At 36.5% G+C, this 144,179-nt stretch overlaps 1 long non-coding RNA gene across 1 annotated transcript; it reads right to left on the bottom strand.

Annotated features, from left to right (window-relative positions):
* Nucleotides 1-53,259: 53,259 nt before the first annotated feature.
* LOC142599605 (uncharacterized) lies at nt 53,260-116,285 on the bottom strand. The gene is made up of 3 exons (XR_012833185.1): nt 115,834-116,285; nt 115,553-115,801; nt 53,260-53,287 (listed from the first exon to the last, which is right to left on the bottom strand). It is a non-coding gene; the product is annotated as an uncharacterized LOC142599605 (long non-coding RNA).
* Between the last annotated feature and the right edge of the window lie 27,894 nt (nt 116,286-144,179).

Here is a 144,179-nt window from a genome sequence, read left to right as displayed (position 1 = left end):
GGATAATGAGGCCTTGGATGATCTCATCTTCCATGCTGCCTGCCTTCAGTTCAATACTTGGATTGCAAAACTAGCAATCTGCTCTGTTTAATGGAGTTTGGAGTTATAGAACAATGTAAATTCTGTGATTAACTAAGGAGATATAAAAACCTTTGGGCTACTGGTTCTGCACTGTCATCTTGTACTCATATTTGACCTCAGGTCTATAGTCTTAATTTGCTTTCCTGACTTTATGCCTTCATAGTATATCTGTTCTTGTGACCCTTAGTTATCCTGATTCCAGTGAAACTTCAGTAAGTGGATGTCTTTAGTCATATTCATTCTACACACGAAATAAATTCACTGGGATAATTACTTCATCATTATTTCTCTTCATGTAATGACAATTAGGTTCTACAAGTAATTGCAGTTACCTTTTGTTCCAATTTCTTCTCAGCTGATGCAACTCTTTCATTCCTAAATATATTTTTCATAGTTTTCCTGTCTTTTTCATATTTATTCAGAATACATTTCAGTGAGTTGAGGATAGATTGCTTTGAAGATTTTAAGATTTTATTCTTTTTTTTTTTCCTTTTTGATGAGTTAAACAATCAAGACATTTTGGCATCGTCTTCATCCATTGAGGCAAATCAATATGATAAGGCAATGAGTTTAAATCAAGATTTATACCATGTTTTTTTTATCCAGATGGGAGTCATTAAAGAGGTAATGGAATACAAGACATGGAATACCTTGGGAGATTTGAGAATATAGTGCTAGAAAAATGTGTTACATGTTCTATGTAGCATGTTATAAACCATGTTATATGTTACATGGTTTTAGTTGGTCTTTCCTGCAATGGGACCTTTCAATCACAGCTTCATACTTAGGGTAGTACACCAGCAGAATTGTATTATTTCATTCAAGTGGCTGATAGTCATGCTTGGTCAGCCTATCACATATATACATAATTTTCTCCACAGAGATCACTATTCTTGGTCACAATACCAGTCGTCTTGTCTAGCCTTACTGAGTTCATGGGACCAGTATAGATGTTTTCTGAGCTTGTTCATTGCATCACAGACAACAATAATATTTCTTACTACTAGGGATTCTGAAGTAAGTAATGCTTCTTTAGAATAAAATAGCTTTTTAAAACAAAACAAAACAAAAACCAAAACCCAAACCAACCAACTTCACCATGAAAAAAAAAAAAAATTGCTTTACATTTTCTACTTAATTTTTACTCCTGTTTGCAAATACACATATGAACACCATTAACATAAATAAATGTTTGAATATAAGGCAATATTGCTGAGAACTTTAACATAAGGAATGAACAATCACCTTATTGTTAATTAATTTAAAAATAATAATTTGTGGTTGTTTTTTCTTTGTTTGTGCTTTCTATTCAACTGGAAGTATTACTGGAAAAGTTCAATTTGGCTAACATTTGGTTAACTAAAAAGATTTCATGTGTAGTCTCACCTCGTTATGATAAGGGAGACTTTTAAAATCAGTGACTAAAAAAGTGAGCTAGAATCCCAATGGTTTTGGTAGTATCAACCTGCTGTTTTAACATGTAAAATATCAGATATAACTAACTTCTACATTTGGACCATTGCCAGTATATGAAGTATAACATCTAGGTCATTGCCTGTTGAAAAGGTTATTATCTTCTAACTAGTATTAAAGCCTTAAACAGAACTTTTAGCTACCAGAAAAGCTATGCTAAGACATTTTTGGATTACCATATACGTGTATATTTTGGCTGCAGAAAAACAAACAAGGAAAAAATCATAAAGGAATAAGTCCAGTAGAAAAGTATAATGTTTACGTATTAATAAGCCATTTAGAATTTATTTTTTTCTAGATATTTATGTCTCTTTACTAAATTTAATAAAAGTGTTCATTTTATCTGAGTTTTAATTACACAGTTGCGGTTTTTTAATGCTGCAAATGGTATGGCAATTTAACAATTTGTATTTCTAAAAGCAGTGTTTTAAATCTAAGACAAACTTGCAGGAGAGAAAAGATTTGGGGTTAAAAAATCAGTCAGTTGAATTAGTGAAAAAGAACAAGGAACTCTCAGGAACTGAAATGCCAAAGTGGAATCAGGAATCATAAAGACACTTGGTTTTCTTACCAAAAAGGAGCTAGTGCTCTAAGCAGGCCATATTTTATTTTTTGGTGTTTGTAGCAAAGTCAATTGCTATACAATTCTAACTAACTGATGCATTCTACTTTGTTCATGCTATGGCAAAGTAGAAGAGAATAGAAAAGAAAAAAGCTATGACAAACATGCATTCACTGTGTCTTTCTAAAATTCACACCTTTACCTCTCTACAGTGGATAACTGATCACCTGTATTAAAAAGATGGTAAAGCTATATAAAAGACAGGTATGCACTGAAAAGTGTTATTAAGATAGTCAGAAGAGCTCACAGCCTGCCTAAAAATGAAGATATTGCCCAGCTTGTTTAATCTAGAAAAGGAACACTACAAGGAAATACCACAGCTCCATATAGATTCATCAGGAGGGTAAACAGGAAGATAGAGAAATCATTGAAGGTCATGAACTTTAATGAAAGCATGGATATAAATGAGCCGGTAATAAATTTCTTCTGGCAAGTGTGACCCTCTGAGCGTGGAAAATCTAGAATAGCCAGAACAGATATCTGGAATTTAGATGAGAAAAACCAGAAAATATAGGCTGTTTTAAAATTGCAGTCCTATCATGGAGTTAGCCTACCCATTTATTTTCCTGTGTAAATATATAAATAGCTAACTATACATTGTATTCAAATTAAAGTTAATATAATTTGAAGTAAATAACCTAAAATAAAGTCAAAGTAAACTTTAGAAGACGTTTACTGCTTATGTTATTCACTGTCTTCAGCACCAAATGAACCCATAATACAGCACAGAGAGATGATATCTGAAAAGTTTTTTTTGAAAACAGGAATCTTTCCAGACACTTGGATATCGCTTGCATCAAATCTTTGCAAAAGACAGTATAAAGTTTTATTTTAAGAAAAAAATATTTTAAAAAAAAGTAAAACTGCTTGTCATAACTCCAGATGCATTTAATATGATTTTTTAATATATAATACAGAATTATAACTGTTACACATACTGCCATAAAGAAGATATGAGGTTGTCAGTTACATTTGTAAAAGTTAGTTATCCAAAATCAGGCCAACACACGTTTATGAAGAAGAGCCTTAGAAAAGTCCTCAAAAATGCTTTCAATAGGAAAATAGAGAGGAGGTACAGAGGAAAAGATTGTCGTTTGATACTCCTTAAACAAAGAGTAAAATTATGATGTTATATGACATGATTTAAGACTCTATCTCAAAAAAAAAAAATCCTGTTTATCAGCTGGAATTAGTATTCTAATTATCAGATTTCCTACTTTTATATTTTATTTACATTTACTTAGGATTTGAATAAATAATAGTAAATGATTAAGTTAGCCTGAATTGGTTGTTACTGAAAGCTATTGCTCCTCCTGTTAAAATTTCCTCTGCATTCACCCTATGTTACTGCAATGCAATATTTTATTACAATTTCAGAATGTAGCTGAATATGGGTCTGCAATAGTAAGCAGAATTTACCTTCAATGGTAGTTTATTTCTCACAAAACAAGCATGTAGTGGACATATGACCAGGTAGTGGACACAGCTGAAACAATAGCTGATGCACTGGAATATCTCGAAGAATGGGAAGGCAAAATATCAAAAAGAGAAAAATGTCCTTGCTATTGTAGTGTGACAGTAAGTTCAAAATATGGTTGCACATCTGAAAAGAAATCTGAAATGTGCATTATTGGAGAAATAAAATATTACTATTTTATCTTAACTTCCTTCAATTTTTTAACAGTATAATGTTGGTATCCCTTAATGGGATTCATATGGCTCAGTATATTTAATGAAAATATAAAAAAGAAAAATGTTCTGTGGTTTGTGAAAGTAATTATCACCTATTGTGCGTGCATGATGGAAAGAAAAGGTTAATAGAAAGGTGTTGCTTAATAAGTGGTCTTGCTTAAAGAGGGTAAAATTGTAATTTAGAAAAGCCAGCATATTCCACAGAAAGATAGAAAACTAGTATATAAAACTGTTTTGAATCTTGCTTATGCATTATAGTAAGTTCTGAGACCTATATCAAGCATCCATTTGTATCTTGCCCAGTTACAAATACATATATTAAACAGAAAATAGCAAAAGATCGTATATTACTTTTTAGTTGCATGGACTGTAAGACTGGCTTTTGCACAGGAAAGCAAGAAAATGTCAATGAATGAATTCTAAAGACAGCTTGAAATATGTATGCATCGTATAGACAAGTCAGAAAAAGTAGAACGGCCACATTCTCTTTCCCCAGTCCTCATCAACATACACTTTGTCATTTAACACTTGCTAGCCATGTATATATTCTGGATGGAATTATGGATGGATGCTGCTTACACCTGAAATTTTGAGTGAAGGTTTTGCTGAAAAATCTGTATTATTCCCCATCTTCCATGAGTGACTGAAGTGCAATGTGCGAATGGATAATTTTGCATATGATATTATCTTTAAGAGATATCAAAGGCTCACATGGAAAGTTCTTTGAGCTACGTGAGAAGCCAGTACCACAGGGTACTCAGATATATGAGTGACTGCATAGCAGATGACAAATTCAGAGTTACATTCTTTGCTGGATGTCGTAGAGATTAATGACTTTTTATGGCACAAGTCTCCTAAAAGCAACAGGATTTCTTCAGTCTGTCTAGAGGAATGGCAAACAAAGCTGCTTTTTTGTGGAAAGAGGACTTCTAGAGTTACTGTCAGCCAAGTTTCATTACCTTTGATATCATGACCTGGCCCTTTGAAGTATGGTAAGAATATCTAGAAGTGTCACTGAAATATTCATTTTGATTTTAAACATTAAAGTAAAAAAGTATTAATTTTAAAAATAAGTCTGCCAAACATGGACTTGAGACAACCTAGTTGCCTTCTGCAACAGAAGCACAATTGCATTAATTTTTCTTGGCAAGATACTAAAGAGAGTGGCTTCGTTTGTTCACAGAAAGAGAAGTTGCTTTGTATCTTACCTAGGAGACACCACCACCTTTGATATTTTGGCTTCTTTCTTTAAAAACAGTAAGTCTAATAAATTCTGAGTAATACAATCTTTTATGTACCTGCAAGTGAGGAAAATAATAATGTAATGAGAAGTCTAATTCTATATAATTATTAAGTAGAAATAAATTTGAATTTAAATATAATATATGATATACAAGGAGTTGAATTCATTATCACTTTAATTTACTTGAACTCAAAAGTTTTGTAGTTTATGAAGCAAGCTGTAGTCATTTGAATTAACTAGGCAGCAGAGGAGTAATTTTGCTCTATTTAATATATTAATGTAATATGCTTTTTAAAAACTATATCTGGTGGAATTTGTGCACTACCAGGTTTTTATGAACATTTTATATTGCTTTATTACATAACCATAGATTAAAAATTAAAGTGAATGTAATGCTAATGTCAAGTAAAGACATAATCAACACTTTGCATAAAATGTAAAGATAACTGCAAAGGCACCGCTTAATTTTAAGTAATAGATATATAATAAATATGGTATGTCAGATCTCTATATATCTCTTTCGTCCTTATGAAGCAGTGCATATTTTTGAACATACACTTCATCTTAGAACATCTAAACTTTCATAGCAAACTATAGGCTGATATTTTTTATTCGAGCACAAATGAATTTTTATTTTGGCTATTTTTTTCTTGGCCCTTTATATAGGAATTACCACTAAATTACCACTAAAATGTGTAACATTTTGCAGAACTAGAAAGCAGCATAGAAAACTTTTGCTTTGACTCAAGTCCTGGTCAACAAAGGGGACTGTAATTTTACATGTGGTTTCAGGGAGACCTAGATTTATTCAACTGACTGAACAAATATCTAAGCTAGAGAAGGACATCCTTCGAAAACTTGAAAGTTTTGTCATTTCAGGATGTCTATTAGTTACACATCCCCTCATTTTATTAGTTTGAATTGTGACTTATACTGCTTAGGCACATATTGATAATGCAGAAGTAGGTATGGCAAAACAACATCAGAATTTAACATTGAGCCTAAACATATCTAGATGTTTATCTAGGATTCTCTCATTGTTATGCATAATTTTGATGTTTTTGAAAATCATTCTGAAAGGGGTAAAATAAAGTTGGAAGGGCTGAGGATTTTATTCCATAAAACCCATTTCCTTTTCATCTATGCAGATTTTCTTGCTTACATGACTTCACACAATTTTAGAAGTTTAAGTGAGCAATGAAGAAATTACTATGTAGACAAACAACAGCAGGAATGACAACAAGCTCATTGCATGACACAATGGACATCATATCTCCCTTTTTTGAGCTGGTGTGTGTTTCATCCATAGTACTCAATGTCACTGTCATCCTGAGAAGTACTGCTAAGGATGACAAGATGACTGTGCTACTACGGATGATGATACTGGTATCTATCAGGAATAAGTATTTCAAATGTTATTTTCTTTACTTTTTTTTCCATTTTTTCCAAATGACTTCATTTTAAGAAAAATGAGTGCTTCTTCCTTGATAGCTATTAACATGGGAAGTTTGTCTTAATCAGTGTCATAACTAATTCATAACAGAAGTGACTCAAATGTGAAAAATATAAAGAAGATTACTGTCATAGAACAATTTTCACTTTCTCTTATGATTTTCAGGATTTCAGGAGTAAAAATTTCTCTGGCTGAATCTGTTGTGTCATCAAAATTCAGGCTAGAAATATCACAGATGCATTTCCTTCAGAAAAATAAATCTTGGCTCTGATGCCCCTCTACTCTGCTCTTGTGAGACCCTACCTGGAGTACTGCATCCAGCTCTGGGGGCCCCAGTACAGGAGAGACATCAAGCTGTTGGAGTGAGTCCAGAGGAGGGCCATGAAGCTGATCAGAGGGCTGGAGCACCTCTCCTATGAGGACAGACTGAGAGAGTTGGGGTTGCTCAGCCTGGAGAAAAGAAGACTCTGGGGAGATCTAATTGCGGTCTTCCAGTACCTGAAGGGGCCTACAGGAAAGCTGGTGAGGGACTGTTTATCAGGGAGTGTAGTGACAAGACAAGGGGTAATGGGTTTAAGCTGAAGGAGGGTCGATTTAGATTGTATGTTAGAAAGAAATCCTTTACTATGAGGGTGGTGAGGGACTGGAACAGGTTGCCCAGAGAGGCTGTGGAGGCCCCATCCCTGGAAGTGTTTAAGACCAGGTTGGATGGGGCTTTGCGCAACCTGGTCTAGTGGAGGGTGTCCCTGCCCGCAGCAGAGGGGTTGGAACTAGATGATCTTTGAGGTCCCTTCCAACCCAAACCATTCTATGATTCTATGATTCTACGTACATAACAATATTATTTTACCAGAAAATTCCTGAAAACCATGAACATTTGTTTCAAAAGATGTGCAATTTATTCAGCTTACCATTTGGAAACATCAGGGTTATTAATGTCTTTAAGGATTATGAAGTTTTTTAGTCTGAGATCTTACCAAAAAGTTGCATACAGTCATTCTTTAGATATGCAGGATAGAATATAAATGATGATCAACTTTGGCAGTAGCTCTGGTTATTATGTAATAATATGTTGTCATACCTTTAGAAGGGTGTTTTAAATATTACTGCTAAAGAACGACTTATCAAAGCACAACTAAAAAAAAAAAGAAAGAAAATCCAGTATATTTTTTCAGCAAATAGTAAGAATTAAAACACTGTTTCGTACTTATTAATATTTTTTTTCTTCCTACACTTGTATAACATTTGAACTCAATGCCCTCTACTCCAAAAGAGATAGAATTAATGAAAAGAGGAAAGGAAGCACAGAAGTGTAGTCAAAGAATATAGGAATATATTCTTTGGGTGGGAATGAAATAAGATATATTAAGAAAGAAATAAATGGAGAATTGGTAACTTGTATTTCCGAAGACTTATATAAGTAGTATGTAGTGCTCTGTTTTTACCCTGCAAATACAGAGATGTTTTTTAATTATTTGCCTATAGGCTGATGATAAATATCAAGGACAGACATGAGAAGAACATATCTAGTTTTGCATATTTTTGTTAAGTATTGGGCTCCAAATGGATCGCAGAAATGTGTAACTGGAGAAAAATTGGTGAAGATCTACATTCCCTTTGTAAATCCAGACAGGTTTTTAAAGTTCTTAAAATCTAGTCTGGAATTGAAAAAAAAAACCTGTAGAAATATTTTCCAGTCTTTACCTTGTGCGTGTTGGTACGACATAAAATCACACATCAATAATAAAAATATTATTCAATGAAAATAGATAACCAAGCACTTGATCCAATGTCCATTAAAATAAATGGGCAGTTTTCTTCAGTGAATTCAATGTCCATTGGATTAGGTACATAAACATTCAGAAACCACTTGGATGTTATGATCTTGCTCGTGTTCCTGCATCACTCACTCCCGACACTGAGACTTTTAATTGCAACTGGAAAGGATAAATCTGCTCAGAGGCTGAAGTGATAGCATATGCTCTAGCAAACAAGGCCAAAGCATTTTTCCTAGACAGTCTGTGTGCAGATCAAATAATAAGAAACTGTAAAAATTGCCACTTAAGATGCCCTGTGTTTAACAATATTACAAATAATCAGATCAGAAAATGTGTCTCTAAAGGTTTTTAATTAACTTCAAAAGAACTTGGATAGTATCCTAAGAGGAAAAAAAATATCTTTTTCATATTTGTGATTTGCCACTCATTTTCTTACAAAGTCATGACACCAGGGTGGACACATTCTTGTTTTTCATTACCCATAGCAAGCAGGATGAAGATTTCAGAGGAAGTATATTTTAGTTAAGCCTAGATGAATTAGGGATACTTAAAAGCAGGCTCATTCGCTACAGATGTTTTATTGCTTGAAGTTCAGGAAAAGGCACTAGAGCATTGAAATTTTGAAATGAACAAAAAAAAAAAAAAATCCAGAAATTTTGGTAAAGTGGGGAATTTAAGATGGTGTTAAAATATTTGGGATTATTTTTAAAAATATGAGATAAATCAGAATATTGCAGACAAATCCTTTTGCCTTTCCAGGAGGTGACAGCTCATGCCAAGATTGCTAACTGTTGTACAACAAACTTGAAGAGTGCAATCTTAGCTCCATTGAAGTGAAAGGGAATTTTGCCATTGAATTTGCTGAGGTCCTGTTTTCACTACAACTTGTATTGAGTTTGTGTGGCAAGGTTTTGGTAGCGGGGGCGCTACAGGGATGGCTTCTGTGAGAAGCTGCTAGAAGCTTCCCCTGTGTCTGACAGAGCCAACGCCAGCCGGCTCCAAGACGGACCTGCCGCTGGCCGAGGCCAAGCCAATCAGCACCTCTGTGATAACATATTTAAGAAGGGAAAAAAAACAGTTAGAGGGAGCTTTTGCAGCCAGAGAGAGGAGTGGGAAGATGTAAGAAACTCTGCAGACACCAAGGTCAGTGAAGAAGGAGGGGGAGGAGGTGCTCCAGGCACTGCAGTAGAGATCCCCCTGCAGCCCGTGGTGAAGACCATGGTGAAGCAGGCTGTCCCCCTGCAGCCCATGGAGGAAGGATGAGGGGGTGTAGAGATTCCACCTGCAGCCCGTGGAGGACCCCACGCCGGAGCAGGTGGAGACATCTGAAGGAGGCTGTGGCCCCATGGGGGCAAGCTCCTGGCAGGATCTGTGGAGCTGAGGAGAGAGGAGCCCACGCCAGAGCAGGTTTGCTGGCAGGACTTGTGACCCCGTGGGGGACCCCACGCTGGAGCAGTTCATGAAGGACTGTAGCCTGTGGGAAAGACTCACATTGGAGAAGTTTGTGAAGGACTGTCTCCTGTGAGAGGGATCCCATGCTGGAGCAGGGGCAGAGTGTGAGGAGTCCTCTCCCTGAGGAGGGAGGAGCAGCAGAGACAACATGTGATGGACTGACCATAACCCCCACTGCCCGTCCCCCTGTGCTGCTGAGGGGGGCAGAGGTTGAAGCCGGGGGTGAAGTTGAGCCTGGGAAGATGGGAGGGGTGGGGGGAGGTGTTTTAAGATTTGATTTTATTTCTTATTCCTCTACTCTGTTTTGCTTGGTAATGAATTAGATGGATTTCCTCTCTAAGTTCAGTCTGTTTTGCTCGTACGATAATTAGTGAGTGATCTCTCCCTGTCCTTATCTCACCCCACCAGCCTTTTGTTATACCTTTTCTCTCCTGTCTAGTGATGGAGGTGGAATGACAGAGCGGCTCTGGTGGGCATCTGGCCTCCACCCAAGGCCAACGCACCACACAACTCTACGTAGTATGATACTACTTTAGACTAAGAGTAGCAATGTTAAGAAAGTGTATCATAACTTTAATAATATCTTAGTAACATGGTGTGCCTCTGAGATTATTGAGGCACTTTGTGTAATACTGAAATGCTGCTGATGGGGAGATAACGGTGAAGTCTGCATGTGTTTCTGGTTATAACTCACTCCCTCCCTCCCTCCCTCTCCTTTGTTTTCTTTTTCTCTATTTTTTTTTTTTTTTAAATTTTTAAGTGAAAAGGTACTTTGAGCATTTAGATAAACTAATCATCTAGTTGTTGAATTTCAGAAAGGATGTTATCTTGCACACTAATGTAAAACTAGTTTTATACATGTTTGTGAAGGGGCAATTTTTCTGCTGTTACTGTTTGGCTCTCTTTCTGGTCATTATCCTTTCAGTAAAGTTGAGTACAACATTTGAACCTCTGAGAAGGATCCTGCATCAGAACTGATCATGCAATATTTTAAGAGCTAAAAAGTAAACCTCTTTCCTTTCTCCTTTCCTTTCCTTTCCTTTCCTTTCCTTTCCTTTCCTTTCCTTTCCTTTCCTTTCCTTTCCTTTCCTTTCCTTTCCTTTCCTTTCCTTTCCTTTCCTTTCCTTTCCTTTCCTTTCCTTTCCTTTCCTTTCCTTTCCTTTCCTTTCCTTTCCTTTCCTTTCCTTTCCTTTCCTTTCCTTTCCTTTCCTTTCCTTTCCTTTCCTTTCCTTTCCTTTCCTTTCCTTTCCTTTCCTTTCCTTTCCTTTCCTTTCCTTTCCTTTCCTTTCCTTTCCTTTCCCCTTCCCCTTCCCCTTCCCCTTCCCCTTCCCCTTCCCCTTCCCCTTCCCCTTTCCCCAAGATGATTCCATACATCTTGACTAAAGGCACAAAACTAAAGGAACAATCATGTGGCACAGTTGCAGCTTTGGAAGGACTGCTGAATAATCAACTTTTTTTTTTTTTTTTTTTTTTTTTTGGCTAATGTTTCTGCTTGTCTATAAATAAGGACCGAAAACAGACATTGGGATATACAGTGCTTTTATCCAGAAGGGTGAAAGTTTACAATGCACTTCATTTTAACAACCGGTATATACAAACTCTTACCTGTTCTCAAGTGGGTGTTAGAAAATAATTCCTGCACATGTAAATTATTGTACTGGAGTGATCTGCAAACATAAAGACTGAAAAGACTGGATCTGCCTCAGAGCCATTACAATACTATAACACAAAAGGCAACATAGGTAGCCAGATGGAAGGCTCACAAGAATCGGACTGACAATACTGATAAGCACAGTCATACAGAAATAATAGGACAGTAACTTCTGTCTGCTTCTTTTTGGGCAAAGTGACATCAGAAAGTTTTCTATCACTGTATTAATTTTCATATTAGTCCTACTTTCTCTACTACTTTTTGTTTGAAGTGTTGTAGAGATAGTTGCATGTGCATTATGAAAATAATTTAAATGTGGTAATTTTCATTATATTTATAGTACACTTTTCACCAAAAAACAAAAAACCCAACCCAAACCAAAAAAACAAAACAGGACTGCACAATTCCAGTACATATAAATGACTACGGAGTAGGAAGGTACCATTATTTTTATGGCACAGAATTTGCTTTCTGGATTTACTATTTTCTTGAAATTTGGAAGGAGTAAATTCAACCTCGCATTTTCGGTACACGGTAGCAAAAAAAGCAAAAGGCTAAAATAAAGGAAATGCAGAGAAAATAATCAGCCTGAGAATCTGTAGCTAATGTAAGACTGTCCTGTTTTCAATTTATTTCAGCCATCTTGCAATGATATCATGCCAATGTGAAAAAAAGGCTTCATACTATAAAATGTGTCAAGTATTGCAAGGACAATGCATTGTATGATGAATGTCTCCACTATATGTTATGCTTGATGAATTTTCTAGCTTATCTACTAATACACTCAAGATGCATCTGTGGGAGAGTGGCAGAAAGAGGTTTTGTGGTTTGGGGTTGGGTCTTTTTTTTCCACTTGTTTGTTTTTTTTCTGAGTGAGATGTCTGGATTTTCTTTAGTCTATGCTAATTACTGTCAAATGTCAAAATATGTTTATATTTACAATTATGTCTTTCCAAAGAACCTCTGTTTGCCAAAACACATGTGTGTCCCATGTTAGACAAAAGCTGATGAAATCTTTACAGCACAAAAATGAAGAAGACAATTTGTACAAAAAAGGTAACTGTGTGTTTCAAATTGGGGAAGAAAATCAGATGCCAATATTTAATTTAAAGAATGGAAAAAACCCTAACTTAAGACATTAAAACTTTCATAAAGATGATCCTGAGTACTACTCAATGCTCTTTTAGAAGCTAAGTAAGCTGGGCCACAGCAGCAGACCATGGCTGTAGTGGTCACAGTGGTGACTGAAGAAGGACAGTTGTACAGAATGTTTTAAGTGCTAAGAAATACCAGCCTATTATTAAGATAACTGGATTGCATTTTTTTTATTAGGACATGAAAATTATGCAAATGCAGAAAATCAGAATATTTGATTCATACTTATAAAATTCTCACCTGTTTGGGAATTTCAGAAACATCTAATCTACAGAAGTCAAACTACTACTCCTTGTCTGCAGTTTCCTAATGCTTAGATTCACTATAGACCAGCTAGATTACATGGTATAAAAGCAATTAGAGGACTGAATTTCCTTATGCTATGAGGAACTTCATTCCCTCTAGTAAATATTCAGCTGACAGCACTATCATGACGGCGTTTGTTCTGGACTGCCTCTGAAACAGTACATCATGAGCAGATGACAGAGCTCACTCTCATGGTTTAGTGTATGAGACAGAAAGGAGATGGCTGTCCATTTCAGGAGCTGCATTCAAAAGAGAAACTGCTTGTGCTTCCTCCAGTCCTTCACAGATTTTTACAGCAAACTCTAATGGAGGATTTAGTGAGTGACAGCCTTAAATGATTTAGGAGAGTCTCAAATCCATATACGGCTTCTAGTGAAGTCTGTTGTTATCCCACAGACAAATGTCAAAAGACTTTCCTTAAGGGGTCATCTCAAATGGCCAGAGTAACTTTAGGAAAGTGAGAATGAGATACCAGAGATCAAATATTTATTCCCACTGAATTGATGATAAGAAATGCCTGTAATATAAATAGCTAAAAGTTGCACTCTGAAAACATAGAGGAAATAAACTCATCAGGGCCTTTTTCTTCACTAAATAGAGTGATCATCTTATGAGGACACTTCCTTTCCTCTGAAATGTGGAATAATTACACTGACGCCCCCCCAACCTTACAAGAAGTACAGTATTGTTCATTTTATGTCTATCAAAGAAATGAAAAAGGGTTGGCAAAAATAGAGAGTTATTGCAATAGAAAGGTGGTGGGATAGTGTTAGTACCTGTTCATGTAAACTAGATATAAAAATATGATTGCACTTCAATGTATAAAATGCAGTCTACATAGCTTTTAGTTGCTGTACAGAAAAAAAAGTAATAAAGATGAGTAAAAGAGAAGCAGACATAATTTTGAGTTTTCTAACAGAGGAACTCTTGTCTTTGACTTTCAAATGTGATGAGCTTTGATAGACTCTGCGCACTTCATCCCACCTGCAGTTTCTTGGATTCACGCCTTGATTTGTGTCAACTGACTCACTGACTTTTTATCAAGGTGTTTAAATATACAGTGCCTTCATTAACTACCCAAGTTTTCTGTCTCATTATGTGAGACAGAAAAGCCCACTAAGCTGTCATTGAACAGCAGTCATTACTTCTGAGCTCCTGTACTTCTGTGGATGAGGGCGAGGGTGGCAATTGATTTATCACTATTTTAATAGATACTTGACCTGTGAGTCAATACAAATGTTTCATTCAGTGTGGCAGAGGTCAAATGATCCAATTTTGTGAACACAATGGACTAATACAGGTGCTCTATTTTTTCCTGGTTTCCTGAGAAAGTTGTTACAATTTTCTGTTGCTTGACATTTACTAATCTTACTAGTTAAGAAATATGTGGTATTTCAAATTAAAGTTAATTTCAATGAATAAAACTAATAGGTTATCATCAGTCTGTTATTTTTAAGTACTATCCAGATGAATTTACAACCAAATGAAAAAAAATAAAATCACATAGCTTACATGTACATATAAAATTCCAGTTCGGTTTTTTTTATTATTATTATTTTTTAGCAAGAAGATGTTAAACTCATTCAAGAGTATTTTTCACTTCTCAAATGCAATCTGGTGAAGTTCCCACTGACTGGAAAAGGGGAAACAGAACCCCCATTTTTAAAAAGGGAAAAAAGGAAGACCCAGCGAACTACAGGCCCGACAGTCTCATCTCTGTGCCTGGCAAAATCATGGAGCAGACCCTCCTGGGGACTATGCTCTGGCACATGGAAAATAAGGAGGTGATTGGCGACAGCCAACATGGCTTCACTAAGGGCAAATCATGCCTAAAATATTTGGTGGCCTTCCACATGGGGATACAGCATTGGTGGATAAGGGAAGCGCAACTGATATCTACTTGGACTTGTGCAAAACAGTGGACACTGTCCTGCACATCTTCATCTCTGAATTGGAGAGGCGTGTATTAGAGGGATGGATCACTTATTGGATAAGGAATTGGCTGGATGGTTGCACTCAAAGGGTTGTGGTCAACAGCTTGATGTCCAAGTGCAGATCTACAATGAGTGGCATTCCTCAAGGACCAGCACTGTTTAACATCTTTGTTGGCAACATGGAGAGCAGGATTGAGTGAACCCTCAGCAATTTTTCTGACCATACGAAGCTGTGTGGTGTGGTCGACACATTGGAGGGAAGGGATGCCATCCAGAGGAACCTTGACAGGCTTGAGAGGTGGGCCCATGCGAACCGCATGAAGTTCAACAAGGCCAGGTGCAAGGTCCTGCACATGGGTCAACGCAATCCCAAGCACACCTACAGGCTGGGTGGAGAATGGATTGAGACCAGCCCTGAGCAGAAGGACTTGGCAGTGCTGATTGATGAAAAACTCAGCATGAGCCGACAATGTGCATTTGCAGTCCAGAAGGCCAGCTGTGTCCTGGGCAGCATCAAAACAAGTGTGACCAGCAGGTCTCAGCCCCTCTACTCCACTCATGTGAGTCCCCACCTGGAATACAGCGTTCATTCAGCTCTGGGGTCCCCAATATAAGGACATGGAGCTGTTGGAGCGAGTCCAGAGAAGGGCCACGAAGATGATGAGAGGGCTGGAGCACCTCTCCTATGAAGAAAGGCTGAGAGAGTTGGGATAGTTCAGCCTGGAGAAGAGAAGGCTGTGGTGAGACCGTATAGCAGCCTTCCAGTACCTGAAGGGGGCCTGAAGGAAAGCTGGAGAGCGACTTTCTACCGAGGCCTGTAGTGAGAGGACAAGGGGTAATGGCTTTAAACTGAAGAAATTCTTCACTGTGAGGGTGGTGAGGCACTGGAACAGGTTGCCCAGAGAGGTTGTGGAGGCCCCCTCCCTGGAAGTGTTCAAGGCCAGGTTGGATGGGGCTTTGGGCAAGCTGGTCTAGTGGAGGGTGTCCCTGCCCATGGCAGGGGGTTGGAACTGGATGAACTTTAAGGTCCTTTCCAACCCAAACCATTCTATGATTCTATGATTTTTTTTCCTTGAAGGAGACTCATACAGAATATTGTTGTCTTTATCTCTGCATTCAAGTGTTATGTTAGAAAATTCGTCTTATTTGGCCTTTTGGAAACTTTCAAAACATGTAGTGATAAAAACCAAAAAGTTAAATTAATGATAAATTAATGTAACTTAATATGCTTCAATTCCAGAAAAACATAGCCATCAAAGGTATTAATAAACAGTCTTTCTGAATCATTAGACTTGTGATTGAAGGAAGCAGAAACAAAGATTGCCTAGCAAATGTAGTTTTGAGGAAAATCAGAACACAGAAATGAAGTCTTAGTCAATGTATGATTCATGTAGTCAAGACAACAAAAGTCTTACAATGAATATGGTCATTTCCTTCCTACAGGTGTCTCTTTCTGAAATAAAACTTTAGCCAATCAACAGATTAGTAAGATTTTTTGAAGGTAAAGGTATAAAACTAAGAATTGACTTAAATGCTGAGCTATAAAACCATAAAGGGGAAAATGTTCAAATGGTAAACAATTTTTGAAAAATACATTTCCAGAAGGTCAAAAACTTTGAAGGAAGGAGCTAAAATATTCATTATAAATGAATATAAACATATTTGCAACAAACAACAGATTCTCAGTTATGTATATGCTGTCAGGGACATTAATCAACAGGCCTAGTGCTGTCTAGTGCTCTGTGCCTAATAGTAACCAGCCATCATAAACACACCCTTGCTGTTGTCTACAAATCCTGGTTTTCTATAAAGATCTGTCACCATGTTGAAGAAATTCAGTCACAGATAAAAGAATTGCAACTTATATGGATCCAGAGTGAGTCAAGAAATATTCACAATTTGGCTGTTAACATTTTGCCTATACAGCTTCAGAAGTGGAAACATATAGAGTTCAATGAATACTTACGGAATTATTCAGCTCTTGGAAATATATTCATTTGCAATGAATGGAAAGGCATAGATGCAAAAAACTCAACATGCAAATAGCAAGAATGCATATTAAATCTGCTAGTAGCATCCTTACTTTATGCTGATACTTCTTTGGAATACATTCTGTATTTGTCCTATATAATTTCAAAAATGAAAACCAACAAACCTCCTAAGACAGAGGAGTATTTATCAGAAGTAATTTGACTCTACCTTTTCTGGTTTGCATTTCCTTTATTAAAAGAGAGAAGGGAATTCACATACAAAGAATGGAAGACATAGCAGAGTGAAAAAAATTGATTCCTTCAGAGTGTTTTTGTGAAAAATGCTATGAAAAAACTGTGCAGAACAATTAGCTGTAAATCATAATGTGACCAGATTGTGTTAGAAGAACAGATGATGCAACTGGCTTTTCATTTCTGAGGTCTTAGATTTAGTATCCTAAATCATAAGTATAGATGAGTTCTTTAGTCAGAATCTAGCATTCATCTGTTTTGCCCAAAGTTCATCTGGAGCTATTTAAACCTAAGTGTTGAGATGACGCATGAGAGTCTGACATTAATAATCACATGCAATTATTTATGTGACACTAACTAACCCTTGAAATCCTGGTCTTAATTTGGGAGTTAGTCAGTCTTCCAACTGTTTTAAGACTTCAGTCATGGGTATATAACTTCTATGTTTTGATCACCATGGTATTGCCGGATATTACTCCTCCAGCCTACAAAGTCTCCAGTCTTCTGTTGAAAATCTGTTTAAAGATGGAATAGGATACATCTGATACCAATAAACTGAGTTTTGTTTAAAGCCTAAAATACTGCCATAATATAGCCATTTTGAGTTTCTGTTATTTATTGTTTACCTTAATTTACATTAGGCTTGCTCTGTATTAACTAGGAGCAAACTAAATGTTTTTAGTAAGACAACTGCTACAATTGTATCATTACTGCCAAATAACACACTTTCAAACTCTTTTAAGCCAGCATTTAGTGAATTCAGTTGTGATATGTTTATACATATTTCCACTAAGGCTTTATTGGCATATTTATGACTTGGGATATGTGGGACTTGTTTTCACTGATCTTGCTGTTAAAAACCCCTATTAAAGCCTCCCTGTTGAGAAATGATTGTAGCAACTGAGACAAAATGTGAAGACACTGTCTTGAAAATATTCTATTGCATTTGCAGATTCTGCATGTTATTTTTTTGTGACATTTGCAGCTGAAAAACAGACTTCATAGTCTAGCCCAGAGCCTGTAAACCACATTAACATTCAGGGAAAATATCTTCTTTTTCAAATCTAGAAAACAGCACTTTTGAACTGATTACTTAATTACATCATCCACCCACAAATGAAGATATTACTCTTCAGTACAGCTGGTCACAAATGCAATGCAAACCAGCCCTTCCCATGGAACTCCAAGATAAGAGCTGTGTTTTCACTGAATGTCTCCCCAGAATATCAATGATAGCAAATTTTTCCTGTGTGTACAATAAACATACTACAAAAAGTTACACATTTATACATACAACATTTTCTGTGAATATGTTTTTTGGGTTTGATTTTTTTTTTTTTAATTCAATGGAAAAACCTGCTCACAAACCATAGTATTATGAATGTTTGCCTTTATCAAATTTAAACTCAAATTCCATCAGAAATAAACTTAAAAAAATCAACCTCCTCTATAGCAAAGTAACACTGTTTAAATGAACAGTTTGGAGTCAAAGGGACTGAAATTTATACAGAGGCAAAACACTACTAAGCAAGCTGATTCAAAGGGGCAAAACACTCCTGCTTTGCAAAGAAACGAAAACCTTTCCTGGCTTCTCCTGGGTCCCTTCTGGGAAAGCAATTCTTTTACCTCTGATACGGCAAAACAAAATACTAGGTATCATGTTTCCTTTGAGAAGTTGTTGACCTCTGTGTAGGCCACTTGGTTTTAATAATGGTGTAAACATAGAAGGGTTAAGCTTCTCTGAAATGCAAAATCCCTTCTCACCCTCTGAAGACTCTGGGTAAATACCAAAGGAACAAATGCAGGCAAAGTGCTGCATCAAGCAGATAAACAAATACCAGCTGAAAACTGAGATTAGTGCAGTAGCCTAACAGGAAACTAATGTGTGGAAGTTTGGTTAAAGATTTATTGTTATCAATCAGAGCAGACAGTCCTAATTATATATACATCAGCAAAGTGGCTGTTATTATTCCTCTGACAGCACCTTCCTGTATATTAAATATAGAAAGCACATATAAAAAGATGAAATAATGAATAAATCATTTAAAGAAAGTTTTCCTCAGAGTAGAATTGTTTACACAATCTATTGCAACTCTCCCATTGACTGCAAAGGGAGGAGCTGCTATAGCAAGTACCATGCTTTCTTACAGATTGCTTAGCATGCCTTCACTAACACAGTCTTCAGTCTTATTCTCTTAGTAATTGTGTGAAGGAGTACCGCCCAGGAAGCCAATTAATTCTGGAAAAGGGACAATATTGCATATATTATTTTCTCTTATTAATTGGAAAACCCAAATAATTGGAGTAAAAATTACGTGTATATAGAATAAAAAAATAATTAGTTTCTACATCAAACTGGTAAGAACTTAGGTAATGTTTTCTTTTGGAGCTGGATTCTGGAACCCATATATATTGCTATAAGAGTTATTTTAAACAGAGAAATGGGTTAAAACTCACTAGAGACTGGTGGTTACAGACTAAGGCTGAAATCTTCTGGGATACATGTCTGTCTTGACTAGAGGAGAAAGACGGTGGTTAAACCTCCAAAGGAAAAAAAAAATCTGAAATAAGATACAGTGTAAAATGGACATAGAGTACAGAAGATATATCTTCTATGTGATACTTCAGAGAAGAAGAAAGCTTTCTGCAAAATATTTCTAAAAACTATGCTCTAAAGCAAATAAAACAAAAGGGGTTGCTTTTAGCTACTAAACTCTGTGGGACTCATGGTTTTTTGCATAGCAAGTTATTACTTTAAATACTGTCATTGGGTCAATTTTAACACCTATTAAAAAAAAAAATCCTCTTAATTCCTGAAATTTTAATAATTTTTACTGTGGATCCAATGCTTCTTTCTATGTGAATATAAAGTTCTTAGTACTTAAAAAAAAAAAAAAAAAAACAAAACCAAAAAACAACAAAACAAACAACAACACTCCCCCCCACACACACACACCTCCAAATGAAGAAACAACAAAATGCAGACATTCCATGTCATCTTTATTTCAGTCATTTATTCTAAACCTCAAGACTACTATTTCAGACAGGGAATTGACAACTACTTGCCAAATGATCACTATTTCTTAGCATTTTTTAGAACTAAGTAACTATACAGATAGTTGCAACCCTTAATTTTCACAAATTAGAAATTAAAAGCCAGCAATTTTTCTTTGCAGAAAAGTGAAGAGAGACCAAAGATGGTCTGGGATTACTATTCAAAGGTATATTCTACAATGTTTATTCAGGTCTAGATTCATGAAAGGTTACAGTGGAATGCCTTTTTCAGTTGCATCAAAAATGGGAATTCTCAGCCAACCAGATTATATACCAGTTCTTTGTTAATTTAATCATAAATGGATTATTCTTGTAAAGAATTTAGGTATATGACTTTGACTTATTTCAAAAGTATTAAAAATCATGTAAAATTAGTAGAAATTACCTGTAGAAATTCTAATGCAAGTACTGAAGTGCTACTTTACTAGTGCAACTACCATGTCTTCTTTTTACAAATGTGCATTTTTTTGAACACCAAGAAGCTGCAGGCAGAGCAATGCCACAAATCTGAGTATGCCAGACAATTTTTTTTTTTTTTTTTTTGCTGATGCTACACCTAACCATGAGAAAAGACTGCCTGATTCTCTGAAGTATACCTTCAGGGCAATAGAGAACCTCTTTCTGACCCATCCTCCTAGAGATCTTATTTAAGGAAAATGTCTCTTATCAGCAGAACATTTATGATCATGTTTTGGTACATATTCAGCAGAAGTCTTGCTGTGCAGCAGACCTACAAATGTATCTAATCATGGTGCTGAATTATTTTGGACAATAGTGATTATTGATAGAGATTATTGGTTAAAAGTGTATCTCCCTTTGCAGAAGGAAAAAAAAAAAAAAAAGCATTAGGAAAAACAGTGTGGCCACAGATTGCCAACTCATGTGCACTAATTTATTTGTTATACAAGTGGTAGAAGCTTTCACTAATAGAGGAACTAAGCGCTGTACTTCTTTGTGCTGAGGTGCTATTTCTTCATATTCCAAAAATATGAGAAAGAGAAGGAGAGGAAGAAGAAATGGAGGACAAAAGGGAGGCAGGCAGGAAGTCAAGGAAAGAAGGAAGGAAGGAAGGAAGGAAGGTGAGTGATCAGACAACTTATTATAATGCTCATACATAAAGGGAATGAATTAAACTGAGACAGACTTGAATTTTTATTCTCAATAGATAGTCAATATAACAGAAGAATATGTACTTTTAATCAAAAAAAAAAGTGAAGAGATAAAGATAACCTCCAGAATAATGTTAGATTTTCAATCTCACCAGGTATCATTCTTTGTTTCCCTAGTTGGAACTGGATAATCTTTAAGGTCCCTTCCAACTCAAACTGTTGTGTGATTCTGTGATTCTATGCTTCTATGATATTTTTCAGTCTGGGATCTTGCAGTTTGCAGCACAGCTCCACAGCTCTGGAACTAATGGAACTTACATGCTTTGATCATTATTCTATGTGAACCATACACATAAGAAGAAATGTTATGCATTGAGTAGTTTTGGTAGGACATATATTTGGCCTCTTGGCGAAGAGTGCAATCTTTCTTGGCAATGGAGGATGTTGAGTAATTTCAGGATAACACACATCTAATTTAGATCTAATGAAATTTCTTTTATAAATCAACCTCATTCATAAGTGTTAACCAAACATGCTTTCATTTAAAAAGTGAAAAATTGGGAATACAAAGATGCAAGAATAAAATAATGTAATTTGACTGAGACATGGAGATTGTTATGTGTTAAAGTAAGATTTATATAGCATGTTACAACTTTATTTGCAGTTTCACAAACTGGTGTTTCTAGATATTCAATGAAATGACTAGATATAAACACCATACATAGTGAACAGGATAATTGTTCACATTTCTCAGTCTGGGAATACCAAAAACCATTCCCTCATGAGAACCAGTCCTGGTTCACTTCTATACCACAAAATGTCCTAACCCACTTCCCAGTTTTAATTGCTTCCACACTCAATGAGCCACAGCTTTGAAGGTATTGGCTTGCTTCAGGATCTTTTATCACAGGAATGACCTTTACATATCTCTCAGAGATTTTTCCTTAGGTACAACTGGGTTATGAAAATTTATGTGTTCAGTTCTTCAATCGTGACTTTGTTCTGCTGGTGCTAAGAAGATGCTTACCTTTAAGGATTCTATTCTTCCTGTGATAGATTTGTTTTCTTGAAAAAGTCTCCTTGATTTCTACTGATGAACATAAAAGAATGTATTCTATGGCATAACTTCAGAATCTTGTAAATCAACTTATTAAGAGGAGGACTGGTAGTCACTGCTTGAGCCCTTGAAGTGTCCAAATTCAAAAGAAGCACAGACATAGAAATAGTATCAGCTCCCAGGCTGAGATTCTTTGGTTGGTGGCTCATCTACAAGTAGTCCCTCAGTTTCCCTTCCTTTTTGCCCTGACAGGGTCTACATCTGTATACCAGCTGACCACATTCTGCAGAGGACTTAGAGTTATAATTATACATGACAAAGTAGACAGAAGTGAGGAAATTAGTTACTGATTTCCCAATAGGGTGAATAATGAGATATCTTAGTATTGTGCTGAAGTTCTCTTTCCAAGTGTCGTGTTTTAACCCTAGTCAACAGTTAAACACCATGCAGCCACTGATTTCCCCTCCAGCAGGATGGGGAAGGGGGAGAGTATTGGAAGGGTAAAAGTGAGAAAACTCATAAGTTAAGATAAAAACAGTTTCGTAATTAAAAAAAATTAAAATAAAACAAAACAAAATAATAACAATAATACAAATAAAAAAGGAAAATAGCAAAAAGAGATAGAAATAAAACCCCCAAAAGACAAGTGATGCAAATGAAAAACAATTACTCACCACCAACTAACCAATGACCAGCTAGTTCCTGAGCAGCTGCCCCCCACCCCTGCCAACTTTCCCCCCAGTTTATATGCTGAGCATGACATCATATGGTATGGAATATCCCTTTGGTCAGTTGGGATCATCTGTCCCAGCTGCTTACCCTCCCAACTCCTTGTGCGCCCCCAGCCTAGTCGCTGGTGGGGTGGAGTGAGAAGCAGCAAAGGCCTTGGCTCTGTGTAAGCACTGCTCAGCAGCAACGGAAACATCCATGTGTTACCAACACTGTTTTCAGCACAAAGCCAAAGCATAGCCTAATACTAGACACTATGAAGAAGATTAACTCTATCCCAGCCAAAAGCAGCACACCAAGAGAGCCCTTAACTTTGCCTCTACTTTTTCCCCACTTATGAAGCAGTTTCAGAGAATGATGTAGAAATATTCATTGCATTCAATAATGTAGCAAAGCAATCATTTTATTTAAATGTAGATTTATTTCAGCTGCCAATTTGCAAAGATTTCTTCCTTACATTGTCTTATTAGTTTGTGTTCAGTTTAAAATAAAGGATGAAAAAGACCTCAAGGATGGAAGTTCACAGAATGAATTAATTTTCCTTTGAAGGAAAGAAAAATGAGCAATTAACTATTTACAGTCTCAGATGCTTAAAATGTAGAGATTGATTACAAAGAAATGAGTGAATAAAAGTTAGACACAAGACCTATAGTTTAAGACTATAGCAGAATAAAAGATCGGTTTCAGACTTTTATTTTTTAACTAACATTAATAACTATTCTTATTATGTCTACAGGAGACCATTAAATACTCATAAAGACATAGAAAATCTAAAACATCTGGAATGTAATACCCTGCTTTGTGAACCACCTCCAGAATATGTGTTCCATTAGTCTTCTACAAGTTATTCTGCACTTAAAAATGAGGTCCCACCTAGCATGTGTGACATGTCAGGAGGGTCGTGTTATACAACCAGCAAGAATCAGGTTCTCAGACTTCATGCTCTGATGCAAAATCTACAGTCTATGACAAACTGTCAGCTGATCACTCACAAAAGATATTAATATACATGGCTTAACTTCCCTAATTCTAATGATGGATTACAATTCTAGTAGAAAAACACACATACTATGGGATCTCAACTATGCAAACTATAAGAAGAACAAGTAAACAAATTCAACACAAATGCAAAACATATAAGTAAATGTAAGAGAACTCTCTTTGAATAGCAGGCAACATGTTAATTTTTGTTTTTATTCATGAATGATTTGATCTTATACAAAATCTGGGGTTTATTATATCAAATTCTGGACAGATAGAAATATAAAATTTGGACAAGCTATTTGTGTTAATTGAAAAATGAAGAAGGAAATATTACTAGCAATATTGGAAGCTCTATATCATTTTGAAAGAAAGATGTCTAAATTGGTTTGACTGTGTGTAAATTGGTTACCCACAAGGGGGTAACTGCTAGAAGCCCTTAACAATACAAAGTCTCGGTATGAAAGCAAATAAATTGTACTGCAGGAGTGAGAAATAAGTCCTAGCTAAGCCTGGAAAGGCAGTTAAGGAGTATTTTTGCCACAGGAAATGCAGAAAAAGAGCTACTACCCAGTGGATTAAATTGAAACTGATAAGGCCTGCTATACTATTGGGAGAAGAAAAACAGGCAAAACTAATAACAAACAGCTAGCCTAGTAACAAAAGCTTCAGAATAAGGAAATTAGCTATTACAATGAGGTCAAAGTAATGTAGTGAAGAAATGAGAAATCTGTAAAGTGAAAAACCCCAACCCAACACAGAGGGAAAAAAGGAATATTCAACATTTTACCAAACAGGTTACAGATGAGTGTAAGAAGAAGTAGGGTTGAGGTAAAACCTTACTAAGTCCATGGAGAGGACTAGTTGACTTCAGCGACCTTTGAATTATTCTATCACAGAGTGACACCTTGACTAGGAATACAAATACATTTGTATTTGTTTTAAAGAGCACTTAGCTATATAGCAGTCATGCAACTTTATACCAGTTTGTTATACTTTTTAATTTGTGATACTTATGCAGTTAATTCTTTGAGAAAACAATTTCTTCAGAATTAACTGTACCAGATACTTCTAAACAAGGCACAAAGCTAGAAATTTAGTCACAAGGAATTTGAAATTTGTAGCTGTTCTCTTTTCAGATAGTGTTAACAGTTGCTGAATGAATCATCCAACTGTTCTCAGACCCTGGCTGCTAAATAAGGATACTATTGCAATGATGCTTGTTTAATAGAGACAAGTTGGGTAAGAAATATAATGCGTAAATATGATGACCATGTTATCAAATCTGATTATTTGCACATAATCATATGCAGATAAAATTTGCTGAAAACTAATATCACACATAGCCAGATATTTGAGGGGTTTATACATTATTTTCAACATTGGAACGCATTTACCAGATGTTAGCTTTTAAAGTTAAAAGGATATTTTTGAGGTGACCACCTTCCTCCAGAAATTCTAGTTTTATGAAAAAATGACAAATATGAGAAAAGGAAGAATTGTCAATGTTTAATGAACTGGTTGTAGGACTTGCGGGCAGGACTTGTAATCACAGTTCCTAAACTAGTTCTTTTTTATGTTGCCGACTCAGCCAGCATAACCTAATTGACTCTACATTAAAATTTGATAATCCCATTTCCTGGATTAAGATGTATATTAATTTTCCAGTTTAAAAAAAAAAAAAAAACAACTATCACAATGCTTTCAGGCAATGTTATTATTGTCCGAATACTTCCTGAGATTCTTCTGTTATTCACTTTATACTTTATTTCAGGTCCTTTTATTCAGCTATATGTGGAGTTTTTCAAGATAATTGCAATGATGGATAAACGTATTCAGATTTTGAAAACATCACAATAAAAAAAATCAAGTAAATCCACACAAACTGAAAATATTACAGGAAAAAAAAGGATAATACGTCACTAGAAAGAAGAGAAAGGGGAAAAAAAGGAAAAAAAAACCTAAGCAAACAGGAAAACATGAGGTAGGAAAGTAGGTATATGTACAGCACTCCAACACACCACAACCATTAGTTTCTATAAAGTAGTTTCATGTTTTTTCTTTCTTTAATTTTTCTGTTTCTCCCATAGCCAGCATGTAATTAACCTAAGTCTTTCCTTTATAGTAGCAGTTTTTCCAGGACATTGAAAGCTGTCTTAATTTTAGTCTATTAGGATTCTGGTTTCATTCTCAGTTTTCATATGTATGTTTTTAACTATTTACCCTAATTTCAGTGGTGGAAAGGTTGTTTAACTGAAAACGGCTAGCTTTATATCAGGGCTCTCCTCTAAATAAGAATAAGTATATGGTTGATGAAAAGACAGTAAGGAGACAAAAGGTGTGGGATACAGGAATAGATGGTCGCTCTCTAACTTTTCTTTACAAAGGCATGTAAAAATCAATAGTGACAATATCTTTGGTTCTCCTACCTCAAAAGTTTGAAATAGGAAAACTATTGTGCCAGAATGTTATAGATGTTATAGATGTTATGTTCAGTCATTTCTTCATTGGTAAGTCTTAACAGATCATGGAAGAAGTAGCTTTCTCTTTCCTGAATTCGTCTTTGAAAGTTCAACAAAATTTTCATTCTTTGTCTAGCACTTATTAAAAAAAAATAAAAATTGTAAAAGCAAACAAAAAAAAATTCCATAAAGATTTCACTGTAATCACAAGAGCTAGAGGTTCTCTAAATATTCCACATGTACTCCTGTGGGATCATTTGGAACAGAAGTTCAAAAAGTTTCAGGCTAAAAAGCATATCTCACTTCATATTTTGGAGGATCAGAGACTACTTCACCCAGCAACATAAACTGCACAGAAAAAGTAAGGGTGAGCCTACACTGTAAATTGGAGATCACAATCCAAAATTTGGGAAATTTTGCATCAGAACATATAATTCTAAAGCCTGTTTGAATGTGAGGTGAGAATGCAACAGACCTTTTAATGAGTACATTCTTTCCATAAGATTTTTGTTTATTCTAAAGCAAATGCAGGATGAGAAAAAAATAATTCCACTGTAGAACCACTTTGTTTTAGAGGATCAAAAGTAGCACTGTACAATACCACATAACTGTGCAACAGAGAAGAGAAATGAGCTAGTTTAAAAAAAAAAAAAAAAAAAAAGACTTTCATACATTATTTATTAAACTACTTTCTAGATATTAAATTCTCACAGAAAAGAAGTACAATCAAAATAAGTTGTTAGTATCTGTATTTTACTTCAGAAAGGACACTGACTAAGATAATGATTAGTGACATCGAGACTTGAATTTGCAAGATAGTCAGAAACTGGGTAAAGTAATTTCCAGAAGAACTCCAGTAACATATAACTCTTCTAGCCCCATGCTGAGCCTATAGTTCCATATTGACTCAGAGTGAAGAGCAGTTCCTGCTAAACTACTAATACCATTCTCTGTGGCACTTTATGTTCCTTGGAGGTCACCGAATCAAGTAATCAGTCTGAAGCTGTTTAGCTGCTTAGATTTAACAAGATCAGAACCCAAGGTAGTCTGACTGCAGGCCATTAGAGAAGCTAATATAATACACACTGGTGACTTGAGGTTAATTTTATACTTGTCATGAGATCTCAGCAAAAGTATTCTAAGCTTTACTGCAAATTGCCATAAAATGGCTGATTGTTTCCAAGAAAGAAATACAATTTTGAGATGCTGTGATTCACTGCACAACCTCTGATGGTGTGAAATAAAGTAGTATCACCATTGTAGCTTTACAGAGGAGACATGAAAGAGAATAAAAAAACCCACTCCTTTCGTCCTGGATTGCTGGTCAGGGCTCCAGTGAAAATGAAAATGGGTATGTATAAGAATCATAATCAGAAAATATAAATACAAGCTTTGATGAACTAATATATTAGGCACCCAAACAGCAAAAGTATGTGGGCTGTGCAGCACATCATCCTGTATTTGCTAATTAAATAAATATTCTCTGGGTCACTAATTTGTTGATGGAAATACTTCAGACAAGCATGGGATCAAAATGTAATTTTATTTTTTTTTTTTTCATAGTAAAGATTTAATTTAGCCACATATTAGAAAAAGTGTAGACAACTGATAAGATATTAAAGGAACAATGGTGACAGTGGACTTGAAGTTATGAATACACACACACACACACACACACACAAATATTTCAATTATCTTTAAATTTACAATGTAGTTATGTGTACATTAGTTATTTATTAAGTGAAGTTGCTTATTCTTGTATATCATTATTTAACTTTCAATTAAAATTAATTCTGAAGACTTAGCTAGCAACATGTTATTTTTATGGCATTTAAAATATTGCGTGGTATTATATTTTCTTTGCCCATTTTGTAGAAAAATTACTTCCCTAAGCTCTGGAAAATTTCACCCTTCCTAGAAGCTCAAAGTTATTTCATCCATCTATGTAGGATTACAACTTTTGTTTCTGTTTCTTGATATATGTTTTCTATTATGTGTCAAGGTTCTTAAAAATACAATGGACTATTATTACCATATCAAAAAGTAAGTGGCTGCAAAAAGTTATTTAGACATTCAAAATGCAGATGGAAATAATAGTCTCTCTGAAGACCTTGCTTTCCAAACACAGAGAAAAGAAGAGCTGAAAACCACCCACAAGTCTGGATAGAAGAAAAGGAATAATCTAGCAAAGCTGTGTGCTTCAATTACTTCCAAGCCTTTGTTACATACAAAGTTTCTGTGGAGAAGGGAGGGGGTTAACTTCACAGCTGATATGTTCATGGAGGAAATTAATGAAGGAATGGCAAAGCTAAACAGCGTAAGTAGGACTTTGTCAAAGAACTATGAAAGCAGATGAAATCTATTTTAAAAAAAGCGGAAAAAAAAAAAAAGAAAAGAAAAGATAAAGACATTTAAAAGAGAGGCAAAAAGAAAAGCATAGCACAGGTTTCTTTTTCTCACATTCAAGAGAATTTGAAGGAGAGAAAGTCAAATGTTAATAAAGTTATAGACTGAGGAAAGGGTAGAATCAATAGAGAAAAAGAATAAATAAAGTACCTGGTGAAGAGATTAAAGGTGGCGGTAATAAAATGAAAAGATGACAAGAAAAAAAGCTAATTGTAAGAAAGACATTAATGAGAACTTGAGAAAACTATTGTGGACTAATACAACATCAGGAAGAATTCAGAATTACAAGACTGAAGGGACCAAATCAGAGGTTGGAATTGGAGGAGAAGGATGGATGAAAAATGAATGAATTTGTAACCAAAACTGATAGGACAGAAGTTTATCATTTAAAGGCAGAATAGAAAACATGCCTGGTTTTATACTATCTGATCATGTCCTCATTATGTTTAATTTAGAACAAGTGATTATTGCCAGGCAGATGGCCCAGTATTGGACATGACCATGTGGAGGACTTAACATGATGACTCACTGACCCAGATCTTGCACACTCTATTTTTATAGACGATGGTAATTGAATCTGTTGAATCATTTCACTGATTTAGCAAGTTTCTGGTTTGGGGATTTTTTTTTATTTTTTTATTTTTTTTTTCCCCCAATAGTATAGTGACTCCAATGTCCTGTCAGAGAAATGCTTCAGCAATGGACATTCTTGATATCACCAGTAAAATACATAAACATACATACACGATGCATGCTAACCACTGTGTTAGTCTGTGGCTTGCTGTAAGAGGCTCTGTAGTAAGCTGCAAGCAATGAGGTTATCCTTTCAAGCATTTTTTAAGCTGTATATTTCACCTTTTGTATGTGTTTAACTCTTTATCTCAAAAGGAGATACTAGTCATCAGTCATTCAAAGATCACTCCATTGTAGTTATTTGTCATAATAACCACTCTGATGCAAAAGCCAGTCATCAGCTTACTTCTGGTCCTATTTAAGATATTTCTGCTAAATATATATTTTAATATACAGATAGACAGATGGAGTAATCTATCACTATAGATAACACTGGAATCCTACAAAGTTGCATTACGTTGTTTAACTAGGTTCTTATGCTTTTGGTTTTCTGTTTAAACATATTCTGTATTAAAAGTGTTGCAAAAAAAAGGTTTTAAATATTTAAGTTAGTATTAATTGTAACAACATCTACAGAGATTAATTTTTTCCTGTTCCTGATCTTCACATCTGTCAGATGTGCTCAAATCTTGTAAATTTCATATTTAGGAAAAGAATCAGACTGACAGTAGAGGTATGTGCATTTAAAACAATGCTTATGAATGCCTGTAAAAAAGCTTTGAAATCAAAACTTCTTAGCTCCATACATTAATATCCCAACAAAGTTTTAATCAGGTAAAAGCTGTAGTAGATTAAGTAGGGATTAATAAATTCAGAAACAAGATCTTCTTTTTAATGAGGTATCCAAAAATAGATCCAGACTGTATTAGAAATTCTACTCCATTACCAACAATACGCTGGTCAAAAGGAACTTCATACAACTTCAAAACCCTGATATATGGCAAAGAACAATGTTTGAGGACTGATAAGTCTGGCTTCTGAAACGAGCTGGCAATATGTAAGGTCCAGAGACAGCTGCTGGCTGTCTTATCTAAGTGAGGGTTATGCTGATAGTCTTTGGGGGCTATTAAAACCAGAAACATTCAGACAGGCTTATTTCATGTTTAAGTGCTGCATTCATGTCAGTTATCCAACAGACTCCACAAACCATTCACATTATAAAGGTCTTTTTAGATTTTTTAATAGAATGCTTTCATGTAAGGAATCATTATCTTTTATGTAACAACATTGGTGCCTGCTTCCCAGTGTTTTTTCTTGAAGAGAAGTCATGGTTACGATATATACAAACAGTAAATAAATAAAAAATATATAAATAGCAAACTCAGATGAATCTCAAATTTTGTAAGCAAAACTAGAAGAATCCAAAGTTTGGCTGAAGCTTAATAAGAATTTTTCTCCTGGAATAACTATCATACATTTTTAAAAACTTATAAAAAAATTGCAAATATTATTTGTAATGTTTCTAGGGCTTACAATTTAAAGGGATGATACTGTTGAAACTACAATCTGACTGTGGTTTTTGCTCAACATATAGAACAAACAAATATATTAAAAAAACCCTGGATTATTGTTTTGCTTTTTCTTTTATAAGATAGTGAATAAGAAAGTTACATAATATAATGATTAATGGGATGGAGGTAAGAGCAAGCTGAATATCAGGATAGGAGGCTGTGTAAAATTCCATTACCAAGTAATTTTTTTTTTTTTTTTTTTTTTTTGAGGTATAACACTTAGGAATATGAGCATCCACCTGCATAATTAAGGAAGTATTTATGTAAACTACAACTCTAGTCACATAGTATATGCTAGGAAGGATCTCAACCTCGACATTAAAGCAGAAGTACCCATGATTGTGGCATTTTCATACATGATGTGTCACTTAAATTTTCCTTCCTAAATGAAATTCAGGACAGTGAGCCTTTCATTGGCTTGTTTGTCATGATGATTGCCACACAGAAAATTAAAATTAAATTTTCAACTCTGATAAATTTTTTACTGCTATTTAGGGTAACTCCAATGGAAGAAACAGAACAAGGCATATCAGAATACTCTATAGTGTGTGAAGTACTTGCCAGGAATGCTGGAGACTAAGGCCACCATGATTTGAAAGAACAAAACAGGGTGCAAATGCAATTAAGCTAGTGGGACACTGGCAACTCTGAAAAAGACTTTTCAAATCTTTTAATGTTGAAATTGTACTGCTTTCTATTTTCTCTGATTTTCACTAAAATATCCCTTGTAAGATTGTATAACTGTTCCAACTTTCCTTATGAAATTGTAAGTAATTTTTGTGGAAGGAAAATCATGCTTTTCTTGTCAAGAATCTTCCATGCCTTGGGAAATGATGATAGCAAGAACTACTACCGAAAGGAAAACTGTACATTGAAAATTGTGAGGGGAGGTCATTGGGAAAGTGGTGCAATTAGGAGAGGAAGAGTTAAAAAGGGAGAAAGAAATTGCCAGAGATTTGCAGGAAAGGGGAAAATGCTTAAATAGTTCCTACTTAACAACGTCAAAGGCCCAGATTCATCCCATCTAACTTCAGGTGCTTAAGATTGTAGACTTAAGCTATAAAAAGCGAATCTAGAACACAATTAAGAGGAAAGCTTAGAGTTTAAAAACTAGCACTACTTTGGTCCTTGTAATATGTAGCAGATAACTGAAAAGATATGAAAATATGCAGATGACAAACAGTTAATTAGGTTCTTCAGTCATCACTAAGATTTTGAGAAACTCTAGTGATGCAGCTAGGCAACAATGTGACAAATTCTGATCTTGAAGATAATTTTGTTGACACATATTTCACTGTTATAGAACAAAACTTGTTTCCTAAGTGGAAAGAATGATGAACTGTATTGTAGTTAATCAGCCAAATGATGTATTTTTTAATCCTTAAATGCTCTCCAGGAATTTAAGTACATTTTTATCATCTTTGTTTCCATCTTGAAAAAATTAAGTTGTTAATTAGAAAGATAACATGAAGATAGGCATAAAAGCTTGTGTACACACTAAGACTATGCATTGCAAAGAAATAAGCATTATAGCACCTTTTCACATTATTTTTAAGCTGTGAGGAAGGTTAATTTGCACACATGAAGTTTACTGTGTTAAAAAGCATGAGTAAATTGCATGCACCAAGAACAGGATTTAATTTTATGTAACAGCTTTTACAATTAAGGCATTCAATATCATAAAAAGGTGAGCTGCTATCTACCAACTATGTAGAAAGAACCATTACAGGTTTGTTCTAGAATCTTAAATTAGCATCGTTTGTATTATTTTTTTTTTCCCCTCAAAGAGGGTATTATAAATGGCTTCACACACAATTAATAAAAATTTTTATATTTATTCTCCATTTGGAGAGTTATAATTTAGTCCTTTGGTGATCTATGAGTCTTCTGTCATATCGTGTTATAAGATTAAGCTTGAGTCTGAGTTTATAATGTGATAGAAATTTTGAATTGGTAGGTTGGCAGTACAGAAGAAAAGATCAATCTTTACTGTATCTTGAGTGAAAGACTGTCTTCCTATAACTAGTAATAAACTAGCGTGCTTACCAGGTATGATCAATATTTTCTAAAATGTCTACTAAAAATGTGTAATTAATTTTGAATTTCTGTGAGAAAGACATATAATTTCCCTACAGATATCTGGAGAAATAGCATACTTTTTTAATACAGCTGTTCTGTTGCCTAAAAATAATGAAATTTGTTCTGGATTTGGGCATGAATTTCCCTTTCTGTTTGGTTCTGTAGTTACAATATTTGTTCTTATTCAAAGAGGATTGCCTGACAGACAAGGAATTTAACAGAGTATCCCTTACTTTCCTCCACATTATTTGCAGGACAGAAAGAAACATAAGAAGAGGATAGAAAGCAAGTTTACCGTAAATTACAAATTCACAGGAAATACATTCAAGTTATTTCTTTAAGGGTCCTAGTGTTGACTGCAAGCCTTCCTGCACTGTTTTTTGTGGACCCATCTACAAACAGAGACACTTTCTTAGAAGTCGGGGGCTTTAGACAGCCAATTTAGGGCAGTTTTCTTGAATATTTGCATTGCCTGCTGAGTGGAGGGAAATGGTGATGCATTTGTGTTGCCCTAAACTTTTGATGCTTCACAAAGTTCAAACTCTGGAGCAGCATTTTCTCCATCAAGGGTATACTCTTTTGAATAATCAGCTGCAGAAATCATGATGCCTTTTATGTTTCCCTTAATCTGAAGCATCATTCTTGACAGGAGAGAATCAGCCTAGGTGGAGCTAATATGGCCTCAGGACTCCATGGTGTATCTTACGGTATAATGGCTCCTCAGAGTGATTCCACTGTTGCCCAAGGAGCACTTTAAAGACAATGGTGATTCTCAGGTTTTGAGCAGAAATGATGACTTATTTTGTATACGCCTTGTAATTCCTTCCATGAAAGAAATCCCAAGAATATAAGGGGAGATTTGTGAATTAAGAGCAAGATGAAATTCCAATCAGAAAATAATAACAAAAAAAAATCATAATGAAGTAAACTATGTAATAAAGTCAATAACTATATGACTTAGTATAATAAACTTGAGACTTCAGAAGAAATAAATTATACTAAAGCAATCACATACTAATTAACAGAAGAGAATTGTATGAGTCACAGGCAGTGTATTACCATAATAATTACAAAAAAGCACTAATCTCATTAAACCAACCTGTAACATGATTATCAGCTCACATGAATTAGTGATGTCTGCTTCTCATACGGTAGAGGAAACTTTATATGAAAACACTAATTATAACAAATGTAATGGAAAAGGCATGGCTATTATTATTTTTACACTGTTTTTAATAGAAAATTTTTCCTTTCTTTTAAAAAAAGTGTGGGAAATTAGTTTTGATTAGTATCTGCAAAGGTATCATCTTAATCACATCTACCTGGACTCCTTAATTTTTTTAATGTTGCATTTTTTTTTAATTTACATTGAATAGCAAACACTTTATACAATTTTTACATGGTTTTAAAACCATGTTGCTGAAGTTATTTCTCCAAGCAGCTTTTCTATTGTCTATGCTCCTCATAGAACTATTCATACCACACCTCTCCATGTTGCTGGTGTCAAAGCAACAGAGCCAATGGCAATAATGGGAATATTTATTTAAATTTCACCTTGTTTATATATAAAGTTAAAATATACAACACTTTTATATATATGTACCAGAAAAAACAATACTCATACTTTCTAAATTTATTGATTTTTATTTTTTTTATAACTTAAATTATGCATTTCTATGCAACTGTTGTACAGTAAAAATGAGAACAAACCAGGTAATATTTAAGGAAAATATTCCATTATATTTTACATTCTTGCTTATAACTGGAAAATTATTTTTTTAAATCTTATTCTTAAGATACTACAAAACTGAATTTTTATGATGAATGTCAAGTGGAAAAGCTGATAATCTTCTTGTGTCTCTCACCTGTTTCATTTTTTTCAAAACAGCCTGGTTGGACAGCAATACTGTGACCAGCACTGAATATTTTGACTGGAAAATGCTTTCCTGCTTTGAAATAGATGTCTCTGTTTCACAAGAATCTTTATTTTTCATAAATGTCTTGACATTCATCTTGCAGTGGGAGAGCATTATCCAATGACAATGTTCAATTCATTTTGACATTATCTCCTGAGTAAAATAATGACTGGAAGGATAAAAGAGTAGCAAATTGCAAAAGTGCTCTCCTGTATTATAAAAATGAACAAATACAAGAGTTGGAATTCATTTTCTCTGTTATATTTTGCTGTGAAAATATAACACAAAATCAAAAATTAGCTGAAAAACAAACGAACAAATCACAAATAAGATAAATCTTATAATATGGCTTTGGGGAAAAATGTTTAATATCTCTAACAGAATAAAAAGAAAATCAATTAACTATTTAACTAGACTTTGCTTTTTTGAGCTCACCTACTATAAAGTCTTGTGAATTTTTTAAATTGTATGGGTTTAGAATTATAAAGAAGTCCCTTTTTAAAAATGTTCAGTGTTATTCAATGACATTAAGCTAATTTTCTCCAGGTGACCAGTAAAATTCTCCAAATTTGTTTGCTCTTTTGTTTTATCAATATCACTGATACTTTCTCTCAGTTAGCTTATTGTATATACTTCTTAATTTTTTTAGAAGTGCACAAAAAGACTGGTTTTATTTCGTATTAATATTTTCTATTTCTCGTATGTACCCATGAAAAAAAAAAAAGAATGCAGTGAACACGAACATCTCAAAACCTAATGTTTTTTTATTATACGCTTACAGGGTAGAACTTAAAAGCTGAAGTTTTCTATCCTCTCTCAGTGATGCTAAAAACCCTAATGTTGAAAAACAACCACAAAAATTAAACAACCAAAAATTAACCTGAGCAACCAAACAAAAATGCAACCTGAGAAAAAGCAGTGCAACTTTTGTGTGGTCCAAGGCTGAACAAAGTAGATATGCCACAGGAACTTCATGAAACCAACTGATACCACTGGATGTTAAAGGTAAGGTCTTAAAAGGACTGTCAAGAAAGCTGCTCCCTGTCACATAGCTGTCAATCATGACAAAACTATAGCTAATTTATCAAGGGGCCTGGTCTTCCTTTTCCTCATATCAACCCAGTAAACTTCAACAAATTATTTAAAGTCTTTTGCTCAGGTGACTCCTAGCGTTAGAGCCAAACAACTCCAATTACTTCATGATTTTGTAGTCTTGGACAGGCTGTCTGTCTCATATGCTAAACAAATATGTATGGTTGTGCTTTTGCTAACATTCCTTGACTTCTCATCAGATATTCTGTAGTTTTCAGCTAACTAAGGATTTTAAATTGTCTCTTGAAAGTTTGGCTTATTTGCTTTTTATGCTCTTCAGGGCACAAGGTCTTTCTCTTGCTTTATGCTGAAGTAAAAAGTCAGAGTTCAAATAGAATAAGAGAGTTGTACATAAAAACATATGAAGATGCTAGATAATACTTCTATCTAGAAGGCATTTTTGACTCACTTGAAACTAAGGAGTATCAAGAGAGTGCATGCAGGGAGAGTATCTGAAGAGAGAGTTTCTTCAGGAATTGCTTTCCCTACAACACAACTGTTGTGTTGTATGTGGGTGATAGAGAAATATACCATGGTTTAAGGAGGTTTCTGGGGACAGAGCAGAAACAAGTTACTCTAACTGCTTCAACGTGGAGAGAAAGCTGCTGCTGCCTCTCCTTCATCATGGTCTTAAAGCATTGTTTCAATCTTATGGCATCACTTCTCTTTCAGTATTAAACATGCCAGACTAAAACCTCTTACAACTCCCATGTGAATATTGATTCATTGGTTGAGATTTTCTAGGCTTAGCTTTTTGCTCATTTTTACTCCTACTTTAAAAGCTAACAAGTGGCTTGAACTTTCAAACTTTTATTTGAATTTCCATTGATTAATGCAATTTTTAGAAGCTCTAGCCAAATTAATCTCATTTTTATGGCAAATGCCTACTTTTTAGTCAGAAATGGATAGCTAAAATAATCTACATCAGAACCAAAATAGTTGCTTTCCCCATCCTGCTTTAACTAACAATGAGGATGAGACCGAAAAATTCTATTTTCCAATGTACAGAAGAGCACTGTGAAAATTTATATGCATAAGTATATATTACATTATTGTCTGTAATAATACAATATATAAATACAGAATATTTTATTTTCATGTTAATCTTCAACAAGTAAATTAAAACTTTCTTATTGTACTTGGCTTTGTACATGCATCATCTCTATTCTCTTATTCTCTGCTTTGAATTTGAAAAATTTTAAATCAGCCAAAATGTTACAATAGTGGTTGCGACATTGAAAAGACTAAAAAATGCCTTGAGTTGTGCTTCATTTCCTACCTATGTATGACTGAAATAGAGATCTTCAACACCTCCCAACCCCCTGATTTTACCTCTATGGACTGCATTTATACCTTTATATCTAAACTGTGAAAACATACTGAAAACTATTAAATGGTTTGAACTAACATGGTATATCTGATGAAAACAAATTTTACTTCTTAGAGTTTTACTCCTACCAAGATAAGAAATGTGTAAGAATATGGATAGTAGTTGTTTTTTTTTTTTTAACTAGTAGAATAATAGCTCTTTTTTTATAATCTGAAAATTTCTCAAATATTTCTCAAATATTCTCAAATATTGGGTAATCCCAAAGTCTGCTTCAGTTTTTTTAGATTGTAGAATAATGTGGTGAGAGGAAAAAAAAAAAAGTGTACTAGATGCAAAGTCATAATGGAAAATATATGTAACTGAGTCTCAGACTAAATGCAATTAATAGTTCTTTTGTCTGTACTGAAGAAGCAGTGAAGAACATACTAATGTCACTAATAAGCTGGATATCTTGTTCTTTCTTGTAGCATTGGCTCTCTAGACTAATGATTCTATACACATCTGACAAAATGTCATCACATCTATGCTTTTGATACCTTACTATGAGTAAGTATCCACCTCTGTAGGATTTTAGTATTACATTAAGAAGGGGAGGTGACTTCCCTCATACAAAATATCTTTTAGTTAATATTTGTATCTCTACAAGCTTGTATTTGGTTAAGATGAAATTTTACTTTTACAACTTGTAAAGCAAAATTTAGAAAACACCATCATGTATCTGACCTTCTTAGTAAGACCCCTGAAATGTATAAGTTGTTGCACTAACATTCACAAAAGAACTAATTGGTTTCTGGGTAAAACAAAAAGGTTTGTGTGATTTTTTTTCTTTCTGTATCTAATCAGCGCTACACTGATGGAGTTGTTGCACAGTCTGTGGAGTTGAAGAAATGAGAACGTATTGACAAGGTCTTGTACATGAAATCACACTCAGAGCTTCTGATTAAATGAGCACCTTTTGAGGTTGGAATACCAATCATTAATGTAATTATGCTTTTTGTTCCTTAATTGCATTCTAGTACAGAAGACTTATGGCAAAAAAATGAATCAACCCAGAAAAACCCACAACCAAACCTGACTGTGCCCAAGTTCATGGTTGCACCTCTGTTAACTTACATGCTGTGTGGGCTGGACATATGCAATGCTTATCAAAATGTAAAAAAACCTCCAAATCTCCTTCAGATTTGGTTATGCTTGTATTTGTTATGAGTTTTCAGGAAATTATGAGTTAGGTTTTAATTAACCCTACTAGAAGCAGCTATGATTTCAAATGTTGAATTATGCCTTCTAGTTTCTAAGTCAACAGATGTTGACCTTGTAGTAGCAAAATTTCCCTCAGTGATATATAACCTAATCAGCATTACACCTTTCAGTTCCATGAAAAGAGCACTATGTAATTAGAGAATATGCTTTTTGAAAATGAAGGTCGAAGGTTAAGATTTCATTTAGGATGCATTAGCTTAAATATGCCTTTGGGCTATTCCTACTAGCTAGACTTTTCATGAATTCTCTTAAAAAGATGTGGAAAGGACACTCCTAAAACTAAAAAGAAATTGATTCAACGGTATGCATGAATTCATATGCAATTTTTGTAAAAGTAGTCCTTGATAATTTGAAAGTTCAGACTACATGTTCATTTGAATGTCATTATTCAGCTTCACAGAACTACTGTATGAACAGTGATATTAGTTTTGAGAGAAACACATTTGTAAAAAGACATGTATTTCAGGCTTGATCTTGTAGAAGAGAAATGGGTACACAGGACTACTGTGTTTGTATCTTTACTCCAGCTAACACCTGGTACTCTGCACCTGTATTTCCCAGCATCTCTGTGGCAGCATGTCTTCCTCTGATACTCACTGCCACTGGAATCATTCTTTCTCAAAAGGAGTTCCAGATATTGTTACAGCTACCACTTCATTTTTTTCTTACTTTATGTGAGGAGGAAAACTGCTGTGAAGGCTGGCAATCCGTCTACCCACAACCAGCTGGAACTCTTCTATGATTAAGTCCAAAATCTCCACAATGTCAAGAAGAACGTAGAACATGTACTTGTAAACCTACCACGTGAATTAGGATATCAGGGAGAAGGAGTTAAAGAGTCAATGTGATTGGTTCAGAAAACAAGTATCTGCATTTTACAGAAGGGAAAATTGAGATATTTGGCTACTAGCTTGCAGCAAGTAGATGAAGGTGGCAAAAGGAATTTGATTCCATATGAAAGCCATTTCTTCATTTTAAACTACCAGCCAACACTTTCTTTTCCTTGCTAGCAAATGAATTTAAGGTTTAGTGAAGCCACTTCAAAGATTCTACTGTTAGTTGTACATAATAATTAAAAATTCCTTAAAATAACAAGCAAAACCACAGCACATCATTGGAAAAAAAGTAAAATGTTTTCATAAATAGAAGCAAGTCTATGTTAAATGTGCTGTATAAAAATAGAAAAAAAGTCCACCATGTTCCTTTACTGCTAAATGCTTTAAATCTCTGCAATTTGCTGTCTTTGAAACAGAACACCTTTAAAAGGAAAACTTATTTCAGCTTTTTTAATGGCCAATTTTCTACATGCAATACTCAGAAAACTATAGAAAAAAATCAAACAATATTTTCTAACTACATCTCAATTCCTTCTGTCTCAAAGAAACTGGGTAAGCTGTAGTAGAATAGGATTCTGAGAATAAAAAAAATAAAAAAAAAAAAAGAAAAGAAAAAAAGAAAGAATGACATGCTTTCCTTTGTTTTCTTCAATAAAATGAAGATATTTTGAGATTTATAATACCAGTTAAAAGCTGATGTAAATCAGAGAACTATCCAGTGCAGAAACTGAAGTTAGCCTTCTTCCATTTGGTAATAACTGCAGAGAACAAAACAGAAGCTTTTCTTCATTTTTTGTAAGGTTCCTCTGTATCATTTTTGCCTCTTTAGGTAAGAGCTTTCCTTTAGTCTAGCTGCTATCACAGCATATGTTTCTCGAATGTCAGGATAATGATTCAATCTCTTTACAAATTGGTTGTGTCTCAAGGGGTTGAGTTATTACTATGACTAAAAGAATATGACTACTTTTCTCATAAATTCACAGTGAACTCTATTTTGGAGTCATTAAAAACTATGATCAGTTTACCACTGAACTTTAGTTTATGTTTGGGAAGAACAGGAGGTCATCTTAACTGAGATGAATATACATCTGAAACAGATTCATACAAGCCTATTTGCACAATTTGTGACATTATTCTTGTTTGCTTGAGAACTCTGAGACAAGAAGGCTCCCAGCAAGTGGTTACAAATTTATTCCATGTCATAAGCGTAACATATCTATAGAACAATGACATTTATGAACACAAAAGAAACATGGCCTGGTTTTGTTTGAAACTGGGGTATCATTTTAAATTAATACTGTGATTCTTTCACCTACACAGCTAACATTCACTTCTCTGAGGACAATTTTCAAAAAGTAGTTTGTATTTATCTGGAGGTTTATATGCCTCATTGGATGAAAAGAAATTGAACCTTTGGCACTTGTTATTTAAATGATCTGCCAGCTCAAGACTTCTGAGGTGAATAAATAGGTCTATATGTTATAATGTACTGCTGTGCAGGATATTTCAGGTAACTCTGAATAAGTCAGCTGTGTGTATGCATCTGTGTATTTAATGTTTGTACATTAATCACACAATGTTTATAAAATAGTTTGAGAAATGATTGCATAAAATTGGCATTGCAAGGTTCCAGGCAGGTTTTACTGACAACATTCTAGATCATTTGCCCAGAAGTGCAAACCTGAATTTTTAATGGGACTATTACCACTGCCACAATGCTGCAGATAGAATTCAGCCTCCAACTTATAATGTTCATTGCATTCACTTGAGTTGCATAAACGTAAATGAAAATAAAATCAGGTATGGAGCTCATCTAGAACAATATTCTATTTTGGTTTTAGAGGCATACCTGCAGAATAGGTACAGGTGTTACAGTGATGGAAAGCATTAAAATCCCCCCCCCCCCAAAAAAAAAAAACCAACCCCAACCCAACAAGAACAAAACCAAAAAAAAACCCCAAACCCAGACAAAAACAACCCAAAAAAGCCTCCCAAAACCCACAACCCAAACACCCCCCTCCCCCCAAATCTGCACTATGAATCCTGGTAGCAAACAGCCAAGCATGCAGGATGAAGACAGGTCTCTTTAAGGAACATCCAGAACAGAATTTAGAAACAAAAGCCTTTATCAATCCAATTTATTTCTCTTTCAGAGAAGGAAAAAGCTATCTGCATACAAATCTGATACAGACGCAAAAACGTAGGTGCTATATACCTCTAAAAATATGAGTGTATTCCAGGGTTCAATGATGGCATTTTTACACGTAAGAAAATGGATCCTACAAAGCTATTCTGTGTCAACATTGTCAGAAAACCATCAACCTACACGCTTTGCTGAATTTCATATTTAAAGGATGCATCTATCTCTGATAAGATTTGTCTAACATTCTTTGCCTTTGAAACTATCTTGCCTAGGAGGAATCACACCTGGCTTCACTAACACATCAAAATACTCTTGAACAAGCTTTCATAAAGTTCTGTGTTACAGAATTCTGAGATGTTCTCGCAGTTCTCATGCATCTTCTAGGGTAAGAAAAGTAGTTACTGACAGCTAATTGTCACCTAATCAATAATACTCAGTGGTAAAATAAAGCAAAATTAGGGTGGATGATACATCAAAAAGCACTACATTGCCTGCATGGACTGTTAGTAGAGGGTGATCCTAATACTGAACTGGAAGAATGTACTCTTCTTTTTCAGCTAACTAGGTCCACTTATAGAGGATTGAGAAAGAAATGTCTTAAGCAGAAAAAGACTATAGAGTGGACCATTTGTCAACATTGGATTCATTTGACCAGTGAAGAATCTCACTGAATATTTGGTTAATATTAAGCATGTGTCAATTTAGAAGCTACTTGGTAGCTTCTAAATTCTACAATTTTTGAAATTGTAGGGTTTCATACACTGGACAAAAGGGCAAATAGAGTATATGAGACAAATTTGACCTGCATTTTGTGTGTTTTATGAGAAGAATGACAAATTTTAGTTAATATTACTGCTATAAAAATATTTCAGAATTATAAAGTACTTTTTCACAAGTGTACATATTTGAGGTAATTGCTTATGTCAAAATTGCATGTCAAAAGATGTTTTTAAGTAAGAAATGGAAGCTGTCCTTGACAACATAGCACAAGCTGAAAATGTAAAAGAATAAAACTATTCACAGTAAACTTTACCAACCATAGTAATAACAAAGAACTTTGGAAAGAAAGAAGTCACGTGAAAAACACGTAAAATGAAACAAACAATAATACTACAAAAATATGGACAAAATAATGTTGGCTCTCTGAACAACTTAATACGCTGCAGACAGCACTGTCACCAAGTCTGCCAAGGGCTTAGAAAGAATTGATGTAATGTCTCAGGTACACTGACTAAAAATGAGAGATCATTGCCTATAATGCTAGCTCATTAATTTGCAAGGGAAGATAAGAGCCCAGAGCTGAAGTAATAAGAAAAGTTAAGTTTTCACATTTTCACAATAGTAGGAGAATATGGGATATTTCCCGTTATTCCAATCTTGATCATATTACTGTCTTGAAGAATGAATTGCATCCACCCAGGAATAAAACACTTAGTGGGTTATAATAAGGCTTCAAGTAGCCTTCTTAAATTAGCAGAAAATGCCAACTAATTGTGCAAACTGGGCAAGCTCCCCAGAGAGAGAACAATAGTTGATTTTCATCACTGAAAGGAGGAGGAGGGAAAGACTTACAGCCCTATTTATCCCAAAGTGGATCATATTTGGTCACCTAAGAATGAATCATCTGTCTCAATCGTTACATTGGAACTATAAGAAAAGAACAAATGTTCAGATTAGAAAGAAAAAAAAGGAAACATAGCCATCAGACTCAACAAATAATCACTGTGTACATACAAATTTTCCAGTACTCTAAAAATATTTCTGAAAGATTTCACCAAACAATGAGTAATATTCAGAAACCAGTATGATCATTCTGTCAAATTCCAACCCTCCAAGTAATAGGTAGGTAGACACAGCAAGGTGAGAAACTTATCCAACGGTCAAAATTAATTTCTTAAAAATGTATTTCTTGTGATTTTTTTTTTTTCAGGTTATGCTGGTTGAATATCATAGTAGTACAAACAAGGGAGAATGACCTAAAGTTTTGCCAAAGAAAAAATAAATTTCTGGTTTTGAAAAGTTATCAAAAAGCAAAAAGCTGCCTGACACAGTGTTTTCAAAGTAAATTGTAGATCCAATGAAACAGCCACTTCTTAAAAAATCTTCAGGTTTTTTGCCAGACATTTTTTCTCATATATATTTTTTCTCACATGTATTTTCCATCTTGTACTGTTAAATGATACTGCATAAATTAGCATTTTTCACCTGGGGAAACTGAAAAAATAACCTAACAAAATCTTTTATTGTTGTTATTCTTCTGAATTTCCATTTTGGAAACATGACATGACTTGATACTGTGAGTTTACCATAGCAATAAATAATCACCTGACAGACCTATCATATTTTGAAATTATTATCAATTATTCTCAGTACATTTCTCACATGGAGACTCTTGGGAGGTTACTCTAGACACACCTTTCAGAACCTTTAGACAAAAGATTTCCACTGTTAATTCTTGGTGACATTTATGAGTCTCTATACTTGGTGTAGTTTGGGGCTTTGGATGTTTATTTTGTTAAATTTTAGAGTGAGAAGAGTATCAGAGTAACATTTTTGTCTGTTGAGACTTTTCAATCTCTCACACATATTCTTCTTTGTAGACCTTTTCTTGTAGCAATGAAAGGTAAAATTCAGACCTTTTCCTTTATCACTGAGATAAGTGAACACTAAAAGTCAAACTAACCATGTAATCACGGAAGTTGAGAGAAGCAAGGAGAGGAAGGAGAAGGAGAAGGAGAAGGAGAAGGAGGAGGGGGAAGAGAGGAGAGGAGAGGAGAGGAGAGGAGAGGAGAGGAGAGGAGAGGAGAGGAGAGGAGAGGAGAGGAGAGGAGAGGAGAGGAGAGGAGAGGAGAGAAAAAAAACCCAAACCTAAACTTTGCATTACCATTCATGACTTATTAGTGCTCTAGATAGTAATTTTCCACCAGAAATATGACTTTCTATGCTTTGGAAAAGTACTGAAATTCAGCTACGTATTTGAAGGTGACAATCTCTGTTTGATGCACAGTAATATATTCTTCCAACCAATTGCAGAATTCACATCCTTCTTTTGGAGGGTTTTGGGGCTTTTTTGGTTGGGGTTTGGGAGGGGGGGTTGTGTGTGGGTTTGTTGTTTTTTGGGGGTTTTTTTTGGTGGTTTTTTTTTTTTTTTTTTTTTTTTGGTGAATAAGGTCATTTTCAAATAGGAACAAGTTTGAAAGAACTGGTTGGCACCTGATGAATTTCGCGATAAAGATGAAATGTCAGATGTCTTTGGCTGCAGATGCAGCTTAGATTACTGCTGTGTGCACAGTCAATTCACTAACATCAGTACAATGCTGCCAACATAAAAAGCTACAGTATAGTAATTTGCATACCTTATCTGGACTCAGGATAAGGTTGGAGCTAACTTTGGAAGAGGTTAGTACACCTTCAGAGGTCAGTACCTTGCCATAGCTTAAACAAATGGGGAGACAGATGGCTCCTGTAAATGGCCTTAAAGAACACCATTCAACATTATGGTGTATTATTATGATTCTCTGTCCTTCTTGCAAGGATCAGAGTATCTCTCAGAATAATAAATATACAACTGAAGGTGTTCGGAAAGCCATTTTCTGATCTAGGATGAATTCACAATTCTATGGATTCTAGGTAATTCTATGCGTTTTTATGAATAAAACTGGAAACTAATGCACATCCTTGTCTCTCTCTAGTTTATCTTCATTAATTTTGAGGGAATTTCTTTATTTAAATGTTAATTAATTTTTTTTGTAAATAAATCTTTTCTTGGCTTCTGGAATTGTTTTATGCTAAAATTAAATTAAATATACGTACAAACTAATATTGTGATCTCAAATATATGTCAAATAACTATAAAGTGCTACGAAAAAAATTGCAAATTTCTTAGACATAAAATTCTATCACTTAAAGATTGAATGAAGGTGTAACCTAGACTCTCATATATTTTATATGTAAAACCTGAAAACAAATTAATTTGTTCCATACATTTCTATTTAACATAAAAAAATACCTTTCTCATAAATTGTTAGAATGCTTTCTATGTTCAAAATTATAAGCTAAAGCCATTGGTCTCTTTACTATTTCATAGACAGCTCTAGTTTGTAGAGATAGGATATGATTAAATGAGTGACTGCAACATAATATACATTTAATATCTGTATCACTTACCATTGCAGTAATAAAATCTATAAAGTCTAGGTTCCTGTCCATGTGCAGGCAAAGCGCTTTCAGTACTTACCACTTAGATTATGTGCACTTAATGTTCCATCTTTATTCTGAATTAAACCAACTATTTTAGTATTAAGTGTACTAACACTGCACTATTTTAGTTGAAGTATCACAGTCTCATGTACTATTTAAGAATTGAAAACAAATGTATTTTAAAGCACCAGCAAATCCAGCTGTATTATATAAAACACTTATGTTCTTACTTGGTATATTTTCAGAACTCATTTCCCTCATGTATGTTGTTCTTGGTGATACTCAAAATGAGTCTTTATTACACTGAAATAACTCATAGTGTAACATAACAGCAGAATATTAATAATTTTATTTAATCAGAACATAATGAAATGGCTTTGAATCTTTTAGTTTCATCTTTCAGTAGGACAGCTCCATGTACTTTAAAAGGAATAGTCATGTTTTATATAGGTGAATTGAACCCAAACATCATTGTGTTGTAATAAAGATTACAATAAAATTGGAAATAGGAAGAAGACTATCTTCGATATAGTCATTTACTTATAGGGCCAGACAGTAACAGTAGATCAAGAGGTTTCAGGACAGAAGAGTGCTGTAAACTTTCTCTGGATGTACTGAACCACAAGATTGATGTGAAATGGTCTACTTGTCAAGTGGAAGATGAAGCGGCTTGAGATCTGTTCTGTCTGACACCACCTGCCAACTGCCTCAAGGTTTGTTACGGTGAACAGGAATTGAAAGAGTGCAACAAACCTCAGACAAAGACTCTTCCCCTTAGCACTTGTATTCCCAAGTATTATGATGGATATTGCACAAAAGTCCTGACACAGGGTGGCAATATGCCATTTGACAATCTCCCTATACCGAACAGAAAACATCTGGAAGCAGCAGCATGCGGACTGCAACTTGTATACTCAGCTTCTGTGGAATAACACAAAGCGTGCTGCCCAGCATTAAGTCCATATGCCTGTGGTTCTCTTTAATGTTATTCTCAGGTATGACAAAGAACTCTAAGCACTTTTGAACATTTTCTGCAATCTTGCAGCTATTTGCATGTTTACAATACAAATTCCCAGTAATCTCTTGCTGTAGCTGCCCCAGCAACTGTCCTTTAATAATTAAAACCTCCACTGAAAGAATCAAATGATGGAAGATATTTTACTAGAAGCTTAATTCGTATCTGCCAAATTTCACAGGCATAGACCTAGCAAAACATATCTCGGACCAGTCAACAACAAATTCAAAACTTGAGAAGAACAAAGCTATTAAAATTCTTAGATTCTGACAAAGTACCTTCTAGAGTGCAATACAATGCACTAAATACCCTTATGGTAACTGTGGGAGAAGATTAAAAAAAAAAACAAACAAACATGAGTTAGAATTAATTCAAGCAGGCAATTGATAAAAGACAAACTTATGAAAGAAAAAAAAAATCACATTTTTTCTTACATTCTGACTTCTTGGATCTGTTTCTCAAGGAAGATCACACACAAGCCATAGAAGCAACATTCACAATCCCCATGGACAGAGCCCACAAATATACTGCTTTTATGGTGCACTAGAATTACCTTTCATCCACTCCTAACAAAAGCTTCAGTTGTCCATAAGCAGCAATTTCTGGGATCTGTCTTTGAAATATGGGACTGATGATGTTACTGAGTCTCCTTTTTTCTACCTCTGCTTCTTTCTCCTCATTGTTCCAGATGCAGCTAACAACTGTCAAAATCTACTTGGCATTGAATCCAGTCCTTTTCTATCAGATATTAATATGAGATTATGTGATCAAAAAAGATTTCCTAAAGTGTATCAGTTGATCTAACAAAAGACCTTACCTCTACCAGTAAATCTTAACTTAGAAATATTATTAACTTCGGCAGACCTTGTTGAAATATGTTATAACCTAACCTCTCCTCCTTTCAACAACCTGATGCACTGCTTACCTATAGTTGTAATCAACTAGATGCAAGTTACAGAGAAAAGATTGTTAGTTTATATAATATTTCCATATGTGCAGTTACCAAGTTGAAAATCCTCCCTTAAAAATTGTTTAAGAAGATTACGAATTTGATTCCTGTTCTGAAGGGAAAAAAGGCTTGAAGAAAAATGTGATATACTACTGCTACATGCAGTTATCCACAATTCAGCAGACACAGTTTTCAGTAAAGTGAGAATTTGGCTTTTTTTAAGAATATAAGTTACTGTACATATGAAGTAGGAAACAAATGTACAAAAACTAGACACATATATGTGATTTGAAAATAGCAGTAGTTCAGTCAGAATCTATTACAGGTATGGCAGACAATAAGCACCACTTACCTGTCACTCTACATATCAGTTGCTACATGAAATGAAAGAAAAGTTCAGGAATCTGTTGCTTGAACCTCTTTTGGTACCCAGTGTCTTTTGCTATGTTGTTTATGCAGGGGAAAAGACAGGACAGTTTGGAAACAGAGGCTAAGAATGACAAACAGGTTTTTGATGGTCCGTTAGTGGCCAGTGAAAAGTAGAAACCTTGAAAGCTGGGAAAAGACTGTGTTTTACTCCAAGAAAAGAAGCAGGAGCTAAGTAAGCCAGGAAGACAGTCAAGCACAAAGATGAGGCACCTGCTGTGGCTTTGGAGAATTACATCCCTTCTGTATCACACAAGACCAGGGACCAGGGGCTGGGGATTGTCTAAAAACTCAAACATCTCATAGAAGGATAAGATTCAAAATTTGGCAGGCAGAAGATACCTCTATCCAATCTGACTTGCTGAAGAATCCTCAATCCTGACTAACTGATTTGAGCATCTAAGACTATAAAGGAGGAAAAGGAAGGGGAAGGGGAAGGGAAGGGAAGGGTAGTAGAACATTATATTGACAGAAGGCATAAATAGCACAACGTCTTGAGGATACACTAGTGGAGATATTTTAGAAGCAATGTGAAATGTAAAGTGGAAGGAGTGAGTGAACCTCCATTGCGAAACTGAAGAACAGGGGAGGACTTAACAAAATATTGATGTTGAAAACCTCAGCAAATACATATTTACAGTTGATGGTAATGAAGAAGGAGAGGAGTTTAAACGCAAGGTAAGATATTCAGTGTGTGGTGTGTGAAATCTATCACTAAAAAATTTTGAAGAAAATTATGTACAGGAAGACATAGATATAGAAGTGGGACAGCAATAAGCAGACATGATGGATTTGAGAGTCAGCAGGTAAAAGTTATTATTTGAAGTTGTGGGAGGAAGTGAGATCCTCAAAGGGTGCAATGCAAGTCCATAGAAAAACAGCTGGGGAAGAAGAAAAGGGGAAGCTGAAGTGGAAACTGAAACAGCTTTAAAGAAACTGAAAGAACAGTAACTGGAAAATTACAGTAAGCATACTTAGAAAACTACAGTAATTGAAGAGGCTAAGGAAGCAAGGCATACACAGTATTGACAATGGAAGTTGATCGAGAATAACAGAATATAGGAAGAAAAAATTAGGAGGGGGCAAATTAGCTTTACTCAAAAGAAGCCATCAGGGAATTCTTACCGACAGTGTTTCTTTGGGCAAGAAAAAGTCACAGTATGTGTTGAAGTTCTTTTTCTTTTTTTTTTTTTCTTTTTAATAAACAGTGAGGGATGGAGATGGATGTTATTAAACAATTATTCTCCACAGCGATACAAATTATGAGATATTTCAAGGACCTGCATAAAGACTTTCTCCATTGTTTACAGACTGAATTTTTAGTTTTCTACTCCCCTAATTTTTCTTTGAGGACTTTAAAGTGCTCATTATCTATCAACTTTTCCAAACCTGTGAGATGGGTTTCTATAAGCTAAAGATGAATAACAGATAAAATTATTGCATACACTGGAAAAGGTAATACATTTGAAATGAATTGTTACAAAGGTGTCTTAGTAAATGAAAATATTTTTTCTCAGAGAGGAAAACATTCTCCTCAAAGAAATATGCTGTACCCCAATAAATATAATTTTTGCTTTATGTTGGCCCGGCAGTGAGGGGTCTCAGGACCTGGCTGGGCTGGTCTTGGCCTCTGTCTCTTTTTAGCTTGCTATTAACTAGTGTCTAGTGGCCAACTGACCATTGTTGAACGTGTTGGAGCTGCAGATCTCTAGGTGCTGTATCTGGACAAGGTCTGAAGCTCCCAGAGAGTCCCAGTGTGACCAGCAACAGACTGTTACATAAATGGAGACTGGGGAAAGTGATCATACACCTTTCCAGGCTTTAGCTGGGAACTTGTTGCTTTCCAAGGAAGCACTCTGTCATACTGAAATGTCTAAAAACAGATCTACCCTCTCAGCTTCGAACCCCTCTCAGTGAAGACTTTGAGATACTTAGCAGCTATTCAAAATAACACACCATCTCTCTGTTTTCAAGGACTCTGAAGTCCCAACCTTAGGACCTGGGATGAAATTGAAGGAGTGAGTATAGTGTAGAAAAGGTAACAGGTACTAGTGATTTTCCCTGAATAACAAGCTTCATGGTATTATTTATGAGGCTTCAATGTATTAATCTGGACTGCAAAGTGTGAACATTGCTGTAACTGGACTATTTTGATTAGGCTTAATTGGGCTAGCAATTATTTCCTAGTCCTGTATATAGAAATCTCTTATTTTTGGCCATTATGATGCTTTTGATAGAACAATTTTATGTATTCTTTGTGGGCACTTGCACAAATTAATGTGTGCTCAGATACAGAGGTAAAAACTTTTTTTGATAGATGAATAAAAATATAAACTGGTTGAGTTTATTGTATTTTTGATAATTAATCATAATGCTAATGGAATTTAACAGTGTTATATGTTAGGCAGCCACTGCTATCTGTGCTATCTCTGTTGCAAATTAAACAGTCATAACAAAATAATCTCAAGGAAAAGTATACCTTTAAACACAGTTTTTCTGCATTACTTGAACAAACATGGATTTTGTGATTTAAAGATTTCTAGAGAAGAAGGCTATAATTACAAAATATTACAGGTGATTAGCTTTTTAAAAAAAATCAGGGAGCAGATTGTATGCTCTTTTCTACTAACTAGAATAATTATCCACCAACACATCATGGAAAAATAATAATCTGGGGAATATATTTGAAGAAATATTATGAGTGAGAATCCAACGGCCTAATTTGAATTTTAAGTACGAAAATTGTTGTCAAAAATTTCAGCATACCTGAAAAAAAATTAACTAATATTTTGTCAAGAGACAATGAAAGCCTAATAGTCTTTCAGTGGACATTATTTGATTAAAACAGATTTAATCCATTAAGTTTCAAAATATTTTCATTTTCTATCACAGGACTAGTTCTACATATGGAAGCCTCAGAATATTTGCATTTGCTTATTAAACCACTGCTTTAAAATTCTGCCAGCCTGGCACATAGATCAATATATTGCTTCTGAATTAATGAAAAATCAGGTAATACAAAAGGTAAATACTTTTCTTTTGCCCAGTTTCTCCTCACAGTAGGCACAACATGTCACCAAATGACTCAGTTATAATTGGAAAATTCTATATTAACATAAATAAATAAAAAAATTAGAGCAACATCATGCCTATTATGCCTTAAAGCCTTGCAGGAACCAGTTTGTTTGACAGCTGATTTCTTCCAAAGAGGTTTTTAGTGCCTTCCTGCAAGACAGCCTGATCACAGAGCTGCACCAGGGTCTTGTACTTTAATTTATCACTTCATCCTTCACTTCTTATCATGTGGAAAGTGCTTGAAATAAAGTCAAATCTAACAAAATTATTTTTAAATTATAATTTATACATTTTCTCTGATTAAAAATAAGCTAAAATCTAAATAAATACTAAGTATAAGGCTCCCCAAATCTAGAGAAACCTGTCTCACTGATGGGATGAGGGAGAGAACTGGAAGAGTGAAAGTGAGAGAATTTGTGGGTTGAGATAAAAACAGTTTAATAGGAAAAACACAAAAATGAAATTAATATTAATATTCAAAACAAGTGATGAACAGCACAATTTCTTATCACTTGATGTCAGTGCTACACAAGACCCCCAGCTGCCCAGCCTCCCAGCCCACACATGCAAGCAAAACAAGACAAGGAATTAATTCCCCACTTCCCATGGGCAGGCAGGTGTTCAGCCATCTCCAGGACAGCAGGGCTCCGTCATGTGTAACTGTTACTTGGGAAGACAAATGCCACCACACAGAAGTCGATGCTGTGCAAGACCCCCAGCTGCCACGCCAGGCCCCCAGCTGCCCAGCCTCTCAACCCACCCCCTTTTATAAACAGAACATGACGTTGCATGGTATGGAATATCACTTTGGTCAGTTTAGGTCAGCTGTCCTGGCTGTGTTGCCTCCCAGGCTCTTGGGTGCCCCCCACCCCCTGGGCGCCTTGCAGCACCCATCTCTGCCACTCCAGATTCGGGGATCTGAACCTGAGTGACTTTCCTTCGATTGGTTGAGGGCAACAACTAAAACATCGGTGTGTTATCAACTCTGTTCTCATCTGTCCTGGTTTCAGCTGAGAGGATTGATTTTCTTCATAGCAGCTAGTGTGGGGATATGTTTTGGATATTGATAATATAGAGATGTTTTTGTTCTATGGATCTATTGTTGAGCAGTGTTCACACGGGGCCAAGGCCTTTTCTGCTTCTTGCACTGCCCTGCCAGCGGGATGGCTGGGGGTGCACAAGAAGTTGGGAGGAGACACAGACAGGACAGGTGACCCAAACTGACCAAAGGGATATTCCATACTATATGACGTCATGCTCAGTTTATAAGGAGCTTGGGGGAAGGGGGGGGGGGGGAGGGCGGCGGCGTTCGGAGCAATGGCGTTGGTCTTCCCAAGTAACCATTATGTGTGACAGAGCCCTGCTTTCCTGGCCATGGCTGAACACCTGCCTGCCCATGGAAAATGGTGAATGAATTCCTTGCTTTGCTTTGCTTTTTGTGCGTGTGGCTTTTGCTTTACCTATTAAACTGTTTTTATCTGAACCCACGAGTTTTCTCACTTTAACTTTTCCAATTCTCTTCCCCATCCTGGTGGGGGGGGAGTGAACGAGCGGCTGCGTGGTGCTCAGCTGCCGGCTGGGGTAAAACCACTCATCATCTTATATTCAGAACACAGCACTACATCAGCTGCCAGAACAAAAATTAACTCTACGTCTGATGAAACCAAGACAGATCTGAATTGTCCCTGTACAAGTCTACCTACTTTAGTGTTGTCATAGCGTGACACTTCTATGTGCTTGTCTCCAGCCAGGAAGAGTGAGGCAGTGTGGTGGGTTGACCCTGGCTGAGGGCCAGGTGCCCACCAGAGCCGCTCTATCACTCCCCTCCTTCTCTAGACAGGGGAGAAAAGGTACAACGAAAAAATACTTATGGGTCGAGATAAGGACAGGGAGAGATCACTCACTAATTATCGTACGAGCAAAACAGACTGAACTTAGAGAGGGAATTCATCTAATTTATTACTAGGCAAAACAGAGTAGAAGAATGAGAAATTAAACCAAATCTTAAAACACCTCCCCCCACCCCTTTCATCTTCCCGAGCTCAACTTCACTCCTGGCTTCAACCTCCACCCCCCTCAGCGGCACAGGGGGACGGGGAGTGGGGGTTACGGTCAGTTCATCACACGGTGTCTCTGCTGCTTCTTCATCCTCAGGGGGAGGACTCCTCTCATTGTTCCCCTGCTCCAGCATGGGGTCCCTCTCACGGGAGAAAGTCCTTCACGAACTTCTCCAGCGTGAGTCTCTCCCATGGGCTACAGTCCTTCAAGAACTGCTCCAGCGTGGGTCTCTCCCACGGGGTGCAGACCTTCAGGAGCAAACTGCTCCAGCATGGGGTCCCCCACGGGGTCCCAAGTCCTGCCAGCAAACCTGCTCCGGCGTGGGGTCCCCTCTCCATGGGTCCACAGGTCCTGCCAGGAGCTTGCTCCAGTGTGGGCTTCCAACAGGCCACAGCCTCCTTCAGGTGTCTCCACCTGCTCCAGCGTGGGGTCCTCCACGGGCTGCAGGTGGAATCTCTACACCCCCTCATCCTTCCTCCATGGGCTGCAGGGGGACAGCCTGCTTCACCATGGTCTTCACCACGGGCTGCAGAGGGATCTCTACTCCGGCACCTGGAGCACCTCCTGCCCCTCCTTCTGCACTGACCTTGGTGTCTGCAGAGTTTCTTACATCTTCTCACTCCTCTCTCTGGCTGCAAAAGCTCCCTCTAACTGGTTTTTTTTCCCCTTCTTAAATATGTTATCACAGAGGCGCTGATTGGCTTGGCCTCGGCCAGCAGCGGGTCCATCTTGGAGCCGACTGGCATTGGCTCTGTCAGACACAGGAGAAGCTTCTAGCAGCTTCTCACAGAAGCCACCCCTGTAGCCTCCCCGCTACCAAAACCTTGCCACGCAAACCCAACACAGACAGACTATGGAAGAGTCAAAAGACGTTCACTGTGTTGAAACTGGTTAATTACACTTCCAGGCTTTTGGTTGGTTACTTGAACGAATGTTGACCTTCAAGGAATTCTGTTGTTTCCTTTGTATCAATTTAAAATAGGAACATAGGACTGATGGGGAAATTCCTGGATAAATGATTTTGATCACTTTCTATAGTTGCAACTGTTGTATGACTCTCTTCTTAACAAACTCGTTTGTTAATTATTCTGTCTGAAGGCTGCTATTGAATGTTTTTCTTCTGGTAGTCAAAAATTTGTTTCCTGGCTGAATGTGTTCATGGCCAATGCACATACATTTGTGCTTGGGCAGATGCTGCCTTTTCACTCCTTGCGTGATATTTACTTTCCAGCTGTATTTCTAGACAGCAGTAATTTCATTTCTCTGACTTTGTTTTGTAAGAGTAAATTATTCAGATAATTGTACTTATGATAAATTCTCTAATCTAAGGTTATTCAAATGTAATTGTTTCCAAATTTATATTACGTTTCTTAGGTGGATTCTTGTTAGTGTTTCGAACATGGCATTAGTATTTTTCTCTCTCCTAAATATAGCCCCTCATCTCATTAATCCTTTTAGGTACTTTCTCTTGTTTTATTCTCATAGAATCATAGCATAATAGAATCGTTTAAGTTGGAAAAGACCTTTAAGATCATCAAGTCTGACTGTTAACCTAGCACTGCCAAGTCCACCACTAAACCATATTCCCAGGCACCACGCCTATATGTCTTTTAAATACCTCCAGGGATGGTCACTCAACCACTTCCCTGGGCAGCCTCTTCCAATGCTTGATAACCCTTTTGGTGAAGAAATTTTTCCCAATATCCAAACTAAACCTTCTCTGGTGCAACTTGAGGCCATTTCCTCTTGTAGTGAGGGGCTCAAAACTAAACACAGTATTCAAGGTGCAGGCTCACCATGCCAAAGGTTTCACTTCTCCATCATTTCTAGCTTCCAAAACCTGAATAGACAACAACAGTGACTGCTAGCCCTGAAATGCATGATCCTTCCCTTTGGACTACTAAATTTCACCCCATTTCTCTTACTCTGACTCTGACGAGGGTCACGTTCTCCTAGACAATGTTCTGAACTACTTCTAATAATGTTTCTCCATTCTTAAACAAAAGGGTCCTATGTCTTTTGCCAGGGACACTAGCAAAGATATTAAAGAAGATCATAAACAAATCTTTAAATAGCTCTGCTGGATATTCACTTCCAGCTCAGTGATTTTGTATTTTGAAACAACCTTAAGTCATTTTCCCTGAGAAGTTCCTCAATTGTTTTATAATTCTTGGACTGCTACCCAGCTATTCCAATGTAGTTATTAAAAATGATTCAGTGAAATAAAAAGTTCAGTTTAAACTAGTCTTAGGAAAAATTAGAAAATTAAATTTTCTGCTATCCGAGTCAGCAATCTGAATATATGCCTGGGTTCCCTCAATGAAAACTATCTGTACTTGAAAAAAAAACTTTGGAATACCAGAGTTTTAAAAATAAAATAAAATAAAATAAAATAAAATAAAATAAAATAAAATAAAATAAAAAAAAATAAGCAGCACAGCGATTGGGTACAGTGCATAGGGATATGCTTTCTCTGTAAACAGCTTCTGAAGTAGTCATCATTCTTGTGCATTGTACTTAATTTCTGTCAAATGAAGTTCCAGCAAAAAATATTGGAGGGGAGGGGATTTTTTTACACAGGAAATTCTGACAGTTTACTGAGCCTACTTCTATTATTTTCATTCTGTACTACATTTTTTAACAGTGAACGTATAGCTAAGGAAGAAATATTTTTCAACCAAATAAATGGATACAGCTCTAGTTGGTGCATTATTTACAAAGTAAAAAATGATACTGTAGCTGTGAAAATGGATGGTACCACATACTTTAAGAATGTGTGTAATATAGTCAATGAAATTTTTTTGAAAAATGCAGCAGAAAACTACCTTTTTTTTTTTAATTCAGACCAATGACAAAGTTTCTTTTGAGAAAAACATTTACTAATGATAACTATTCCATGTATTCATACTGGTAAGGAAATTCTTAATAAATTTCAGTGAAAAATATAGACAGAGGAGAGTCTAAGATTAAAATGTGAAGTGCAGTTGTGCATAGCTAGTAGCAAACCCCACAGGTATACCCACCTCTGATGTAATGTACTCAACTACTAAACTAATATATTTACTACTAATAAAAATCAATGTTATCTATGCTTTATTTTAAAGTGAATGGATTTTTGAATACGTACACACGTTCATGTTTTTCCAGCTCTTCAGGACATGAGATACTCATTCAAAACTCTAGTATGTGTGAGGGTAGCACCTGGCCTCTGCAAATATTTAGTTGTGGGTTTGTGGGTCTGTTTTCCTTGCTTGTATGGTGGTTTTTTTGTTGTTGTTGTTGTTTGTGGGGTTTTGTGTTTTGGGTTTTTTGGTTGTTTTTTTTTTGGTTTTTTTTTTTTTTTAATTTGAAAGAAAGAAAAGTGTAAACCCAAATAAACCAAAGTGATCTTTCATGCCTGGACATTGCTATAAACACTTGATATAAATTTATAAGGTGATGAAGAAATTGAAAAGCCTCTTTTCCCTTAAAAAAAGAGCGTTGACAACACTTGTTCAAAGAATACTTTAAACTTAGCAAGAGTTCATGTTCTAAAGCAAACATTATACGTGGCTGATTTTGCTTTTTTCAGTGTGTCAGCACCAAAGTGATGAGAAAAAAGTATATTTTGAACAGCTATTTTACAATATAAGAGTGCAAACAGTCCTGTAAAACCTTATATAGAAATATAGAAGTTTTTGACTATGAAAGCTGCTTGTTTCAAAATACAGTTGTCTACATTTTGAAGATATTATGAAAGAGGTTCAAGAAACACACAGAATGTCTGAGCCATATTTCTGTGTAAACTTGGGAAAACTGTACACCAAATTATGTTACCGGAAAGGCAAAAGACAATTGGCATTGATGAACCATACACGCAAGCATAAAGATAATTATAAACTGAAATTGAAAGTTTTGAATGGTAATAAGACAATATTTTATTGTTGCCTATCAGATAAATAATTGAGTAGTTGCCTAAGTTTCTGTTTCAGTGATTTATAAGAGAAACTATTTACTTATTATTAAGCAAAATTGTGCAATATTTCAATACATCCCAACAGGTGATGCTTAAGACTACAGTTAGGAAAAAAACCCAAAAGCGTAATGGCATAAAAGATATAGTTAATAATCCTTTCTTGTATTTAATTTTGACCCTTAACAAAAGTATCATAAAAATTCTGGTTGTTACATGACTTTGTACCACTAGTAAACAATACTCTATCTACTAAGCAATTGTTGAGAGGTTTGTGATCTTTAATGCATATTTCCTCTTTACAAGCATTTAAGAAAGGGAAATATGCATTGTTCAAAAAGAAAATTTAGATCCTGCATCATGGAAGAAGACTTGGAAAGTTGTTGTCTTCCTCTGCTCCTAAATCAATTGCTAATTGGTACATACTTCAAAACTTACCAATTATTTGGACAATTTCTAATACATAGGCACAAAAGCTAATGTGGTTCAAGAGCACAGAAAATAAAGGGAGTAGTTTGAAAAAAATTTGAAAAAACATGAGAATTTTGCTAATCATTTAAACAATATGAAAGTTGTGTTCAATTAGAATACTTACAGTAGCCAGAAAACTGAAGACTTCAGCTTCTATAACAACATATATGGATGTTGCTCCATCAAGGAGAATAAAAGAGTTCTTTAGTTTAATAGTAGTTTTCTGCTGTTAATATTGTATTTAGTTATCATTTAGACAAACATTTTTGCCATAACTCTTTGAAAACAAGATGTCATTTTATTGCTTTTATAAAAGAATATGAGGCAAGCTAGTTGTGGGGCCTATTATCATCTCCTTTGTAAGGGAACAGACCTCTTTCCCACTGAGAGCACTGTGATATTAGTGAATGATATAGAAACTAATCATATATGTTCTAATAAAATACAAAGATTTTTAATTAAGGAAGTGGCAACAAAATGGAAAAATACATAGACAGTAATAAAGAATGAGGAGGAGATCCAAGCAATCCTTCTGACAAATATAATTGTACATTTTTGATGAAAGAAGAAATCTCAATTTGAATGATCTTTTCCTTTGCCAAGCAAAATTTTGCTCAGCACAAAATTTGTGAAAACAGATTTTAAAAGTCTTTCTCTTGCCTGAAAGTTCCAAATGGGGCAGAACATTTATTTGTCTATATGAAAAAGAAAGCTGTCCTAGCTTTGCACTTTTTATCCTACTCCAAGAGGTGGGAGCACACAAATGAAATGTGGTTTCCACTAATGGCAGATGTTAGCAATCATACTGACAAAGACTTCCACATGGTAATTTCGTACCTAGTAGCTAATTATATCAGATTTTTTGTGTTTTGTTTTGTTTTGTTTTGTTCTAAAATATGCTCTCCATTGATCAGGACAATATTGACAATTTTGTCATTGTAATAGAAAAATCTTTAAGAGCACTGAACCCTCTCCTAGCCAAATGTGCAGAATTTGTAGCAGATAACATAGGTAATATAGGAAAACCACCATGGTGTTCTTAAAGGAGTTCAAGATGTTAGACCATATGTTCCTAGACATGGGATGTACCTTGTGATGTAGGTCATTTTGTTGCCAGGAATACTGACATAGCCCAAAGACAATATGAACCAGAAGAACTGTGATTGACTAAAGGATACTGAGAGAGACAGAAATATTTCCTAAATCTCTGATATATACTGGCAATTGAAACTGTAAGGATTTTGAACTATGATAAAAAAATCTAGTAGATTACTTCATAGAACTGCTTGGAAAGGAACTTACTTAACAGTATATTGTTTCAGATGTAGCTAAAAATGCAGACAACTGTGTATCAGCTATCTATTTTTATTAACACAAACATGACATCTCTGTTCACAGTGCTGTTGTGTAAAAATCTATTGCTTATTTCCAGGCTTCCACATTCAGCTGTGCATGAACAAGTGGAAACTTGTGCATAAACATAAAAGAAAAAAAGCTATATCCTATTTCAGTTGTCCCATACAGGATTATCAAAAAATTCAACAGAGAATGGAGATTGTAAGAAGCTTCTGTGAAACATTCAGCTACATAAATTCATTCCCCAAACCATTTTTATTCTCTCTCTCTTTTTTCCTTTTTCATTTTAAGATTTAATTCATTTCAGACAGGAAACATATCCCAAATTTTCTTGAAGGTATAATCTTAAAATACTGTAGCCATATGGGGTTTTTTTTGGGGAAAAAAAAAAAAGACACAACAAATCAAAACCAAAACCCATAAAAAACTATAGCTGGTGCTCTGAAGGTATATATAGGAACTGTAGGGATTAAATGAGAACTGAGTTCATTTGATTAGTGAAACTCTTGTGTTTCTATCTAACTGTATTTTATTAAAGTTATACTTTATTTTATTAAAGTTGTACCATATTTCTCAGAGAACAAGAAATGTACTATAAGAAAGAATTTTGCCTTCTACCAGGAAGAAAAAAAAAAGAAGAATAGAAATAGATGATCCTAACATCTTTCACAGCAGCTACCATAATCAAGTATAATTAATGTAATTAAAAAAAAAAAAAAAAAAGGAAAGGGAAAGGAATATAGCCATATAAAAACAGTTTTGAAAGTGTTGCTGAGCTACTCTTTTCTGACAGAATTATCACAAATATTTCTGTGTATGTGCTTTTTTCTTCATGAGGACAAAATTATTCTGTACATATTTAGATGTATACACATTTTACTGCTGACTCTGTTCTGAAAATTAAGGTAGAACTACCTGCAAAAAGAGAATGCATAGTAACAATGTAATACTGAAAATATTCAAGACCATCCATGTATCATCTACACGACATTCATCACTTTTATTTTTAATGAGCATTTATGATGAGAAACTGTTCCGAGAACTTTCTAGAACAATTCTTGATAGTTCATTTTTCATTTTGCAGATGTCTATTTTTTTTTATTTAACTGAATATGAGAGTATTCTTCCCCCCCCCCCCCCGAAATACCCTAAATTTTATGGCTTTATATAGTTAAAGAATTTTTATAAGTTCTGCAAGCTATAATGCATAATAATAAATAACGTGAAAAGAAAAAATGTCATCTTATAAAAAGTAAGTAAGTGCAATGTTAATTATTTGTTACTATTGTAGGGATGAAGAATATCTCAATTAAAGTAATATTAAGAATCATTATTATAATAAATGAAAATCACATAAGAACTATTATGTATGATTTTAAAATATATTTTTATTATCACTGAAACATACAGTTGCTTTATAAAAATCACTTGATTTTTGAGCATACCCTTTTCTGTTCTAATAAATACACTTTTCTCCTAGAAAATAGTCCATCTATATTTTTACTTGGACCTATGTGATAATTAGTCAGATGACAAGGCCACAGCGAAAAAAAATAAATCTATGCATGGAAAAGAAGGTCTTTATTATTTAAAGCTTGATAAACCCTTCCTTTCATCAAATGTTCTGTCATAGTACATAGAACAGAAACTCTGGGTATTTCTAATTCCCCCCAAATTCAGACAAAATACTATTTTAAAATAATGGAACAAGCATATCCATAAGATTTTTTTTTTTAAAAAAACTGAATAAAAGTTTCTAAAGTTTCTGCTACAACATGAGTAACCATCTGTATTTACAGATGAAGATGTGTTTCTATTCATTTGCACATTGCCATCTCAGATAAATGTATTCCCGATGCACACGGTCACAGTTCAGAATTCTGTTCTTTTTCTCTCAAACAGCCTTATGAAGATTACCATTTTTATTGAAAAGAACCAGAGTTTATGCATAAATTAATGACAGAGTTGTGGAAAATTTCATCTACTTAGAGGACAAGAATGATGACAACATTTCTGACAGTAACTTGACTAGCAATCAATTCACGAGAGGGTTAGATGACTTTAGACAGTGATTTTTGACTCGAAGGTCATTTTCTCTGTCATGATGGTTGAGCAAGCTGTCTTACTACTTTGACCAATGACTTCTGAGGCCGCTGGTCAAAGTTTGGATTTCAAGGTTTGGATCAGGCACAGCTGCAGTTCCCCTTTCTCATACATCTGACCCTGCAAAGATATCTCTGTGATGTGCAAAAGGGCTCCCCAGGAAGCTAGAGGTATTATTTGTACTTAGCAAGAGATATTGTTACCTACTTGAGGTGCCAGACTGTGGAATCTAATATCTATTGATAATGAAATAAGACCTTTACGGCTGCAGGAGAGAGACGACTATCTAAACGTATACAGGGGGACAGTGTTTAACACAGAATTTTTATATTGTCAATGAACAGATGAATTTAAAGCTAGCAGTCATGGTAACACAAAGCTTAATAAAATCAAACTTCAGTGGTTGCTGGCTGTAAAATAAGTATGAGACTATTAATGTCTACTGGAAAGCCGCCTTTAGCTCTGTAATCAAATCTCTTACAGAAGGAATTTCAGGAAAAGGGAAAAAGTAAACCTTGTCCTCTCATGGAAGATACATGCATGGTGGGTTCAGCCTTTTAGTCCAAGCAAACTTTACATATGTTACTTCTACAAGAAAAGTAAAATCTGATCTTCTAGATAGAAATAACACTATAAAATAATTGTGACTTCACTCCTCACTTAGTGCCAGCCTAGAGCATCAGGACCTACCTAGTTAATGACACTTCTTCACTTAGCATTAGCCCTGAAAATGAATATCATGTATCCTTATACATGAAAAAGTGTTTCTGGGTTCCACTGTTCTCGGTTTGCTGGTGTATCACAATGCGTATGAGTAATCTTGTTAAAGGTGGCCAAATTTTAGATCAGCCTTGGTAACTGAAATAAAAGACTAGGAAAGGGAATGATGCACTGCACGTTATATTGAGATACTTGCAACTCCCAGTTCACATCAGTTGGTCCTGTTTCTCCAGGTCGGCACTGAAAAGAGGCAAGGCCATTCACAGGCAATGGAAAGATCAGAAGAGTGCAACAGACAGAGTGGGGACACTGGTGAATAAAAATCTAGTAGATAGTAAACCACCAGATTTAAAAAATGTCAAACAATATTCCTGAAGCCATGGGGAGGAAGATTTACACAAGATATGTGTGTATTGTTTAACCTATTTAGCCCTATACAGGTAATGAAAATTACTATAAGCACTCAAGCACACTAGCTTCCTTTCCCGTTCATTTTTAGAAGTCTGATATACAGCTACAGAACTTCAAACTCAGATCAGCCACTATATGGGAACAGATTGAAGCCATTTTCTCAGAAAGCCAATGCATCCTTTTGCTAAGTGGATGAGTTTGTGGATGGATGTACATTATAACCTGAAGGTGAACAGATTGAAGTCGTTCAAGAGTGAATTATCAAGTCAAGAAAAACTCTACTATCAGATCACTCTCCTGTCCAGTCACAAGCATTCCCTGCAACTGAATCAAATAGCGGTTACTCATTTAGGTAAATCCCAGTTCATGGTTTTACACATGAAGACACTAAAATTTTCTGGACAACTTACAGAGAGCAAGGCAGATCCAGAAACTGATGTATGTCATTACTGTGAGACGTCAGGCTTTAGAAACAGGGTTTTTTTACATTGTCTTAGGTGTTAGAGTCAAAGAAGATATTTTAATGATTGTTTTTCTGCACTGAACATTCTTCACTTTCTTATGGTGAATGAGCAGCAAATACTACAATGGTATTCACATTTTCCAAAAGCTGTTAGTTCATATATTTGTATGGTCATATGAAAAAATTTCATATCTTTCAAGAAAAAAAAATAGTAATATTATGACATTGCATTTTGTCTTCTTGAAAGAGAAGACGTTAAGGACAAGGGCTAAGAAGAATCTCCATCCTTTATTGGATGTGGGGGGAAACATAGTGACAAAGGCTGAGGAAAAGGCTGAGGTACTTAATGCCCTCTTTGCCTCAGTCTTTAATGGACAGAACAATTGTTCTCCAGGTACCCAGCCCCCTGAGCTGGAAGACAGGGATGGGGAGCAGAATGAAGCCCCCATTATACAATGGGGAATGTTTAGCGACCTGTTACGCCACTTAAACACACACAAGTCTATGGGTCTGGATGGGATCCACCCAAGGGTACTGAGAGAGCTGGCAGAAGTGCTTACCAAGCCACTTTCCATCATTTATCAGCAGTCCTGGCTAACCGGGGAGGTCCCAGTTGACTGGAGGTTAGCCAATGTGACACACATCTACAAGAAGGGCCAGAAGGAGGATTCGGGGAACTACAGGTCAGTCAGTCTGACCTCAGTGCTGAGGGAGATTATGGAGCAGATCATCTTGAGTGCCATCACATGGCATGTACAGGATAACTAGACAATCAGGCCTAGTCAGTATGGGTCCTGTTTGACCAACATGATCTCCTTCTATGACAAAGTGACTTGCTTAGTGGATGAAAGAAAGGTCAAGGATGTTGTTCACCTCGACTTAAGTAAAGCCTTTGACACCCTTTCTCACAGCATTCTCCAGGAGAAAGTGGCTGCTAAGTGCTTGGATGGGTGTACTCTTTTCTGGGTAAAAAACTGACTGAATGGCCAGGCTGAAAGAGTTGGGCTGAATGGAGTTAAATCCAGTTGGGGACCAGTCACAAGTGGTGTTCCCCAGTGCTCAGTAATGGGGCCAGTTCTCTTTAATATATTTATCTGAATGAGGGGGTCAAGTGCACCCTCAGTAAGTTTGCAGATGACACCAAGTTGGGTGGGAGTGTTGATCTGCTTGAGGCTGGGAAAGCTCTACAGAGAGATCTCAACAGGCAGGATCACTGGCCCTAGGCCAACCGTATGAGGTTCAACAAGGCCGTGTCCTGCACTTGGGTCACAACAACCCCAGGCAATGCTACAGGCTTGGGGAAGAGTGGCTGGAAAGCTGCCTGGTGGAAAATGACCTGGGGTGTTGGTTGACAGCTGGCTGGCTATGACCCAGAGTGTGCCCAGGTGGCCAGGAAGGTTAATAGCATCCTGGCTTATATCAGAAACAGTGTGGCCAACAGAATTAGGGAAGTATCCCTTTGTATTCAACTTTGGTGAGACTGGACCTCGAACACTGTGTTTGGTTTTGAACCGAACACTACAAGAATGACATTGAGATGCTGGAGCATGTCCAAAGAAGGGCAATGAAGCCGGTGAAAGGTCTAGAGAATAAGTCCTATGAAGAGTGGCTGGGGGAACGGGGATTGTTTAGCTTGGAGAAACAGAGGCTGAGGTGAGACCTTATGGCTCTCTACAACTACCTGAAAGAAGGTTGTAGCCAGGTGGGTGTCGGTCTCTTTTTCCAAGTAACAAGTGATAGGATGAGAGGAAATGGCCTCAAGTTGTGCCAGGGGAGGTTAACAGATATTAGGAAAAAATTCTTTACCAAAAGGGTTGTCAAGTATTGGAAGAGGCTGCCCAGGGAAGTGGTTGAGTCAACATCCTTAACGGTATTTGAAAGATGTGTAGGTGTTGTGCCTGGCAACATGGTTTAGTGGTGGACTTGGCAGTGTTAGGTTAATGGTTGGACTCGATGATCTTAAGCGTCTTTTCCAATCTAAACAATTCTATGACTCTATGGTCCTATAACTGTAGGATGTATTTTGTATTGTTCCAAAGATGATTTAGTTACTGCTCTTTATTGGGAAATTAAAATAATATCCATAATCTTATTTACATGAGAAAATATTTTGGAGAATAAATTCCATCTTCGTGTGTTGTGTATGGTACATATACAGCTTCAGAACATGTTGTGTGGATATTTGTACTATTGTACTATGGAATACTTTCAGTGCAAACATATGAAGACAATAATTTATCTTCCTATCTACTGGGGGGGGGGAGAGAGTGAGGCTGGGGGTGTTGTGTTGTTTGGGTTTTTTAAAGTGTGCTTGCTAATGTATATTCTCTTCTATTTTCTTCATTCTTGGAGTCTCTCAAAATATCTGTAGGTGGAACTTCATTCCAAACACTCTTTGGTGCTGACTTTGACATTTGTCCTATGGATTATTTATTCTTAAGAGGTAATTTACAATTTACCAATGCAATGGAAGCATTGTTAAGTTTCCTACTCCCTTGTTTTTTGTTCTTTTCTGTGGTGGTGCTGACAGGGTTTTTACAACTTGCTTCAAACCAAAACAGTAAGGAAAAAGCAGAGAGTTGTGTATGTGTCAGATAGCAGACACTTGGTCTAGCCAAATTAGTAATTTATATTTAATACTATATAAATAAGATAATATATAAGAAGCATAACTGTCTCCCAGCTTGATATAGAGTGAAACGGTATCTTTTAGAACTGTGAACCCAAGTTAAGTTTCAGAACATATCACAATTACTTTTTTTTTTAAGAAAGAGTGATAGAACAAAGACAGTGCTCCATGGGTTCTACTTAAGAAATACAGAAGTATGTCAAAATATATTAGTCTTTATAAAAACTAATATATACAGTAGAATCTTTATATTAATATATCATATTAATAGATACTTTATTTTTATATAATCTTTATTAAAAATATAATCTTTATATATTATATGCAACCATGAGGAATACATTTTAGTGCTTCTGCATTTTTCTTGTTGTTATCACTCTTCAAATTTTTCAAAAAAACCCCATGAAATAATCCAACAAATCTAAATATAAAAGTATCATAATGTAGTTATGAAATTGTCTAATCCAAGTAATACAAAGCACATTAAGAACTGAATAAAGCAGTATTTTTGCAATTGAAAAAAAAAAGGGGGGGGGGAGGAAATGAAATCCCTGTAGCTAAATTAAAATATTAGATTCTCACAGTTTTATGGTAGCTGAACAGCTGCACTGAATAATATGGTCAATTATATGATATTTAGGTTATTACAATTTCTTGTATTAAAAGAAAATATCATATCTGTTAGTAAGCGTGTGACATTGTTTTCAAGTGAAAAATAAAGTTCTAGTTCATCTGTGTAGATAAAATGTTATATAAGAAAGATATTGGCATAACATGGTGGATGTGGAGAGCAGACTTTAGCCTCTTCAGGGATCTGCTTGGTAATATACCATGGGAAAAAGCCCTGGAAGGAAGAGGGGCCCAAGACAGCTGGCTAATATTCAAGGGTCACATCCTCCAAGCTCAGGAGCGATGCATGCCAACAAAGAGAAAGTCAAGCAAATCCACCAAGAGGCCCACATGGATGAACAAGGAGCTCCTGGGCAAAGTCAAACAAAAAAAGGAAGCCTACAGAGAGTGGAAGCAAGGGCAGGTAGCCTGGGAGGAATACAGAGAAACTGTCCAAACAGCCAGGGAGCAGGTTAGGAAAGCCAAAGCCCTGATGGAAATTAGTCTGGCTGGGGATGTCAAGGACAACAAGAAAAGCTTCTACAGGTATGTCAGTGATAAGAGGAAGACGAGGGAAAATGTGGCTCCTCTCCAGAATGAAACGGGTGACCTGGTTACGCAGGATATGGAGAAGGCTGAGGTACTCAATGACTTCTTTGCCTCAGTCTTCACTGGCAAATGCTCAAGCCACACTGCCCAGGTCACAGAAGGTAAAAGCAGGGACTGGAAGAATGAAGAACCACCCACTGTAGGAGAAGATCAGGTTCGAGAATATGTAAGGAACCTGAAGGTGCGCAAGTCTATGGGACCTGATGAGATGCATCTGCGGGTCTTGAGGGAACTGGCGGATGAAGTGGCCAGGCCACTTGCCATCATATTTGAGAAGTCCTGGCAGTCCAGCGACTAACTGGAAAAGGGGGAACATAACCCCCATTTTTAAGAAGGGTAAAAAGGAAGACCCAGGGAACTACAGGCCGGTCAGCCTCACCTCCGTGCCTGGCAAGATCATGGAGCAGATCCTCCTGGAAACTACGCTCAGGCCCATGGAAAACAAGGAGGTGATTGGTGACAGCCAACATGGCTTCACTAAGGGCAAATCATGTCTGACAAATTTGGTGGCCTTCTATGATGGGGTTACAGCTTTGGTGGACAAGAGAAGACTGACAGACGTCATCTACTTGGACTTGTGCAAGGCATTTGACACTGTCCGATACGACATCCTCGTCTCTAAACTGGAGAGACATGGATTTGATAGATGGACCACTCAGGGGATAAGGAATTGGCTAGATGGTCGCACTCAAAGAGTTGTGGTCAACGGCTCAATGTCGAAGTGGAGAACGGTGACAAGTAGCATTCCTCAGGGGCTGGTACTGGGACTGGCATCTTTGTCATCGACATGGACAGTGGGATCGAGTGCACCCTCAGCAAGTTTGCCGACAACACCAAGCTGTGTGGTGGGGTCGACACGCTGGAGGGAAGGGATGCCATCCAGAGGGACCTTGATAGGCTGGATAGGTGGGCCCGTGCGAACCCCATGAAGTTCAACAAGGCCAAGTGCACGGTCCTGCACATGGGTCAGTGCAATCCCAAGCACAACTGTAGGCTGGGCGGAGAATGGCTTGAAAGCAGCCCTGAGGAGAAGGACTTGGGGATATTGATTGATGAGAAGCTCAACATGAGCCAGCAGTGTGCGCTTGCAGCCCAGAAAGCCAGCCGTGTCCTGGGCTGCATCAAAACCAGTGTGACCAGCAGGTTGAGGGAGGTGATCCTGCCCCTCTACTCCACTCTTGTGAGACACCACCTGGAGTACTGCATCCAGCTCTGGGAGTCCCAGTACAAGAGAGATGTGGAGCTGTTGGAGAGAGTCCAGAGGAGGGCCACGAAGCTGATGGGAGGGCTGGAGCACCTCTCCTGTAAGGACAGGTTGAGAGAGTTGGGATTGTTCAGCCTGGAGAAAAGAAGGCTCCAGGGAGATCTAATTGCAGCTTACCAGTATCTGAAGGGGGCCTACAGGAAAGCTGGTGAGTGACTGTTTGCAAGGGCATGGAGTGACAGGACAAGGGGTAATGGCCTTAAGATGGGGCAGTGTAGATTTAGATTAGGTGTTAGAAAGAAACCCTTCACTGTGAGGGTGGTGAGGCCCTGGAACAGGTTGCCCAGAGAGGTTGTGGAGGCCCCATCCCTGGAAGTGTTTAAGACCAGGCTGGATGAGGCTTTGGGCAATGTGTTCTGGTGGAGGGTGTCCCTGCCCTCAGCAGGGGGGTTGGAACTAGATGATCTTTGAGGTCCCTTCCAACCCAAACCATTCTATGATTCTATGATTCTATGATATATAAAAGAATGAAGTTTTCCATGACTAGCATTGCAATCCTCCTTCTCTTCATTAATAAATGGTAAGGTAGCATGTTGTTGTATACCTATTCTATGTATTTAGACAGCCTCTCCACACTGGGTGCGAAAAAGAGTAAAACATGACTGACAGCCTATCATTGTAAGTTTACTCAGCCTTGCAAATAGCTACTGTCTTCAGAAGGCTTCACTGCCCTGAGAGCAATCCCCTGACAGCATACTCATTGGGGAATAAACTTAATTTACAACTTGTCCAGTAGGAAAGCCATTAGGGAGGAGGAAAAATTCACTCTGGAGTCCCATCAAAGTAAAACAAGGCTTCTGTTAAACTACAAAATTAGTTGTGTTTTCCCCTTCTTTACACCCTTACCACCCACCCTGCATGTGTACCTGTGCTATATTTTAATGGGTTGCTGTCAAATAACTTCATGAGATTAGGTAACACACTGGAAAAAATAACAAGGTACAGTGAGATTCTTCACTCAAATTCAATAAATACTAGCTGTGTTGAAGAAAGTCAGATAAATGAAGAATTCTCCTAAAGCAGAGATTGATGGCGCAAATCAATAAATTGAAATATGCATTCTGTCTGTATGTCAGTAATACAGTATTTGTAATTCAGTATCTTCCATCGGCTAGTCTAATATTAGTTTTATATAAATTTTTTTTTCTTTTTGATATTTATAATATTTTGCTCTTAGTGCAATCCTCAATTTTTTTTTTACCTCCACACTCTATTAGTTTGTTTTGTTGTAATTTAAAGACTTTAAATTTAAAGTGTTCTTTTCTCTCCTTGAATGTTATACTGTGTCCCCAAAGAATCTAGAAAGACCAACTATAAATATTGTTTAGACTTCGCTTTGATATGCAGGATAAACCAGACTCTACATAGACACTGGCATTAAAATTAAAACCCAAAGATATAATTGTTTCTAAGAATCTGTTGAGTATTTTTAGAAAAATGTAAAGGTAAATTTCCATTGACTGAAACAGTCTGTATTGGGTGTAGGTGTCAAGGTTTTGGTGTTGGGGAGTCATGGGGATGGCCTCTGTTAGAAGAGACCAGTGCCTGCCCTGCACTGAACACAGCTGGTTCCAGTTGTTTCCAGCCAGATACACTACAGATGTGCTACAGAGCATAGCTGATCCCATCAGTCACCTCTGTGAAAATATGTATAAGAAAGGGAAAAAAAACCCCAAACATTGCACAGAGAGAGAAGGGAACAAAAAAAGTGTGGGGAACAACAGAGGAAACATCAAGGCCAGAGGGCAGGTGTTCCTGGAAGAACGGATGCTCCCCTGAAGGGACTGCAGGCTGTCGAGGTCTCAAGCCAGAGCATAGGAAAAAACTGACAAGGAAGGAGTGGAAGAGAGAAATTGCTAAGTTCTGGCTGCAACCCCTCCTGCACTGCCCAACTAAATGTAACCAGGTGGGGAAGAGAGGTTCTTGGAGTGAAGCTGGGACTGTGAGTCAAGCTGAGCCTGAAGAGAAGGAAAAGTGTTTTCTCTAAGTTTGTAAATGTTTGTTTCTTTTTTGTTTGATTGATTTTGTTTCCCACTACCCAAATCAGTAATTAAATACTCTTCACAGCATCCTTCTGCACAAGTTGTCCAGCTGTGAGATGAGCAGGTACACTGTGCGCTGGGTGAAGAACTGCCTGAATGGCAGGACTCCAAGGGTTGTAGTGAATGGGGCTACATATGCCTGGCAGCCAGTCACCAGCAAGTGTTCCTCAGGGCTCAATTCTATGGCCAGTTCTGTTCAATATTTTTATCAAAGATCTGGATGCAGTAGTTGAATGCAGCACTAGAAAATTTGCTGGTGATACTAAACTGTGAGGTGCTGTTGACTCTCTTGAGAGACAAGAGGCCTTGCAGAAGAATCTAGATAGATTGCAGCATTGGGCAATCATCAGTGGCATGAAACTTAACTGGAACAAATGCCAGATTCCTCACCTGGGATGGAGTAACACTGGACACAAGTGTAAATTAGTAGAGGTATGGCTGGAACCTACAGTTGATGGAGGTTTTTTTCAAGATTTGGAAATACCAGTTCTCTTCAGTTTCTAGATAGGCGAAGACGTTTCCATAGTGGCTAAGTAGACATACATATATTCAGCAGCCCTGTAGAAAGGGACCTAGGGGTGCTGGTTGACAGCAAAATCAGTATGAGCCAGCAGTGTGCCCTGGCAGCCAGAAGGCAAACTGCATCCTGGGGTGCATCAAACACAGTATAACTGGCTGATCAAAAGAGGTGATTAACCCACTGTATTCCCATTTTTGATACTGTCCCTCAGAGTGTCCTTCTGGACCAGTTGTTGTGGGATGACCAGGTTCATGGTGTACTGGGTGTAGAACTCACTGAAGGGCAGGCTCAAAGGGTTGTAGTGAATGGGGCTACATCTGGCTGGTGAACAGGTCACCAGTGGTGTTCCTTGGAGCTGAATTCTAGGGCCAGTTCTGTTCAACATTTTTATCAATGATCTGGATCCAGGAGTTGAATGCACCATTAGCAAGTTTGATGATACTAAACTGGGAGGTTCTGTTGACTCTCTCAAGGGATAAAAGGCCTTGCAGAGGGTTCTAGATAGATTGGATCATTGGGCAATTCTTAAGAACATGAAATTTAACAAATTGAAATGCTGGACTCTGCACCTAGGATGCAGTAATGCCGGGCACATGTATAAATTGGGAGAGGAGTGGGTGGAGAGCAGCCCTGCAGAAAGGAATCTGGGAGTGCTGGTCAAAAGAAGGTTCAACATGAGCCAGCAGTGTTCCCTGGCAGCCAAGAAGGCAAATCCCATCCTGGGGAGCATCAAACACAGTATAACCACATGGTCAAGAGAGGTGATTATCCTGCTGTGTTGAGCGGCCTCACCTGGAGTACTGCATGCAGTGCTGGGCCCTACCATTTAAGATGGATGTGAAGGTCCTTGAATGCATCCAGGAGAGGGCAACAAAGCTGGTGAAAGGGCTGGAAGGCATGTCCTGTGAGGGGTGAGTAAGGACTCTGGGTTTGTCTAGTTTGGGAAAAAGGACGCTGAGGGGTAACCTCATGGTTCTCTGCAGCTTCCTGAGGAGGGGAAGTGGAGATGGAGGTGCTGAGTTCTTCTCCTTTGGATCCTGTGATAGGATGCTTGGGAATGGTTCAAAGCTGCACCAAAGGATGTTTCAGCTGGACATTAAGAAATATTTCTGTATCGAGAGAGTGGTCAAACACTGGAACAGGCTTCCTAGAGAGGTGGTCAAGCCTGTCAGTGTTTAAGAGGTATTTGGACAACATGCTTTACAACTTGTATTGACTTTTGGTTAGCCCTGAATTGGTTAGGCAGTTGGGTTAGATGGTCATTGTACGTCCCTTCCAACTGGAAATATTCTATTCTATTCTATTCTACCATACCCTACCCTATATATATATTAATTGGCAATGAATTAATTTTCCCAAGATGAGCCTGTTTTGCCCACAGTGGTAGCTGGCAAGGAATCTCCCTGTCTTTATATTGACCCACAAGCTTTCTCACTCCTATTGTTCCTATTTCCTCCACCATCCTGCTGGCAGCTGGGTGTGTGGGACAAACACACCACACTGACATTTTGCCTTGCGAACTTATTTCTTTCCGAGTATATCTAGTAGTTTCACACAGCACTAGTAGGAATCTGCTTGCCACATGAAATAAATGTGTATTATCTGCTAAGGTTTGTGAACTCCTTACAGAGGAAAATGGAAACTCTCCTTGTTTTGTTTTGTTTTGCTTTGTTTTGCTTTGCTTTGCTTTGCTTTGCTTTGGTTTTCTCCAAGAAAGGAAAGAAAGGAAGCTTTTGTATGCTCAGGAAAACAACAACAACTCCCTTACTCACCAAGCTATACACATATGTCATAATTTTCCTCACCATAAGTTTTTAATTCTGCTTGATGTAAAGATGAAATATTTCTCTTTGTAATTGTACTATAATATACACACCTAATGAACTATCAGGGCATTACAGAAACAGGGGGAACAAAGTTGGCCTGACTTCAGCAATTAACTTGTCTCTTTACTTTCACATTTCTCCTTCCTCTTAGAGAACAAGTTCACATCACCAATATACAGCAAGAGAGAACTAAAATTTCTGCTCAAAAAGAAGGCAGTGATAATAAGCACCAGAAGATAAACCTCCATTTGTAATTCTACTTATGTACTCTTGCGGATTTTAAAACATTGTAAAGTTATGACTGAGTTTGCAAGGAGATTTTTTGAATAAAATTTGCCGAGTTCACTGCAATAAAGGGACTTGAAAGTCTAATCTTAATCTGTTCTGTTGTTCTGTTTTTTCCTGAGATGGCTAGCAATTAATCTTTATTGCAACCCAACATTACTACTGAAAGTAAAAAACAAATCAAAACAAAATCCAAGTTCAAAAGATTTAAAAGTTCAGGGCAAGAGTGAACCAATACAATATTACAGTTACATTCTAACCTGTAACCTCAAAATTATCATTGTAGATTCAGTCCTGATCTATGAGAATTTCACAATACATAATGTTTACAGCTATACGTCATCTTTCATTTTAGAGCATGATTTTAAAAGCAACCCATAATACACTTTTAGTATGAGCTGGAACTAACATCTATGTTTTTTGGTTTTTGTTTTGTCCTGAATCATCATGGAGAAAATAAATATGTTCTTATTAACACTGTGTTAGTTTCATGATCACCAGTGAGTTTAATAGTGTATGGTCCTCTGGTTTAATTTATTACTTTCCTGAGCTCTAGGTAATTATAACTTTTGCATTTTAGAGAAAGTAATTCAGCAGTCCTCAAGACTTTTCCATAGGTTATTTGCTGTTTTCCACAAGCTTATTGTTTCACTTCCATCAATCCACCTTAAGAAATTCTAAACACACAAGAAATAATCTTGCTTAAAGGAACTAAATAAGAAGGAAAATTTCTGAAAAAGAGACTACAACATAGAAAATAACTATACATGAAGCTAGAGCTGGTTAAGGACTGTGTTATTTCAAAAGCAGTCAGGTACTCTATAGATGGAAATACACTTGTCTGGGTTTGGATATCATATGTGTAAATGAACTTACACTATAGTTGGATCATGTCTATCAGTGCCATCATTGGCCAATTGCAAGCAAAGTGCAGGATAGAATCTTGAAAATACTTACTGATAATTCTGCAAAAGGTGAAAACAGACAATAGGACAGATAATAAGACAACTGAAACATGAGAAGTCTAATTTTTAATGCCTATGGTTATGAATATCTTATTTTCAAGTACAATTCTAATTTCAACTAGAATATAAAAAAATTACAGATATTCTGGGTTTTGCATCATTGATGTTTGACTACTATCAACTGCAGTGAACCAATATACTTCACATATCCATAAACAATTGATTTTTAAAAAAATATTTGTCAATTTTGACAGCTTGGCATGATATGAGAGCAATAAAGGAATGATGAATAAATATTGATTCCAGTTCTAATAAAAGTGGCAAAATTGAATTTTTTGAATGGGAATGGAATTGAACTATTGGCAGTTTTCAGAATGGCAACTGCTTTCTACTAATTTCTTCATGTAATAGATCTGAAAGAAACCTTGTACATTCCTCTCTTTAAGAAGTCTTGATAGGACATATAAACAGTGTTAATTGCTAATTAAAATCACTGGGTTTAATCTTGAAGTCTGACTTTGTTAACTCAGATGGGTATTGATGTTTACTGAATCAATCCATAATTTTCCATTATGTGAAAATCAATCTCAATTTTCCATGACAACAGCAAATTTGTATAAAATCTAGAGACTTTCTTACAGTGATCAAAACTTTCATTTTATTGGCTTAAACAAACTACAATGAGATGTAGAGGAAGAAATAAAGAGCTAAGGAACTATAGATTTCAAGTCTTAAAGTCATCAACAAAATCTTAATTTTTAGAGAAGAAAGAGTAGTACAAGCAAGCTACATTTGCAAAGAGATCAAGCCTTTCTCTGGCTTTTAATCACATTCTAGCTTCCTACAGTGAAAAAGTTTATGAAGGTAAAATATATTCTTGAAAAAGCTTTAGTTTAACAGCTAGAACTAGTGTATTTGATTAAGTGCTATTACACTTCATACTTTATTTGTTTTCTCTAAATGTGGTGTCTTTTGTGTTAAAGAAACAAGTGAGTGATTTGTGTATTGTGAATATTACTACAAATTTCCCTTTGACTGCACGTGTTAGGAGGAGCTTGAACAAATACAGAAAGATGTTCTGGAGTTGAAAGCAAAGTTTCTGCATATCAGAGGCCATAGCTTTTGTCGTAGCATAAGAGTCTTACAATCCTAACAGACAGTACAGCTCAGTAACATCATTCAGCTAAAAAAATACCACAATAGAAGTACATCTTCTATTGATTTCACTGAAAACAACTCACAATTTTTCTGATGGATTGCTCATTTCGATGAGGGTCCGAATGGTAGTTTGTCCTTACCATTTCCTCCTTCCTGCCTCCTTTTGAACCAAACAAGTTGGTTCACAACCCTACACATTGTCAAGGCAGTCACATGCAGGATGAAGTCTAGTTTTCACAGTGGACAGGGTTGAAGTTTGGAATTTATACGGCACAACTACATAAGCTGGATACATCCTGGCATGTCTGTGTTGGTATCAAAAGGATGACACCAGAGCATATGACTATCTGGATGATTCTCTAAGACAATTCCTGTCAAGTGCTGCTATTGTGTTGTATCAATCTCCTATAATGGATTTCTTTTTCTCTCAGTTTTACCTACCATGATTTTTTGAGATTTCAGGTCTTATTGAAAAATAAGAGTTTCTAGTCCTGATGGGTGCAAAAGGACTTTTGATAATGGATCCTGAGGTCATATAATGGTTGGAAATCTGAAGTTCTATAAAAGAATACTATATATTATTATAAAATGTAGTGATCTTTCAGTGCTCAGTCTTGTTTTCCACCTTGAGAGTAGGCAACATTAGTGAATGACCAAAGATCAAGAACTCTGTTTGTTGGGTACTTACACCACACAACACAAACCCCTAGATTGTGATTTCTCCTGAAAAGAATGTTTCTTTGGGGCCTAAATGACTAACTCTGCCATGTAGATGTCATCACTGTTGCTTTTTTCCAAGGGAAAAGTACAGCAGATAATGGGGCATTAAGACATAAATACTAATGTCTAAAATAAAACTTCAGCTGGAACTAGAGCAGCTATAGGGGACCCTGAATCTCATTGGACCAGCCTAGGGGAGTGGGGAGATGGTCATCAAGCAACTGACTTTCACTGGAAGATGCATGGTATTGTATAGCCTCACATATTTGGTGGAGCTACCTTTCCTTACAATGGAAATGAACACTGAATTAAGAATAGTGAAAGATACAGATCTGTCTCTTTGTCCCAGGGAATCCAATCTGAGACAGGAAAAGTATTTTCTCAGTAGTGTTTCATATGATCATGGACTGCTGTTACAGACTGCGTTCTGACGGTTACGATTGATACTTTACTCTGCTTTCATGAGAGTACTGTGTAACTGAAGTACTGCATCCAGCTCCGGGGCCCCCAAACATAAGGAGGGCGTGAACCTGTTGAAGTGAGTCCAGAGGAGGGACACGAAGATGATCAGAGGGCTGGAGCACCTCTCCCATGAACCTAGGCTGAGTTGTGGTTGTTCAGCCTGGAGTAGGGAAAGCTCCAAAGAGACCTTCTAGCAGCCTTCCAGTTCCTGAAAGCGGGCTACAGGAAAGCTGGAGAGGGACTGTTTACAAGGGCATGGAGCAACAGGACAAGGGGTAATGGCCTTAAGATGAAGCAGTGTAGATTTAGATTAGATATTAGGAAAAAATTCTTTACTATGAGGGTGGTGAGGCACTGGAACAGGTTGCCCAGAGAGGTTGTGGAGGCCCCCTCCTTGGAAGTGTCAAGGCCAGGTTGGATGAGGCTTTGGGCAACCTGGTCTAGTGGAGGGTGTCCCTGACGATGGCTGGGGTGTTGGAACCAGATGATCTTTAAGGTCCCTTCCAACCCAAACCATGCTGTGATTCCCTGATTGTAGAAGAGTTTATACTGATCCTGAAATGGATAGCATAATCTGAAAATATGCTGATTGGTCCTTTGTCCCAGTATATTTTAAAGATCCCCCTGTGGATTTTGTCTTCTACTGAATGACATTAAAAAAAAAGTCACCAAAGTACAATCCCATGGCTCAGCCTAAAGGTTAAAGAAGTATTAAGTGCATTCTTGGGTTTGCATCATTAGGTGTTCTACTCAAATTGTCTACCGCATGCCATAGTAAACAACAGAGATGATTTGAACTTGGAAAAAAAAAAGGACTTCAAATCCATTTCAGAAGGTGATTTTAACTTGATCTTTTATATTTCCTGTGACCTCATAGTAAAAGAGTACAACTAAAACCACATAGATCAAGTTTAATTTTCAACTTGATTGTTACTATTCATCCTGAAATTGAAGCCAAAGTCTTGCCTTCTCAGCCTCATAAACTGTATTCTTGTGTACCAAAACTGTAATATGCATATTTGATGGGAGTGACAGCTATCAAGAACAAAACATAAAAAATATTTCAATATATTAGTTTTATGGCTACTTTGTCCTTTGATATTTCTCCAAGAATCCTCATCTGAATTTTAGTTCATTTCATGCAGTTCACAATTAAGTGGATGTCTAATGGCAGATCTGTTCATAAAAAACCAGTTAAACCTAATGCAAAAGCCACTGCAGAAAGAGAACATCAAATCCAATTTATTACTGACAGTAGTTAAACATTAAGTAACTTCCTACAATGATATTTAGATCAATACAAATTAAGAACTTGTAAAATGCATGTATTGGGTTAAGATCAGCCAAGTACTCAGACACCCTCTGTCCCTTTGGCACAAGAATGTTTCTTTTAAGATATTTTTCAGATTTCAGTGCTAGAAAGCACATGAAAAAGGTAAGAGCCATTTCCCACAGCTCGTCAGCAGCACTTTGTTGGTGCCACTGAATATTTCCTACTTTGCTGTACTCACTGGGAGAGGAGTTTTCTTTGGCTGTATAAAATGTGTTTCTCATTTAACCAGTTGTAATCTCTCTGGAGCTGCAGATGCAACTAGCTCTCACAGCACCCAGCTGAGCCTCAGGGTCTTAGGAAACTTTCAGGATTATGCATGGATGCAGCCTCAAGTGTGTGTTTTGCAGACTGGAGTATAAAAAGAACGACACTACTTTTCTGCTGGGAACAAAGCACGTTTGGCTTCCTTCTGGCAGCCACTGAGGGACTTGGCTACTGAAGGGAACAAGCAGGAGTGACAAGCTTTTACATGTTTGCTGGAGCCATGTAAATCTGACTGAACGTACAGTATTCCTGAGAGCTGTGAAACTAAAGATTTTCAGTCTGTGAACTTCCTGAGTGAGATTCATTCATAAAAGATATGCTTTTAGTTACCATAGCTTTAAATCATCCTTTGTTGTTGAATCAAACATGAATGCATTGACAACTCAGAGATGCTAAATCTGCTGAACTGTCTTATACATAAATCTGCATTCATCTTCCAAGCATTTTTTTAAACAATTCTGAAGTTTTAAAGAATGTCGTATGAAAGGAGAAAACATCTGAAAATGCATTAATGAAAGATTTCAAAACGTTTTCCAAGAAGGGAGGTGGTAATATAAAAAGTCAGCAGGGAACAGCAACACTTGCATCTCCATTTGTTTATTCTTTCCCAAAGCTCACTTGATTTAGATGCAACATCCATGCTTATGCTGCTTTTTTGCTCATTCACTTGTTCATTCACTACCAACAAGGGGCAGATTCTCCAAAACTGAATATGTGGGACAAGTGCTGAAATTTCTATTGCATGCATTCACTTGGCTGGAAATGTATGCATATGTGCAATATAAAATTTAATGATCATGCTAAATATTTAAGTGTTAGCAAAATACACCAACACCTGCCTCCTCCCATACAGTACTTGATGGCTTAGATACTGCAATTCTTATCTTTCCTAAAGCACATTTTATAAATACTTTTTAATCAGAAAATAAAATGAGCAATAATCACTTGAGCATCTGAAGTAGTTGGCCTTGTTTTGCTGTCATTGACTTTATGTAATCATTCCTGGTTTACTCTAATGTGACACTAGTAGCAGACCAATTATGTTTCATGGTTTCCTCTTATCTTTTCAGAGCTACAAGTGTCTTACAATAAAATAACTTGCTTTATATTAGATGAAGTACATACACAATGCAGAGCACTTCAAACAAGAACTGTTAAATGCATATGTTAATGTATTAATGTAAATTGCAATCAGTTCCATTATTGCAAATCATGTGTCCTCCCAAACAAGTCCTTTTAAGGAGGTTTGATTAAAATATAGTGTTTGCCTGTTCTGTCATCTTCAGTTTCTATTCAACACAACTAACTAAAAAAATATTTATTATAATATACATTACATCTCTCGTGATGTTAATTTGCCATGACAAGCATTTCGCAAATGCTTGTGTAGGACCATGGAATCATAGAACAGTTTGATTGGAAGGGACACTTAAAGGTCATCTAGTCCAACACCCCCTGCAATGAGTAGGGACATGTTCAACTAGGTCAGGTTGCTCAGAGCCCCGTCTAGCCTGTCCTTGAATGTTTCCACGGATGGGGCATCTACCACCTCTCTGGGGAACCTGTTCCAGTGTTTCACCATTCTCACTGTAAATAATTTCTTCCTTACATCTAGTCTGAATTGACCTTCTTTAGTTTAAAACCATTACCCCTTGTCCTATTGCTACAGGACCTACTAAAACGTCTGTCCCCATCTTACTCATAGGCCCCCTTTAGGTATTCAAAGGCTGCTATGATGCCTCCCCAGACCCTTCTCTTCTCCAGGCTGTACAATCCCAACTTTCTCAGGCTGTCCTCACAGGAGAGGTGTTCCATCCCTCTGATCATTTTTGTGGCCCTCCTCTGGACACGATCCAACAGATCCATGTCTTTCCTTTACTGAGGATTCCAGAGCTGGACACAGTACTCCAGGTGGGCAGAATCACCTCCCTTGGCCTCATGGCCACCCTTCTCTCGAGGTAGCCCAGGATACAGTTGGCTTTCTGGGCTGCAAACACATATTGCCAGCTCATTGCTGGCTTATGTCCAGCTTTTCATCCACCAGTACCCCCAAGTCCTTCTCCCCAGGGCTGCTTTCAACACCTTCATCACTCAGTCTGTGTTGATGTAGGAGTTTGCGCCGATCCATGTGCAGGACCTTACACTTGGCCTTGTTGAACTCATGATGTTCACATGGGCCCACCTCTTGAGCTTGTCCAGGTCCCTTTGAATGGCATTCTGTCCCTCAGGCATGTCAACTGCAGCACACAGCTTAGTAGTATCTTCACATTTGCTGAGAGTTTTACTCTATCCCACTGTGTATGTCATCTTCTAATCGGTATTTAAGTTGCTGTTTTGATCATAATGTATTTACTGAATTACTTGTAAATTTTTTGAAATTCATCAATCATTAAGTGCTGCTAAAATTTAACTTTTGCTTTACCTTATACTATTAATAAATTCTGAATTGACTAAATCATAACCGTGTCAAACACCTTAATCCGTGATAGTTTTGTAGAAGAGGTGTGCATAGTGAGGGACAGAAAGCTTCAAGCAGGGTAGTCCTAGGCACCAGTGGTATACAGCTTAGTTCTTACTAGTTTCTGTGGTGTTACACAGATGGGGTTTCCTACTACTTTAACTCCTTCCCCATTCTCCTCTCCATTCATTTCACAGTGCCTGGATGTTGTCTGGAAAGGCATGCACTTCTATTATTTGCTTTTGGCAGAACTTCTGTCAGCTTCTACTTCTGCCTCTCAATCACTTGCACTGTGCACATACATGATGAAATTTAACTGGTGGGCAAGGGCATGGTTATTTAGGAAGACACTTCTTGAAGCTGCTTACTGAAGGTGGATTTCTAAGCCAAAAAAGTCATCTGCCAAATTTTTCTGTCCTGTGATTAATTAATGTCACAGTGATAATCTGTTTGTGAGTTGTTTGTTCTGAAAAAAGACCATGCTCTTATATTCTCATGCCCTTTCAGAAGCAACTGATACACAGAAAAGTTTTATTTGGCAGCCTTAAAATTTGTAAAAAATATTCTGGGGAAATAGTTAAGTGCTGAAACTGTGTGATATTAATATGAGTAGGGATTAAATACATAAATAGCACTATGTAGGTCATCACTGTGCATGTTTAGCATTAGCAAGTTATGGAAATCTTAAGACATAAAAACAATAGAGTAAAATTAATTAAAAAGAAAAAACACAGTACGTGATCCTACTTTAACAAAATTTGTCACTGTGCAATAAAAAATTCATTGCACCTGTCTTTTTTGACTTAGTTGTAACTTGGGACAGCCATACAGATATTTAATAAGTGAATTTAGCAATGCAAGGTCTTATCCCTTTATTTAACATGCAGAATATATTTTAAAAGATCTAGATACTCTACCAAAGGTAAAATCTAAAAGCACATATAAAAGTTATTTTATCCTCAAGATATGTAAAAGAAACTAGAACAGCATTGATATGGGTGTTTAGGAACTGTATGAGTATTTACTTTGACCTTCCACACAACTATAGTGCTGCTGGGATGTAGTTCAAAACTGTTTACATTAATGAAACTATTTCTGTACTCCACAGCAGTCCTATGCAATGAGGAAAATTAATGTTCTCTAACACGTTTAGAATTCTGCTGTGCTGCTACTGGTGGCTCCTAATTTTACTAGAGGCACAGTTCCTGAATGCCTCAGCTCATTACAGAGACAAATATCAGTCAGTGACAGGCAACTTTTCATTCTGACGTGCTTATGCCACTGATGTCTGTGCTTCAGAGATATTCCATTTTGCACCTGAAATTAGTTTCTGTGTTACAGCTACGAAGTGTGATAAAAAAAAGATACTGTAACTTAGATAAACCCCACTAAATGGCTCAACTGAAACAAAGCTGAAAATGAAGGTATAAATGGCTGAAGTGATTAAGACTGTCAAGTTCTCCTGGGTCCTGTTAGAGAATGAAATAGCTGATGGATTATTATTTATCCCTGAATGTGAGTTTTGGGGATTTAATTAAAGATGTTCTATTATATTTTTCAAAGCCTATTTGAGGCTGTAAATCAAAACCTGCAATAACAGAATGCGCTATTGTTAATGGAAAAATGGATAACTAGGCACTTCAGAGATGTCCATCTTTTAAACTCTTTAATTTTGCTGCTTGGATTTTTTCTTTTATAGAAGTCAAAGAAATGGGTGATTTTAAGAATGTCAAAGTTTTCATGAAAAATGAATCTTCTCTAGCTATTCTGAATACTGCTTTGCTCACTGACCACTACTGTTATTGTAAAAAGAAAGTATATAAATGTATCCTAAAATAAAAAAGGAGATCCTTACAATACATACCTGTTCAATGGCTGCAAGTAGGATCGCAAAATAATTATTAGAAACAAAGGAAATTTCCTGAAAAAACTTAAAGAACTCCTGTTAGTGAAGTTCTTCAACATACATGCGAAATATAAATACAAGGGCAGCTATGGAACAACATTTCAAAAGAACAATGGACTACGCTTTCCAGTGGAGTAGGAATAGAAATAAAACTTCTGACTAAGTTTGCAGATCACAAACAATACTTTTCACAGTGTTTATATATACAGAAATTGGAAAAAATAAGGTGGAAGACAGTTTAAATCCAATGGCAAACTCTCCCTTTTTACCTTAGCTAAACTCAGCTAAAAAAGACGAAGACAGACCAACCACCACTCAGTGCAAATTGTGATGATCAGATTAGAATCCAGAGGAGGCCAGGTTAATAACTGCTATATCAGACAGAAAGTTAAACTTCCAAGTCCAGCTCATTCAGTAAGAGGAGTAGGAGGAGTTTGTGCTTTGTGAGAGGTCTGTAATTAGAAATAAAGGAATAAAAGAATAAAATGACACTCCTACCTTTAGGGAAATACTATGACACTGTTCTGTTGTACCACTGAGAAAAAAATAACATTATAAAAAAGAAAAAAATAGACATTATATAAAAGCATCCGTGAGATCCCCTATGAGGAAGTCTAGTTGAGCCAAGTAGATTTCTGGTGGAAACCAGATACATCTATGTCTCCTCCTGCAAGTTTTAAGAAGCTGAGCAAGGAAAGACAGCATGGCCTGAGACCTGCAGAATCTCCTTCTCCATGGGCTTACATTTTTTTCATTTAAGTTAGGACAGTAGACAGAACTCACTTTCCCTCATAGCATGGAGCTTTGGTGGTGAGGTCATTCACCTGGGGGCAAAAATGGCTGGAGTTTCTTATGAGACATAGGGAGATGATCAAGAATTTTTCTCCACCTAGTACTCGCTTCTGTGGAACAACTCTCACAACTCTCAAAATACACAGAACTGTGCAGAGTAATTGTGTCAAGAGTAGACTACATTACATACAAATTTAGTTAAATTAAAGAGGTGTCTAAAACACCTGAAAATCTGCCTTTCCTCTTGTCAAGCTGAAGATTGGGTTGGCTACAATGAATCGCACCTCAGAATCTGAGCTGAGAATTTGATGATAAGTAGTTGTTTATGTATGTATGTATGTATTTATTTATTTATTTATAAAAAAGTAGACAACTATAAATAAAGGACTGAAGCTGACAGTGCTTTGCTAAAATTGAATTCTGAAAAGGATACATATAGAAATTCCTATGTTTGACCCAATGCAAATATTCCAAAATACTTTGGGCTGAGGAACATGGGCCACGTAAGACAATGCTTACCAAAATGAAGGCACAGGATAATCCCCTCAAGAGTTCTATTCTGTATTTTGAACACCTTTTAAATTTTTATTTTTGGCTATAAACAAATTGTTCTGTGCTTTAGTTTTCTAATCTGTAAAAAAATAAACCAAGATTCATTTATCTTTGCAATTTAAAAAGCACAGAGGATAAAATCTTTATGTATCATAAGTTTTAAACAAATATAGCCTCTGTAGGAATAATTATTTGTCTAAAAATAAATAAATAAAAAAGCATTTCATTATACTGCTGTAACTAGTTTTCAAAAGAAAAAAATAACTATGTAGACAAGTTAATAAATATGAGACAATGCAAAGAAATCACATGTAGGCCTTTATCCCCCAAAATATCTCAGTAGACGAGGAGTCAAGCTTCAATTGAATAATGGCATACTTCAAATTTTAAATCTTCTGTGTAGAGGCATAACTTGTGTTATTTTGAAGACAAGCTGAGATATATTTGATATAAATCTAATACCATTTTTGAAAGGAAATAAAAGCTACTCTGTGATGATGATACCATCTGGCTTCTCATTGTAATTTTAGTTCTTACTATTTGATAGAAATTCTAGTTGTCCATTCATACAATAGAAAGCAGCACAAACAATAAAAATGGAGGCTTCCAGTTCACCTAAAATACGTAAAAGTATTTAATGTGGTTGACTAATATTACTAGTGCTTGCTGAAAAAAAGACATGTATTGGAAAATTTTTTGTTTGTATATTAAAGTGAATACCTGTGTTATTTTATAAAAATGACATATGCCCCTCGAATATTTTTACATGACTGTTGTACACCCCTTAGTATTACCCTGACTGCTGCAAGGAGTAAAATCTATGAGGACGGTCATGAGAAGTAAAAAGCAAGCAGCACCTCAAGGAAGCATGGTCATGAACTCTCAGCTGAGGAAGATTTCATGTCAATTTAAATTAGATTGATTAGCCTTATTTTTCTTGCACCATGAGGTAACATAAAAGCCAAATAAAATATGAAGAGTTTATAGTCCAGTAAGTATTGTTGCAATGATGCAAGGTCCCAGGATGTGGCTGGGCTTGCTGTGGTCCAGGCTGGTTTATTCTGCTTTAGCAAGGATCCTGGGGCCAAATGATCATTGCTGAGTGTTGGAGCTGCAGCTCCATGAGTGGTGGACAAGACCTGAGGAACATTGGAAATAAACTCGGAAAACTGCTTGTATAGCAACTTAAATTGTATTATTAATGAGACTTGTCTGTACTAATTTGAACAGCAAAATTTGAACAGTACTTTAATGTGAAAATTTTGTTAGTGTTTTGTAACTGGACAATAATAACTGAGTTTTAATTATTCTGTTAAAATTTGTTGTCAGTTAGAGTTAGTTCAACTCACAATAGGTTCTTGTGTCATCATATGTGGTGAGTTCCCTTCTGCCAATGACAAGATTTTGAGTGTAACAAGAGGTTATAAGGAGCAGATGGAACTAGAAAGCATTGCCAACTGCTGCCCCCCCAGAAAAAGGTGCTGATAAATACTAACTCAGCATCAGGGCCCTGAGTGTATTTTTTCTTGATCCAGGGGTCTGGCTGCATGGGATCAGGGCCAGCCTAAATAATAGTGCGGGTGTCTGGCCTTGAAAATTGCTGTCGAAAAAATCACCACTAAGAAGCTGTGCTGAGCCCTTGGTCTCTGCTCCTAGGACTCTTATGGAAATTGCTTTCAAGGGGAGGCTCCTGTCCTTGCTACCAGCTAGAGGGACGTCCTCTGTTGCAGATGTGCCCATGCCTGGCTTTTTCACTGCTCATACAGAACCTGATGCTCATCCAGGGGTTTGATCTCCGAGCTGGGGCTTAGACCTGCCTCATCATGGTGGATGTGCCTCATGGTTACAGGCTGGTGGTGACCCTGGCCACTACCATGGACCAGCTCAGCTGGCTTTGGCCAGATGTGTGGGGCCTCTGCCTTGCCTGCCCCACATCTGCCTGGGGCTCTTGGTTGACTCTGCTTTTCAAAGCCATGCCTGCCCTCTCTCCTCCCTGGCACTCAGGTGAAAAAGCAAAACCAGCCAGCAGGAAACTGCTTGCCTCTCCTAAAGCAAGCAATGAGATGCATAGAACTTTTCAAACTTTCTGAAAAAATTAGAGTTTAGTTAAGAGTAAACAGGTATATGGACCTTTATTTTGTCTAAAGTAATTTTGGAATAAATTAATAACCAATTTATTTTTAGGAAGTTGGGTTTAGCCCTTTGGTAGCCTGGAAGATAAGCATTTACATATGCCAAACCCTTGTGATTTTTAAGGCCTGAATGACCTCTGACACTTTGAGTTCATTATGGCAGCTAAAAAAAGATAAAAGGCGTCAATGTTGCCTCCAAAATTGATACAGCTGTGTTGGGGCGAAACACTCTGAACTTCAATGTGTACTGTTTATTGAGAGTGATATTATTGAAATTGCTTCCACAATGTGTTATTAGGCCTCCCACAGGTTCTTCAAGCTCTGATTTAGATAGCATAAGTAATGAAACAATCCTGAATGAAGACTACAATCTAATAAGCAACCAAATAAATAAATAAATATCTGGTAGTTACTGTGCAGATCAAACCACTGAACTTTTCCATTCATACTCTCATGAACTTCCTGATATATCCTTGCAATAAATGTGAAGAACAACAGAAAAACACTCAGGACATTTTCAGTTAAATTTTATCCTTCTTTCATGAGTATGTATTCTGAATACTGCTAAAATGGCCAATGAACTGAAACAAGGTTACTCAAAGGCAAGATAATATAATTATTAATCAATATCTTTAATTCAAATTGAAACAAGAACAGTTCCAAAGAAGTTTAACTATTCTATTACGTATGGACCTGTCATGTAATCATGTTAACGCATAGGAGGTTACTGCATAAAGCAGAGGCTTCTAAATTCTCAGAAGACTTTTTACTTCTTGGGGTATAGGGAACTATGTACTAGGAATTTATGGTGTATTAAAACCCAAAGCAAACAAAAAAACCCAGAGACACAGAAAACACTACATGATAGCAAACAAGTATACAGCATGTAGCCAGTATTTCACAAGTGCTTATTCATTATCTAGCATAACTGGTTTCAGAGCAGCCCTGAGGAGAAGGACTGGGGGTATTGACTGATGAAAAGCTCAACGTGACCCTGCAATGTGCACTTGCAGCCCAGAAAGCCAGTCATATCCTGAGCTGCATCAAAAAAGGTGTGACCAGCAGGTTGAGGGAGATGATTCTACCCCTCTACTCCGCTCTGGAGTATTACAACCAGCTCTGGATCACCCCAACATAAGAAGGACATGGGCCTGTTAAAGTGAGCCCAGAGGAGGGCAACAAAGATGATCAAAGGGCTGGAGCACCTCTCCTATGAAGAGAGGCTGAGAGAGTTGGGGTTGTTCAGCCTGGAGAAGAGAAGGCTCCAGGGAGACCTTATAGTGTATCAGAAACTGGCTTTACAACCAAGACCAGAGGGCCTTCTAAAAAAGAAATTTCTGTACCTTAACTGAAAGACAATGACTTGATACAGGAAGTAATTAACTGAGTTCTTCGGTGGTATGTAGAAGTTCAGATGATATTATTAGAAAAGTTCCCTAGGACTGCAAAGTCTTTGAAATGTTTCTCTATGACATAGAGCTTTGGGTTTGCTCTATGCTTCAGCAAGACATTTCCTAGTAAGTTGTAGGACAGACTTTGCAAAAGTGCTGAAGTCTGCCTTAACACCACTCCCATGGAGGCATCTTTATGCTCAGTGAAATTGCATTAAGTCAGTACTAAGTGCTCCTGTGATTTCTACCTGCAGGAGAATAATGCACATTTAAACAGTTAATTTGAGAAGTTATTTGCCATTTTTATGCTACTGATGCAACTTACAGCTATCCTGGCTTTGAGTGATTTAAATTACATTTGTTTGATAGCATTATAAAAACTAACAAAATCTTTTAATCTTGTCCCTCTCAATCTGCCTTGTAGGTCCCCTTCAGGTACTGAAAGGTTGTTACGCCCCATTCCATAGTAAACTCTTCCAAGGTATGATTTCACAATAAGTCTGTGGATAAGTAAACAGTTTTGATGCAAGTCTTTCTCTGTCAGCTATGTTCTCTAAATGACAAATTGCAAAACACTTTTCTGAACACTTTCTATATAAGCTCCTTTTACTAAAGGTAAAGCTATAAAACCACTTATAAACAATCGTATTAGTATTTTGTTTGTTTATAACACACCTCTGTAATATGTAAACAAAACATTTTAGTATTGTCACATTTCAGATAATACTGTTTTAGAAATCCCGGTGTTTTATGGTGTTATATGATTTTACTCCACATAAAGCATGAGCCAAAAGCCTTTAAAAAAGTGTTATCAATGAAAAAAACTGCAAAATGAAATACAGCTGCTTTTTATCTCACTGATGAGCAGAGATACTTCTGATGCTGACAGCTAAGTCCTCACTTCTGTTTAAAAACACATACCAAAAATTATCTTTTTTTTCTTTTTAGTCCTAGCATATATGTGTATATGAAGCATGTATTAATGGAGAATGGAATTTGTGCACAGACATTAAAAAAAAAAAAAAATCTTTAAAAGAAGTCATTGAAAACTGACCAGTTCAAACTCCTTTTCTAAAAATGCCAAAATTTTTACAATGGCAGCTGCATGAACTCTTGAAATGGTGGAAGCAAAATTTGGGTACATCATTAGTAGAGAGGTGGATATGTCTATGTCTCTCTTTATATGAACATTTCATGCAAATATTTCATACAGAAATACACTGCATGAAACAGCTGCAAAGTGAAGGAATCAAATTTAAGATATCCAGTATGTTTCTACTTCAAAGTAAGCTTTGCATGAGAGAGAGTATCCTTTCTTAAACTAACTATATAATTGGAGAAAAGATAAAGATATACTTTTTACTCAGATATTCAGAAGCTTGTTTATTTTTCTAAAAGCATATCAAGCATGAAAAGAGCTTGCATGCTTTAAAGGTTTTCTATTTATTTCTGTTATCAGTTTAGCTTAAGAAAGTTAATATTCAGTATTTTCCAGTATTACTCACTGGCTTTCATTACTGAAAATTATTCAACTTTTGCTCTGAAGGCAGAACTATTAACTATCCTATGGAATTTTCTCTGGTGTTTTTGTCGTAAGATCTTAGATCTTTAGTAACGTCAATTAATTAATAGATCTTCAGAATAATCAAATGAGGCAATATTAAAGTCATTTTACAAAGGGAAACTGAAGCAAAGAGATTACAGACAAAATTATTAAGTATCAGCTAATATTGTCTGATCAGTTTTTGATGCCCAGGGGTTTATTTTTCATCATAATTAGAGCTGTATAACTCTTTATAGGATCAGAGTAGCACTGTCTTTAAATATAGTTGTAGGTGAGATGGCTCACATTTCTGTAAATTATAGTGTGTCTTGTATTGTCAACCAAAAGATAAGGAACATAGACTCAGTGACCTTTTGTGAAAAGTGTAATTAAAAGGCATGAGTGTGTAACAGTGCTATTCAGGACAGATGGATATACACATGCTGTACTAATGCCAAATTTGGGGTTTACAGGAAACCTTAACTGACTTTTTTCAAGTTTTGGAGCTTGATTTTACATGAATGATATATTATAAGTAATACATTTTAGAATGCATTAAACATGTCTAAATCTGGGAGAAAACATCTGTGCCTGCCTTGCTTGCCTTTTAATCATGGATGTTTTTCCTCTCAAGGCTTTCTAACCCTCAAACACTTTCAGAAGCTTTATACAGCTGTTACATGTTTAAATTCAATCTGGTGATAAAAAAACCACTTCCTTTTCTTACAACACAGGAGTAATTTTCTTCAGATTTACTCTCAGTTAAAGTCAAGACTCAGTCCTACATTTTAATAGGTACAGATGCTTTTGATTTGCTCTAGGAAATCTATAAATCAAAATTTTCTCCCCTAATGTCCCTGTAAGGCTTTCAGATCATACTGTGTCTGCACAAATCATAAAATTTATATACATTTTAATTCATATAGAACTGTTTAAATCCTTTTATGTTGCATTCAAATTCCTGTGTAATTGGATCCACAATGGTCCACTCTTTGCCAAATCTGGCAAGAGTAGTTCAATCCTTTAATTTTTCAGGAAAATAAGATTCCCTGGTAACTAAGACAGAACCAAAATTTGCTTGATAGTTTTACATTTTATTTGAAGACTACATATGATTTTTGTATGCAATAGATTAAACAAATACTTTGTATAGGAGATAAATAGATTTCATGAGTTCTCAGGTCTTTTAATTGGACAATTTAACTTTCACAAATTTGGGTCAATGTATGTATTTCATTTGCTGAATAACTTCCATGAACAATACATGATTGTTATGTTGTTACCTTTGAAACTTCACAATACTTCTATTAATTTGCTAGGTATTAAAAAACCTTAGATATTCCCAAAATAAAATATATTTTAGTTGGATAAGCAAGAATTTCCTAGTGTAAGACAAAAAAGAAAAGGAAAATGATGAGATTTTTTTTTTTTTATTTCTGAGCTTTCTGTCTGATTTAAGAGAAACACCTAATTTGTGGATTCCAAAAACATCATCACATATAAATAGCAAAAAACAGACAGTAGAGCTGTATGTGGAGTCACAGTGTAACTTCAATGGGTGTGCCTTTTACAGGTTGTAGAATAAACTTAAATACATGATTTCACTTACGCAGTCTACCCTGTCTCCCACTGATTTAGTTTTTACTGTTTTTCTTCCATATGCTGTATAACATTGTCCTACCTCATTTTATTTTCATAGAATCATTACTATTGAAAAAGTACATATTTTTCTACAAAATCCTCTCCTGTAACACATTTGATGCATAAATTTTATAGACATAAAGGTATACACGCCAATTAAAAGCAGGAGACGAAACAAAGGTAGATGAGAAGCTGCAAAGTTAGGTTAGAATTAGGTTAGAATATCTGTAGAAAACTTGATGTAAAAAAAAAAAAAAAAAGTGTCCTGGAGATAGTTTTCTTTCCTATGAATCACCTTACATTCGAAAGCTCAAGGACACAAGCTTGTAGAACCTTTGTTTATGGCTGAGCAACTCTAAGTTCTCTAAGTCACTGAAATACTAGAAAGTCTATCTGATTTGTCAATTTTCTTATACATAACTCATAACACTAGAAAAAATTCAATACCTTCTACTTCCTATAAAAAACTGGCAGAAAATCTGGTATGTTCAAATATATCAGGGGAATATATTTAACATTTTTTTTATAACATATTTCAACATAAATAAAATAACTAATGACAAAGAGTTCTCAGAAAACAAATATATGCACATTAATAAACTGCAAAAGCATATTTTGATATAGTTTATAAATAAATAAGTTCTTAACTTTCTAACTTCAAGCAGTGGTTTGCTAGAGCAGTCTGGAAAGTGGTTAGACTTGAAAATATCTAAGCAATGATTTTTATAGACCATTTTTTAGAGCTAATCAATAGATTTAAATCAACAGTTTCATAAAATTATTTTTTTCCATTGAGATTACTTCATAAAAATGTGGATGATATATGATTGACAATGATGCCGTATTTAATAGTTGTTGATCAGTAGTAGAGTGATTGTTGTGATATAAGAATTGGAATGGTACATAAAGTAATACACACTGAGATCAACTCAGATTGTAAATTATAACCTCATTAACCTCATGATGAGATGATAATCTGATAATCTCAGCTAAAGCATTTGTAACAGAAAAATGTGAATCTGAGATCTTGGGGTCACTGGGATATATATACTGAATTTGAGTTAAAATTGCATTTTCTGTTTCAGGTCCTTTACAAAACAAAACTAGAATGTTAATTGAAAGCATGGTAAAAAAATGGACTTTTCTTACAACTACGTATTAAAAAGTTAATAGACGTTTGATCACTGTGTACAATGAAGTATTTTTACCATTTAGAAAGTGATACATTAGGAAACAGGTACTAGTTTATGCAGAATATATTAGACCATATTGGCATCTGTAGACTTTCCAAAGCACCACTTACATTAAATTCATAACCAGCCTGCCTTCAAATACAAATACGGACTTATATGGAGAACTTTAAACATGATTTAGAAGGGGAAGGGGATGGATTTCTGAGCCACAGAAAAGAGCCAGGGCCTGCTGATATGCCTCAAAGGAATTAGGTCATGTTTGTCTAAAAAAGTGACACAGTTAACAGCCCAGCTGAGGTGTCTTTATATCAATGCATGCAGCATAGGTAACAAGCAGGAGGAGCTGAAAAGCCATTGTGCAGTTAGAAAGCTATGATCTAATCGCTATCACTAAAACATGGTGGGATGAATCGCATGACTGGAGCATTGCAATCAATGACTATAAACTGTTCGGAAGGGACAGGCAAGGAAGGAGGGGTGGAGGGGTTACCATCTATGTAAAAGAACAGACTAGCTGCACAGAGCTGTCTTTGAAAAACAGCTATGAGCAGGTTTAGAGCTTATGGGTAAAATTTAGGGGCCAAGCCACCAAAGGAAACCTCATGGCTGGTGTTTATTATAGGACATCTGACCAAGGGGAGCTTGTTGATGAAGTGTTCTTAATTTAACTACAGGAATTATCATGCTCATAGGCTCTGATCCTGCTGGGAGACTCCAATCACTCTGACATCTGCTGGACAAAGCAAGCTGCAAGTGGTTCAGGAGACTCTTGGAGTGTGTTGAGGATATTTTCTTAATCCAGGTCATAGGCAGCCTAAGCAGAGGAGAAGTGTTACAGAACCCGTTGCTCAAAAACAGATGGACAAATTAGAGATATCACGATTGGTGGCAGCCTGGGCTGCAATGATCATGACTTGGTAGAATTCACAGTTTTAAGGGATATGGGCCTGGTGAAGACTAGAGTCAGGATACTGAATTTTAGGGCAGCAAACTTACAGTTTAAGGAATTACTGAATGGGATGTCCTGGGAAACTTCCCTCAGGGACAAAGGAGTTGAGTAGACCTAGCAGCTCTTTAAGGACATTATTCTCAGAGTGCAAATTGTTCTCAATTCCCATGTGTATGAAGTCAGACAAGGAAGGCAGGAGATCAGCATGGCTCAGTAACTTCCTGGCCAAATTGAGTCACAAGAAGGAAATTCACTGGCAGTGGAACAGGGGACAAGTAACCTGGGAAGAATATAGAGATGCTGCCCAGATGTGTAGGGCTGGGATCAGGAAAGCTAAGACACAGTTTGAGCTGAATTTGGTGATGGATGCAAAGAATAATAAGAAGGGCTTTTGTGGGTATTTAGGACAGAACAGGAAGATTAAAGAAAATTTACTCTGTGAATAAGACAGGAGGGCTGGTGACAACACGGAGCAGACTGAGGTGCTGAAAATTTTTTTTGCCTTGATTTTCACTGCACTGGTAATATCTCTTTCCACATCTCTCAAGTCTGTGAACTTCAAAGGGGAAGGAAATCCCTCCCATCATAAAAATAGTCAGGTTCGAGACCATCTGAGGAATCTGAACATACATGAGTCCATAGGACCCAAAAAGAGGCATTCCAGGGTCCTGAGTTGGCAGATGTAGTTGCTAAGCCACTGTCCATCATGTGGATGATACCAAGATGAATGTTGCAGGTGCTAGAGGGAAGGGATGTCATGTTGACAGGCTTGAGGAGTGGGCCTGTGTGAACATCATGAAGTTCAACAAGGCCAAGTGGAAGGTCCTACACCCAGGTGGAGGCAATCCCCGATATCAGTACAGACTGGGGGATGAATGGATTGAGAACAGCCTTGCCAAGATGGACCTCGGGATGATACTGGTGGATGAAGAATTGGACATGAGCCAGAAATGTGCACTTACAGTCCAGAAAGCAAACTGTATCCCGGGCTGCATTGAAAGAAACATGTCCAGCAGGTTAAGGGAGGAGATTCTCCTTTACTCTTCTCTCATGAGACCGCACCTGGAGTACTGCATCCAGCTCTTGGGTCCTGAGCACAAGAAAGACATAGACCTGCTAGAGTGGGTCCAGAGGACAGCCACAAAAACGCTCAGAGGCCTGAAACACCTCTCCTGTGAAGAAAGGCTGTGAGGGTTCAGGCTGTTCAGCCTGGACAAGAGAAGGCTTCAGGGAGACTTTATTTCAATATAAAACAGGAGCTTATAAGAAAGATGGAGAGAGACTTTTTACGAGGGCCTGTAGTGACAGAAGAGGCAATGATTTTAAACTAAAAGATTGCATGTTTAGATTGCACATAAGGAAGACATTTTTTATGGTAAGAGTGGCAAGACACTGCAACACATTGCCCAGAGAATTTATGGATGTGTCATCTCTGGAACTATTCAAGATCAGTCCGGACGGGGCTTTGACCAACCTAATCTAGTGAAAGATGCCCCTGCCCATGGCAGGAAGGTTGAACAAGACAATCTTTAAAGCTCCCTTTCAGCCCAAAACATTCTATGATTCTAATTAACCATCAATTTTATGTGGTCTTGGACATAACAGATCTATAGCTTTATGTAGTTTTAGAATGCGATTAGTATGTGTGGAAAAAAGGCTTAAATGACTTCTGTAACCCAGGAAGATTCAACTATATTGCTTTTACCTAACAGCTAATACTTACTGCTACTTGACCACAGCATTTCAATAGAATTTTACATCTGTCATTTCTTTTGCTTGTACATACCTATATTCAGATCTTCCCTCTATGTGGATTAAAAAACCATAATGAATACTTTGAGAAAGATCAATAAACTAGAGAATTTCCAGAAAGAGTTAATTTTAAATGTGGTACTCATGGGGGCCTTCAATCTTTCTGAAAGTTTTCATCTGAATCTTTAATCACTTGTTTTATAGATGCCATCTTCTTTTTTCCTCAAGTGCCATCAAACTATAACCTCTTTCTGTACAAATGGTTTTAAATATAGTTTATCTCAATGTCTTTCTTAAAATAATTAATTTCAGCTACATATTCTTCCCTCTTCATTTTCCTTCTGATTCCCATCCCAGATGATTTTCTTACACAATTTTGGTCTTGCCCATATTTAGTATTATTTTTCTTCACTCTTTTATGTACATCAAGTGCCCAGAAAAGTGAACATTGCGGAGATTGTTGTGTAATGGCACAATTATTTTAGTTCTCCTCTTACAACACTATGAAGATTTTTAGCCCTTGATGTACTACTTTCATCTAATAAGTATGCATTTCATTGCAGAATGTGCATGTTGTGTTCTCAGAATTAGGTAAATGAGGCTGTATGAAATGTTAAATCAGGAGTTATCCATTTGGAGGCCAAGATGAGGTCTAGAGCAAAGTTGGCTTGTCCCTCTTTGCAATGACAAATATTTGTTTCTGTCATGCATCAATTTTAGTGAAAATAAGTACCCTACAAATTTAGAGTGGAGGTTGATGCAACCACAGAAATGGAGTTTGAAATGCAGAAATAGTACTTGCTGGCATAATTCCATCATTTCCAGTAAAAACTTATAAAAAGTCATAAGCAATTTCTGTGTCAGGTAGTTCCTATAACTTGAACAACAATTGGCATATAACAAAAATAGCATACAAAAATGTCAGAATCTTTTCTTTCTTTTAACCCATTTTAACAGAAAAGAGAGGCTGTTTTTGTCTCCATTGATAGGTATTTCAGTTCATAGAACAGCTAAGCTTTGTCCTGCTCCTGGTGGAGCAGTGTATACTCTTGCAATTCTGATTCTTTAGTTGTCCAGATCAGTAGATGTGTCAGTTTTCTAAGAAACAGCAAAAAGAACACCCAGAGGGATGAAATGCATATCCACAGAACAAAATTAAGAGGCATTGCAGGAACTTATTCTTTCTCACAGTATAGATATAAAAATTTCTCACATATATGTTACCTGAACTTTAATGTTTAGACATAAACCATCTTCTTTTTGATTAGTCCTATTTTGCAAATACAGAAATAATTAATATGAGATCAGAACAAGAAATTCTTATTAACACAGTGAATTCTCTCACAATAAAGTTGGCACTTTGAAGCAGAAGTTTATTAAACAAAAGAAAAAAACTCCTAAAATCTGAACTTAAAAGTGGTAATTCATGCATGGATTTTGAACACGATAGCCAGACAATATTTTCTTGTATTTTAAACCCAAAATTCAAATTGCAAAGAAGACATCCTCACTTTGGTACGGATGAAGTCTCAGCCTGAAGAAAATTACAGTAGCAAATTTTACACTTTAATTCCAATGGCATTTCAAGTTTATTTTCTTTTCATTTTGTATCAGTATGGTTACAGTGTGGGAGACATCATGCTCAGATTAAAGAAAAAGTCAAAGAATTTAGCAGCTTCAGGGTATAAAAATTTTGACATTTACATAGTAGAGATGAAAATTAGAAGATACATTGAACTTTCTGCTTAGTGTCAAAAATATTCCTCCTTTGTAAGTTTCCTACATATCTATAATACATTTCAGGTATAATAAAATGGCATTTAGATATTGATGGATAAATATCAAAATTTGCATATTTTTTTAAAAAAACATAGCTTTTAAAAAATAATTAGTTACATATACCAATGTACTTAGCATTTGTAAAAACCTGCTTGAATTTAATGAAAATTTGTTTGTAACAATGTTTATTTAATCTGATCTGCATATCAGTTCTTCAAGTTTCTACCTATTTCTTTTACAAGATCTTTTCTGACTATGTTTGTGTATGTTTTAAGGAAGAGATTTATCATACAAGTATATATACTGTGATTTTTTATTTTTTTTTATATGTAGATGACAGTGTTCTTGTCAGAACTGGTTTCACAGCCTATTCAGGTGACAGATATTCACAATTAGTCAGCACGAATTACAAGAAAAAACTGCATGTTGTATTACTGGTAAATAAAGTCATTCAAGTCTTTCTAGCCATAGTTCCCACTAGCAAATGTTAAATGTAGGTAGAAAACAAATTCTGCATCAGATGAAATGACTGAACAATTATACATAGAATGATGACTAGTGATGTCAAAACCTGATATAAATGGTAGGCTGCAGAAATATAACATTTTCTTTTAAAAAAGCTCTCACTTGGATCAGTTACAAGGAAAAACAACCAGTAACTCTCATACAATTCTTAAAAGAAAAACAGAAAGAAAACAAACTTTTTTTTATGCATGAACATTCTTCCTTACCAAGTGTGAGTGCAGAGTGAACATGTTCTAACTTTCTAATAGAAACGTAGTGTTTAAATGTTTCTCATCTAGTGATAATGGTAATCTATTATATCAGGGTGTGTCTTCAGTGTGGAAAATAATGTGTAATGCTACAGCTGACCATCATGGGAAATTCAATACAGTCAGCTTACTATATGATACGTCATACTGTGACCAAAGGATATACTTAATCTATGATGTTTACTGAATAGATACATTAGTGATTACAAGTGATTTTGCTGCTTGTTTGACTGAATCTTGAGAAACCAAAATGCATATGTTGCTGTGGATTGAAACAAATATGTAGACTATTAGGAGAATCAACCACAGCATACTTTTTTAGACTGTTAATGAAGCAAGGACTCCTTCTTCCGCTGTTAACACTAGATACAGCAAAGGATTTCTACATTTAAACTTGTTGTATTTCCCTGCCTACTTGAGACAAAACTGAAGTAGATACTCCTTGTAGTGTGACACTCCACAGTTTTGCTTTTGATCCATTTCCACCTGCTGCTAGATATATCTCACAGCTACTGGACAGGAACACTTAATATCACAGACAGCAAATTCAATTTCAAGAACATTGTTGCAGCAACAATGGTGAGCAGAACAGCAAATGAGAATAGGAAATGCAATTGTTTAACATTTTCTCTCCTTCAAGATAAAATGTGGTATTTCCTTTACTGAATAATCCACAAGTCTGCCCCATTATTAATATAAATATAATATAAATAATATGGCTGTTATTTGTACTTTATGTCTATGCAACCTAGGAAAATTGTAAAGGACATTGTTATATTTAAAATACTGTCCTAAATGAGCCCTAAGTATGAGCCAAAACACTAAGCTGCAGCTCCTGAAACTTATGACTCAGAAAAGAGATCATCTGCGTACTAAGGAACATCGGCACAGTGCAGACGAGAACATGGATTCTATAGCTACAATGCTCCAAAGAAGTCAGAAGCTTCTTCTAAGAAAACAGGGCTGTGATTTGTCTTATTGCTGTCATTAATTGGAAGGACACAATAAGCACAAACAAAGATGGTCAATGTGATGGAGAGAGCAGAAAATTTGTGTGTAACACCTAACAATGCAAATCCAAAAATGCACTTAATACTTTTTAACCTTTAGGTTGAGCCATGGGACTGTATTTTGATGACTTTTTAAATGTAATTCAGTAGAACAAGACCCATAGAGGGATATGTGCATGGCAGTGAGGGAGAAAAGATTTGTGTAAATTTCTTATTTTAGATTAATCATAAGGGTTTCGAGGCAGAGAGCACTCTTTAGTATTGAAGAGAAGAAACAGCTAAAAGACAAATGTTTTGCACTGAGGACAAAAAAAAAAAAAAAAAGAATGTGTTTATTAGGAACTCAGAAATAGATTAGAAAGAAAGACATGAGAAACAATGTTAAGCTGCCAGTTCATGATTTTTAGAAATAAGGTGGAATGGTGAAAAGAATTAAAGAAAAAGACAAAAAAGCTTATTAAGCTAAGGTAGCTTGTACATACTCCCAAGATAAAAGAGTGGATGTCCTGGAAGAAACTGTAAAGGCCTTCTGTAATGGAAGTCAAAGAAGGAAATAAGACATCAGAGGTGGAAATGATCAACACAGAAATGATCACTCAAGATTCAGGGAAGAGAGGCATGAGAGATAAGACCTGAACAGCATGTAGAGACCCTACACCATTAAATTTAATAAGGATGAGAGGGGAAACATCATCTCCCAGAAGGAAAAACTTATTGAATATTCACTGTTGTAATAGGCACACATACTAATTGCTAACTTTTTGAGGCCTAGGACAAGTGCAGAGGAGAACAAAAGAAGGAAGAGGTAAGAATAGCCAAAAAAAGCAGACGTAATCAGAGAATTGTTGAGACAGGTCAAGACTGAGTCATTTCCAGAGAGATTCAGAGAAACAGCATAATTTGCAGTGTGTTGAATACCTTCCTGGAAGACCCTTTCATTTCTTCTATTTATGTAAAAGAATATTCAAAAATTAACCTGAGGACTTAGTTGTTTGTGCAAGCAACTTAATTACCCCATTCACTAACTGAACAAAGAGAAAAGTTTGATTGTGGAAGGTCAAAAACAGACCTGTGGAAAATAATTTCCATTCTTATTTATTTGTACTTTATGTGAAACACCAAAGAAACTCTTCTAACAGAAATTTTAGTTTCTCTAGTAGTAATATGCTATGGTGTGAGTTAATGTAAGCAAAATGAAGGATAATAAGGCTATATTAATACCATAATGCAGTTAATACCCGATACTGTAATAGTGGACTACAAAACTGGAAGAGACCTCCCAGGTCACTGAACTTAATTCACTGCTACTGTAAGGACTTATATTACATGTTAGCCCTTAATGAATTAGTGCACATAATGCACTATGAAATCAAAATTACCAGATTTCTCACAGAGGTGGTTTTTTTTAAACGCATCTCTTTTCTTATGGTACTGTAAAATTAATAACAATTTCAGTTGTAAGGATACATGACAGGACCTACACTTAAGAAATTATTTCTGCTGTATTCTTCTATGTGAGTACATTTTTAGGCAAGTTGCCTATAGAATTTATTTCATTTTTCAGAGAAATTTTGACAGAAAGTCTACAAGTCAACTCCTTCACTCAATCACCCAAGCAGATAGGGGCAGGAAATAATTTAGAGACATAGGCATTATCTGTTTTGTTGACATTAAATCAGTCAGGTGGCCAAGCTGATGTCTCAAAACATGTCATATTCATAAACCGTAAGTATAAACTCTTAGGAAGTACTAAATCTTACCATTTAAACAATACAAATGCAAATACCATCTTGTGTAAACTCATCAGCAGGTTTAGAACAAACATACAAAGGAACATTAGGTTTTCATACTTGCTGGATGACCTGAACTGCAATGAAATTAGCAGAAGGACCTCAACTATAATGAAATTATTGGAAGAAATAAGAGCACGGTTTCTATAAAAAAATGCCTTTTACCTGTGAAAGTAGATGGATACTTTCTCAACAGTCATTAGTCTAAGAGCTAAAAAGTGCATTTTTACTATTCTAGACTGAACTAAGACAAGAAACTAGAACAACTAAGCTGTATATTTTGAAATAATTTTAAAATTACAGTAGGTGATTTTTATTTGATTTTCTCCATCATATGAAACCAAACCAAATTACAGTCTAGATTAAGTGAAACAGTAAGCAATGTGTTTTCAGAAAGCATTAATAAATGCAGCAAGCACTGCTGTTTAGGTGACAGCAAGGTCAAAGAGACTACTCATATATTTGAAGCTTTGAATATGCTTAATTTTTTTTGCTAGGTTAGGGACAAATATGAAAGAGATTTCAGCAGGCATAAAGATATTTTAACCTTAGTTTATTAAGCAATGATAAAAAAATCATAGAGGGGGTGGAAATGGGAAATAACCTTTGAATCAAATTTATTAAAATATGATCCAATAAAAAATGAAAGTAGTCAGTAGCTAGTCTTTGATTTCAAAGGAACACGTTTTAAGAAATTAGGGAAATAACAACAATTTGAATGAGACAGAGCCTCAGATCTCTTAAAATCAAAGTCCCAAATCCAAATTACATTGGATGTCAAACTGATGAAACCAGATTATATCTTCTTTTCTTTTTCTATAACACATAAATTATTGTGGAAAGGCATTTACACCTATTTTATATTAATCATCAAAAAAATTTTCCATGATTGCCTGCTTATTCTTTACCTCATGATTTGAGTATACTTAGTGAAAACTTGTTCCCTGTTGAGTCAGTTGAATCCAAGTCCTGATTTGTTTTATAGCCATTATTCACTATCCTATTTTATCTTTCTCTTTACAGATTTAGACTCTTCCTTATGAACTTATTAGGTCTTAGCTTTTGACCTTCATTGAGTTTCTTAAACATATTGAAACAAAACTGAGCTTTGACATTTACCTAATCTTGATCCCAGAGATTCAACACCATGTTCATGTTAAAAAGTTGTGAGTTTGAGTGATGCACACATTCTCATCAAAGATAAAGTTTAACATCCTCTTTAAAAATCCCATTAAAAGTTAGTATAATCCTGTTGAGCTATCACAATTTAATTATTATTTTTTAAATTAATTATAGTAACTGAGACGTGTGAGTTTTATAAATTATTATTTATTCTCTGTGGTTTTATAACTACAGAGGACAAAGGAATGGTCATCAGTGGTGTGTTTTCTTTGGTAACTGTGTAATCAATCATTACTTTTAGGCGGACTTCAACTTTCAGAAGTTAATGTCCTGTTAAGCCCCACTTATCATTGTACTTTACAGTACTAGGTATTAAATACTAATTTCAAATAAATTACTTTTGACTCAGAGAAAGATTACTAATTAGTTTCTTTTACAGTACGATAGAGTTTACAATATTATAAAATTGTGATATTTGGAGGCTATAACCATTTCTTATGTAGCTACTTGACATTTGTAAAAAGAGGAAGAAAGGTTAATGGAAAAAAATTTTAAAGGGAAACCTAATGATAGTGAAACATTTTGGCCAGGAATCCTTATTATCTGGCCAACATATAATCACTTTTACGGTTTTGTTTTTATTGGGGAAAAAAAAAAATCTCCAAGCAAAACATTAAAGGACCTAACAACTTTGTCTTGTAAGAGGTGAATTGCCCCTAGATTAAAGAGTTTTGTGAGTTGAGCAGACAGGTACAATGCCGAGAAGTGAACTGTTAAAATTCAGACTCTCATATGTGAATTTTACTCGCTTTTCCAAACCTTATAGCACAGCTACAGAGACTGTCCTCAAAGAAATGTGAATCTATTACCTAACAATACCATAAAATATGTCTCATTCAGTTGTACCACAAGACTCTGTGTTTGCACATATGGACATTTTTTTTTCTTTGGCTTATCTTTTCAGCATCAAACACTGTGACAATTTTAACTAGTTTGAAGACTCAAGGGTAAGGAAGAAAGTGCTGAATAAACTAAGGAGACATATAATTTTATCAATTAACTTTTTTTTTTTAAAAAGTATTTATCATAAAGGATTAGATATTTTAAATATCCAGTCTTCTTACTAACTTCTAAAAAACATTCTGAAAAAGAACATTTAAATTTCATGATCCTTAAAAATATATTAGTTATATAGAATTGAGGTTTAGGAATGAATGTATTGTATCAGATAAACCTTTCATATTACCCCTTTCCTGTATCAATTCATCTGCTAAGTCTTTTAAAAGAAACTTTGAATATACTGACATCTACAACATTCAGTCAATGGCTTTGTGACAGAGCTATAAATACCTGTGTAGTGAAAGGGGGAAGGGAGACACTATTTGCAGAAACCAAAGATTATGGCACATCTGCAATCCCCTACAACGTCAGCATTCATACCGTAAAATGGATGATGATAAAAAACATACACCTGAGGGGAATACATTATCTGAAGCCAGCATAAGTGCCCTAAATGCTTCATTACCATGGAAATAGTGCACAGTACATGACAGCAGAGAAAGTCAGTTGAGACAGGTCATTTTAATTTTTATTGATAATATGATCACAGGTGTGCTTTTAATCATTTGAACACTTCAGGTTTCTCATCAACTGTCACTAATAATTTCATATGACAAGCATGGTGCCCTTGTGACATTACAAATACAACCTAGAGTTACTTACAATGCCTGCTGACTGGCAAGCTACTTTCTCTGTTGTCAGAGCACAACTCCAGAAAGTCTATTTATTTAGTAAACTAGAGGTCACTCAACCTCTCCATGATGCTCTGTGGTATTTGCATTTTATGAAAAGTGTGGCTGATGTAATCAATGTAGGCAAAAGTTTTGACAGTATTCTCCCAAAGAAACAGTGCCTTATGGGTGAAGGTGAGATGGCAAAGAGGCAAGACAGGATTCAGAAGGACCATGAAAGATACAGGATCAAAAAGCTCAGATCATTTAGGGACATATCATTAAACCAAAAACCAGGTCAGTCCTAATCTATAAGGCTTCCTGGCTCCCAGAGTATTTGTGCTTTAAACTTCAGAAAATCTTAATTGAATGTGTTGTATTGCATGCCCCAGTTTAGCTCTAACAACACTGCAGTGTCTGAGGTCTAGCTGGAGCCAAGAATGTATGATTCAGGAAGAAATATTCACAATAGTAAGTAAATACTGTATTGTGAGAACACAAGGAAAAAATATTGGAACTGCAAAAGCACTGTATACTCAGTTACACATACTATTCAGATAATGAATCATACATATGTATGCATAATGCTTTTAATCAGAAACTTCACATCTCCCTTCTTCACCCTCTATACTTAAGATGAGTCATAGAATGAGTTCTACAAGACACAAGTAGTGTGAAAAAGTGTTATAGTGTTTTCATTTCTTTTTTTTTTTTTTCTGAAATTCATGCTACTGTTAAGATACATATGGAGTGTTTGAAAACAAATACTATGAGCAAAGTTAAGATAAAAATTGTGTCTGAGTCTCCTGATAAGATCTACCAAACAAGCTATTCCACCATAATATATATGTTAACATTCAGAACTCATAGCATTAAATCGCTCATTTCCTATATAACATTTTTGACTTACACAACTAACTTAATCAGGATTGCATAAACACTAATATTATCATTAATAATAATATTATCGCAATATTAATCTATACATTTTTTTGCATTAATATGAGTATATTTTTTCCATTAAGAATGGAAGGAAACTGTTTTAAAGAAATTTTGTAAGAAGGAAGGGAAGGGAAGGGAAGGGAAGGGAAGGGAAGGGAAGGGAAGGGAAGGGAAGGGAAGGGAAGGGAAGGGAAGGGAAGGGAAGGGAAGGGAAGGGAAGGGAAGGGAAGGGAAGGGAAGGGAAGGGAAGGGAAGGGAAGGGAAGGGAAGGGAAGGGAAGGGAAGGGAAGGGAAGGGAAGGGAAGGGAAGGGAAGGGAAGGGAAGGGAAGGGAAGGGAAGGGAAGGGAAGGGAAGGCGAGGCCTAATGAGGGGAATTTATCCAACCTTATCCAGTCTATATTAACTAGTAATTCTTCATTAAATGACAATACAGAAAGCATGATCAAAATTATATTCCCTTCAGCACATCACGCCTTGTTGCAAATCTTTAGAGGTTAAGAACCTGGCTTAACATAGAGACATTCATTTTAATCTTATAAGATATTATCATACTAAAATTTACTGATGACTTTATAATACTGTTTTATCATGTCAATTACAAGGAAAATTGAAAAAGAGTTCTTAGAATTTCTAATACTATATGGAGGTCTTCTATGTGAGTGACAATTAGAATAAAATAACTAATATTCTATTATACAGTAACAAATATAAACCTGTTTAGTTTAGTAATGTCATACTGGAGCCACTAATAACCAGGAGTGAAATATAGCTTCTGTTGGTAAGAAGTGCTTTGACATGTTACTAATAATATATGTGCTCACCTCTGCTTTCCTTCATTCCCTTTATTGTTTTGTTTCATTTGTTTTGCAACTGCTTTTTATTGTAAATGCATGTCATCTTCCTACTAGCATAGTAACAAACTGATAATTAAATGTAACTGCCATTGTAGTAATTTAATGAATCCAGAAGGAAAATGAACAGCTTTCCTATTAGCTACAACTATTCCTCAGTAACAGATGTAATGACTTCAGAGATAACATGCTAGTATAATTTTTCCTTTCTTAAAATATTTTACTTTAAGATGACAGTTATAAAAATGGGAGCAGCAGGATTCAAACAGTTCCATTTCAGAATATTCAAATATTTTTGATGTGCTGAAAATTATTTCCCATGAGAGAAGGGTGAACAGAAGGAATCTCTTCTCTTCTGCTTCCTATTTGCTTAGCACAGGTGTCAACCAAAGTTAGAACACAACGAACAGAAGGGATAAAATCTTGGCTTCACTGAAGTAAATGGCAAATCTCCCATTGACTTTAACGGGTCAGGGTTTTTCTAAAACTGTTTTTAAAAAGCACAGTTTCCAGAGTGTGAGACACTGCTGAAGAGTCTACTTTCTCCTCTGGTGTGAGATGAAGGCAGATTGGATGTACATGATAGTCAGAGCAGAACATTCAACACTGCCACTTCATGGCAAAGTTAATATGCTATAGAGTGCAGAACTCTTCCAACCAAAAACAATGCACAATTTGTTTCTTTCATTTGACATTGTCTCATAAATAAAAGATAAGAGGATGATGAATTATAGTTTGTAAACACTAGAGCCAAATAATCACCGTTGATTGCTGATAAACTACAATGAAAACTGATTCATACAAACCAGAAGTTGTACTGCAGCAATAAATATCTGTACTTTAATAATAATTGTTATATTGGTTCTTTGAATGTTAATTTCTATTTGCATAGTTGTGGGCTAGAAACCAATGGGAAAATATTTCTTCAACAGGTTCATATAAATCAGCCTGTCAACAACTCATTTTTCTGCTATATTTCAAGTTCAAAATGTTTCCACTTTGCCATGATAAATCACCCTGCTTCACAAATGCAGAAGACTAAAAGTTAAAATTAAATATATTGTTATAAAAATTTAAAAGCATACCATGATATCTATTTAAAATAGGTGTTACATCGACATTAAGAAATTCTGCCTTTTTCCTTCATATTCATTGTTTTCAGAAAGACATTTCTCCATTTTAGCAAGGTAATTCTAGTGATACTGGTATTAAAAGTTCCATAGAATGGTACGGTTTCTGGTAGCTGTGAAGAGGAGACCCTCTGTAGTGAATACCATTGTCAAAGCTATTGAAGCATGCTTTGCACACACATAATTACTATCACTGATCCAAATTCTACAGCAATTACAGTATTAGAATAAACACGAACACAGCAGCACATCACCTAAGAATCCTTTGGCAATACAAAGATAAGTAGAATTGCTTGGCTTTGTCTAAGCCTTTTAAAACCATCTCCAAGATTCTGCTATGTAAGTAACAAAAGATCAACTTTCAGACTCCTTTTTTAACTCCCAACACAATTACTGTACATTTTGTGGCTGACTGTAGTTATTCATGTTTGCCACTATCTTTGAGGCATGGACAAAGTTAAGGAGATAGGATGCAATACACACACAAAAATTTTCCTCTTCCATGCTTGAAGAAAAGAGATCCAGCTGATTAAATTCAAAGCTAAAGGGTTGCTATCTTTCTATTACATTTTAAAAATAATAATAATAAAAAAAAATTACAAACTCCTTATTACCTTCCCTTTCTCAATTCGGTTTTATCTTTTCCAGGACCTACCAGTCCAGTGCAGTTTAAAATGGGTGACCAAAAACCACAGAGGCACGTGTTCCCTTCTCTTTATATTTGGAACTGTGTTCCTTGTAGTCTACCCTTGTAGGATGCCCAGAATGAATAAAGTTAAATCACAGAGTACAAGAATACATGGGATTCAGCTCAAATGCTAGTAATTTTCTATTTGTGTTGGTTAGCCTAAGAAATTAATGTGACCTGTCACAATCAAGCCTATTAGGACCATATGCTTTTCCAGTATTTTGAATGTTACACTGCAATAAAACAAACAACTCCCCACTTACCCCCTAGCAAGAGCCCCCCAAAGGAATGAAGTTTCATTTAACATTTATAATCAATGCAACTGTCATAGCAAAAAAATACCTTGTATTCCCCTGCTTACTCCCAGACCAACAGAACCTGCAATGTAAGAAAAAAAAAGTCTGCACAATTAGTCAGTGAATACATATATATACACACACACACATATACAAACAGAATATTCTTTTAGAACTAGTATCTGTGCTTTATGATAGTGTAAACATAGGTATAAAATCAACTGAGCAGTTAAATATTTCCCTCTTCATGTCCTGAAAAACACTCACAAAGTCACATTCTGACATTAAACATATGTTGTCAGATTCAGCTAATTACCCAGTCTTTTTAGTCCGGCAGTGAATGGCATCTCTTTCTGAGAGCTGGTGAATGTTTTAGGAGTCAAAATGCTTTGGTTTTCATTTTGTAATATGTTTGAAAATATTATGGTATAATGTAAATGTCTTGAATTGCCCTTATCATAAATTAAAAAAAAGAATGGACTCCTTCCTAAAAAGGGTAACAATAAAGCATCATGTCTATGAAGTTTGTATTTTTTTTCTGGCCTACCCTCGTCCTAGTCACAGATTAAAATCACTCTACAGTGGGTTCTGGGGGAGTACAGAAGGAAAAAGAGGTGAAGATCTTAAAAGACAAGGAAAACCTACTTTTCCGACCCCAAATATCTTATGTTCCATGTATATCTTTCATAAAGTAGGTTTATTTTAATGTTTCCCAATTCAATTTTTTTTTAGATCAAACCATGTATGAATTCAATCGATGTGTAAGAAATCAAACTTTCCAAATTTCAAGCAAATATGATGATCATAACAATTCTAAATGTAACATTCAAAACTCTGTATTCATATCAGTTGCTTTGAGAGGTCTACAGTATTTAATTTCCACTTTCTAATTTTAACAATGGCAGCATTTGTTTTAACTTGCCGCCCCCCCAAAAAACCCCCACACCAAACCCAACAAAAAAAAGAACTTTCTGTACCTGAGATAGTAGCACCAGAAATAAAATAGTCTCTTTACTGATGGAAATTGAGTTGCCTACAGCAAGACTCATTATGACCTCAAATTAGTGATCATATATTTCCTATACAGGAGACTGATTATCGTCACCTAAAACAACAAGGTACTCAGGCCCTGATTTATTTCCCAGTACACAGCAATACAGATAATAGCTAAAGGCTATTCAAGATATACAGTGAAATATAAAATTCACCAAGGAACTAAAACTGCTATAAACAAAGTGTATGACATCTACTGATAAAAAATACAAGTGCCACGGTCTGTATTAGTACAGTAAATTCAGCATATGTGATCCAACATTTGTACTTCCACCTGTGCAAGAACAAGGCAAACATTTCTGAAAAAAAATTTTTGCAGAATATTACAGATGCTGCACACACATGTTCAAAAAAAAAAAAAAAAAGAAAGAAAGAAAAAAAAAGAAAAAAAAGAGAAAAAAAAGCATCCATGACTTAGACCATGGAAAAGAGAACTGTTCTCTAGAACCTTCATTGCAAAATACAGAGTAGTAAATCCAAAGTGTTTAATACTTAATAAATAACGTTACATTGGAGAAAAAAAATCTACCTGTTGTGCCATTTTCAGGCAATTTCAATTTAGCAGTACAGATTTACTAGATTTGTCAGTTTTAAGTAAGAAGACCACACAGCAAAGAGAGAATGTAAGAATCTTAATGGTGTCATGCCAGGATTCTAGATAAAAATAGGGTTTACAAAGTTAATTTTTACTTTCCCATACACTATGTCCATTGTGTTATTCTTCGCCTAGGCAATAAAAAGACACTTGATATATCAAGACAGGTCAAATAGTACCAGCAATACAGACAAAAAGAACTGCAAAGGTCTACAGTTCTCTCAAGCCTGCCGTCTATGTATTGTTTTGACTCTCAGTTACAGAATTATTTCACTCTCCTTTATAAAGAAGGACAGAAATCAAAGTGTTGACTATACAATAAGAAAGGAAAACCTCCATATAGATGACATTTAGAGGTCTACATAGAGAATGCTTGTCTTCTCTGTTGATTTGTAGCATGATTTTAGGAATACTCATACCTCAGTCCTATAACTTATTAGCTGATACACATTATTTTCATGCGCACACATGTACCCACACACACAACATCAAAGGCAACTGTGATTTACCGCTCAGGGTCAGTATCTGAACGCATATAAAATGTACGCATACAGTCAGAACCAGGATGATTATCAATGAGCTTAGTAACACAGTACAGTACATATCCAACAGGGAGAGAATGAATCATAAATCTCATAATGTCTACTTCTCTTAGTTATGGAAGTAATTTGCTCATGTAGTCCTGATCGGAAATATACATACAAAGGAAAAAGAAAACTTCTGGAAAGAAAAAAAACTCATGTAAGTGACACTTCATTGAGCAGTCGGTGGGAAATCACATCTCCACAACATCTGCTTCAACACTACAAATAAAATTAATTTAAATTAAGTACATAAATAACTTGCTATGCACATATCAACGTAATCAATAAGCAACAGACTCCTAATCACAACTGCCATTAAGATTTGTAGTGAAAGATAAGAATAAAGAGATAATTGCAATCAGAAAACATGCTGAGTAGAAATAAATTACAGTGGATTTTAAACAGTGTTAAAGAAAAGAAATTTTCAGCGGAAGTTTACTGTAGCATATGAAAAGACCTCAAAATATGTGGCCAAACTACATCTTCCTCTCATTATCCCTCATCCCTGCTTTTCCAAAGTGTGAAACTCAATTCTTTTTCCCTTGCTGACTTTCTTTATAGCTTGAAACAAATCTAGACCTAAGCCTACCATTAGCTTCAGATAGTCTCTGAAAGAGAAAACTCTAAAGACTCATAAGTCTTTTTTTATTCCATGTTACCACATCATCACTTGTAGTTCTATCCTAGAGTATGTGTTATCTTGCAACTTCTCAAACTTCTTTTTCTTGCATACAACTTCCCTATTCACTCTTTTGTTCTATTTTGCTGTCTACACTCCGTAAGAACATCCCTGTTACCTGTTTGTTTTTCTCTTCTTTCCACCCCAAGTCCCCAGTATTGATTCCCTTTAGGTTTTGACGCTTCTTTTTCTATCTCTCCTCCCCATAGTCCCCTCAGATTTATGCTTCTAGCCTCTAGCTGAAAAGGTTAACACATGGTCCTACCCTTCCCCAAAGTCACCTTTCTCTTCCTTTCCTCTTCTGGTGCTTCTCTTTCACTTCTTTGATGGAGTGTGGACTTGTGGTATTTTTCAAGAGTATTTTGTAGCTGAAATACATCATGTGAGAAAAAAAGGAAAATGGACAAGATCTTCAAATTTTGAGAGAAATTTGCAATACTATTTCTAGTTGATTGCCAATTTTTGCTTGTCTTCCTCCTGTTCTCTACCCTGATTTAATCTTTGGTGAATAAATCAGTTGCTACTTTTCTTTTCCTCCTGTTGGCTTCTTATCTTACTGTTAATTTCCTTCTTTTTGTGGCCTTCTATCTCCTTCCTGCTCTAGACAATGTTATGTTTCTTCTGTGTTAGCCCTAATTTTTCTCTGTTCCACCAAATTATAATCCATATATTTAGTTTCCTGTATCTCAGAAATTACAAGGTTGTTGGTGGTGTTATTTAATTCACTGTTTTTCTTAATGGTCATGAGTGTCTTTTCTTGAATTCCTTCTCTACCCTGTCCTTCACTAGAATAGCAGTTGAGGGTAACAGAGGAAAGACTGATGGAAATGAACCTTTGCCAGTAGTCATTCTTTATTAACAAGAGGAAAAGTGAGCAGCCTTTCACTTCTTCCCCAACCCAGTACAAATTCAGGTTTCCTCAGTTTCCTATTCTTGTATAAAAGCAATAAAGGGAGGCTATTTTAAGTATACGGCTTATTCTAAATTGCATGTATCTCAATACCAAGATGATGTGACAGAAAGACTTTTTTGACCAGTTCAGAACCTTTCCCAAAATTTTAGGGCTCAGGAAAATAGCAAACCTTCATTTCAACAAAGTAGTTCTCTCCAGAAGTTACCTCAAATGTCAATGGCATGTTCTTTATGCACCCTAAAATCTTAAAGCAGCTCAGGAAATTCTGATTCCAAGAGAAAACAGGATAGGTTCCTCTAATGATTTCTGCTTGAAAAGATAGTGACTTGTGACATCATAAACAATTGGGGTGAAATTTTTCCCCTGATGACGTATCACTCAGGGATGCTAATGACTTCAGTAGAAACCATGGCTGAGCAACCTAGGGTACAATTTGCTTCCTACTGTTTTTGTGTTTATTGAGACTGAAGATTACTCTGGGGAAGATACTATATGTGCAACAGAGAAACTAATTATGTCTGAAAAAGATGTTGATGGATCAAGAATTATTAAGCAAAAAAATAAAAAAAAAGTTAAGCTAATATAAATATATGCATACATAGTTCAAGAGTGTAAAAACTATACCATGTACACTAGAATCAATCCATATGCTATCATCACTAACACAGCATCTGCAAGAAACTTTAATCCTCCAAGTATCTTACAATGTGTTTGTAGCTCCTGAACACCAGATCTCTGATTTAGGAAAGAGACAAACTGTGACAGTGATTCAAGAAGTGTGAGACAGAGGTAATGAAGAGAAGGAAACACTTTTAGCAGACTGAATATGTCACCACAGTCTTGAGGTGATGTAGATGCAAATAAACAACTTTCACTATAAGACATCAGGGGCATAAAAATTACCAACATATTTTGATTTCCTTTTTCTTCATAGGAAAATGTTTTTGTTGTAAATTAGTATAAAATTCTTCATTTATGAATGGAGTAAATACCCTCACTGATTTCTGTCAACTTAAAGTATAAGTATTTGTAAATTGCACCCATATAACTTCTCTAAGCATGTGTATAAATGGAATATTGTTACACAACTTTAACAGCTATAGAGGGATTCTCTGCCAGCTAAAACATTTCATAATAAGAAAACTCAAACACATTAGACAGTTCCTCATTAAAAAAATCCCCAACCCAAAACCTACTAAACAAAAATGAAACAACCACCCCCCACTCCCCAGTCAACATAACAAAAACCCACAAAGTGTAATGAGAAGCTTTCTCAGTCCAGTGAGGAGCAAGTGTATTCCAAAGCTCCTATTCTGTTCTGACTCATTACAACTATGAAAGTATAAAAATACCTAGAGGTGACTTCACTATCAAAAAGAACAAGAGAAGAGAGAAGGAGACAGAGAAATGGAACAAAATGTAAAATGTGAATGCCAAAGTTATTTACAACATTACATCATCATCTAACACACAGATAGACTCTTATTCTGTATACTTATGAAAGTAGATGTGATTTCTTTGAAATAGTACACTTATGCCCTTTTTCTTTGGTCAGGAAAATCTGACCTATCAAGGGAACGCTCTTTAGGAACCCTATGTAATCTTTTTATGCTAGTGTTATTTTGGGCTATACACACTCCCAAATAGTAGTTCTTCAAATATATATGGGTCATTAGTGTGGGAAGGAGAGTCTTTTCAGGCATGTGGTTCAGTGTAACTCTGCTCTACCAGGCTGCTGTGGACAGTGTATGACCTTCTGTTTGGGCACTGCAGTAGTGTTATGAATATCCTTCTGCTGATGATGCTCATGAGTAATGAAAAGTCAAATCACTGAGGAATCAAGTTTTTTACATCAATTTTCCCACTCTGTACGTCAGTAAACACAAAAGTGTTAGCACATTGTGTTGGGTGCAGGTGTTCAGGTGCTGGCAGCAAGGGGCTGCAGGAAAGCAGAGGTTCCCCTGCCACTGGCAGAGAGGAGCCAACACAGGAGTAAGTTTTCCAGTGTGTGAGGGACCAGTGCTGGAGGAGGGGAAAAATGTGAGACGGGAGGAGTGTAAGAGAGGAACTATTATGAACAGACTGCAACATCCATTACCCATCCACCTGTACCACTCAGGGGGAAGCAGGTAGAGGAATCAGGAATTAAGTTGAGTCTGAGAAGAAGGAGGCAGTAAGCGGGCAGTTGTTCTTAGCTTTGTCTTTGTTTTTCATCATCCCACTTTTTTTTTAATTGACTATACGTTAAATTAATTTTCCCCAAGTTTAGTCCGTGCTGCCCTTGAAGGTGATTGATAAGTGACCTCCCTGTCCTTGTGCTGACCTACAAGCTTTTCCATCTTAATTTCTCCCGCTGCCCTGTTGAGAAGGAGGAGTGAGAGAGTGGCTGGATGGGGGTCTGGTGGCTAGCCAAGGTCAACCCACCACATGTGTTCAATGCATGTGGGCACATTCTATGGATTTCATCAATATATCTTCAATAAGAAATAACATATCTCAGGACTGGGAGAGCTTGCAACAGTGAGCTGCTCACCAAATCCTAACAATTTTTTTTTTTTAAATCTCCTAAAAGCTCACATTTCTTGCTTAAAATGGCTCTGTCAGAATGAAAAATAGATAACACCAGGTTGCAGCTTTCAATCAGACCATATCTACAGAAGAACAAAATTATGCCCTTCATTAGATAAGAGCATGCAATTCAAATTCTAACGAATAAACCGTTACCTACTGAAAACAGTTATTGAAGAACATCTGTGTATACGACTTGCTTTTTGATTCAAAAGGGAATTGTCTCTTACTCCCACACTTTCAAATCACACACCTTGAAATATAGATATGTGTGTTGAAGGATTCAGTGCCGGTGCATTTCTAAGTGACCACTTTTGCTTAAGTCATGAAATGTTGCATTGAAAAATATGGAAGTGCTTTGAAAACAAACAAACAAACAAACAATCAAACAAACCCCAGATCACTGAAAGCTAAAATCTAATACAAACCATCTGTTGTAGGTATGAAACAAAATTAACAAATAAAACTAAGTCAGAAATATCAGAAAATATTGTAGAACAATAACAATAATAATGAAAGACTGAACCCAAAATATTTATTGAAAAGAAGGGAAAGAAGCAAGTTAACTATGTATTAGTATAAGCAGTACTGCTTACTAAGTTGCTGGACAGTGGCTATCAAGCTCAGAATCTTCCAATCAAAGAATAGCACATTCAGAAAAAAAAAAAAGTATATTGAAGAAAAGTGAAACCATGGATTCAGTGTTGCTTTACAGGTAAATGAGCAAAATGAAAGGCTAACTGAAAATAAGCCTTCATCGTTAATTAAAAATCTGTCCGTTTCCATCTCCATCAGGCCAACTCTGACTGTCAGATATTATATATTTATTTTTACAAAATCACTGAAGCATCCTGAAATCGGCAGCACCAATACAGCACAAGAGTGTTTGGATTTTCAAAGTGATTAAGGTGATTTGTTGATTTATGCAATGGCATTTTTATCTTCAGTATCCCTGGACACCTGGTGAACTTCAGACTAGTTTTCATGCAAGAAAGACATTGTACTGTGTGGGGAGCAATGTGTATAAATCTGTCTCTCAATTTCACCTGCTAGTGAAAGAAGAGGATGCGTCCTCATGCTTAATTCTTTCAAAAGAGTTTTAAAAATATTCCCTTGTTAAGCAAATAGATGTCTAGTTAGGGATGATATGAATATTTTGTTCAGGAAATTTATGAATGGACAACACTAAGCGTTCATCACTTGGCAGCAAGGTAAGATTTACTTAGTGAAGACTAGCTTTATTAACCAGAGAGACATTTGCAATAATTTTGGCACTTCATTTGGCTGTAGCCACTTTTGAAATCTGTATTGCCAGAGGACTTCCAAAACTTAAAGTTAGTTGGGGTTTTGTGTAAAGAAGATATAGCTTTGGTTTTGTTTTTGTTGGAAAGCTTACAGAACGATTAAGAACACAATAGACATGTAATATGGTTTTATGTTGTTTTTTTAATAAAAAAATCATAATTTTAATTTTACTTAAGATGTAGGTACTTTAATTTCTTCATGTTTTCACTATCCTGTTGCTGAAATGAGTGTGAACACTGTGTAATTACAATGAATGATTAAGTCCATAACTATTTCTGGACTTTCTACTTATGGAATAGGAAAAAGTACTTACTTTATTTGTGCTTAATTTTTAATAAGATGCTAACAGTAATATCAAACTTTTTCATGTTGGGAATGCTTTAATCCTCCAACAAAGCTGCTTACACATGAAAGGAATGTTGCAGGTTTACTGTACTAGATACAGTTTCTAATACATTTGCTTTTAAGTAATCTATTAAAAAAATCAGTATTGGTTTCTGACTAAAGCATAGACAATCTTATGCTGTGCTTTCAGCATGAAAAATATAGGTCTTAGTGTTTTTTTTTCTTCCCTAATGATCCTAATCATTAACTCAAAATAGAATTCTTTGTTACATGGGTGGTGTAGAAGTATATGGGAAATTTAATAGGAAATCTGGAGTGAAATTTAAAGCAATACATGTTTTATAATACAAATTAATTAGAGGAAATAAGAAAAAAATCCAGTCATGTTAAAGCAGAAATCAAAATAAATAAGGAATAATGAATTGGTGCCTACCCTATACCCATATTAGATTACATCCCTATCAATTTGCAGTAAAAGGAAAACCTCTACAATTGCTCCTCTAGAGAATTATTTTGTTAAATATAAAACCAATATATGCATAACAGTATTGCTTAAGGAATTTAATTGTTTAAGGAACTACTTCAACTCTATTAAATGTTCATTTAAGAAAATCAAGTGCAAATTTTAGGTCTACCTGCCTAAAAATTCAAATGAGTGGATTCCGAGCACAATTTGTTTCAAAGCATAGCGAATTTTAAAACAAAACCTGGAGTTTTGAAAAACATATAGGGTAATAGTGATGTACAAATGTTTGAATATACGATTATTACTTTAGTAGTGTTATACTTTTTTGGAGTAATTGAACTAAGTATTTTGTAGAACTGCTATACTTCCCTTAGAAATGTGTTTTTTAAGGTTGTTGACATAGTCTAGAGCATATGAAATGATAAATTACTATAGATCTGATTGTGTTCTCATTATACGGCTGCTTTTAAAAATGGAAATCTAATGATCAGTTCTCTGTGTAGTGAAATCTTACGGCATGAAATTACAATTAATTTCTTGCAGAGAGAATTGGATGTGCATTCATATTAAATACAGCAGTATAATTTGACAGATTTTACTCAGTTGCTTATTCAGTCTCTGATAATGTAAATTGTAAATCATTATGCCTTAGGATCCTGTAGCAGAAAATATTGCACATATGTCCATAAAATGAGAATGATACTCCAGGACCTATTTAAGTTATGAACATTTTTTGAATCAGAGTTATGTTTTGAGACAAATATCCTAACTTTCTCTGCTTGCCAAACATTTACAATAACACTTATTTGCAAATGATCATGCAAGTCATGGTTGGGCCCCAAAATTTTTCATAAAAGATATCCATTATTTTAATTTTACTGTTGTGGTGGGTTGACCCTGGTTGGGGGCCAGGTGCCCACCAGAGCCACTCTATCACTCCCCTCATTCACTAGACAGGGGAGAAAAAGTACAACAAAAAGCTTATGGGTCGAGATAAGGACAGGGAGAGATCACTCACTAATTATCGTCATGAGCAAAACAGACTGAACTTAGAGAGGAAATTAATCTAATTTATTACTAAGCAAAACAGAGTAGAGGAATGAGAAATAAAATCAACTCTTAAAACACCTCCCCCCACCCCTCCCATCTTCCCGGGCTCAACTTCACTCCCAGCTTCAACCTCCGCCCCCCTCAGCGGCACAGGGGGACAGGGAATGGGGGTTACGGTCAGTCCATCACACGTTGTTTCTGCCGCTTCTTCATCCTCAGGGGGAGGACTCCTCTCATCGTTCCCCTGCTCCAGCATGGAGTCCCTCTCATGGGAGACCTTCTCCAATGTGAGTCTTTCCCACGGGCTACAGTCCTTCATGAACTGCTCCAGTGTGGTCTCTTCCACGGGGTGCAGACCTTCAGGAGCAAACTGCTCCAGCATGGGGTCCCCCACGGGGTCACAAGTCCTGCCAGCAAACCTGCTCTGGCGTGGGCTCCCCTCTCCACGGGTCCACAGGTCCTGCCAGGAGCTTGCTCCAGTGTGGGCTTCCCACAGGCCACAGCCTCCTTTGGGTGCCTCCACCTGCTCCGGCATGGGGTCCTCCACAGGCTGCAGGTGGAATCTCTACACCCCCTCATCCTTCCTCCATGGGCTGCAGGGGGACAGCCTGCTTCACCATGGTCTTCACCACGGGCTGCAGGGGGATCTCTACTCCGGCACCTGGAGCACCTCCTGCCCCTCCTTCTGCACTGACCTTGGTGTCTGCAGAGTTTCTTACATCTTCTCCCTCCTCCCTCCGGCTGCAAAAGCTCTCCCTAACTGTTTTTTTTTCCTTCTTAAATATGTTGTCACAGAGGCGCTGATTGGCTTGGCCTCGGCCAGCAGTGGGTCTGTCTGGAGCCGGCTGGCATTGGCTCTGTCAGACACAGGGGAAGCTTCTAGCAGCTTCTCACAGAAGCCATCCCTGTAGCTCCCCTCCCCCCCCCCCCGCTACCAAAACTTTGCCACACAAACCCAACACAACTGTAGATGTAGGTGATTATTGCTTTTAAATGTACACAGCCCTTTGAACTTCCAGAAGGTGAAAATCACTGGGGCAGTGCGGGAATGTAAAGTCACTAGGGAAACTGGTTTGATACTGTTATTCTTGGTACTTCAGTTATTTGCTTGGTTGCTAGCACTATGAACAGGGAATATAAAACCCCAGAAACATTCCTAGGTGCAAGGTAACATCCTTTTACTTTGTACATCATTCAGCACCAGAAAAATACAGAAGTGGAATGGGTGAGGTCCAAGAGTAAACCAGTAACTTCCACTTGAGACAAGCAGAACATGTATTTAGCTTAAATGCATGTTCAAAGGAAGCTTATTGACAGTACCTCAGTTGTACCTTGGAAGTGTGTCTTCCAGTGCTAGTGATGATATGGGAGACCATATAGCAGCCTTCCAGTACCTGAAGGGGGCCTGCAGGAAACCTGGAGAGGGACTTTTTACAAGGGCATAGAGTGACAGGACCAGGGGTAATGGCCTTAAGCTGAAGGAGGGTTGATTTAGATTAAATGTTAGGAAGAAATTCTTTACTCTTAGAGTGGTGAGGCACTGGAACAGGTTGCCCAGAGAGGTTGTGGAGGCCCCCTCCCTGGAAGTGTTACAGGCCAGGTTGGATGGGGCTTTGGGCAACCTGGTCTAGTGGAGGGTGTCCCTGCCCACAGCAGGGGGGGTTAGAACTAGATGATCTTTTAGGTCCCTTCCAACCCAAACCATTCTACGGTTCTGTGGTATCTCCGGTATACTCATGGATTCACTAAAGCTCTTTTGCAAAGTAATGTGAAAATGTATGTTACATGTAACATTAAAGATTTTTACCACATGCTGATGATGCAAATTCTGGGTGTTCTGGTAAACCGTATGCTGAACATAAATCCACAGTGCACCCTTGCAGCCACGATGGGAAACTGTGTCCTGGGTGGCAGCAGCAAGATTACAGAAGCATATTAAGGGATGTGATAATACTGCTTTATTAAGCACTTCAGAGAACTGTGGAGTGGCTTAGGCTGGTTGGCAACTTTGGAGATCATCAAGTGCAACTCCCTGCTGAGAACAGGGTTAGTTAAAACAAGTTTCTCAGTGTGTGTTCCAGGCAGGTTTTAATATCTCTAAGGATGGAGATTCCACGGCTTCTCTGGGCCACCTTTGCCAGTTTTTGTCCACCTTTACAGGAAAAAATATTTTCCTTCTGTTCAGATAGTATTTCAAATATTTCAGGTTCTGCCCATTGCCTCTTGTCCTTTTCACTGGGCAGCACTGAAAAGACTCTGGCTCCATCTTATTTACACATTCCCACTTAGGTATTTATACACATGGATAAGATCTCCCCTGTGAATTCTCTTGTCCAGACTGAAGAGACTCAGCTCTCTCAGTCTCTCCGTTTGATGTATGCTCCCATGCCTTAATGACTTACTAGTTCACAGGTGGAATATTCTGTGCAGTTTTGGTCTTACACTTTAAGAGAGACTTTGAAATCTCTAAGAGAGTCCAGCAGCTAATGAGGTGCTTCAGGGATTGGAGAACACGACATCTGAAGACATAGAGTTTGTTCAGCCTGGAGAAGAGGCAGGCCTGACAGGAATCTAACTATAGTCATCCAATACCTAGAAGGTAGTTATGGAGAAAATGAAGGTACTTCCTTCATATAGGTACATGGTGAAAGGGTTAACAGACACAAGGAAAGAAAAATATCTTAAATGGGAGAGCAATTAAGCGTTGGAATAGGTTGCACAGAAAAGTGGTGGAATCTCCCTTCACTGGAAATTTTCACAAAGTGGCCTAAGAAGGCCCTTGATAACCTAATCTAAGGCTCTGATTTCAACTGTAGATTTGACTAAATGGTCTCCAGATGTCTCTTCCAATCTAGACTTTTATGTGATTCTATAATTTCATTGGAAAATTTCTTCTTATGATTATTCAAGTGAAAGATGTGAACTTAATGAGTTGGGTTTGCCACATATGCTAACAGACAACAGTTTCCTTCTCTGAAGCTGCCTCAATTCATATAAGAAGAAATGGGACTAAACATTTTTACATTGTGGGTGTTCTGTTTTGTTTTGGTTTTGTGGGGTTTTGTTTTGGTTTTTTTTTTCCATTAATTTGCCTCAGGATCTTTTGAGGGGAGAATTATTCTAGTTGTATAATTTAATTGTTCTACAAAACAGAATAAGTGGGTTATTTTTTTTTTAATTTATATTAAAACATTCAGATGATCTGAATCTGAGTGTCCTCGAACAAAAAATTAAAGCCAGTGTGTATGGCAGGGGTGTGACTTTTCTTGGTCTTAACGACTTAAATTAGGATACTTTCTAATTTTTGAACAAAAAGTTCTGTCATAATCAAAGATTACTTCAATTTTAGCAGAAAATTGTTTGGCAAACTTATTCCCCACTTAATCTTATATTTCATTTTTGTCCTGCTGTTTAACTGGCCAGATCTATTACAAAAAAGTTTGTTTAGCTTTGTTATTGAGAACTTTATCTTGTGACTTGCCTAGTTTTCAAAGTACAGTTGTTGCTCTAGTTATTCTATCAGGCATTTTTCCACACAAATTGACATGAAGATTTACAACCTCAAGTAGTTAGCTGTTGTTAAGAATAAACTTCAGAAAAAAGAGTAGGAAGGTGATTGGGAACTTCCCTGCTCTGGAACACCAATGAAGTGAGTATATATATTGGTTTACATAGATTTTATTTTTTTTTTTTATTCATTATTGTATGATGGACACAGGGACATATGTTCTTTGGGCAATTAAGTCTGCAAGCAACTATTGACATCTATTTTACACTTTTCAGTACCATTCAGAAATGCTAACGTGGGTCTTGAAATCAGCAAGATGGCATTTAAATGGTGTGACATGAGTTAATAAGTCCTGCTTTATTGTCCCATCTTTTGTAAAGTTTGCACAATAAGTCAAAATTTGTAGACTTGGTGTCGAAAATGTTGTTATACACAGCACATTTGGAGAAAAGGATAATTCTACAGATTAGCTTTTATGTCTTTAATTTTTGGGAGGAAGGCTTTTCTGAGAAGCTGAATTCTACAGATGAAGTTCAAATATCTGTTGAATAGAATAGAATAGAATAGAATAGAATAGAATAGAATAGAATAGAATAGAATAGAATAGAACAGAACAGAACAGAACAGAACTATTTCAGTCACAAGGGACCTACAATGATCATCTAGTCCAACTGCCTGACCAATTCAGGGAAGATCAAAAGGTAAAGCATGTTGTTGAAGGCATTGTCCAAATGCCTCTTGAACACTGACAGGCTTGAGGAATTATTGAACTTCGTAGGAGATATAACTTCTTCTCACAAGTACTTGGGGATCCAACTAGGAAGGATGCCCTCCTAAACTTATTATATTTTATGAAGTAAACATTAATTAATTTACAGTGTTTACAGACAGATTTGTACTTTTGAATATTTACCCTTCTACTGAGGCTCAGTAAACCTAATATCAAGATGTGACAAAACTGATACAATTGCAGAAAATTCTCAGATTCCAAACTGGGCAGAGATTTAAAGGAGAATTATCTGCATTTTCATATGCAGGAGCTTGCTGAATGGACATCACATTTCTAAAGTTATCATTCATTAGGGAAAAAAATTCATAAACCAAATCAGGAATTCTAAAAAATAACTTCAGATTCAAATTCAGTTTTTCATTAATAGGCAGAATAAATAAAAGATTTTTAATCTAATCTGCCCTATCCATTTGGTCCTTTCTGAATCAGTCTTTTCTTTCAGTTTCTCCAGCTTATTGGTTTACAGTGCCTTCCTGGACTGAACAAGTACCAGAAAATCCATTTTGTGTCTCTAGGAAACTGTACTTATCATGAGCTCAACAGCATGACTGTTCACTCACAACACTGCTGTTGCTGTTTTGGATTCCTGCTTTACTGGATCTTAACACATTTTACATACCCTGTGTTAGGCCATTTTTCAGGACATATCTTCCCTCCTTCCTACAAAACGCACATCGCTCTATGGAAGGCACAAGATGCACATGGAGCTGCTGAGAAAACTCAGACTAGAAAATGCAACATGCCAGCGGAAGCAGGGACTGGTGACCCAGGAAGAACACAGAAACATGTGCAAGCATGCAGGGATTGCATTAATAAAGCCAAAGCCCACCTAGAGTGGCACCTGGTAAGGGATGTGAAGGGAAAAATAGTTTCTATGGGTACACCAGAAACCAAAGGAAGACAAAGAAAAATGTGGACCAATTGTGGAACAAGACAAGGGATCTGATGACAAAGGACACTGAGAAGACTGAAACACTCAATGCCTTCTTTGCCTTGATCTCTAAGGGTAAGACTCAGATACTTGAGACCAGCAGGAAGGTCAGGAGGAAGAAAGACCTACACTCAGCAAAGTAGGAAGAACCAGGTTAGGGATCATTTGAACAAACTGGACATATCTAAGTTCATAGGACCTGATGGGTTGCACTCACCAGTGCTGAGCAGTTGGTTCATGTCATTGGCAGACTCTGAATTTGATAGTCTGTGTTAACTGGGAGAGGTCTCTGAAGACCAGAAGAATGCAAAGATCACTTCTCTGTTCAAGAATAGAAAGGAGGAAGATCTGGGGAACTACAGGCCAGTCAGCCTTTCCTTGATTCCTGGGAAGATGGTAGAGGAAATATTTCTGGAAACCCCTTCCAAACATGAGGGACGCGAAGGCATTTAGGAGTACTCAGAATGGACATATAAAGGGGAAATCATGCATAGCCAACTTCATAGCCTTCTATGATGACGGGACTAGAATGGTGAACAGGTAGAGAGCAGTGAATACTGCTTATCCTGACTTTAGCAAAACTTTCATCACTGTATTCCCTAATATCCTCATAGGCAAAAAGGTGAAGTATGGACTAGACAAATGGACAATGAGGTAGACTGAAAACTGGTTGAATTACCAGGCTACAAGGATTGTGATTTGGCACAAAGCCAAACTGCAGACCACTTAGTCCTGCTGTATCTCAGGGGTCAATACTGTCTAACTGGCTCCAACACTGTTGAACACGTTCATTAATGACCTGGACAAAGGACAGAGCGCACCTTCAGCAAGTTTGCAGAGAACACCTAAGTGGAACAATAGGCTGATACATCAGATAGGTGTGCTACCATTTTGAGGGACCTAGACAGGTTGGAATAATGGCCAACAGGAATGTCTTGATATTCAACAAAGAGAAATGCCAAACCCTGCACTTGGGGAGGAATAACTGCATGCAGCAGCAGTCGGCTGGAGGCCAGCTGTCTGGAAAGCAGTGTAACAGAAAAGGCCCTGGTGGTCCTGGTGGATAGTAAGTTGACCATGACTAAGAAATGCACCTTTGTAGCAAAGAAGCCCGGCAGATTCCTGGGCTGCATTAGGAACAGCATTGTTGGCAGGTCAGGGGAAGTGATCATATAATCATATCATAGAATGGTTTGGGTTGGAAGGGACCTCAAAGATCATCTAGTTCCAACCCCCCTGCTGAGGGCAGGGACACCCTCCACTAGAACACGTTGCCCAAAGCCTCATCCAACCTTGCCTTGAATGCTTCCAGGAGGGGGCAGCCACAGCTTCTCTGGGCAACCTGTTCCAGGGCCTCACCACCCTCACAGTGAAGGGTTTTTTTCTAACACCTAATCTAAATTGACGTTCCTTCAGCTTAAGGCCATTACCCCTTGTCCTGTCGCTACACTCCCTGATAAACAGTCCCTCACAATCTCTCCTGTAGACACCCTTCAGGTACTGGAAGGTTGCAATTAGCTCTCTCGGGTGCCTTCTCTTCTCCAGGCTGAACAATTTTAACTCTCTCAGCCTGTCCTCATAGGAGAGGTGCTCCAGCCCTCTGATCAGTTTCATGGCCCTCCTCTGGACTCGCTCCAACAGCTCCACATCTCTCTTGTACTGGCGACCCCAGAGCTGGATGCAGTACTCCAGGTGGGGTCTCACAAGAGTGGAGTAGAGGGGCAGGATCACCTCCATCGACCTGTTGGTCGTGCCTGTTTTGATGCAGCCCAGGACACAGCTGGCTTTCTGGGCTGCAAGCGCACACTGCTGGCTCATGTTGAGCTTCTCATCAATCAATATCCCCAAGTCCTTCTCCTCAGGGCTGCTTTCAATTCATTCCCTGCTCAGCCTGTAGTTGTGCTTGGGATTGCACCGACCCATGTGCAGGACCGTGCACTTGGCCTTGTTGAACTTCATGGGGTTCGCACGGGCCCACCTATCCAGCCTATCAAGGTCCCTCTGGATGGCATCCCTTCCCTCCAGCGTGTCGACCCCACCACACAGCTTGGTGTTGTCAGCAAACCTGCTGAGAGTGCACTCAATCCCACTGTCCATGTTGCCGACAAAGATGTTAAACAGTGCCGGTCCCAGTATTGACCCCTGAGGAACACCACTCATCACTGATCTCCGCTTGGACATTGAGCCGTTGCCCACAACTCTTTGAGTGTGACCATCTAGCCAATTCCTTATCCCCTGAGTGGTCCATCTATCAAATCCATGTCTCTCCAGTTTAGAGACGAGGATGTCGTATCGGACAGTGTCAAATGCCTTGCACAAGTCCAAGTAGATGACATCTGTCAGTCTTCTCTTGTCCACCAAAGCTGTAACCCCATCATAGAAGGCCACCAAATTTGTCAGACATGATTTGCCCTTAGTGAAGCCATGTTGGCTGTCACCAATCACCTCCTTGTTTTCCATGGGCCTGAGCATAGTTTCCAGGAGGATCTGCTCCATGATCTTGCCAGGCACGGAGGTGAGGCTGACCGGCCTGTAGTTCCCTGGGTCTTCCTTTTTACCCTTCTTAAAAATGGGGGTTATGTTCCCCCTTTTCCAGTTAGTCGCTGGACTGCCAGGACTTCTCAAATATGATGGCAAGTGGCCTGGCCACTTCATCCGCCAGTTCCCTCAAGACCCGCAGATGCATCTCATCAGGTCCCATAGACTTGCGCACCTTCAGGTTCCTTACATATTCTCGAACCTGATCTTCTCCTACAGTGGGTGGTTCTTCATTCTTCCAGTCCCTGCTTTTACCTTCTGTGACCTGGGCAGTGTGGCTTGAGCATTTGCCAGTGAAGACTGAGGCAAAGAAGTCATTGAGTACCTCAGCCTTCTCCATATCCTGCGTAACCAGGTCACCCGTTTCATTCTGGAGAGGAGCCACATTTTCCCTCGTCTTCCTCTTATCACTGACATACCTGTAGAAGCTTTTCTTGTTGTCCTTGACATCCCCGGCCAGACTAATTTCCATCAGGGCTTTGGCTTTCCTAACCTGCTCCCTGGCTGTTTGGACAGTTTCTCTGTATTCCTCCCAGGCTACCTGCCCTTGCTTCCACTCTCTGTAGGCTTCCTTTTTTTGTTTGACTTTGCCCAGGAGCTCCTTGTTCATCCATGTGGGCCTCTTGGTGGATTTGCTTGACTTTCTCTTTGTTGGCATGCATCGCTCCTGAGCTTGGAGGATGTGACCCTTGAATATTAGCCAGCTGTCTTGGGCCCCTCTTCCTTCCAGGGCTTTTTCCCATGGTATATTACCAAGCAGATCCCTGAAGAGGCCAAAGTCTGCTCTCCTGAAGTCCAGGGCAGTGAGCTTGCTGTGCACTCTCCTCCCTGCCCTGAGGATCTTAAATTCCACCATTTTGTGGTCACTGCAGCCAAGGCTGCCCTTGAGCTTTGCAACCCCTACCAGACCCTCCTTGTCAGTGAGAACAAGGTCCAGCATGGCACCTCTCCTCATGGGCTCCTCTATCACTTGGAGGAGAAAGTTGTCATCAATGCATTCCAGGAAATTTCTGGACTGCTTGTGCTCAGCTGTGTTGTCCCTCCAGCAGATGCCAGGGTGGTTGAAGTTCTCCATAAGGACGAGAGCTTGTGAATGTGAAGCTGCTCCTACCTGCCTATAGATGGCCTCATCCACTCAGTCTCCCTGATCAGGTGGCCTGTAGCAGACCTCCACTATAGTGTCCCTTGCCCCAGTGCTCCCTTTACTCCGGACCCATAAGCTCTCGGTCTGCTCCTCATCCATCCCCAGGTGGAACTCCATGCACTCCAGCTGGTCATTGATGTAGAGGGCAACTCCCCCTCCTCATCTGCCCTGCCTGTCCTTCTTAAAGAGCCTGTACCCTTCCATTCCAGCACTCCAGTCATAGGTGCTATCCCACCACGTCTCTGTCATAGCCTTGCAGATGTGCACACGTCTCCATCTCCTCTTGTTTATTCCCCATGCTCTGTGTGTTCGTGTAGAGGCATTTCAGTTGTGCCCCGATGAGTCTGACTTATTGGCTGGAGTGGCTGGAATTCTTTTGATGTATTCTCCCCGTGTTTCCCTATTGGTTCCCATTGAGTCTGGAGCCCCTGGCTTGTCTCCTCTAGGCTTCGAGTATGCTGCAATGTGTACAGCATGTGTCTGAGCAATAGGCTGAAGGCCCTTATCAGCACCCCATCCCTCCAACCTGGGCACATCATCCCACAACATGTTGCAGGCCAGCCTGATGTTTTTCTCCTCCCGCTTTGGGCCTAGCGTAAAGCTCTGTCAATGAGCTTCCTCTCTGCCTAGTACAGGTGAGACACATCTGGGTGTCCTATGCTGGGCTCCCCTGTACAAGAGACACATGGACATATTAGAACAAGTTCAGTAAAAGGCCACAAAGGTGCTGAAGAGACTGGAGCATCTGTCAGATGAGGAGAGGCTGGGAGAGTTGAGAGTGTTTAGCCTAGAGAAAGAAAGGTCCCATGGGGCAACTTATCCATGTGTATAAACACCTGATGGGGGATGTCAAGAAGATGGACCTAGATACTTCTAGTGGTGACAGAACAAGAGAGAACAGACGCAAACAGAAACAGGAAATTCAGTTAAATATAAAAGTTTTTTACTGTGATGATATGGTCATACCCTCAAATATTACATGCCTCTGAACATCAGGAAGCATTATTTTACAGTGAAGGTGACCAAGCACTAGCACAGGTTGCCCAGAGAGGTTGTGGAGTCTCCATTCTTGGAAATATTCAAACCTGCCTGCACATAGCCTTGAGTAACCTGCGCTAGCTGACCCTGCATGAGCAGAGGCTTGGACTAGATGATCTTCAGAAGTGCCAACCAGCTTCAGGCACTCTGTGATTCTTCTTCTAGGTGTCTCCATACATCCCAGAATAAATAACCAGAACAAGACAAATCTACAGCCTTCCTTCCTGATTCCCTTTTACTAAATTGTATAATGACCATACATCTCCAGAAATCTGCAGTAAAATAAATAAATATACCCTGAATTATGGGTTATTTTTAGTAGACGTAGGTGGATAACTCAGAAATTCTGCAAGATAGACATTTAATATTTCACATGTTGTTTGTGTCAAAGCTGGAAAGTACTTCAACAGTAATTCCACTTTTAAAATGTTGCAAAATTGATTCTATCGAAATGTTAAGCATAGAGAAAAAGCACTTAAAATGTAAAGGAAATTGCAAAAAACCACCTCCCTCTACCATCAATAAAAACAAGCTATTGTTCTTCTTTGTATGTTCCATCTTCTGCCAGCTCCATGCAAGCAAATACATTTCAATTATAGCCTCTGGTTTCTTTTATAGTCTCCTTTTCAATTAGTAAGAATGCAAACAAACAAGAATTCAAATTGATTCTGTTAGGCTGCAAATGTGTATTTCCTGGTACTCTTCCCACAGTGCTCTATTCTGTTTTCCAGTGTATTGTAGAATTGCAGTATTACCTCCTCCCCTTTAATCTAATAGCTAGTTTGAGTGTTTTGAATAACTGACAGTGCATGCAATGACCTTCAGACAGAAAAAAATGCTTTTTTTAAACAAGATTTAATTCAATGCAATATATCATGTCTGATTCAATTTCATTTAGTTCATATATACTTGCAAATCCTTTGCAGTGTTAATGACATTATCTGTCTTAGTGCATTCATTGACAATAGGAGCTGTTGTATGCTTTGTGGATCTGCTTTGAGACAGTGCAGGTGGGATGAATGAAATATATTTAGCAGAAGAAAAGGAGAAAGAACATGTGTATGTGTACCTTCTAGAGTTTCTGTCTCTGACAAAAATACTGAAATCAGTCAATGTAGTGAAGATCCTAAATTAAATCATGCCCATACAACGACACTTAGTATTTTCAATCTCTCAGCTTTCACTAGGTTAAGCTATTAAAAAAAAATAAAGAAAATTTAAAAACTGTTATTCCACTTGTGATACTCTTTGCTTCAACTACTGTTCTAGCCAGAAGTAAAAATGCAACTAGAAACAGTCCTTATGTAAGGACCTAACTGTAATCATAATTTTCAATTCCACATGCTTTATCTTGAAGAAATTGCAGTTATTTTTTTTTTATACGTATCTGCAATCTATGGAAATTAAGGGTTTGCAAATGAATACCAAAAAAATCTTATAATTTCTTCACAAATTCAGCACAGCTACTTGATTCTATTTGATATCTTTGCTAAAACATTTTTCCAGAAATAAAAAACCAAAACGATTCAGTAAGCAAAAAGCTTGCTTAAAGTTCTTCTTTAAAGAACAGTAGGGCTCATTAGCCAGAAAAGCAAAATTTTCTGACAGAATGTGCTTTACAATAACATAACATCATCAAAGTAAAAGGAAAAATATATATTAATTAATAATATATTGAAACTTGCATGTGTTAGCTTCACACAGAAACAAAACCTATGCAGTCTAAACCACTATAAGACTGTGATTTCATTAACTTCAACTCTATCCAACAATCAGTTCACTGTAATGTAAACTCCAAGGTGAACTCTCCTAGTGCCAGGGTATCTCGGATCTCTTTCTTCTTCTGAAAGACTGTCAGACCATACCAGGATATACTTTCCACATACTGCTGGTTTTGCATGGTGGACTACCCAACAGCAAAGATTTCATCAAAGAATGAGAAATCAACTGCAACACCATGTGAAGTAATGCACATGATATGAATACTTGTTATTGGTATAAGACTTGTGGTTGTTATGTATCATTAATAACAGTACGTGTGCTGTCTAGGATAAATCATTCATATTCCACACCTGTTATCCCAGATTTACTGGATTAGTTAGCTTTTCAATTAACACTACGTTGAAGCAGCAAAGCTTATGAGAAAAATTGAATAGCTTAAAATAAAAATTTTAATCACTTAAAACTTACTTTAATTTGTGTTTTTGCTTGATTTTAAAAATGCCTATAAATGCAAAAGAGAAAAAGGAAAGGAAAAATCAGGTCCTCTCTGTCTCCTCTGCTCCAAATATGTACATATTGGAAGCCCACGAGAATGGCATGAAACTTTATTTTGTGCAAAAAAGAGGCAGCTAGGCAAATAACCAGGAAAGGAGAACCCCTGCCTGCTATAAAATTTCTGCGTAGCTATAAAATACTTACTTCCAATATGCTTCAATTTTGTCTGACAAGGAAGGTAGAAAGTGACAAGCTAAGTGTCTTCCCTCTATCATGCCAAGCAGAGAACACATTAGGTTTTTTGTTGCAAGAATTAAGATAGTTGTCTGAGAAGATTAGGCAGAATAAAGCATCAAATCAGTGATATTTAGATTGGAATGGCAAGGCCAAGACAACACTCATGGTAGGGAACAACAGAAGGAAAAAAAATAGTTAAATCCACTTTCTATCAGAGCAGTACAGGCTGGAACTATATAAAAAGTGACTTCAAATACTAAAAGAATTATACTAGTTCTTAATCATGGAAGCTGAGCATAACATTCATATTCCCCTTTTGCATCTAAAACCTCAATATAAGATATGATCATTCCTCAAATCTAGTAACTTCTGCACATACAGAATTCTCAACAATGACTAATCCCACAAAGCTTTTTCCTGCCAAAAGGGATGATAAGCAAACATACAAGGAATCATTTATTAATGAGAAATGCTACTGTAGTCTCTGAATCCCTTTATACTCCTTGAGCTGAAATAGAATGAATGTTTTTGTCATCAGTTCATTTTTTTGCTTAAATGTCAGGAAACCAAGCTCTGGGAGATGATCAGCCTGTTTGTCTGAGAAGAGCGGTGTGTCAGCACCGCCCCTCCACGTCTCCGTGCGTAGGAGGATGCAACATGTGCGTGGTGCCTTCATCACCCTGGCAGCCTATTTTAGTCTGCCTCTACATCAGGAAGCTGGCTGCGCTCGGCACTGATAACAAAACACTATCGCTTTTCAAAGTGACAGTGCACACTGACATATCAACACTGGAACTTAAACGAAAAGCCCCTTCTAATTTAACTGCTAATCTGCTGAAGCTGTGTTCAAACCTGGCACTCTTGTTTTCAATTAAAACTTTCTTGTAGCTAGGAAAAAAGTTTGGTGTATGCCTTTGTGGTTTTGGGTAGCAGTCAAGTCAGGAAGGAGCTGAAAAGCTAGGAAACAGGGTGGAGTGTTTTTCACATTGCTTAATGTCAGATACTTGTTTGTTGGATAGAAATTGCATAGGTTACACGTTCTGGAAACTGCTTTATATGAGACTGGTGGTAGGTTTGCTATGAAAATGGGAATTTTCCTCTGAAGTAAAATAGACAACAATTAACATGCTTATATTGGAAAAAAATCCATTACTCGGTGTTAATTTAAAGCTCGTATCTATAATTCTTAATAGCAGAATGGAAAAGGATTAGTACAAATCCTAGTGCATTTGGCATTTTGAGCAACAAGAACAACCGTTTCAGTACATTTTTAAGGCCATACTGGCAAGTCATCAGTCTCTGCTTCTAAGTATTTTCTTTCGCTTTCACTGATGTCTCGATAAACTAACCTACAGCATTAGGTTTTTCAACAGTTATTTGCAAAATAAGAGTGTGCTGTACTTCAGAGGTTAAGAAGCTAGTATTGCTGTCTTAGAGAACATTTGAAGCAATACCCTCATGAAGCTGTGCAAAATTTTGGAAGTAACATTTCCCTTTGGGCAGACAGCAAGTTTTCTGGCAATTTGTCTCTTGGACAATTATTAAGTATAAAGAGTGACTATGTCTTTCTTCTTTTTTTCAAAGCAGCTTCTACTTTCCTTGGTTGCCTTCAATACATTTTTCTTCAGAAAGCTGTTCCAGTGGATTGGCTACATATCAAAATACTATCTTCTATGTAATCACGAGTCAGCCTGCTATGACCTGATTGATCAAGACTTGGGCCTATGAAAAATAAAACATATGGCATATATCCCAGCAAAACTATGCAGATAAATACAAACTTAGAATTAACAGGGGCTAGGACCAGAAGTTTGGATTGGTTTTGTTTGATTGTTTGTTTTTAATATAGGTGACTGTAATGCAAAATTACAAAAATGCAAATATTTTGAAGTTCATAGTTATGCATGGTTATGTAGCATCAATGTTTCTTAATGAACAAAACAATTCCTACAATGTTTACAAACTAAAGGCAAATAACAAGATACTAGTTAAAGATGTATATTTGTGTTTAATGCAAAACAATGCAAAAAATATCTCGAGCTCTTAAAACACTTGAGTAAGTATAATAGCATGTACAGCACACTGTATATTTTTTTCCTCTGAAAACATTCTTACAACTAATTTTAAAAAATAGAAGTAAAATTTATGCAGTTAGTAATTAATGAACTTTAGAACTCTGTTTCTAATATTTTATGCTAATCCCAAAATTATACTTTGCTTTCCCTAAAATTCTGTTTGAATATGTAAATTCATCAGTCTTAGCAATAAAATACAATGAAGTTTCATTAATTAATTAATTCACCCAACTATTCAGACAAAAGTTTTATAGAATTGAGTAGAGACTGCCACTTTTTGAATAATATTTTCATTGTGTAGCTATGGTCTTCAGGCAGGTTTTATCAGACAAGTGTCAAAGTCTTTGCTCAACACAATAAGCTGTTCCAAATTTCTTAAATCAATTTTAATCTGTTCTCTGGAACAAAATTTATCTTAGCTATTGTCCTATCTACATGACATAATATAATGTTCTTTGCTTAGGATTATGTCAGAGAGGAAACTGTGGACATACGTAAAAACTTTCACAGATGCTATTTTATACAGTTCTCGTTCCTGGATTCTACTAAGTGTTTCTCTTTCATTTCTTCCCAAGCTGTGATTTAATATTCCTCTGTTTTCTTAGAAAATTGATACAAGTTTATTTAGCAGTGCTTGGAAGTGGTCAAGGTGTTTATTATCTATTTATTAACTATAAATATTACCTTTATGTGTATAAACATATATGCATGCATACATAACAGCATAAATTAAGGAAATTTATTTTTGAACTGTTGAATTAACATTATATATGTCAGTCATGTCTATGCTATAATTTTATAGGGGATGACAATGGATATAAGGAAATATTCTAAACTGCAGGATACGTTGAGGAAAGGAGGTATACAAATGACATTTGAAATTAGACAAGATTCCGCAGATCCTGTATGTTCTCAGAAGCAGAAATCCTTTGCAATATGTAAAAAAAAAAAAAAAAAAAAGTCCTTCAGCATTCTGACACAAAATGAGTTTATTCAGGTGTATAAAGAGCTGATAGCACATAGCTCATTAGTGCCTCACCACATGTATCCCATCCTATTCTTTAAATCTATATTGCACAGTAATGAGGACCACAGCTGCTTTAAGAGTACCTGTAACAACTCTGTGCTAACGGAAAACTGCCCTTAAGCTGTTTTTTCCATGAGCCAGTTTGCCAGCATGGCTAGATCACACTGAATTGTAGAACAGGAAGAAGCTATGCTGATAAAAGTCTTAACTCTGCATAATCTTTTGTCCTTCCTGTGTGATATTAATGTGTATTTTTTCAGGTAGACGGAGGGCCATCTCACTTGGTCTTAGCCATAAAAGGTCCAGTTTGTGAATTGTATTTCAGAAGCTGCCTAGATTTCATGATTCATTATAGCTTCTCTAGTCCTGGGTGGGGCAAACTTCTGTGAAAAATCCTAATAGCCATAGGATCAGCTTCCTAAAGGGGAGTCTCATTTTTGCTCTTTAGTGTTCAGTGTTAAATGACAATTTGCCAGATGACCTAAAACTGAATCTTTTATTTGAAGAATATGCCTAATGCATAGTTTGCTTGGCTAGTAACTGAGTTTTCCATGATCAGTTATAACCAAGCAAAGTGAAACTGTCTGCATCCGTAGTACTCTGCTACTACAACTACTTACACTACTTCTAAAGAATGAGCATCAGATATTCACAAATATGTGAAGCACAGAGATGGTGTCTCAAGGGGAAAGTCAGTAAGCATTCTGCAAACCAGGTGCTCAGATATTCCATAAGGAGTTATGCCAGCTAGTAATTTTTCAGTCTACAGTTCTGTTCACATACAAGCACAGACAATTTCACTCACATAATTCAAAATCTCTGTGCTAAGACAGTAGAAAGTAGGAATGGGAAAATGTCATGAAAACATCCTATTACAATATAGTGTTTTAGAAACAGGATCTCAAATGTACATTTATTGCATAGTTTTAAAAAATATTTCATAAATTTAAAAAAAAAAAGTTCCAAAAAGGAAAGAGGGCAAAACCCCACCACTCTGCAAAATGTTTCTTTATTTTAGGATATAGAAGCATCAGGTGGCTGGATGATTGTGCAATCTTACATAACTGACAAATGCAGTTTAAAACCATAAAGCCTCCAGCAAAGTGGTACAGCAGATAAAGGTATAATCATTCATTTGGGAGAATACAGTTCAAGTCTTATAACTTGTGATCCTATATAAAATGTGCTATACCTCAGCTCCTTCTCAGAATCTTAAGTAACAAAAAAATTATGTTACATGGTTTAGAGACCAAATTCTCTACAGAGGTTATCAGATTAGAACCTTTCACCACAAGCCATAGTTTATATGAGACAGAAAGAATATCTAGAAAGTCAATGCTTTAGTTGTTGAATCCGTTTTGGCATACATACATGCATCTCCCTTCAAAATGTCGGTCTACCAATGGATTCCAAATCCAATACACATACCTGTCCTAATTTGAATCGTAATGACCCATGCATTTCTCTTGCTTCCAGAACTACTTGTGGTAGAGTGAAAAAAATTTATTTGAAAGTGCTAAGACCTATACTCCTTTCTCAGATACACTCTCTACATGTACAGCCTCAACAGGTGATAGGTGACCTGCGCAATTCTTATCAGATGAACATTCTGAAGATATCCACAGTATTATTTTGAAGCAAAACTTTTTAGAATGTGACTTCTCAAACTCAAGGTTATTTCCATATAAACTTCCTTAAACCTGTTGATTTATGGATTGTGAATTTGGAATATGACATAAGGTTCAATATGAGACCAAAGCTTTGTTCTGGCAATTTACTGCACTTCCTAATAAAACTGAAAAATAATTTGCTGACAGCAAACTGGTGGCAGGTGTGCTTTACTGTTGACAGCTGCATTTCTGACATGGATCACAGAGAAACTGTAGTGTTCATGCTAGAACATCTGGAACATTTGATCAGATTTCAAGATCTAATTCAGATGGGTTGTCTACTATCATTTCACAAAATAAAGGAAAAATAGTATTATGGTGCAGTGTTCTTATTAGCACAAGAATAATTCATTAAAACATTCTCTGAAAAATATTGTAGATGTCTAAGTAAAAAAAAAAAAAAAAAATCAGTAAGAATTATTCAGTGAAATACCACCAGATAAAGATATTTATTTACACTCGTGTAGTGCCCAGAAGTACTTTGCAAGACAGACATTAAAGAAATGCAGAACAATAAAAAAGCTTAAAAAAAAAATCATGTGGTATATGGTATATAATATAGAATGTATATCATATAGTAGGTAGTTTTCTGAACTGCAGATTTTTATGAAGGCTGGAAGCATCTCTCATCAGAACAGTTACTAAAGTGATAGGACCCGAATTCCTTTGGGCATCTGTAGTTTTATTTCAGAAGAAGTAAATTAAATACCAGATTAAATTGAATGAAATTAATATCAAAAGCATAACCAAATGGTAACATTTGTTACATGATATGCATTTCACCATCTTTTTTTTAATAAGACCAGCCTTCCCCAGGTGCAAGACTACTAGCAAAATACAGATAGATGTATGCACATATGAGTAGCTTTTGCAAAATGCATTAGAATGAAACTGGTCATGTGGCAACAGCCAGTACTTAGGCAAGGATGAAATCTTCGGCCAGCTAACCAAACTGGCCCAAAAGAATCTATTTCGTCCGGCACTGTCAAGCTTGTAGAGTTTTTCTGCTTCACATCAGAAGCCTAGAGAAGCTTTCTGTTTGTTTGCTTGTATTTCACAAATCAATGAGAGGCACAAATATGCCCCCACCCCTGCCGCACAGAGTCCCTGTTAGAGTTCAAATGGTAGCAAGAGTTTCTGAGTGTGCCACAGTGTGCCTGCCTTCCTCTTCCTCCTCCTCCTCCAGGCACAATGTCTTTTGAGCTGCTGTCGTCCCTTGTTCACTCTACTGCTATGGAGTTAGAATGGCACCACCCTTGACAGCACCAGTGGTTACCAAGGTTTCAGCATGTTTATCTTTATGCACCTCTCTAGTCTTACCCTTGCTCCAGCTCTGCAAAGCAAAGTCCAGTGGTGGGGCTAACATCTGTCTGTGGGAGTTAGTCTCAAATTCCAGCCAATTTTAACACTCTTCTATAGCCATCACAGTGGTCTGGACTCCAGAGCACCAGCTTATCTGCTCCAGACCTACCCATCTGATTTTTTGGAGTTGAAAAATTGGAGCAATCTTGAATGTAGACTAGCAATCAAATAACTGAGGAGAATAAAGTTTAAGAAAAGACACTAAATGAACCTGTAGCCTTAGGTAAACTACTGCAAGAGCATGAATGGTTAGAAAAACAAAACAATACCATTTTCTTTAAAAGAGTTACATAAATAATGTCTACGTAATCTCTGTTTATAAAGTACATTAGTACTTTAAGATGTACTTTTAAAGTAATTTATAGAAAAGCCATTAAATCTGCAACACTGCACATAGATAATAATGGCACTCACCAAGTGAAGTATCAATTATAAAAAAAAAGTAGATTCACTGATTACTTAGAATAGTCTTTGGTCATTTTTAGCAGTGGAATGGGGCAGAAGAGTACCATGGCAATTTTAAAATATTTTATATCTGTTTTGTGTGCAACTGATTTTGCTTTAAAGGCTTGTGGTAGATGTAAGTGTAAAGAAAACTAAGTCATGTGTAAACACAGGAGCAAGAAAATCATAAACAAGAACAGATGAATGAGATTAAACTGAAGTAAATAATTCGCTCTTACTATATAACTGATATTGCAATGACAGTGCAAAGGACTAGGATGCTGTAACCTTGATGTATCTGTGTCATTTTAAAAACCTTTAAGACCAAATTAAATTTTGGCCTAAACATTTGTTGTAACCCTCTTTTAAGATCTCTGCTTCCTAGTTTATTGAAAAAAATAATTAGAATATCAAAGCTTTTTACTTTATACTGAAGAAAATAAAGTGAGCTACTGGCACTTTTTAGTATATCAAGGTTGAGCCAAGCTGCATGGTGTTCCTACCAACTCTGACTAGAACTACGAGCTCTCCAGATGAAGCCACATGCAACTTAATTAAGAGTGATTGACAGCTTCCTGACTAGCCATTTATTTATTCTGTGAAATTGTTCTCGTTTTGACATCCTTCCTACCAATACCATCCTTTTCCAGGTTGTTCTGTAAAGAAGCTTGAAACACAATGTTGTTTGGAAAGAAAATGCATCTTGATTAGAGGTCAAAGAAGCAATTTAATGGGTTAAAACTCTGAGTCTAACCAGAGTTTTGCTTAATAATTGTCACCACTATGTATCTGCCAGGTACCTCCTATGAGAAAAACAGAGAATCAATCTGAAAAAAATGGCTGCTAAAAAGAAGTTATTCATTAAATAATGTCTACAGAAAGTATCACTAACATTCAACAGTAATACATAGAAGGCAAGAGAAAATACACTCAGAAACATGAGGCTGGAGATGAAATAACACTGACATAAAAATAATGCTGCCTAACTGCATTGTGAATGTTCTCTTTAATGGAGTCCCTTTAAACCAGCCAGGTATATTGTAGTACTTATATGGCACCATGAGTCATCAGGACACTCATGCACAGGACTTGAAATATGTGAGAACCTGAGGTGTGTAGTTCTTTTTTTAAATTAATTTAATTTAGTACATTTTTAAAATAAATAAAACATGAATACAGGGAACTAGAACTCTACCTGAGAAATGTTTACTGTCCAGGATTACACATCTAGAAAACAACAAGTTATTGAATGATCTGGGATTACTGAGAAGGCTATGCAAGGGAAGCTCCAGCCTGCAAATTCATGGCAATTTCAGTATTATCCTCACTGTATGTTAGTCAGAAATACATAAAATTTTGTAAGCCTTCTCTGTTTAGAAAAGGTGCAGAAGTCTTCAGTTTACTTCAAATGTTTTCTAATCATTGTGGCTCAGCACCTTTTTCTTCTCTACACAGTACATGGCATTCTTTCTAAGTCATACTTCAGATCTGGAGAGATATTCCTAAAACTTACAGGGAAAAAACCACCAAAACTCACAAAAGTCTGAAAATTGGAATAGAAGAATCTGTTAGATCACAGTCTTCCTTCTCTCCTCCACAAAATTAACTTGTACCCAAATTTAAATGCACAAAAGTTATCTGACATTTACTGTACCATATAGTGTTTCAGAGCTACAGACATAGCCAAGAACTGCCTAAACACTGATTCCCCATTCATCGCTAAATGCTGCTCTTTTGTTCATTTTCAGTTGTTTCCCACAACAACAGTTCTTTCTAGTTTGCTATGTTAGTGATGCCAGTATTTTTAAGAAAGAGAGATACACTTTACACACGTAAGCAGGAGAGAGTGAAAAAACCACGCTACAGTTCTGCCATACATGCTTAAAGAACTGAGAAAAGGTAGAGGAGTGAAAAAGGATTTAACACTGTTCCTTGGAAAGCTGGTAGTAAAAATGACCATGTGTCTTCATGAAGAAATACATATATTTTGATGTAGACATGACAAATATTTTGTGATGGTTCACACTTCTCAGCACAGTCCTCATGGTCTATAACAAGGAGAATACCATGCACCAGCTGTTACTGAGCTGAAAGGGTTGTTTTATTGTCTTTCACCCTGCTCATGGTCAATTGTACCCAACATGCTTTGTGCACAAGGCACTATGCCAAATCCTGTGCTATCATTCTTCCTAGATCAATAACTGCCGCCGTGTGGCACTTTGGTTATGACAGAATCAAATACTAATGCTCAAGAGCTGTACTTAATAAGACTTAGATTATTGTCTTGCCTCACCAGTGAATTGCCTCCCAAATCTGAACTTATTACAGCAACTGGTATTGCTCTATAAAGATAAGTGTCGCTCCTATATACATATACTGTATTTTTGGCATTTATTTTCTGTTCAAATTGACTTGCTAGGCTGAAACAAAGTGAGGGAGTAGTTTCTACTCCAGCTAGCAAGGTACTTCTTGAGGCCCATCACTACAGCACCAATGTGTCAATCCTTTCATAAGGAAAGAGAGCTGCCTGAGAGCAATAATAATCTATCATAGCAGACTGAGCCACTGAAGCAAGAACACAACTCAAAGTTATTCATTATTGTGTCTGTTCTATGTCCTCTATGAACAAGTAGATTGCTTTGATTGGAAAGGAACATGGAGATAGCATGACATAACATCATGGTTTGATATATTTTTACACAAATAGTTTTTACACAAAGCATTTATTGGGCTTTGCTTTTGTTTTGAGAGGATTAGCAAATGGAATACCGGCTCACTTGCCCCGAAGGAGGAGAACAGAAAGTTGCCATAACAGAAACAAGGGGAAAAGCATATGCTTAGGGTTAGAATGTATAGGAGAGTGGTCTTCTGTCTTGCGGTGGGGGAGATATCTGTTCTAGAGAAATATCACGTACTACATCTGTCACAATCTCTATTTACATTTTGTTAGTTTTTTTCAACACTAATTGGTTCAGTAATAGCTAGGAAAATAAGATTATGTCTAATTAAATCTAATAAAAAGGGGCAAACCTCATCTTGCTGGAGGTGAAGGAACTCATTAAGAAGAAGCCTTTGTGGCAGGCCTGCACTCTCATGTTGATTTGGTTTCATGGTTTTGGTGGATGAGGAAGGAATATTCAGGCTGAAAACTCTAATATCCTTCCAGAAACAGCTTATTGTCTGGGAATACCTCATGCCAATGTACGTTTCCTTTGGTTTAAACTCTCTTGTGTGCAGGCAGCAGAAAGGAAATTGTGGCACAATATTTTATTACTTTTTCCCAACTTTCTTTCATTTTTCTTAGGGTTTTTTTTTTTTCAGATTACATGTCCTTCCCAGATGTCACAAATCACTGGATCTAGCTAAGATCTGCCTTATATCTGTTCTATGGGCAGTTTAAGGTCTTTTGTGCACATTAAGAATTATGTGCTTAAATATGTGTTCTGTATCTAGTAGTATTTAGCCACTTTTATCCCATTGTTTCCCTAGCTACAATAAAAGCTACAAGATAATTCCATAAAACCAGAAACACATATTGTGAACCCATGAAGAAAAAAAATAAGAAATTACTTAAACCAGCAATAAATTTCCTTCCATGATTTCTGTAAATTTACCAGAAAATTTAATTCAACTGGATGAATGCAATTATAATTATTCTTTTTAAATGTAGTTGAAAAAGTGTATCCAACTGTATCTGGAGAAGGAGGTGTTTGTATCACAACGGGTGAAATTCTCCCAGAAGTATAGAATTCTGTTTGACATCTTAAAGCAACCAGAGGAGAAACAGAAATATGAAATACAGTGACGTTAGTGCATAGCTCTTTAAGATACTAAAGGTAGATTCCATGTTTAAAGTGCCTAGATATGGTTAAATATAAATGGACCTGCAATGTGGCAGTCAAAAAAGAAAAAAAAAAAAGGAGAAAAAATAATCAAAATGCTTCATATTTTTCAATTAGCTTTTCTCTAGAAACTAGGCATTCTTTCAGATATATGGCAAAGGAGAATATAAACTCAAGATTGATGTCTATGGAAAATTATGGAGAGATGTAATTTGGAGGAATGACAACAAGCAATCTGATAGAAATTAGAAATTCTCTAAGGAATTTAGAAGATTAAATACTGAATGAGATTGGACATAAGGAAGAAATTCTTCACTGTGAGGGTGGTGAGGTACTGGAACAAGTTGCCCAGAGAAGTTGTGGATGCCCCATCCCTGGAAGTGTTCAAGGCCAGGTTGGATGGGGCTTTGAAAAATTTGATCTAGTGAAAGATGTCCCTGCTCATGGCAGGGGTGTTGGACCTGATGATCTTTGAGGTCCCCTCCAACCGAAACCATTCTGTGATTCTATGGTTCTATGATTCTTTCTAAAAGATTTTAAAAGCTTCTGGCAGACTTTGTCAAAGAATTATATCCCAGTACCAAATCCAACCTTCTGAACTCAGTTATCAAGTTCTATAGGTGTTTCCTACAGGTTACTGTAGATGATGCACATTACTGTAGCTTTCAGTGGAATGCTATGCACTTTGGATTCTGACAACATTTGCAATCTAAAATCAGTTTCAAGATACAGACTTTGATAAAGACTGATACGGTTATCAGCAGTCAAAAGGACAAGTCATAGTACATAAGTTACTCTTGATATGGCAGGGGGAAAAAAAAGACAAAAAGAAAATTATATCTTAGAAGTTGCATACACCCATTCAGATTGTGCATATAGATGTGTTGCAAGCAAAGCCCTATGTAATTTATCAATACACAAACATGAATGAACTGGGAGAAGATGGAAGAAAGAGATTGTACTTGAAGAAATTGCTAAGAGTATGGAAATCATATCATTTTCATTTCACACATACCCAGAAATATGTGTTCTAGCATGTGACAAGTCTTCTTTTCTTTCTCTCTAGTCCAGTTTAATTTTTAAATGAGATCAAAATTTTAAAGGAATTTTATTCAGAACTGCAACATTCTTTTTGAATTTTCTAAAAGATCGGTTGATTTGACAAATAACAAAACATGAGAAACTTTACTCAATCTATTTAGTAATGAAGTTTAAAACTATAAAAATTTCAAATCTTCTCAGGTTTCTTCATTATCCTTTCCCACTTTTCCATTTCAGTGTAATACAGTGAGATGAGCGGAACCAACAGTCTGACTGATGGAAGCTGGAGGCTATTTCAGAAGCAAAATTACCTAAACCTTTACAGCCAACCACCACTGGAAAAATCACGCTGAACCAGCTGGATCTTTGACCTGACTCAGAGTCCCAGAGTTTATGTTCTTTCATGTGTTTAATAAAGTAACTAAATATTTTTAATTTGAATTCTGGATTAAAATCATTTAACAGTCTTGTGTTTACGACTAACGTTGCATTTAGTTATACATTTATTTATATGGTATATAAGCAATTTTATCCTAAAAATTCTGAAGCACTCAGCTCAGATCAGATTTCACTAGACCTATTGCCCAAGTGAATGTAAGTGAATATATTGGGTACATCTTCTTTGAATATGAGGTCCTAAATCTTTTTTTTCTACCTCTATGCAAAAAAGCATTTATTTTTGGGACCCATCACCCCACGTGGTCTGGAAAAAAAGATTTTTCACTATTCAGTTTTTCTGTTTCTATTTCTACAGTTTCTTTCTGAGCACAAAAATTCAGAAAAGCTCTTCCACAAAACACACACATGCACACAAACAAGAACATAACATTTCCCTGAAAGACAATAGGATTTCTACCCTGCTTTAGGCTAGTGTTATGAAGTATTGAGAAAAAAACCCATGTTGGTGACATATTCTCACAACTCCTACCATAACTTTTGGAAGGCAACAATAACTGCATATGAAATGGAAAAAAAAAAAAAAAAAAAAAAAAGGTTTGCTGCTTATGCTATTTCAGCAAATCAATATTAATCACATTTGAGCTGGACTCTTCACAGATCTGCATGTGTTGACAACTCAGGTGATACTTTTCAACCCAAATATTCTTCCTTCAGGAGTAGAAACTGGATGAAGATGAAAAGGCAGGTCATTATCCTTTGAAGTGTGTGTCCAATAACCTAGCAACGGTCTAAATAGTCTATTTTTTTCTTCTATATTTTCAATGTGAATTTTAAATGATCAAATCTCTGATAAACTTGTGCTTTAACAGCACTTTCACTCCTGTAATGAGTAATGTAACCACTTTCTTCGCTTTCATGTTGAATATAAAATAATGAGAAAATAAAAGAGATAACAAAGAGTGATTCAGTTCTGGTTTCTAATGTCTTAAGCAATAAATCTGATGCTGCATATGGCCTTTATAAAGTTCTTTGGAATTTTATTAATCAAATTTCTTCTTCTCCTCCATTTTTTGCAGGAGAATTGCGTAAGGTAATGACTCACTAATTTATTTCATGTTCTTTACAAGTCCAGTGAAAATAATTCATATGAAAGATATCCATACTAATACCTATATACCTGAGAAAGTTTAGCATGTGAACCTGACTGACAAGGACTTCTGTGTGAGATCAAGCTCACTAAAAGTGTATGAAAAAGGACTTCATTTACAGGTCACTGACATTAATAGCAGTCTTTTCACTAGGTTTTGGGAAAGATTCCAGAAAAATAATATGAATAATTGTCAGTTTTTAAAAAACTGCTAGTACAAATATGTCATTGTTTTTCATTTTTTACAAGAAAGGAAAAGAAATAATTAAATCTAATAAAAATACTATCAAATTTATCCCTGATGTGATTTTATCAATGACTTCAGTGACGTTATATGAGTCACTAATTTTCTTTTGCCACATTACAAAATGGTAGTACAATATCTTTTGGTCTTGGGAAAAATTCCTTCCTTCAGAGAGTTAACAGACCTCTGGTGAAGCAAATGCTGTGTTGCATTTTAAATCATCTCTGTTTCAGATATTCAGTAATAATGTTGGAGGCTGGATGAAAGAAACAATTTTACCTTTAAGTTATAATTTCCATTTCCACTTCCTTTGTAAATGGGAGTACCTCTGAGCTTATGTAAGCAGATACTGACATGGCCTTTGAATATAAGGTAATAGCTTCAAACCATTTTTTCCCCTTTCCTATACCCTGACAACCACCAACAATAATTGTGTTTAGTAAGATGGCTGTGAATTGTCAAAGAAGTTCAAAGATATGTCAGAAAATCAGTCTAGGAATGATTGCTAATAATCCATTGACAATGGTAGCCACCAGTGTGTCCATTACTAGTGATTTATAGTGTGTCAGGAAAGGCATGTCTGTCACCCATTGAATAGTTTAAATAATGCAACTGGAGAAAGTGATTCTGAAATTAATACATGTTTAGCAGTATTGCATCATCATTTCTTCCTTGATTGACCTCATTTAGTCTCTAACAAATCCTTACCTTCTAGAATTTGCAACTCTCCATGATAGCCTTGTCTCTTAGTCCACAAGCCCTGTCTCTTGGTCTGTAAGCAAGTTTCAAGGTGCATTTATTTCTAGCTGAAAACTAGCAAAGTTCCTTATAAAGAAGAGAATACAATCAACACTGTAAAACCCTGAGGATTGTGATGTGGGTCTCTGGTTTATGTGAGAAGCGATTTACTCCCACTGTGTGTTTACATCCGTCCAACTGAAAATGAGATTCAAGCTGCCTTTTCTTTTAAAGCTGATTTTAACTTCAGAAATAATCATGTTCCCAAAAAATAAAATGGCATTCTCAGAGGTACAAAAGACAGAATATCATCAAGATCGTATAGTGTCACTCTAATGATAATTTGCCCAAGGCTGTGGCCATGATAGGACTTTTTAATCAATACTTTCAGAATATGCTTACCAAAAATGAAAGCTGTCTTCAGTATAAAAGCTCTTTTTTTTATTTTTTTCTGTTTCATATATTATGCAAGTTGGTTAACTTTTCATTGGTGCTATTCCTTAATAAAAAATGAATTTGGTGAACATATAGTGTTTCAAATAAAAGAACTAATTTTTTTAGGTGATATACTTTAATCTTTCGGAAGGATAGAATATGTTTCAGCAAGAATAACTTTTTTGTGAATGTCACAAAAGTAAAAATCAAAAAACCCAACCCACTAAAAGAACCCCAGACCTCATTCCTAATTTACATACAACCTTTTATTTTTACTGTGGCATGACCTGCAAAATCTCTAGCCACACCACTTCACACGCTAGTGAATCTACTAGCAAGAGTATTAAAAGATAATATTACTATATTGGTTTTTTTGTATTATTATCATGCTTGAAATTTACATTAAAAGAACAAGTGGCTAAGCATTTTTGCAGTGCTTTTAAGAAAATATCACCTGTCACTCTGGAAATGTGAAAATATACAAAACATGTCTGTCTATAAGGTACATATGCACACTTAAGGACTGAACAGGATCATCTAGAATGCATTTAGAAAATTTAATATAATTTTAAACACATGTACCCACATATGTTTATGTCCACCTACCCATATGTAAATAAGTCATCAGAAGTAAAGTTTTCCAAATACAGTGTTAAATGTAGTATTTAACAGCAAGGTTTTTCCAGTGAACATGCAAGCATATCTGTAGTAATATACCTGAAAAATTACGGTACAGCATTCAGAGGGACTTAGGTAAAATGGCACTTTAAATTTACTTCTGCAAATTCTGTCTTTAAAAATACCCTTCATTATTTCTAAATGGAAAAAAGTTTTTTGTTTGTTTGTTGTTTTATTGGTTTTCTAGATCAGATTATTTAATACTGTAAAAAAAATTAAAATTATAACATTTCTGGGATGATGAATTCTGATGGCCCCCTTGCACATTCATGGCCAAGAAAAATATTTTCTTAAGTACCAGATAATAGTAAAAGGCACAACAAGCTGAACATAAAATAACACTGAAGTTTCTTCCTTGACACTCCTTTCACTGACATAAAACTATCAAAAATGTGAGCAAGACAATCATGGATAGTTATCTGAGTCTATTCAGTTGCTTAACGTCCTAGGAGTGAAGACACATCCTTCAAAACTGCTGTGGTTGCCTATTGTCTTTTACAGAGTCATCTCAGATTGTTCAAGAGATGTCCAGGAAATAGATGTTTCTGTTTCCTCTCATTGCAATTGTGTGGGGTTTTTTGTTTGTTTGTTTGTTTTTATTTAATAATTATCTCTAAAGGAATGTATTGTTTAATAAGCTGATTGGCTTTTTTTGAGAAATCTAGCTAAGATCTTGAAGTTTTATATTCTTCTTCAATCACGTGAGGCAATAGATAAATAAAGTATATGTATGAAAGGCATTTTAAAAAAATCAAGATCTGAAGTAGGAGAGGACTAGACAAAATAGTAAGAAGAAATTGATATGAGACTAAGAAGGTTTGGTTTTGGGGATTGTTTTCTTTTTGGGTATTTTTGAGTATTTTGGTTTGTGCTGGTTTGTGGTTTTTAATTCCTTTTTTATTTTCTAGAAAAACATAAATACTGGGGATTAGGGAATGGCATGGACATGACCTTGACATAAGGTTAGGTAAGTTCCTAGTATAAGTTTTCCAATGAACGATTTACTTTCATCCATTGGTTCTGTATCAATTTGTGGTTTTTTCACATAAAACTTTCATAAGAATGGTCAAGACACTCTTAAGTGAAGGAGAAAGTTGAAAGCATTATTTTTTTAATTAAAACATTAAAATGCATACATAATTTAGTGTCA

The sequence above is a fragment of the Balearica regulorum genome, chromosome Z, assembly GCF_011004875.1.
Source record: "Balearica regulorum gibbericeps isolate bBalReg1 chromosome Z, bBalReg1.pri, whole genome shotgun sequence".
NCBI classification, from domain to species: Eukaryota; Metazoa; Chordata; class Aves; order Gruiformes; family Gruidae; genus Balearica; species Balearica regulorum.
Note: the sequence above shows the minus strand (reverse complement) of the source record. Positions and strands in the feature narration are given on the sequence as shown.